Here is a 144,179-nt window from a genome sequence, read left to right as displayed (position 1 = left end):
CCTGCGCGGCAGCAGAGCCGGCCGCGGGGAGGAGGGAGCAGGCAGTCCCGCCGGCGCTTGTTTGAGCGGCGGGAGCAGGAAGAGCAGAGATTGAAGAAGCACGACGGCCGTTGGATGGCCATCCAACAGTCACTGCATGTGCATCAACCTTTTTTTAGGAAAGCCTCAAATCTATGGAAAACAGCATACAGCCCATCTGCCATTATTTTTAATAATTTACAGCCCATTTGCTAATTATTAAGGTTTTTTTGGAGCCCATATTCTTTTTGTTAGCATTACAGCCCATATTGTGGCCACGGTCAAAAAATTATACGAAATTTTGCATATTTCGGTGCGGTCCGAACTGTTTTTAATCCCGAAATTTCGACTCACATTCAAAACGATTTTAAAAATAAATGTATATGAATATAAAATCCAACAAATTCACCACGCATAAAAATTAATGTAATTTAAAATCTCGAAATGAAAAAAAAAAGATATTTGAAACTAATTGCCGGTTTGTTGTGTTTTAAAAATGTACAGCCCATTTCTCATTACTGATGGGCCATTTTCTGGGCCAGCCGAATGAAAGCTCTCCTCGTCTTGAAAGATTTGCAGGCCAAGAGGCCTGACAAAGCGAATTAATTGGCAAATCACAAAAAAACTGGGTTGTGGCCATGGACCCAGCTGTCAGCCTCTCCACGTACAGTACTCTTCCGATGGAAGTCGTTCCTTGACCACGTTGACCACGCCGCGCAGAGAGCACCACGGCGGTGGACGACGGCGAGGCCTAGGAAGGGGACAACGCGGAGCCGGGGAAGACGCGGCAATGGAAGCCCGCGTGGAGAGGAGTACGAGGGTTCACTGGTTCGGCTACAGTGTGAGGCTGCCGTCGCCGCAGGGCCTGGCCACCGGTGGGAATAGTAGGGGGCGGTGAGGCCTCCGCGGCAGCACAGCCGGCCACGGGAGGCGGGAGCATGCGGCACGACCGGCGCTGCTTTGGGCGGATGGAGCAAGAAGACCAGAGGTTGAAGAAGCACTACGGCCGTTGGATGGACATCGTACGGTCACTGGAGCTAGAATCTTTCATATTGACTAAAGTTGACAAAGGCCCCCGTCCCAGTTAGCTTAGTAGGCCCACAAGTTAGCCTCCCACCATGGTGGGTTCCAGCTAGCAGGGGGAGTATTCATTTTTTTTGTGCGTAATAAGGAGGCACTTCCTTGCGTGCGAAGATATAGCTGGTGGGTCCGAGCTGTCAGCGGCGGTAACGTTTTTTTCGCGAAATACAGAGGCCCTTTCGGTGGGTCCCTGATGTCAGGTGGAGGAATCATTATATTGCGCGTAATAAGGAGGCATTTCCTTGCGTGCGGCCGTGGACCCAGCTGTCGGCCTCTCCATTTAGAGTCCACTTCAGATGCATGTCGGCCGTTGACCACGTTGACCAGGCCGCGCCGAGAGCACCAGGGCGGTAGACGACGGTGAGGCCTAGGAAGGGAACGACACGGAGGCAGGGAAGACTAGGTAGTTGTTTCCCACGCGGAGGGGAGTACGACTGTACGAGGGTTTACTGGTTCGTCTGCCGTCGCTGGAGAATAACAGTAGGTGTGGGTGGGTAGAGGGATGGCTAGGCCAGCGTTGGGAGTACGGTGGGGCGGTGAGGCCTGCGCGGCAGCAGAGCCGGCCACGGGGAGGAGGGAACAAGTAGTCCCGCCGGCGCTTGTTTGAGCGGCTGGAGCAGGAAGAGCAGACATTGAAGAAGCACGACGGCCGTTGGATGGCCATCCAACAGTCATTGCTTGTGCGTCAACCTTTTTTTTAGGAAAGCCTGAAATCTATGGAAAATAGCATACAACCCATCTGCCATTATTTCTAATAATTTACAGCCCATTTGCTAATTATTAAGGTTTTTTTGGAGCCCATATTCTTTTTGTTAGCATTACAACCCGTATTGTGGCCACGGTTAAAAAATTATACGAAATTTTGCATATTTCGGTGCGGTCCGAACTGTTTTTAATCCTGAAATTTCGACTCACATTCAAGCTGATTTTAAAAATAAACGCATGTCAATATAAAATCCAACAAATTCTCCACGCATAAAAATTAATGTAATTTAATATCTCTAAATGAAAAAACAATATATGAAACTAATTGCCGGTTTCTTGTGTTTTAAAAATGTATAGCCCATTTCTCATTACTGATGGGCCATTTTCTCGGCCAACCGAATGAAAGCTCTCTTCGTCTTGAAAGATTTGCAGCCCAAGAGACCTGACAAAGCGAATTACTTGGCAAATCACAAAAAAACTGGGTTGTGGCCATGGACCCAGCTGTCAGCCTCTCCACGTACAGTACTCTTCCGATGGAAGTCATTCCTTGACCACGTTGACCACGCCGCGCAGAGAGCACCACGGCGGTGGACGACGGCGAGGCCTAGGAACGGGACGACGCGGCAGTGGAAGCCCGCGCGGAGAGGAGTACGAGGGTTCACTGGTTCGGCTACAGTGTGAGGCTGCCTTCGCCGCAGGGCCTGGCCAGCGGTGGGAATAGTAGGGGGCGGTGAGGCCTCCGCGGCAGCACAGCCGGCCACAGGAGGCGGGAGCATGCCGCACGACCGGCGCTGCTTTGGGCGGCTGGAGCAAGAAGACCAGAGGTTGAAGAAGCACTACGGCCGTTGGATGGACATCGTATGGTCACTGGAGCTAGAATCGTTCATACTGACTAAAGTTGACAAAGGTCCCCGTCCCAGTTAGCTTAGTAGGCCCACAAGTCAGCCTCCCACCATGGTGGGTCCCAGCTAGCAGGGGGAGTATTCATTTTTTTGTGCATAATAAGGAGGCACTTCCTTGCGTGCGAAGATATAGCTGGCGGGTCCGAGCTGTCAGCGCCGGTAATATTTTTTTCGCAAAATACAGAGGCCCTTTCGGTGGGTCCCTGATGTTAGGTGGAGGAATCATTATTTTGCGCGTAATAAGGAGGCATTTCCTTGCGTGCGGCCGTGGACCCAGCTGTCGGCCTCTGCACGTACAGTCCACTTCAGATGCATGTCGGTCGTTGACCACGTTGACCAGGCCGCGCTGAGAGCACCAGGGCGGTGGACGACGGTGAGGCCTAGGAAGGGAACGACACGGAGGCAGAGAAGACTAGGCAGTTGTTTACCACGCGGAGGGGAGTACGACTGTACGAGGGTTTACTGGTTCGTCCGCCGTCGCTGGAGAATAACAGCAGGTGTGGGTGGGTAGAGGGATGGCTAGGCCAGCGATGGGAGTACGGTGGGGCGGTGAGGCCTGCGCGGCAGCAGAGCCGGCCGCGGGGAGGAGGGAGCAAGTAGTCCCGCCGGCGCTTGTTTGAGCGGCTGGAGCAGGAAGAGCAGAGATTGAAGAAGCATGACAGCCGTTGGATGGCCATCCAACAGTCACTGCTTGTGCGTCAACCTTTTTTTTAGGAAAGCCTCAAATCTATGGAAAACAGCATACAGCCCATCTGCCATTATTTCTAATAATTTGCAGCCCATTTGGTAATTATTAAGGTTTTTTTTGGAGCCCATATTCTTTTTGTTAGCATTACAGCCCATATTGTGGCCACTGTTAAAAAATTATATGAAATTTTGCATATTTCGGTGCGGTCCGAACTGTTTTTAATCCCGAAATTTCGACTCACATTCAAACTGATTTTAAAAATAAATGTATATGAATATAAAATCCAACAAATTCTCCACGCATAAAAATTAATGTAATTTAAAATCTCGAAATGAAAAAAAAGATATTTGAAACTAATTGCCGGTTTGTTGTGTTTTAAAAATGTACCACCCATTTCTCATTACTGATGGGCCATTTTCTCGGCCAGCCGAATGAAAGCTCTCTTCATCTTGGAAGATTTGCAGCCCAAGAGGCCTGACAAAGCGAATTACTTGGCAAATCACAAAAAAAGTGGGTTGTGGCCGTCGACCCAGCTGTCAGCCTCTCCACATACAGTACTCTTCCGATGGAAGTCGTTCCTTGACCACGTTGACCACGTCGCGCAGAGAGCACCACGGCGGTGGACGACGGCGAGGCCTAGGAAGGGGATGATGCGGCAGTGGAAGCCCGTGCGGAGAGGAGTACGAGGGTTCACTGGTTCGGCTACAGTGTGAGGCTGCCTTCGCCGCAGGGCCTAGCCAGCGGTGGGAATAGTAGGGGGCGGTGAGGCCTCCGCGGCAGCACAGCTGGCCACGGGAGGCGGGAGCATGCGGCACGACCGGCGCTGCTTTGGGCGGCTGGAGCAAGAAGACCAGAGGTTGAAGAAGCACTACGGCCGTTGGATGGACATCGTACGGTCACTGGAGCTAGAATCGTTCATATTGACTAGAGTTGACAAAGGCCCCAGTCCCAGTGAGCTTAGTAGGCCCACAAGTCAGCCTCCCACCATGGTGGGTCCCAGCTAGCAGGGGGAGTATTCATTATTTTTGTGCGTAATAAGGAGGCACTTCCTTGCGTGCGAAGATATAGCTGGTGGGTCCGAGCTGTCAGTGCCGGTAATGTTTTTTTCGCGAAATACAGAGGCCCTTTTGGTGGGTCCCTGATGTCCGGTGGAGGAATCATTATTTTGCGCGTAATAAGGAGGCATTTCCTTGCGTTCGGCCGTGGACCCAGCTGTCGGCCTCTCCACGTACAGTCCACTTCAGATGCATGTCGGTCGTTGACCACGTTGACCAGGCCGCGCCGAGAGCACCAGGGCGGTGGACGACGGTGAGGCCTAGGAAGGGAACGACACGGAAGCAGGGAAGACTCGGCAGTTGTTTCCCACGTGGAGGGGAGTACGACTGTACGAGGGTTTACTGGTTCGTCTGCCGTCGCTGGAGAATAACAACAGGTGTGTGTGGGTAGAGGGATCGCTAGCCCAGCGATGGGAGTACGGTGGGGCGGTGAGGCCTGCGCGGCAGCAGAGCCGGCAGCGGGGAGGAGGGAGCAAGCAGTCCCACCGGCGCTTGTTTGAGCGGCTGGAGCAGGAAGAGCAGAGATTGAAGAAGCACGACGGCCGTTGGATGGCCATCCAACAGTCACTGCTTGTGCGTCAACCTTTTTTTTAGGAAAGCCTCAAATCTATGGAAAATAGCATACAGCCTATCTGCCATTATTTCTAATAATTTACAGCCCATTGGCTAATTATTAAGGTTTTTTTTTGGAGCCCATATTCTTTTTGTTAGCATTACAGCCCATATTGTGGCCACGGTTAAAAAATTATACGAAATTTTGCATATTTCGGTGCGGTCCGAACTGTTTTTAATCCCGAAATTTCGACTCACATTCAAACAGATTTTAAAAATAAATGTATATCAATATAAAATCCAACAAATTCTCCACGCATAAAAATTAATGTAATTTAAAATCTCGAAATGAAAAAAAAGATATTTGAAACTAATTGCCGGTTTGTTGTGTTTTAAAAATGTACAGCCCATTTCACATTACTGATGGGCCATTTTCTCGGCCAGCCGAATGAAAGCTCTCTTCGTCTTGAAAGATTTGCAGCCCAAGAGGTATGACAAAGCGAATTACTTGGCAAATCACAAAAAACTGGGTTGTGGCCATGGACCAGCTATCAGCCTCTCCACGTACAGTACTCTTCCGATGGAAGTCGTTCCTTGACCACGTTGACCACGCCGCTCAGAGAGCACCACAGCGGTGGACGACGGCGAGGCCTACGAAGGGGACGACGCGGAGCCGGGGAAGACGCGGTAGTGGAAGCCCGCGCGGAGAGGAGTACGAGGGTTCACTGGTTCGGCTACAGTGTGAGGCTACCGTCGCCGCAGGGCCAGGCCAGCGGTGGGAATAGTAGGGGGCGGTGAGGCCTCCGCGGCAGCACAGCCGGCCATGGAAGGCGGGAGCATTCTGCACGACCGGCGCTGCTTTGGGCGGCTGGAGCAAGAAGACCAGAGGTTGAAGAAGCACTACGGCCGTTGGATGGACATCGTACGGTCACTGGAGCTAGAATCGTTCATACTGACTAAAGTTGACAAAGGCCCCCGTCCCAGTTAGCTTAGTAGGCCCACAAGTCAGCCTCCCACCATGGTGGGTCCCAGCTAGCAGGGGGAGTATTCATTTTTTTGTGCGTAATAAGGAGGCACTTCCTTGCGTGCGAAGATATAGCTGGTGGGTCCGAGCTGTCAGCGGCGGTAATGTTTTTTCGCGAAATACAGAGGCTCTTTCGGTGGGTCCCTGATGTCAGGTGGAGGAATCATTATTTTGCGCGTAATAAGGAGGCATTTCCTTGCGTGCGGCCCTGGACCCAGCTGTCGGCCTCTCCACGTACAGTCCACTTCAGATGCATGTCAGTCGTTGACCACGTTGTCCAGGCTGCGCCGAGAGCACCAGGGCGGTGGACGACGGTGAGGCCTAGGAAGGGAACGACACGGAGGCAAGGAAGACTCGGCAGTTGTTTCCCACGCGGAGGGGAGTACGACTGTACGAGGATTTACTGGTTCGTCTGCCGTCGCTGGAGAATAACAGCAGGTGTGGGTGGGTAGAGGGATGGCTAGGCCAGCGATGGGAGTACGGTGGGGCGGTGAGGCCTGTGCGGCAGCAGAGCCGGCCGCGAGGAGGAGGGAGCAAGCAGTCCCGCCGGCGCTTGTTTGAGCGGCTGGAGCAGGAAGAGCAGAGATTGAAGAAGCACGACGGCCGTTGGATGGCCATCCAACAGTCACTGCTTGTGCGTCAACCTTTTTTTTAGGAAAGCCTCAAATCTATGGAAAACAGCATACAGCCCATCTGCCATTATTTCTAATAATTTACATCCCATTTGCTAATTATTAAGGTTTTTTTTGGAGTCCATATTCTTTTTGTTAGCATTACAGCCCATATTGTGGCCACGGTTAAAAAATTATACGAAATTTTCCATATTTCGGTGCGGTCCGAACTGTTTTTAATCCCGAAATTTCGACTCACATTCAAACTGATTTTAAAAATAAATGTATATCAATATAAAATCCAACAAATTCTCCACGCATAAAAATTAATGTAATTTAAAATCTCGAAATGAAAAAAAAAGATATTTGAAACTAATTGCCGGTATGTTGTGTTTTAAAAATGTACAGCCCATTTCTCATTACTGATGGGCCATTTTCTCGGCCAGCCGAATGAAAGCTCTCTTCGTCTTGAAAGATTTGCAGCCCAAGAGGCCTGACAAAGCGAATTACTTGGCAAATCACAAAAAAACTGGGTTGTGGCCGTGGACCCAGCTGTCAGCCTCTCCACGTACAGTACTCTTCCGATGGAAGTCGTTCCTTGACCACATTGACCACGCCGCGCAGAGAGCACCACGGCGGTGGACGGCGGCGAGGCCTAGGAAGGGGACGACGCGGAGCCGGGGAAGACGCGGCAGTGGAAGCCCGCGCGGAGAGGAGTACGAGGGTTCACTGGTTCGGCTACAGTGTGAGGCTGCCGTCGCCGCAGGGCCTGGCCAGCGGTGGGAATAGTAGGGGGCGGTGAGGCCTCCACGGCAGCACAGCCGGCCACGGGAGGCGGGAGCATGCGGCACGACTGGTGCTGCTTTGGGCGGCTGGAGCAAGAAGACCAGAGGTTGAAGAAGCACTACGGCCGTTGGATGGACATCGTACGGTCACTGGAGCTAGAATCGTTCATATTGACTAAAGTTGACAAAGGCCCCCGTCCCAGTTAGCCTAGTAGGCCCACAAGTCAGCCTCCCACCATGGTGAGTCCCAGCTAGCAGGGGGAGTATTCATTTTTTTGTGCGTAATAAGGAGGCACTTCCTTGCGTGCGAAGATATAGCTAGTGGGTCCGAGCTGTCAGCGGCGGTAACGTTTTTTTCGCGAAATACAGAGGCCCTTTCGGTGGATCCCTCATGTCAGGTGGAGGAATCATTATTTTGCGCGTAATAAGGAGGCATTTCCTTGTGTGCGGCCGTGGACCCAGCTGTCGACCTCTCCAAGTACAGTCCACTTCAGATGCATGTCGGTCGTTGACCACGTTGACCAGGCCGCGCCGAGAGCACCAGGGCGGTGGACGAAGGCGAGGCCTAGGAAGGGAATGACACGGAGGCAGGGAAGACTCGGCAGTTGTTTCCCACGCGGAGGGGAGTACGACTGTACGAGGGTTTACTGGTTCGTCTGCCGTCGCCGGAGAATAACAGCAGGTGTGGGTGAGTAGAGGGATGGCTAGGCCATTGATGGGAGTACGGTGGGGCGGTGAGGCCTGCGCGGCAGCAGAGCCGGCCGCGGGGAGGAGGGAGCAGGCCTAGACGGGGCAGCCCAAAACCACGTCCAACACTTGCCAAAACTTCGTCCCTCGTTTTCTTTGTGTTTCGCACACTCGACGTTGTGTGGGCATTTTGACTGTGCATCATATGATGATGTGCTATGCATGAATGTTGATCAGCATGATGTTAACTGGCTGGTAGTTCCATTTTCGACCATGAATAAAACTTCCAACATGATGTTAACCCTGTTTGAAAAGGCCGTGTTAATATAAATGCTCTGCCTCTGAAAGTTGCAGTTTCTTATCTGAAACTGAACTTGCAGTTTCTTATCTGAAACTGAAACTTGCAGTTTCTTCTCTGAGAATCACATTGTCTGCATTTTTATACTCCTATGAAACTACATTTTTTAAGTGCTAAAAATAGATCTCTAGAATTCATGAAATACTTCATATGCTCAATACTGCAAATCTGAAATTCAAAAGACATTCATATCTGAAAGTACTCTCAAAATACACAACACAAAACACAATTCACAACCTTCAAATACTAACAACCCTAAGCTCCTCCTGACAATTCACAACCTGCCCGACTATTGGGCTGGGGGGGCAGCCCCCTCCTATTCCTCGGCGGCAGACAGCCGCCCCGTGAGACGATGTGAACGGCGAGGGAGACGATGGCGGGGAAGCGTCATCGGGCCAACTGCTTTTCTCCTCTTGTAGTTGGGTTCGGTCGACGAAGACTCCACCGGCTCGCTCTGGCAGGACACCCTCACAAACGGCACCCTGTAGATGCTCGATCCTTCAATCTCTGGTGGATGCTCCATCTGGGATCGATACTCCCACCACCGCTCCCTCACGATCGGATTCGGTGAATCTGCTTCCTCCATGGCCCAGAGGAGCAGCTCTATGTACTCCGGTGCGACTCCCTTCGGGAGTATCGCCACCATTTCGCTCTGTTGCAGATATTTGGCCATGGATGTCGCCGTCGCCGCTAGTTGGTCCTTGTTGTCAAACCAAGACTGTATCTCCAACATCCTAGCTAGCTTCAAAGGGTCGCCGTCTGCGATCCTCACGTATCGGTTGTACTCCTCCATCGATCTACTTCTCCACAGCACCTTCACTCGCCGGCGGTGGTTTTTGAATGGAAGAGGAGAGGAGCAGCGCTGGTTTTGGATTAGAACGGGAGAGGAGCGACGCTGGTTTTGCACTGGAACAGGAGAGGAGGGGCGGTGGTTTTGAAATGGAAGAGGAGAGGAGCGGCACTGCATTTAGATTGGAACAGGAGAGGAGCGGCGGTGGTTTAAGAGGAGAAGAGCGGAAGAGTGGCGCTGGTCTTGGAAGTATTTTTTTGTTGTTTTGTGTATTTTGGGTCAAAGTTTGACCACGTACTGTATACTATTTAATAGTAGAGGGCGGGGCTTTTCCTGCGCGGTAGGCGGGGCAGTTCCGCCTAGTCGGTTCGACAGAGACGCGAGAAGATGAGGGAGTAGGCTGGTGCAAACGTAGGGCTGTGTGATTTGACAGCGAGTTACTGCTGGACAGGTGGGGCCCATGATTTGACTTGCCATTATCATTTTAACTGTGGCGCTACGACCGGCGTGAGTCTCCCGATTCCTGACCACCTCCATACAGGTGCCTCTCCCAATGCTCCACCATGTAGTAGAGGCTGGCTCTTGCATGAGAGCGCACTTCTCCACTTTTTCCTTGCCTCTCTTTCCTCCACATATGCAAAAATGCCATGTAAAGCGCACTATTGTACTTACTTTTACTTGCTCCTACAGGTGCTTAAGCTTGCCACATAGGCATAAAGTCTGATGTGGCAAGTTAATCAAGAAGAGAGAGACTAGTTTGGTGACCCAAGGAAGAAACGGTGCTAAGCGCGTGTACCCAGGTGAAAAGACAATTTTGAGTCTATAGCTAATTAAATGAAGCAAACTTAGCAACACCATTTCATTGGAAGAGGTCACTCCTTGGCAAATGCAATAAATACTAGTACTCCCTGTGTCCCATAATATAAGAACGTTTTTGGCACTACACTAGTGTCAAAAGCGTTCTTATATTATGGGATGGAGGGAGTACGAAGAAAGAGATAGAGAGGAGTAAAAAAATTACACTTATAGCCAACCTTATAGCCAACCTTGTTGTAGTATGAGTGACTAAGTGATGACTATGTATCACATGCCAACATCAGATAGCCTAACGCACCATGTGAAATCTCCAAGGGCGCGACTGCGAGAGCGACGCGACGGTCGTGGTAGGCGCGACCATGATACGGGCTGCTGGCAGCCCTTGGATCTGAGATCAAACGGTCGCATGCTAAGTTGCTGAAAATTTGCAGAATAACCCTCCAAGATAGGATATTCACCCATAGGTCTAGAATCACGCCATGCAACTGTTCGATCTCAGATCCAAGGGCTCTCGGAAGCCCGTATCATGGGAGAATGGAAAGCCACTACCCTGCCGTTCGCACGCTGGCAGTTCGCTCCTACTCGTCCCCGCACGTCCTTCAATACTACGGCGGTTCGCTCCTAGTCATCCCGTCCATTCACATTACGGTAGTTCCACTAATCCTAACCCTCCTCCCAAATCCATGGCGTCCCAAATCTCCACGATCGGCGGCGAGTACAAGGTTAGAACCATCACCGGTGATGAGTTCGACGTCATCTACACCCGTTCTTCCGCGACGGTGAAAGGATGCCTTTCTCGCTTCAGACGCATGATCGAAGACTCAGATGATGAGTGGGTCGCTGGGCAAGATGTTGAGTACACCACAGTCCTGGGATGAGAGAAGGATCTAAAGGACGAAGAGAGGAAGAAGCCCGTCGTGATCCAGGTTTGCGTGCATGACTTATGCTTGGTCTACCACATATGCCAAGCCGACGTTGAGTGCCAGGATTTTAAGGACTTCCTCGAGAGCAACCTAGTCAAATTCGTTACTGTAGACTATGGCGACAAAGAAGTCCTGCGTCGGATAGGCCTCGTTGTAGGCAACAGCTTCGACCTCCAGAAGAATCAGCTGGTGTCCTCTCGTCAGCCTTCAATGCTGACCCTGGCAGGAGCCATGGTTCATCCTTCGTACGGTAAACTGGAGAAACCTCCATACACGTTTAATCGTCATGCATGGCAGCGGAATGTAGTAGATATAGACCACATCCACTACGCTGCAATGGATGGCTACCTTTGCTTCATTATCTACAAGGGTTGGATGAAGAGCAACAACCAAGTGTGCGGTTCAAGCAAAGAAGTATCGGCCAAGAGGAAGAGGGACATGGACGAAGTCGAGGACGTGGACGAGGACTCCGAGTAAGGTGGCAGTGTCGTTGCTCATGGTAGTTCTAATGCAGTGTCTACCAGAATAGTTGCAAAGTTAAATTTCAGGTGTGCTTAATTTAATTTGAGGGGTGTGTTGTGCTGAGCCCCCAGCAGAACTATGTTATGTTTCTTCTCGTTACTTTAACTGTTCAGTACGTACATACTAGTATTTCTTACATTTCATCTTTTAGTTGGTATAGTACTACCACTCGTTTCTTCACATTATATACGTACAATATATATGGCCAACATCATATAGCCAGTAGTTTAGTTGTCAAAGAATTTCAGGGTGCTTAGTTTTGTCAAACAATTCCAGGATGCTTAGAGGGTGCTTGGATCCAAGGGACTTATTTTAGTCTGACTAAACATAGTCTATTTTAGAGGCTAAAGTTCCAAGCACCCCTGACTAAAGAGGGGCTAAAACTAGTCTTGAGACTAAAAAAAATTAGTCAGGGGTACCCCTACTAAAATGTGGATTAGTCCTCTCTCTACTCATTTAACTCCTCTCCTTTAACACAAGCGAGTTCTGGATTGGAGGGTTTGGAGGATAATAAATGCTCATTAACTTGATTTTAGCCTTTTTAGTATTTGGATCCACGCATGGGTGAGGCTAGCATGTTTTAGTCCCACTACTTTTAGTCATGGGACTAAAACGTATCCAAGCACCCTCTTAGTTTTATTTGAGGGGTGGGTTGTGCTGGACACCATTATTGTGACTAGCCTTTTTAATAGTACTATATGCATAATTTGGCGCCGAGCGCTCTCTATATGTACCACCTTTTTTTTTAATTTCAAGTTTTGCTCGATGGCGCAATCCATCGATACTACTGTTGTACAAAAGTATACATTTTTTAAAAGGCTAGAGGGCGGGGCAGTCTAGCTTGGTCGGTTTCACGAGAGGCGAGGGCCTTTGTGATTTGACGGCTCATTACTGCTGGAAGGCGGGGCCTTGTGATTTGACTGCTCGTATAAATGCGCTGACGACCTGATCGAGGAGGAGCAAAGAATCATGAGGTATACTCAAGTTTTCCACTGGAGTAGTACTGCAACGGAGGAGCACGAAACACGGCAGCCCAGTGCCATATGGCGATAAAAATGATCTAATTTTCTAGTCATCTCATTGTTAGCATTGTTCTATTCATTCCCCCAAAAAAACATTGTTCTATTCATGCCTCGCAGAGAACGTGACACGTGCGGCGAAACACCCAATGCTAAAGATGAAACACAGGAGCAAAAGAAGAAGGAAGATTATCACCCCAAATGATCTAATTCGCCGTGGAGTCATAACTGCTTCTTCATCGCCTCCACGACCTCCATCTCGTTGCGCGTCTCCTCCGCCATCTTCTTCATTATGTCCATGACGCGGGATTTCTCGACGCGAGCCTTCATCATCTGTTCCACGGCCGCATTACGTACCTTGACAGCAGCCGGGTGCTCGATGCGGAGCTTCGCCAACTCCTCCTTCTGTTCCATGACGAGGGCCTGCAGCATCTTCATCGAGGAACTACTATTCTCATGCAGCTTCTTCCAGCCGGCGTTCTTCTCCTTCAATAGGTCGATCTCGTGGCAGAGCTTCGCCTTGTCCTCCTGAAGTCGCAGGATTTCGCCGGTCGCCTTCTTCTCCGGGGCAATGCTCTTCTTCAGCAGCATCACCAAGCCAGCGGTCAACTCCCCCTGCTGATTGACCTCAGCGGGCATGTCGTCGAGGCTCTCCTTCAGCAACTCCATCAAGCCTTGGATGAACTCCTTCTGCTTATTGAGCTGATCGGGCATGCCGTCGAGGGATAACGACTCCAGCTCCGCCGGCTCGGCATGTTCGCCTCCGCTGCTAGGGCGCTCCTCGGAGCCATCGCCTGCCCGTGAGAGATCTTTCGAGGTCTCCGCGTGGCGGCGAGCCCTCTCTTTTTTTTCCGCAGCCTAGGTTGCCGGTCCCTTGTTACGAGTAGTTCTCGACCTAGAGCTCTGCTCACCGGCCATGGCAACGACGGACGAAGAATAAGCACTTATGAGGAGGAAAGGTAGAGTAATTTTCAGTTTGGTAGTTCCCCTTTTTATAACCTAAGTACTAGCACTAGTACTAATACCTACATAGTGGGAACACGTTCAGGTTTGGTACGTACTAGTAGGTGTGAGCAGGCTTTCGAATGTGATGGGAACAAGGTAAAGATTAATTGATGGTTTTGGTTTCGAGGCCCGAAACGGCTCCCGATGAGTTTAGCGGAACATAAATTTCAAGTACTACACTGCTCAAATGCGTAAATATTATGTTACTGTCAAAAATTGGCACAAAATACGAAGGAGACCAATGGAAGTACTACTAGCAACCCACGATTTAACTACTCGCATGCGCGCAGTGGAGTAATAATGTCTTTCTTCCGCCCTCACGTCCACTCAATTTGCATGCGCTGTATTAATTGACCATCAATGAAGTAAACGACTTTACACGCGTCAAATTATCACATGGGGTGGATCTTGGTACAAAATTGCGTCCGCCCGTGTACCCGCGTGTGCGTGCGAGGGAATGAGTGTGTGCGTGGCGTGCGTGCACATCTTTGCTTCGTGCATGTACCGCCAGTATGGCTCAGGGAGGACGAGTACATTCTTCTGGAACCAGTAGCACGTCACTGTGATCAATCGACGCAAGGAGGTCGCGACAACGCCTCCACATGTGCCACGTGGCTTCATGAACTGTAAGAGAGACATTGTGTAGCGTGCCATTGGTATTCTAATTTACGTGTTTTGCACATACTCGAAGTACTAGTAAGGTACACGTGCATTGCACGCATCAGATTTTGCAACCAAATTATGAATAAATACCACACTAGAGCATGTAAGCTCTGAGTCCTATATGCCTGATGTAGCCCTTCGTTTAATTCTTATAGTTCATCTCATTCAAAATCAATTAGTTTTTATAAAAAAGCTAAGAACGCGGGAATAGGAAAAACATGGGATTATAGTGGAATGTCGTCTTGAATCCTATAGGATTGTACCAGTGTTTGATTGTGCATAGAAAAAATGCAGAATTCTTTCAAAGAGGTTTGAGTGGATGGGATGTTTCCTATGAAATCTAGTGCAAATGAATCATATGGAAAAATTCCTATGGTTTACAATCCTACGAATCAATCAACCAAGATAGGAAAAATTCCTAATGATTAGAATCCTCCAAAATTCCTTTGAGAATCCTTTGAATCAAAGAAGCCCTTAATCTATTTTATGATTCATGGAATTGTGCGTTGTAAAGCATAAACTAAAAACAAATAATGGCAATTCAACTAGAAAAAAAGTTTGGGCGGTTATTATACGGAAGATTCTAGAACAAAAGAGAACCACTATTGTTTTGAGGTTTGTGCATTATGCTTAAGTTCAACCATGGAGTCTGCTAGATTGTACATGTGGCAAAATCCGGTGGGGGCTAGAAGATGGTGCGAGGGGCCGAGTGGAGGGATACTATGAAGGAATGCACAAGTGCAAGATCGATATTTAGAGAGAGGGGGCGAACACGTGCGCTGTTGCGAGCAGTGGCGGAGCCATGAAAAATAAATGAGCTAGGGGGCCAAGCATTGCTAATCCTTTACGAGGAGGGTCAATTCATGAACTTAAACCATTTTTAGCAGCAATTGTCTAATGATCACATTCATATTAGCCTCGATATATAGTGATGTTAGGGGGGAGGGGGGCAGGGCCCTTACTGCCCCCTGTCTTCACCATTGTGCACACGTCTGAGAGATGAGGCGGAAGGCATGGATGATGAGTGGGGGACGTTGGATATATAATTAATGTGGGTGTATTAGCTATATATGTTAATCCTATATAGAGAGGTATAGATTGATCGATGTGGACGTGGGAAAGAGGGTGAGACCTCACTGGATATATCGATTGATCGGTTTGTGTGGAAAACTATGAAAGACCTAGCTATATACACACATACATAGAGGAGCATCGATCGTTGCGCATGCACGCGTGAGAGATAAAGAATGCCTGATATGATGGAGGCAGGGATGTGTGTGGGTGTGTGCCTTCATGGGAGACCGACCTGAAGAAAAATATTGTATGCGTGCGATGGATAATGCCGACTGGTAGTGTGTGTGCATGCATGCACGTGAGAAAGTTAGTGGTACAATTATAAAGAGAAGACTACTGTTTGGGTGTAAAAGAATATGTGAGGTCATAATCAATGTAAAGTTGAATTCAAATATTTGAATAAGAGATCCTGATGTTTGAAACCCATGCATGCATGAATATAACGGAGATCTGCGCGGTGTGTTTTGGAAACGAGCATGTTGTAATGTATACACATTGAACAAGGTCAGAGTGATTTGAATTTGAGATACCGATGGCAGACATCATTTGGCCACGTCGCATCCGTGCATGGACACACTATTCTAATTGGAGATGATGGGCGGCTTTCGCATCACATATCTATATCTATACCCCTATATATATTATATTATATATTTTTTTATATTGTGTGCGGGTAACTTTAACTTTGAAAGATGGTCGTTGGATGAGGCGAATCCAATGGTCCAAAGATGGCAAATATGAGCACTACTGGCCGTTGGATATCATCTAGATTCCACCAGATTTCGCCACATGTATAATCTAGAAGACTCCATGGTTGAACTTAAGCATAATGCACAAACATCAAAACACAAGCACTTCTTATTTGTTCTAGAATCTTCCGTATTAGAATTGCCCAAATGTTTTTCTACATGATTTGCCATTATTTGTTTTTACTTTATGTCTTACGACGCACAATTCCATGAATCTTAAAATATATTAGCTTTCTTATAAAAACTAGATGATTTTGAATGAAATGAACTATAAGAATTAGACGAACATATACATCATGCATATATGACTCAAAGCTTGCATGCTATAATGTGGTATTTATTCATAATTTGGTTGCCAAATCTCATGCGTGAAATGCACGTGTACCTTACTCTAGTCTAAATGGTGTTTGTGTGTGTGTTGTGCGTGTTGAGGTGCAAATTGTCTTTTTTTGGGTACACGTTAAGCTTGTTCTTCCGAAATTTCAAGCCGCGCCTTGTTATGCCGAAAATTCAAGCTAGCGTCTCTGTCTATCGTGCTGCGAAACTCCCGCCTCTTCAACCCACGCCTTGTTAGCCCGAAATATTTAAGATATATCTTTGTCTCGTTGTGCTTCGACAACTCCCTCCATCTCAACCTGCGCCTTGCTATTCCGAAATTACAACGCGCGCGAAAACTCCCACCTCCTGTGAAATCCCGACACGCGAAATGCCCGTGGTACCCCTGAACCGAAAGAACCGCCTCAAATCGGTGGGGGTACTTTCGTAACTTACCCCACATTTCAGACAAGCGCATCTCCAAGCCATGGTTCCCCACTGCCATCCCATCCGCCCACCCATTCGTACACTGAGGCCGCGAAAACCCGCGACGAAACCCCACACCCTGCTCCGTCCGCCACCCAGCCGGAGCCTCTTCCCCGACGATGTCGTCCACAACAACACCTCGACGTCCCTCATCCACCGTACCGGATGAGGATCCGTCGTCGATCTCATCGTCCCGCTGGTTTAGCCACCCCGTCCTCCACCTCCAAGGAGCTGCCCCGACGTTCCCCTTGTCTTTCGCGCCACCTCCATTCCCACACCGCCGTCTTCACCTGCACCACCGGAAGAGCATCATCATCACCGTTTCCTCGGATGAAGCTCCGGCCAAAGCGGCGCCACCAAAGAGGTTGTAGACTAATCGCCGCATTTTCTTCTTGATGCGATCTCATGGTGCTGTCGGCGCTCGGTCCCGAGCCGACACGGCGTGGCTCCATCCACGACGGCGTCGCCGGCCACTTCCTCCACGGCGTCGCTCCCTCGGCGGCGACGTCCACATCAGTAGGAGCTGCTGCTGCTTTAGATCTCGCTCGCGCTGGTGCTCTGCTCTTGCTCTCGGTCCCCTGCCTGGTCTGCTCTTGCTATTGCTCTTGCTCGCGCTGCTGCTCTCGCTCTTGCTCTTGCTTGCGATGCTGCTCCGATTTAGCTACACTTCAGTCGACTGAATCGACTTTTGGGTCAGTCGATTTTCAGGGGGTGGGGGGGGGGGGGGGCTCGCCGGGGTGAAGGAAGAACCAGCCGCAACGGGGAGGGGGGCTCGCCGGAGAGGTACCCCACTATCTATCTTAGGGTTCAGGATGGGGCGGTGGTCGCCGGCGGTGGCGGGGCGTTGGCGGGGCGGTGACGTGGGGATCGCCGGAGAAAAAGCTCGGCACGGGGGGGCCTAGAGGGATGGCCGGGGCAGCGGTGGACCGGCGGTGGGGAGTGTTTTCGGGGCGGGAGGGGCGGCGCACCGCCGGCCGCGGGCGGCGGGGGGCTGCTGTTTGGCCGGTGGTGGCTGGCGGCTCAGGAGGGTGGAGGTTGAAGATGAACCGCAAGCCCTTGATTTCGTATCCAACGGCTGCAAAATCGACTGACCAGAGATGAAAAAGTCAGTCGACCGACGTGTAGCCTCACCTTGCTAGTGCGTTCAGTTTCGACAGCAAAATTCAGTTTTGACAGCAAAATTCAGTTTCGACAGTTAAGTTCAGTTTCGACAGTTAAGTTCAGTTTTGACAGTTAAATTCAGTTTCGACAGTTAAGTTCAGAGATGAGAAGCTGATGTATTTTACATCTAGCACTTTGTGGTTATGTATTTTGCGTCATGTATTGGAGATGCTATTAGAATTCCAGTTAGGTTAACGTTGTTCGTTGTCTCTCTTGTCCTGCTTCAGCCTCAGCGTCGTACAACTCACCGGAGCTGCTCCAACGACGAAACCCTCCATCACAGCGGAGCAGTACCTCATGCTCCATCTCCAGACGCCTAAGATCTTCTTCCCCTCCTCCGACAGCCAAGTCAGCCGGAGCATCCTCACCGGCCAACCCAATCACGCTGAGATCGACATGGCTTCGCCAAAGAGGTTGTACACTTGTTGCATCTCTTTTTTACTCTACATGTTATATATATTGTCCACTGAGCACTCGTAGTAACGGGAAATACGGTTATTTTATCCTACTATATGACAAGCAGTGAGGTACCAAGCAACTTAGCTATCCGTGATGGACTCTCTTGAACGCCATCATTATTTATCTCTGCGCATTTGAGCTGTGCATTTGTCGATGGGCCTGGGAGTTGAGCTAGTATGGCAGTGCCCTGGGTCCAAAATAATAGAAGTAGCACAAAAACATTTTTTTTGTGTAGGATTTTCCTTGCTCAAGCCTGCCTACTAGAATCGCCAGTGCTTGAAAGGAAAAGTGAATGAAAAACATCGGAATTGGAAAGTTTCCTATGGTACTACTTTTCATGAATTTGGTGCAAAGGAATGGAGCAAAGGAAAACTGTAGGATTTGTTCCTTTAGTGTCTCCTTGAAAGAAAAACCGTAGAAATTCTAATTTCCACTTCTCCTCCTTTTCATATTCCTATTCATCAAGCACAAGACTAAGAGATAGTAGCATAATAGCATTATAACCGTACATTTTCTTGTGGTTTGACTTAATCTCACCATGCTTTTTTTGCATCCTGTGATCTTCCAATTGTTGTGAATCAAACACCCAGATTGGCAGAAATCCTGTGTTTTTAAATTCTCTGTTTTGCACGTGCATTCCTATCCTATTCCTGTCTATTTCCTATCCCTGCATTGTTAGAATCCTCAAATTCAAACAAGCCCTTACTCAATTACTTCTGTTACAGATATGTGTCAAAGAAAACCTTGTGTGGTTTGTCCTGCTCCTGCGGCGCTGTGTTCCACCCCAGCTCAGCTGCTCCAATGATGGAAGGGTTCACCACAGCAGGGATCCGCTCTCCAGGCTATCTTTCGCCGCCTCAGATCTTCTTGCCCGCCGCCGGCAGCCACGGCAACTGCATTACCATCATCAACTGAGCAGATGACCTTGAGGACTACACGGGTCCGCAAGAGAGGTCGCACTCTTCCGTGTCTGCTTACGTTATGCGTCGCTTAATATGATGACATGCTACATTATCGTCGTGTTCACCTATTAGACTCCGAGTCAGGTCCAAACTAATGCTGAAACTTGAGTTTTTCAATGGTTGTGGGGTACATATTGGGGCAGCAATCAGTACTATATGTCTACTATCTAGTTAATCTCCGGTGTCTACTATGAGTTTCATGTTGGGTGCAAACAAACATTAAAGGAGCCATTATCTGTATTTTTTAACTAAAGATATTATCTGCCTGCTATCATTGGTTTTGGGTCTATCCACAGTTTGCTACCATCACTCTGGATTTGTGCATGCACTTCTTACATAATCTCACTATGTTTTATTCCTATGCATGCCAGTTATTGTACACAATGGAACTGATCATGTAGAGCAAAAGAGACGAGCTTTGCGTGGCAATAAAATTTCATGCAGACGTCGTTCCATGGTGGGCGCAAAGGCAGCCCCCCTCCACCCATTTCGGATCATAATCAAGAGGAAGATAACAGTTCTGAGGGGGATTCAGAAGGAGAAGACCACTCCTATTTACCCCATGAGGTCTTCGCTCTAACTTGGCATGCTGATGTTGGTAATATCATGCATATGGTGCCTTGCATTGCTTACTGTATACATTAAAGATGTCATCTGCTTAGTTTAGACATGCTTTGTGACAATGCCATCTGTTTAGTTTCTTTATCGTATATGTGAATCATGCAATGCCATCTTGTCTAGCCAGGCATCATATGTGTGAATTTTGCAATGCCACCCTGGTTAGCCAGTCATCTTATATGTGAATTATATCATGCCATCATTTTTTTATTACGTGTTAAATTTGTCAACAATTTTAGTACATTCAATTACTCTTCCTGTGCATCAGCCATTTGGCACGGTCATGGAAAAATCTGGAGTGGAAACAAGGTCTTCAGAGCAGACAATGCTATCTGACGAAGCACAAGTCTTGCTGGTTACCGATAGCTCCTCGGAGGAGGATTCAGAGACAGATGACCAGTCATATTCCCCCCCCCCCCCGAGGTGCATGCCCTAACTTGGCAGGGTTATGTTGCTCATATCGTGCGTATGGTATCTTGCATTGCTATGTCATTTGCTTAGTTTAGACATGCTTTGTGTGAATGCCACCTGTTTAGTGTCTAATTACCATATATGTGAATTATGCAATGCCATCTTGTTGCAAGACATTATATATGTGAATTATGCAATGTTATCTTGTTGCAAGGCATTATGTATGTGAATTATGCAATGTCATGCTGTTTAGGCAAGCGTCATATATGTGAATTATATCATGCCGTCCTTTTTTGTATTTCTCATTGCTTTTGTCGACAATGTTTATATATTCAACTGCTCTTCCTGTGCATCACCATTTGAATTGGTGATGGAGAAATCTGGAGTGAAAACAAGGTCTTCAGAGCAGACAATGCTACCTGTTGAAGCAGATATCTTGCTGGTTACAGATTGCTCTTCAGAGGAGGATTCAGAGGCAGATGACCAGTCCTATTATCCCCCTGAGGTGTATGCTCAAACTTGGCAGGGTTATATTACTCATATAATGCATATGTTGTATTGCAATGCTTAGTTTTTACATCATATACACAATATTGAATGCCATCTCCTTAGTTGACACATCATATATGCGATTGCCCTCTGCTCACTTCCTTAGTATATAAATCATATATTTGAATTATGCCATGCCATGATGTTTACATAGACAGCATGTATCTGAATTATGGCATGCCAACCCATTTTCTAAAGACATAATATAGTTATATCATCTCATCCTGTTTACATAGTCATCATATTTTAAATTATGTCATTCTATCCGTGAATTATATCATGCCATCATGTTTCCATCGACGGCATGTTTGTGATTTATGGCATGCCAACAACTTTAATAGACACATCGTATAGTTATATCATGTCATCCTGTTTACATAGTCATCATATTTTGAAGTATGTCGTTCTATCCTGTTTAGTTAGCCATCATACATGTGAAATTGTGTCATGCTATCCTGTTTAATTAGCCATCATATATGTGAAATTATGTCCTGCTATTCTGTTTGCTTAGACAACATAAATGTGAATTATTTCATGCCCTGTTTTCTTCCGTACTATCCATTGCACCTGTCTATCTTACAATGTCTGTACATTCAATTACTTTTCTTGTTTACCAGCCATTTCAATTGGAGAGAGTGATGGCAGTATCTGTGGGAGTAAAAACACGGTCTTCAGAAAAGATCGTGCTACCTGTCGATGCAGATCGAACCATGGTTGTACTTGCCCAAGAACAGCACCACCACACATAGCCCACACTCATGCAGATTGTACCCCTACCCAGTTGGACAGAGAACCAGCTACACCCCTTCTAACCCCAACCCCAGCAGATAGACACCCAGTTCTCGTTGACACAGCACCGTCTTCACCACAGAGCACCCAAACACGAGCAGTTAGTAAGGCAACTGCAGTGCCCAAATCACGAGGACCACCACTTCGAACCTGAAGTCAACGCTTAAAGCAGAAGAAGAATTGTTCTCAGGTCAGGTTCCGTAGCTATGGTTCATACTACTTTGCTCTTGCATCACTGTATTTACTGATACCAACTAATTTCAAATTTGAAGGATGCAATTGAAACTCCAATGGCGCAACAGGTATGTTTTAAACCTGTTTCTTCAAAGTGTTTGGCTGTTTGCTGTTGTAACTTGCTCTATGTTGATTTCAGTTTCAATTGAATAAACAGTTATGTTCTCATGCCATGCACATTATAAGTGTTGTTATTGTTGTGTAGTTTCCCACACTTATATTCTGTCTATGCTACTTTGTCTTAAATAGATATGATTCGAACTATATCTATCTTGATTTGGCAATATAAACTAGAATGATATAGACCATACAGTGACCATAGTACATAGATATATTTTTGTTTCATGCTGTTATCCTGCCCACCTTACTACTGAACTGGTTTACCAAAATGAGTTTCATATACTACATTGTAAACCTGAGATGTGTTTGTTTGTTTCTCTTTTAGAACGCGGATAAAATATTGGAGAAGAGTACCCTATTATGCAATGGTAAAGGAAGTAATGCAGATAAGGTTCAAGATAGTGAGACATCCCTATTGGTCTCCAAGAAAGCTGATAAAAATTATATTGAAGACACTGAGACAACCCCAAAGTCCTGTCTTGATGTAGTGTTCGAGTTACTGGCTACCACTGCTGGCACCAGCTCTTCAAACTCATTGCCTGAATCAGTTCGGCTTCTTGAGTCTCAACTTCAAGTTGAAAGACATCGATCAGATGTTGTGCGACAGGAAGCCGAAGGACTGAGGAAGTCCCTACAGAATTCAGATGCATACTTTCTGGTGCAACAGCAAGCGCTGGAGGACTTAAGCGCCAAACAAGAGAAAGTAAATAAGCTTGCTAAGCATCTTGCCAGCATTATGGGTACCCAGGATATTGTTTCTTGAGCTCTTCTGAAGTGGTTTCAGTTCTGGACTTGTTTTGCTGCGGCGTTTATATGCTACTGTGTTCCCTATATTTGCATTGGTGGCGAACTTTGATGCCCAGTGGATGTAATATGTGTAATAGTCGTGATAGCCTAGTGTAAGTTGCTTGCTTATTTATTTCCTTGTTGTCTTGTTTATTTGTTTGCTTGTAGTCAGTGCAGTTCTTTTTCTGCGGTTTGCTAGTGGCTGCAATAACCTATTTTTTAAAACTAGGCCACAATAACCATGGGCTATATTTACTGTAGTGACACTGGGCCTCCTACGGGCCGTAGAAACAGTGGGCCTTCTATGGGCCGTAGAAACAGTGGGCCTTCTACGGGCCGTAGAAACAGTGGGCCTTCTACGGGTCGTATCATCAATGGGCCTTATACGGGCCGTATGATCGATTGGCTAAACATGGGCCAAACAGACCGCATTCTTGCCGTAAACGGGCTAGAGTTGGAATCGTCCGTTCATGGGCCGATCATAATGGGCCATCGTTAATAGGCCGTATTTGATGACGCTATGAAAATGGCCCAACGTATTAACCGACCACAAACGGGCCGACTGTAACCACGGGCTGAATTTGGCCCACAAGCAGAAAATGACAGTAGCGGGCTGTAAGTAAACGAATGCTGGAAAATAGCCCAAGAATAAATGGGCTCTGAGAAGGCCGAAAGATAACATGGGCTAGAAATGGACCAACGGAATAACGGGTCGTTAATGGGTATAAAGTGATACACTGTTCTCTACGGGCCAGTTTCACCACGGGCCGTTAATGGGTGTAAAGGGATACACTGTTCATTACAGGCCAGTTTCACCACGGGTCGTTAATAGGCCAAGAGTTACATAGGGCCTCATATGGGCCGAAAGTCGTCATGGGCCATACATGGGCCAGAAGTGAAAACGGGCTGGAATCATATTGGATGGCCCAGATGACGCTACTAGGCCTAACTCGAATAGGGCGTAACGGGCCTTGGGTTAGCGGGCTGTAAATGGGCTATATGCGAACAGGCCGTTAACAGGCTTTCCATGGGCCGGGCCGGCACCTTTTGACCAAGTCAAACGGGCCGGCCTTTTCACATGAAAAGGCCTCTGTTGGGCCATGCCACGTGTCGACGTATCATAGGCGCCTTCTGTCCAATGAGTGGATGACATATGTCCCAGCGATGAGCCGACACGTGTTTCCTCCAGCCAATGATGATTTTACACGTGGAAAATCCCCATTGGTCGGGGCTGTTAACGGGTTATCGGATCCAAAACCCAACCCGATAGCTTAACGGCGTTCCGTTACGGTGGATGCCACGTGTCGGTCACCCTTGACGAAAGCACTTCTGTGACGCGCGATTTATCGTCATGGAAGTGGACACTTCCGTGATGATAATTTTGGTAATGTCATGGAACACTTCTACGACAGCACAGGTATGACTATCTTGATTCTGTCATAAATTTGTCATGGATGTACATGCATGACAAAAAACGCGACCTACTGTGACAAACATGTATCATCACGGAAGTGTATTTTTTTGTAGTGTACCACGACGATGTCCAAGCCCGACGAGCTCCAAGGCGACGCTCCCAAGTTTGATTCCACTGCCATCCCTCTTTGTGGCATTGATGGTGCCGAGTCTACGGCGACTCTTTTTCAAGACGGTGAAGTGACGACTACGACTATGGAGCCAATCAAGGAACATGCTTTGGAGGTGAGCGACACGGTGGCAAGCAAGGATGATGCTTCCATATTTGGAGGCGAGAGTGATGATGTGCCATCTTCGGCCTTCATCCACGGTGGCGGTGATGAGATGATCGAGCATGGGACTTTCCCTTCGGTCATGGAGGAGAGTGATGATGTGCCATCTTCGGCCTTCATCCACGGCGACGGCGACGAGATGGTTGAGCATGGGATTTTCCCTTCGAGCACGGCAACGTATGATGATTTGAGTGATTTTTGCCACCATATTGAGAGTGAGAGTGACTTCACCACTAGCCCCATATATGACGAGTTGCCCCAATTCCCATGTGACGAGAGCCACAACCCCCACCACTTGAGTGAGATCAGTGACTCCACCATATGTGACTTTGAGTGCACCTATTTTGAGGGAGTGAGTGAGCCACCACATAGAGAGAGAGAGTGATAGTTGATAGGTCATGTGAGGACATTTTGAACTCTAACGACTTAACCTCTTCCTCTATTGTGTATTCTCATTTGGTGCTAGGTCCCATTTATGATGATGTGCCGATTCTCGACGAGTTTGCCCTCCCTTTGGACAAGACGATGGCCATGGTGGAATATGATGCACCCCCCACATGGTTCCATCAAGATGAAGATGACCACCATTTGGTCTTTCCCACCTAACCTACACCACTTGAGTGCAATGACAAAGGTAACACAGGTGAAGGTGATGCTCTAGTCCCACTAGTGGACATTCTTGACATTGATTGCTTTCATGATGTTGATCCACCTATTACAATGCTTCATGCTAGTGCGACTTCCTTATGTGACGATTTATTGCCCATTTATGATTAGTATGATGATTCTCATGTGGAGTCTATTAGTTGCGATGCCATGTTACATAGGATTTCTTGTGCCAATTCTTTGGGTCACATCATGTTTGAAAACCCGCTTGATTTGTCGTATGCTATGCATGAGATCAACCATATGTCATTATTGCAATCTCACCGTAGTGACTATGCATATGCCATTAAAATGAACCCAATTTGCACATATGGCATAGATGACAAGCCCATGGTTATTGGCATTTTTTTCTTGTGATGATATGGATATGCTCCCTTTGCATCATTCATCTCATATGCCATGCCATGACCACCTAGCTTCGGATATGCATTGCTTTGGATGTTGTCCATTTTCTCCATATAATGTTTCTGATATTGCTCATGAGGAGACCCCCATAGTTTCCTCATACATTTTAGGAGATTTTGACTCATCCCATCCATTGCATGATTCCACTACTTGTGTGCATAATATGCTCCCCATAAATGAAAATGCTATTGATGTGCCATATACTTCTATGCTAAATTTGCGCCCCCATCGTGTTATACATAACAACTATTCTTTCATGATGGATGACATGTTCTTATACCATGCATCAAATTTCTTTGAGCAATGCTTATCTTGTGCTAACTCACACGTGCACATACACATCATGATGGATGATGTTTACATTTACCACACACACAATTTCTTTCGTTTGTGTATTTATTTTGTAGGTACCCATGCTTACTTGTCAACCTCACAATCCCATGAGTTGACGAAACGAGCTCTAGAGAGCAACGATGACTTGGGATCCCGTGGATTGGCTTTCACACCGTTCTAATCGCGCAAAGACTTCGCACATTTCTTCTACATGGCCCTCACATGGTTATGGGTTTTTGTCCATCACATATTCTACACCCATCTTGCCATGTTCACTTTGCATGATATGCTTATTCCTATGCCTTTGCCATGCATTTGTGACCCATGCTTTGCATTACACATGATGATTGATTCTAGTACTTGTATGTGTATTTGCAAGCTTGGTGGAGATATTGCTTGTTATTGCCATGCTCCTTTTGTAACGAATCCCTATTATGATAATTTGACCATGAATTGTGTTCGTGCTTGCGATATGTCATGTGCATTTCCTATATCCACCATTTTCTCACATGACATGATTGCCATGATTTACTCTAGTGTGTTGCATCTTTGCTCCACTAGTTTGCACAACTTGATTACTATGCTTGCTTATGTTGCATCACCAATGATTCATACTTGGTTTATTCATGTGGTTGATGACAATCATTGCCATGCTTTGCACATGATTTCTATTCTTGTCACATATCTCCATATGTTGCCTTTCTCATGCTAGATGATTTTCCATGTATTGAGTGCAACATTACAGTCTGCTGCTAATGAGATTGCCCCCATAGCTCGCATATATTTGGAGATTTTGACATATTTCTTGTGAAGCATGCTTGTCTTACCTCTTTGCACCATCTACCTAGTGCCATGAATATATCCATTGTTGCATCATAGTATTCATGCACTTGTGCTTCTAATGCTTATGTGCAAAAGATGAGAACCATCATGATGGATGATGTGTTCATCTACCATGCGCATACATTCTTTGTTTTGTTGTGTGCGTGTGTAGGATACTTGGACTTTGTGTCGACTTCCACTTCACGTGAGCTGACCATTCGAGCTCTTGAGAGCAAGCCTCATACATTCTACCACGACTCGCTTCTACACCGCATGTGCTTGCGCTTCGGCATTGTGAAGGACGCACAAGAACATGCTTTCAAGGTGATACCCTTCTCTTTTGAGAACCACCAAACCATGAGCATGAATATTGTCGATCATACATACTTCATGTGTTGCTTGTACCATCACACTTGGCACACATGTTAGAGATCTTGCTTTGACTTATCATTTCCACATTTCCATGCCTCATGACATATATACCTTGTGTGTTGCATCCAATTCATGGATTACTTGCTCCTATCATATGTTTGGTTGCAACAATGTCATTTCTTCACATATGCCATGTCCCATTGCTTGTCACATGATTGACTTGATTGCCTCACACATGATGACCAATTGCTCTTTTTATTGTGTTGAGTGCCACACTATATTCACTACACCCTATGCATGTTATGCTTGGATTGTCTTGCACTTGACGCATGTGTTTAGACACTTCATTTTATTTGGTGTGGTGAATACCTCATTTGCCTACCATAGACCATTTGTTGAGCGCTTTATGCATGATTGCTAGGACGTTGAGGAAGATGATTGTTCTCTTGTCTCACATATTTGCATTACTACCTCACATTTAGATGCTTGTCCCCATGGTATGTTTGCTTGTGCTCAATTTATGCGCTTACATGCCATGTCACAATCCTTTGTCAAACCATGTGCTATGCTTGATGATAACACTTGTTGGGTGAATCACCTCTTGAATGCTTGGTTTTGCACTAACGCTAACCACATTTGTTTATCCAAGTGTTTATTGTCCTTGCTCCTTTTGAAGGAATCAGGAGACAGTGCGACATTGGAGAGTGCCCATTCCGAGCTTGAAGATGATGAGTACTAGGTGAACGTCCACTTCTACACGGTGAAGCCATATTTTTCCCATGGTGATTTGGTTTTCGATCCGAGGACGGATCTTTCCCCGGGGGGGGGGGGGGGGAGATGATGCGGAGCATCCTACGGACATCACCATGTCAAAAGTCCATTTGGCAAGTGACACGTGCGCCATCTACTTCAAACACATAAAGGTGAATCATCTCCTTTACACGTGCTCACTTGACCCCTTCGAGGATGGTATACTACTTGAAACTCCACTCGTGTGCATGCATAGGTATTGTCGGAGCTTCACGGATGACAAGAAGGAGTGCGAGCGCAAGTGTACAGCTACACCATCCGCGAGGGAAGCGTGGAAGCAAAGACTGAAGAAGATGGAGCTGTGGAGTCTATAGTGGCCGGACAACCGACGCACCACCGGACGTCCAACACTCTACAGCGCCTGGACGACCGGCGTCCACTTGACATCCTGACACACCCTCCACCCAGCCAGGACATCAGTCGACGAGACCTACAGCGGCCGGATGACCGACAACCACTGGACGTCCGACAAGTACCGGTGACCGGACGACCCACGACGACCGCACGACCGGTGCCACATGTCCAGAGAATAAACGTCGGACTTCCAACGCGTGCCGGACAACCGGTCCCCCACGAGCCGTTGGACGTCCGACAGCAACCGGACGTCCGACATGTACCAGTGACCGGACGACCGACGATGACTGGACGACTAGTGCCAGCTGTCCAGAGAAGAAACGTCGGACTTCCAACGCGCCCTCGACGACCGGTCCCCCACGAGCCGTCGGACGTCCGACACCAAGCGGACGTCTGATACCTGCATGTGCGCAGCCGCGGGCCTTTGGCCTTGTATTCCTCTCCCACTTACCCCTTCATTGCTTAGACTATAAATAGACCACCTCCACCTGCTTTCTAGGGTTAGCAAATAGGATAGCTCATTTGTATGTGAGCTTTGCTCCTACCTACCTCTACTCTTGAGAGAGAGAGAGAGAGAGATAGAGAGACTACCACTCCCATGGAGTTCAAGTCCTCCATGTGAGAAGATCCTGCGGGATATCATCAAGGCCCCTCACGGGAAGATCCATCTAGGATACCATCAAGACCTCCTCTTGGAGATGAACTTTACCTTGTATCTTTCCCTTTGTTGTTCAAGTACCTTGTGGATCTTGTGTGTTTGATTGTCTAGTGGATGTGTGATTGGACTTGTTCTTGAGTGTTCCTCTCGTGTTTCCCCTCGTGTTCTTCGTGTTCTTCGTAGGGTCCCCTCCATTTCGTGAAATATTGGCCCTAGGGTTTCCACCCTACATAACTCCGGCTCCGGGGTTTCTACTAGGGCGCCGACGAGAAGCTCTCATCCATGACTACGCGGCAGTCTCGCCAACATCGCCTTCACCAGTAAGTCCTACTCAACTCCATTGCTATAAGTACAAGCTTTTTTCTTCTTTTTCTAATGATGATGATGGAATTCCATTATTTCGAACTGAATTTCCATGCGATTTTTTTAGTATGTAGCTGCATTATCTTACTGCAATTTGGTCAACGGCCTGTAATACTAGCGGTTAGTACGGAGTACTCCATCAACTGCGTGATCCATTTATACTAAAAATTTGAGGCCTCAACGTCGTCAGTCCTTGGCAATGGTGGCGCCTCTAGCCACAAGTACTACCATAATACACCTTCAATGCACAAAGTAGTACTACTGTAAATCAATATGAGTTAATTAGCTTTGGATTATGGTCATAATTCATCTTAATTTGGCACTAATGACTCTAAATCATTTTCCGCTTTTAGTAGTAACTCTTGTTTGATTGTGATTACACTTATATCTTTGGAAACTTGACTATACCTTGGATACACTTGTTTTGGTACTATAGTAGTACTTCTCTCCGGTCTTCACTTGGAAATGCAGCAGCTATTGATCCATGTTCATGTGTTTGACTAAAGCAAAATTAAGATGGAGATTTCAGGAAGCAAAAAAAATAGTTTGTGATTCCTCTATGGACAAAAAGTAAAGCAGCTAATTGATTTTCATGTGTTTGATTGCAGGGCGGTTCGACGCGTCGTCGCCGATGCACCTAAATTAGCCGTGTTAATGAATGCTACATTGGCATTTAGATTTCATAAACAATGAACAAAATATCTAACTAAAAATGAAACGAGGGCACGAACAAAATGGTAAATATCTATTGTCAGACTTGCTGTGCCAAGCTTGACAGAAACAATCTGCATGGTGAAAGGTTCAAATGGCAGAGATTTTTTTATTACATGGAAAAAACTCAGCACTACAGTATGCAGTGGCATATGAGATTGTAGGTACTGAAACTGTAGTGAGGTGAATGAGATTGAGCATCTGTATGCAGGGATAACTGAGAATGACAGATAGACTACTAGTTATGCAGTGGGATCCACGACAGTCAACTAAAGATGCCAGTAGTCTATTTAAAGCGAATTAGCCACATTGGCGTCTGTTTAAAGCGAATTAGCCACATTGGTGTCTGTTTAAAGCGGGAGGAAGTCTGAGTTCCACTGCGCCTACGCCTCCTCCCGTGTCTCTCACCACCGCATGTTCAACCGTAAGGAGGGTGGTGGCAGTTTCATGCACGGCAGCACTGCCGCCATCGGTGGACTGGCGGTAGAAGGGTACGGTGACCGCCGTCAATGACCAGGGGCGGTGCTGCAGTTGTTGGGCTTTGTTGACGACCGCGGCCATGGAGGGCATCAATACAGTCTGCACTAAGAACCTCAAGTCTCTATCCGAGTAGCAGCTCATGGACTGCGACACGAAATCCAAGGCCGACTGCAACGGGGACCTCATGGACTACGCCTTGCAGTACATCGCCAAGCACGGCCGGGTCGCCGCCGAGAACGCGTACCCCGACAAGGTGCGGCAGGCCTCCTCCTGCAACAAAAAGGCGTCCGCCGTGGTCACCAACTCACAGACGACGTGGGAGGTGTGCTCGCGTGCTTGCGTCATCGTGGCGCGCTGCTCGAGCCTCGCACGGGAGGGCAGCGAGGGCCGCGGACGCAGCGGCGCATAACGCGGCAACCTTGTCCCTGAGGTCGGTGAGCGGGGCATGCATGCGGGCGGCGGCGGCGTTGAAGCTCTTGAGGCGGGCGCTGAGTGTTGGGGATATGACTATTGGGTATGACCCGCCCAGGAGGGGCCGGGTTATCCCAATGGAGGTTCATCAAGATGAAGCCCATGAAGATGTTAAGATGGCGGTTCATAGGTGGACTTCTTAAGGGGCCCAAAGCTCAAAGGCGGCTTAAAGCCCATAAGTGTAAACCGTCATATATGTATAGCTTGTATTGTAAGGCAAGTATCATTAGTCACCAGGTCGGACATGTTGTTTATGAGCCGGCCGGGACTCTGTAAGCCGCGGGGCGTCAACCTGTGTATATAAAGGGACGACCCGGCGGCGGCTTAGGGCAAGAGAGAACAGAGCGAAAGCTAGGTCAAGTGTATTTGCTCCCTGGTAATCAAGACATAAGCAATACCACCTCAAACTGGATTAGGCCTTTACCTTCACCGCAAGGGGCCGAACCAGTATAAACTCCTTGTGTCCTTTGTCCTGTTTAACCCCTTTAATCTAACCCTGTTGCAATGGCTCCATGACTAATTAAGTCCTTCTGCTAGGACATCTGTCGTGACAATTCCATGACAGTTGGCACCCACCGTGGGGCCAGTGCACGGTAGTTTCCAGTTCTTACAGGGCAACTTCGAAGGGATCAAAGGATACGATGTGGGCCGGATGACCAAGAGTTGACGCGGCAAGCTCTACATCGACGACGCGGGATGGGGCCCCGAGGCCGGCTCAATCGAGTATGGGTATCGGCTCCCCTTCGGCGGAATTCACGTCTTCATCGGCAAGATCGGCGAACCAGGCCCTGAGCCGGACATCTGCACCGACATCATCGAGATGGCTCAGCGTGCACGACCCGCCCGGGTTCAACCCGCCATGAGGCTTAGCGTGCAGAATTTGAGGAAGGATTCGTGTCTGGCGGTGAGACGGCCATCTATTCTGACGGTGAGTCGTCCACGGGCGAGACTACTTCATTGTATCAATTGCAAGACGGCAGGCTTGGGGGCTGTTCCGATGGCGATAGTATTCCGGATCCCTATGAGCCGCCGAACCGGATCGCGATTTTCATGGCCGGTACACAGCCAGGGCAGAATTCTACGACTGCAGCGGCAATGATTTCCGGGTCAGCAATGGTGACGGCGGCCGGGGCAGGAGGCCCTGCGCGCCCGCCGGCTCAGGTCTTGTCCGACTTATTGGACACTTCGACAACATTGTTGACAGCAGAGGTTAACCCGGCAAATCAAACTCAGCATAACACGGAAGTTGCAAAGCTGCAGGATGAGATAGCTCAGGCCAAGGGAGATCTGGCGACTGAGGATGTGAGGATGACTGCAGAGCGAGCTGCTCTGGATGCTCATGCACAATGGATCCAGGCTGATTCCTTCCGGCTCTCGTTGGATCAGAATGCTTCAAACGAAGTCATGAGGAGAAGACACCGGAATCGCCTGCCTCCGGTTTACGAGGCGAGGAACCTCTTGAACACACCTGGTGCAGGGACTAGTGGCCCGCCAGGGGTAAACCGGGCGGTAACCGCATCTGGGACTGCAGCGCCGACTCAACCACGCACGACGGATCCGCCTCGTCTGAATAGTATTCCACCACAACATGTGCCGACGCTGCCGGGTCATTACTCTAACCCTTTGGATAACATGATCGCTGCGGCGTCACGATTGGCGGCTCTCCCAGTTGAAGGCGATTCTCCAGCCACGGTTGAAATGCGGAGGGCTAGAGAACTTCTTCAGACAGCATTGGTGCAGCAGGAGGCATATTCTTACAGTCGTGAAAGGATTCACTCAACCCCTCGCCCAAGCCAGAGTTATAGCAGACACATTGACTCACTAGCCGTTTCAAGCAGTGACAGACACCGTAACCAGCCTCGTGGGCATGACCCAGCGTGTGATGGTGCTCATGATTTGGTGGACCAGGGCAGAGCCCGTCGAGAGGCTGAGCTGGCGGCTCAGCAAGCGGCTCAACAGCATCCTCCGGTTTATCCGACAACTTCGGTGGAGATAGGTGTGACCTCCAGAACCTTGGGAGTGCCGTGTTTAGTGTCGGCTCTATGTAACGTACGTTTACCCAAGGATTTCAAGGGTCCTCGTAAGGTGCCCAACTATACAGTTGACTTACCCCCTAAAGCGTGGGTTGAGAGTTATGAGATGGCGATGGAGTTGTTGGATGTGGACGATGCTGCATGTCCTAAGTACTTCACCATGATGTTGGAAGGAACATCCCGTACTTGGTTGAAGGGGCTGCCAGCCAACTCCATTGGATCATGGGCCGAGTTAAAAGCCCAGTTTATCCAGAATTTTAAAGATACGTGCAAGCAGCCTATGTCAATCATGGATTTGGACGCCTGTGTCCAAGAAGAGGGCGAGTCAACAACACATTGGGTGCGTCGGGTCTTGGCTATCCTGCACTCATCGGATCAAATCAACGCCTGCTCAGCGGTCTTAATGTTAGAGAAGAATTGTCGTTTTATGCCCCTTAAGCAGAAACTTGGGCGGCTTAAGCGCCACTGCAACGATATGGGGGAGCTCATGGGGGCTCTTGTCAAATATGCCGACTCTGATAGTACCAAGGACCCCGAGTCTGATGAGGAAAGGCCGGGTAAGGGAAAAAAAGTAGCAGTGTGAAAGGGCAGCAAGGTGGCAATGGTAAACGCAAAGCTGAGGGGAGTTTGGACTTCGTGGCTAACACTGGCGCGCAGAATTATAACCAGCGGCGCAAAGGAGGGCCGGCTCAGGCTAAAGGGTCAAACATCAACCTTGAAGCTTTGATGAATCAGTTGTGTCCGAAGCACGGATCTCGTGAGAAGCCGTCCAAGCATCTATGGAAGGATTGCAATATCATGAAAGAATTCAGAAAATCCCATCTTTTCCAGAACAATAATGGACCGAATGGCGGCTCAGGTTCCGGCTCTCCTGGTCCGGGTTATGGCGGCGGCGGTTCTAACTCCGGTTTTCAGGGTCACCCAAGCAGTCAAGGCAATCAGGGTGGTTATCATCAATAGTCTAGTCAAGGGAATCAGCAACAACAGTCTGGGTATCAAAGTAATCAAAAGCAGTTGAATAGTGGGCAGTACCACGTCTTCACCATGAGTTTATGCAAGCGGGACCAGAAGCTCCGTAAAAGAGATGTGAACGTCGTTGAGCCGGCAGTTCCCCGCTACTTGCGATGGTCTGAGCAGCTCATTGTGTGGAGTCGGGAGGATCACACACCCCGGGTTGATAATCCGGGTCAATTGGCTTTGGTGGTGGCGCCTCAGGTCGGAGGGTACAAGTTCACTAAGGTACTCATGGACGGAGGTAGCAGTATTAATATCCTTTACTATGATACTTTCCGTCGTATGGGATTAACTGACAAGAATCTTAAGCCGTCCAATACTGTTTTCCATGGAGTGGTGCCTAGTAAGTCGGCATATCCGGTAGGCAAGATCGCCTTGGAAGTGGCCTTTGGAGATGATTCTGATTCCAGATCTGAGATGTTGACCTTTGAAGTGGTTAAAATCAAGAGCCCTTGTCATGCTTTGTTTGGATGGCCGGCTTATGTTAAGTTTATGGCAAGGCCTTGTTATGTTTATTGGCAGCTGAAGATGCCGGGTCACAAGGGCACTATAACAGTACATGGGAGTCACAAGGTAGCCTTGGACTGTAATGTAACACCCCGCATGTAACTTGCCATATTTGTAACTCCGACTCTTGCCATTTTCGGCTATGTGATATGTTTTTCCCTCCGTTGTCGGGTTTTGTCTTTCGTTTTGAATTTTGTCATGTCATGCATTTCCTTATCATGTCATCATGTGCATTGCATTCGCATACGTGTTCGTCTCATGCATCCGAGCATTTTCCCCGTTGTCCGTTTTCCAATCCGGCGCTCCTATCTCCTCCGGTGCACCCCTCTTGTTTTCTTTCGTGTGCGTGTGTCAAACTTTCTCGGAATGGATCGAGGCTTGTCAAGTGGCCTTAATATGCCACCCGGAGACTACCGGTCAAGTTTCGTTCCATTCGGAGGTCGTTTGGTACTCCAACGGTTAACCGGGCATCCGCAAAGTCCATCTGAGTGTCCAGCAAAACCCCCTCTAAAACCAGCCCAAAACCCACCAAACTCTCTTCCATGCTCTAGTTCGTTCGATCACGATCGTGTGGGCGAAAACCGCACCTCATTTGGAGTCCCCTAGCTCCCTCTACCTATAAATAGGTGGGCATCCCGTAATACAACTGCAGACGAAACCCTAGGTTTTTCCTCCGCGCCGCCAGACGTGTCCAGCCGCCGCCGGACAAAACGCGCCGCCACTCCCGCCCAGTGGCATCGCGCCACGTGTCCCGCCGGCCTCTCCACCGCGCCGGCCCGCGAAGCCCGCCGCGGGCCCGCCGGCTCGAGCTCCGCCGCCGCCCGAAGCCCGCCGACTGCGCCGCCCTCGCCGCCTTCGGCCGCCGCCGAGGTGCCCTCCGCCGACCGCCGCCGCGCCGCGGTCCCCACCGGCACCGCCCTCCGCCGCCCCCACCGGCGACCCCCACGTCCGACGCCTCCTCTCCTTCCCACGGCCGCCGCCACCGCCTCCTTCCCTTCTCCCGCCGGCGAGCGAGCCCGACCTCGAGGATTCGGCCCGATCCGATCTGGTACGGCGTTGACTTTCCGGAAAACCCCCTCGAAATTCTCCTAAGTCCTCAATTATTCTACAACATATGCACTTGTTCGTGATGCGGTAACTTCTTGCATGTAGCTCCGATTCGCGCGTGTAATATGTCAAATTGTTGGCCACGTAATGCTCTTCATTTTGTTCAATTGCACCATGTTCATTAGAGGTCATCTTGATGCCCAAATCTCTGTTGGAAGAGGGCTAGTTGCTGTTAATCTTTGGTTCTTATCAGAACTTGGAGATTTGTCATTTTTGTATCATTTAATCTGTGCATCTTTTGAGCATGAGCTCTACATGTGTTTTGAAGTATGCCATGCCATCTTTCCAGTGGTATCGTCCATGTATTTTTGTGATCTTTGTGGTGACTAGCACAAAGCATGCAATGTCTTTGTCTGCTGTAATTTTGTTGCCATGTAAGCTTGATGCTACAGAGAGATCCATGCATATTTTGGAGATGTTCAGTAAGGATGTTTTGTAGCTATAGTTGTAGTTGATCCATTCCTGAATTTTTTTGCAATTATGGAGTGCCATAGCATGACTCAATCTTGCTCTACTTTTGCTATAAAATATTTCTTGCAGATTCTTAACATGACATGCATTTTTGCCAAGCTTATTGTAGTTGATCCATACATGCTATGCAATTGTTCTTGCCATGGATAGCTTCATAAACATGCCATCTTGCTGTAGGTATGCTTGGTTTGTCATGCATTGCTCTGTAGTGAGTGCATCAAGCTCACAAAGAGGCCTACATATTAATATTTCTGCCATGCTCTGTTTTCTGCTAAGTCTGAAACCTGATAACGAAACTTGCTATGTTTACATGCTTGTCATCATATCTTCTGTTCCTTTTTAGCTTATGGTCAGTAAGGGACTTCTGTCGTGTGCATTTAGTAGAATACTACCATGCGTTGTCTTGCTATGTTAAGGTCCTGCAGCATGTTGATTTCGTGCTCTAAACATTGCTACCTGATGCTGATTTCTGCCATGTCCAGTTTTTCACCAAGTCTGTGAACCTGTAATCTTTTGCACTTTTGCCATGCTTGTTTGAGCTTGATATGTTGTGAACTAGCAGTAGCTCAGTGTTCATCTTTTGTCAAGCATCGCCTTTGTATTACTGCGATGTGCTTTGTTGCTATGTTGGCGTGCTGTAGCATTGTTACTTGTTACATTTTAAGTGCTATCTTGCTGTTTATCGCTGATTCGTGTCATTCTTGTTTTGCTTGCCATTTGCAAACCGTGCATCCGATTCCGGTGATCTTTATATCGATTTCGACCGAAATCATCTCATCTTTCCAGTGGCATGCTTGGTTTGCCAAGTTACTGCCATGTTCATCATTTTCCTTCCGGAGCACGCATGTGCATTGCATATCATATCTTGCATATCATACATGTTTTGCATCATGTTGCTTGCGCATTTCTCGTTGTTGATTGTGGTTCCGTTTGTTTGTGTTCTTGTCTTGGGTAGAGCCGGGAGACGAGTTCGTGAACGAGGAACTTGCCGAGTACGCTTACGAGGATCAAGCTTTCGAGAACTCTGAGAATCTTGCAGGCAAGATGACCACCCCTCGAAATCACTTCTATCTTTGCTATGCTAGTTGTTCGCTCTATTGCCATGCTCGCTACCTATCACTTGCTATATCATGTCTCCCATTTTAGCCATGTCAGCCCTAACCATCCTTTCCTAGCAAACCGTTGTTTGGCTAAGTTACCGCTTTTGCTCAGCCCCTCTTATAGCGTTGCTAGTTGCAGGTGAAGTTGAAGTTGTTCCATGTCGGAACATGGATACGTTGGGATATCACAATATCTCTTATTTAATTAATGCATCTATATATATTTGGTAAAGGGTGGAAGGCTCGGCCTTATGCCTGGTGTTTTGTTCCACTCTTGCCGCCCTAGTTACTGTTATACCGGGATTATGTTCCTTGAGTTTGCGTTCCTTACGGGGTCGGGTGATTAATGGGACCCCCTTGACAGTTCGCCTTGAATAAAACTCCTCCAGCAAGGCCCAACCTTGGTTTTACCATTTGCTACCTAAGCCTTTTCCCCCGGGTTTTCGCGATCCCGAGGGTCATCTTTATTGAAACCCCCGGGCCAGTGTTCCTCTGAGTGCTGGTCCAAACTACAGCCACTTGCAGCGCCACCTTGGGGAAACTCGAGGATTGGTTTTAGCTGTACGTAGTGTTCATCCGGTGTGCCCTGAGAACGAGATATGTGCAGCTCCTATCAGGATTTGTCGGCACATTCGGGCGGCTTTGCTGGTCTTGTTTTACCATTGTCGAGATGTCTTGTAAACCGGGATTCCGAGACTGATCGGGTCTTTCTGGGAGAAGGTTTATCCTTCGTTGACCGTGAGAGCTTATGATGGGCTAAGTTGGGACACCCCTATAGGGTATTATCTTTCGAAAGCCGTGCCCGCGGTTATGAGGCAGATGGGAATTTGTTAATGTCCGGTTGTAGATAACTTGTCACTTGACCCAATTAAAATACATCAACTGCGTGTGTAGCCGTGATGGTCTCTTCTCGGCGGAGTCTGGGAAGTGAACATGGTCTGAGTTATGTATGACGTAAGTAGGTTTTCAGGATCACTTCTTGGTCATTGCTAGATGACGTCTGTTCCACTGCTTCTCTTCTCGCTCTCATTTGCGCAAGTAGCCACTACATATGCCTTTGCCGCTGCAGCTCCACCTCTTTGCACCTCCTCGTCCTATAAGCTTAAATAGTCTTGATCTCGCGGGTGTGAAATTGCTGAGTCCCCGTGACTCACAGATACTTCCAAAACAGTTGCAGATGCCGACGATGCCAGTGCAAACGATGGCGTCGATCTCAAGTGGGAGTTCGACGAGGAACGTGGTCGTTACTATGTGTCTTTTCCTGATGATCAGTAGTGGAGCCCAGTTGGGACGATCGGGGATCTAGCATTTGGGGTTGTCTTATTTTCATCTGGATTTGACCGTAGTCGGTCTATATGATTGTATTTTGGATGATGTATGAATGATATTTATGTATTGTGTGAAGTGGCGATTGTAAGCCAACTCTTTATCCCATTCTTGCTCATTACATGGGATTGTGTGAAGATGACCCATCTTGCGACAAAACCACTATGCGGTTATGCCTCTAAGTCGTGCCTCGACACGTGGGAGATATAGCCGCATCGTGGGCGTTACAAGTTGGTAATCAGAGCCATCCCCGACTTAGGAGCCCCCTGCTTGATCGAATCACTAGCGTTGTTGAGTCTAGAATAACAATGTTTTGAGTCTTAGGAATATATATATCGGAGAGTAGGATTCTTTTTACTCCTCAGTCCCTTCGTCGCTCTGGTGAGGTCTCCTGACGTAGAGTTTTGACTACTCTCTCCTCAAATTTCACTAAAATATTATTTTTAGGATCACGCGGGTAACTTGGAATCGTTCCGATGGATTTGTGACGAGAACATTGTTCTTGGTGCCTCCTGACATTTAGGGGTTGTGGCAATGTCCCGGGGAGTTGAGCTCCGAGGTGTTGTCGTCACAATTTTATCGTTGCAGTTCTGGAATACCTGAGTTTCGCCGACATCGAAATCTCTTTTATGCAGTTGTTGGTGAGATCACCTCGACGCCACCCAGTACTGGGGCGGGAGTTCGGGAGTATTGCCATAACTTGTATAACGGATGTTTTTCGAAGGTTGAGGTAAACGATTTCTGAAGGTTTCTTGGTTATTTATTGACGGATGGATACAGCTGGATCTAGGGATTGTTAGTTTGGGTGATATATTTTGTGTCCCCTGTATCCCCTACACCAGATTGCATAACCAGAAAGTTTCGGGAGTTTATAAGTGGGAATTCAAGTAGCCTTAGGATATCTTTCCGACAGACGCATGATATGAGATTGGGGTTCGACGTCTAGTGGTCCGCCTGTATACGATTGATTTTACAGTGGTCTCGTTGTGTCTTAAAGAGTCCATGGCTTTGCCGACTCGGGGACGCTTCGTATGTCATGTGCACAGCCTTGTACATGATGGTGCTATACGATTGAGCCCGTGTGGGCCCCACCACGAAAACTTCGGATGAAATATCTATCATATGTTTGTTCCGACTTATTCTGCAAGCCAATACTTTGTTTTATTTTGTATTGTGGTATTCGAGTTGCTTCGAATTCATATGTTCATTCCATATCTTTTTCAAGTGGCTTCTCAACTTATGGAAGTGTGATGATTTACTACGGAATTCATTCGTTCATCTTCGTGCGAATGTTTATTGTGAAGACTATATGTTGCAATTTCTATCCGTTGATTCTACTTATCTATTTGTCTATCAAGATGCTAACGGATGTCACCCTCTTCAGGATGGCTCCGCCAACGCGTCAGAATCCGGATCGCAATGAAGGGAGTCAAGCGAACCCTCCGCCACCACCTCCACCTCCGGAGGCATGGCAAGCAATCATGGCAGCCACCAACGCCAATGCTCAGATGATTCTGCAACTCTTGCAAGAACGTACTCAAGGGCAAGGCAATCAAGGCAATCAAGGTCAAGGCAACAATCAGTTTCACTTTGCCACTCTCAACCAGTTTCTCGCAAATCAGCCCAAGTCTTTCAGCTACTGTGCCGAGGCCACGGATGCCGATGATTGGCTCGTGGACATCAACAAGCATTTTGAATGTAGCAATGTCAGGCCTGAGGACTTTGTCAAGTTCGCTTCTTTCCAGCTCAAGGACCAAGCTGCTGATTGGTATCAACAATACAAAGATTCCAGAGGAGGTCGTGTGATCACTTGGACTGACTTCTGTCGGGATTTCAAAGCGCACCACATTCCACAAAGTGTTGTTGAGAGCAAGCGTGACGAGCTCCACAATCTCAAGCAAGGCAACATATCTGTGTATCAATACAACATTCAGTTTCAGAAACTTGCTCGCTTTGCTAAACAAGACGTTCCTGATGAGAAGAGCATGAACTATCACTTCAGAGGTGGCCTTAAAGAGGATCTGCAGTTCGCTCTCGTTCTTGTTGAGCCTACTCACTTTGATCAATTCTACAATATGGCACTGAAGCAAGAGGCTGCTCAGCTCAAGTGTGAGGCTTCTAAGAAGAGAGTCAGGGACGCAGTTCAGTCTTCTTCTTCCTCACTTGTGACAGCTAAGCAACAGAAGTTCTGGTTGCCTCCTCCTCCTCCGTTTCGTCAGCCTTATCAGCAGAAGAACAAAGGTGGCCATGGTTCTTCAAACTCTTCCAATTCTGGCTATCAGAACAAGTCTCAGAATCAAGCTCCAAAGTCCAATGCTCCTTATCACCGTCCACTCTCAGAGGTGACTTGCAACAAGTGTCAGCAGAAAGGTCACTATGCTAACAAGTGCTTCAACCAGAGGCGTCTTCCTCCTCCTCCTCTTGTCAGATCTTCCAGCAATGCAGTGGTCAAGCATAATCCAAAGTCTGCAAAGGTGAACATGATGAATGCAGCCCAAGCGGAGGAATCTACTGATGTGATAATGGGTAATCTCTCAGTTAATGATATTCCTGCAAAAGTTCTTTTTGATACTGGTGCATCGCATTCTTTCTTGTCATACCCATTTGCATCGAAGCACAATGTTGACACAGAGATTTTATCCCAAGTTATGCAAGTTGTTTCTCCGGGTAAGCTTTTGTCGTCTAGTTTGGTTGCTCCCGATGTCTCCATCAAGATGGGCGACTACAAATTCCAGTCTTCTCCAATTGTTCTTGGTGACTCGGATATTGATCTTATTCTCGGGATGGACTGGCTTTCTAAGCACAAGGCTCAGCTTGATTGTGCTGCCAGGGAAATTCAATTGACACACTCGTCTGAGGATGTGATTATTTTTGCTGCTCGCGATGAAACCATTTGGTTTTTCTCTCTCAATGAGAAGGGCGAATTGAATGCCATCTCTCAAATTCCAGTCGTTTGCGAGTATCAAGATGTCTTTCCAGAAGAGCTTCCGGGTATGCCTCCTCATCGGCCAGTTGAGTTCGTTATCGAACTAGAGCCTGGCACTGAACCCGTGTGCAAGTGTCCATACAAGCTTGGACCTAACGAGCTGAAGGAATTGAAGAAACAACTCGATGAACAAGAACGTCTGGGTTTGATCAGACCGAGTTCTTCTCCATGGGGTTGTGGTGTTCTTTTTGTCAAGAAGAAGGATGGCACGGACCGACTTTGTGTCGACTATCGTCCATTGAACAAGAAGACAATCAAGAACAAGTATCCACTTCCCAACATCAATGAGCTTTTTGAGCAACTCAAAGGCGCTAAAGTATTCTCGAAGCTTGACCTTCGTATGGGTTATCATCAGATTCGCATTCGTGAAGAAGATATTCCCAAGACAGCATTCAGAACGAGCTTTGGTTCTTATGAATATACTGTCGTGTCTTTCGGCCTTGTCAATGCTCCTACAGTGTTCTCTCGGATGATGAATTTCATCTTCAACCCCTATACCAATGAATTCGTTCTGGTGTGTCTCGATGATATCTTGGTCTTCTCCAAGAACAAGCAGGATCATGCCAAACATTTGCGATTGGTGCTCGACAAGCTCAGAGAGTATCAATTCTATGCGAAGTTCTCCAAATGTGAGTTTTGGCTCGATGAAGTTCTTTTCCTTGGTCACATCATCTCTGCCAAGGGCATCGCTGTTAACCCCGAGAAGGTGTCCGTAGTTCTGGATTGGGAACCTCCTCAAAATGTCAAGCAGCTTCGAAGTTTTCTGGGTCTTGCCAGCTATTGCCGAAGATTCGTTGAGAATTTTTCCAAGATTGCAAAGCCTCTTTCCAACCTCCTACAGAAGCATGTGAAATATGTCTGGTCTCCTGAGTGTGACGTTGATTTCAACACTCTCAAAGAGAAACTAGTCACAGCTCCTGTTTTGACTCCTCCTGATGAATCCAAGCCGTATGAAGTTTTCTGTGATGCTTCTCTCCAAGGTCTCGGTGCTGTGTTAATGCAAGAGAAGAAAGTTGTGGCTTATACCTCTCGGCAGTTGAAGCCCAACGAGAAGAACTACCCCACTCACGATCTTGAGTTGGCGGCAGTTGTCCATGCATTGATTACGTGGAGACATCTCTTGTTGGGAAGACAAGTGGACATTTTCACCGATCACAAGAGTCTCAAGTATATCTTCACTCAGCCCAACCTCAACCTCAGGCAGACTCGATGGGTCAAAATGATTCAAGAGTACAATCCGAGTATCGAATATACTCCAGGCAAAGCAAATGTCATTGCAGATGCTTTAAGAAGGAAGGCTTATTGCAACAGCTTAATTCTCAAGCCTTTCCAACCGGATCTTTGTGAAGCTTTCCGCAAGCTGAATCTCCAAGTTGTTCCTCAAGGCTTTCTTGCCAACCTCATAGTATCTCCTACTTTGGAAGATCAAATTCGTGAGGCACAACTCCTTGATGCCATGGTGAAGAAGGTGAAACGTGTTATCGACAAGGGTCTTTCCAAATACAAGTGCTATCGCATTGATGACAGAGACACTTTGTTCTTCGCGAACCGGATTGTGGTTCCGAAAGGTGATCTAAGGAAAGTCATAATGAACGAGGCACACAATTCTCTCCTTTCCATTCATCCTGGAAGTACGAAGATGTATCATGACCTCAAGCAGTCGTATTGGTGGACTCGAATGAAGCGAGAAATTGCTCAATTCGTGAATGAATGTGATGTCTGTCGAAGAGTGAAAGCAGAACACCAACGACCAGCTGGTCTCCTCCAACCTCTTGCTATCCCAGAATGGAAGTTTGATCATATCGAAATGGACTTCGTGACTGGATTTCCCAAGTCCAAGCGCGGAAATGATGCTATTTTCGTTGTCATTGACAAGCTCTCTAAAGTGGCTCATTTCCTTCCAATCAAAGAATCCATCACAGTAGCTCAGCTGGCAGAGCTCTACACCTCCAGAATTGTCTCCTTGCACGGCATTCCACAATTGATTTCTTCAGATCGTGGAAGAATCTTCACCTCTAAGTTCTGGGACTCCTTCCAGAAGGCCATGGGCACAAATATTCGCTTCAGCACAGCTTTTCATCCTCAAACTAGTGGCCAAGTCGAGCGAGTCAATCAGATTCTTTAAGATATGCTCAGGGCTTGTGTCATTTCTTTTGGCATGAAATGGGAAGATTGTCTTCCATATGCTGAATTCTCCTACAACAACAGCTTCCAAGCGAGTTCGGGCAAGGCCCCATTCGAGATTCTCTATGGCAGAAAGTGCCGTACTCCTCTCAATTGGTCAGAGACTGGTGAACGCCAACTTCTTGGCAATGACTTAATCACTGAAGATGAAGAAATGTGTAAAGTCATCCGTCATAATCTCAATGCCGCGCAATCGCGTCAGAAGAGCTACTATGATAGTAAGCATCGTGATTTGGCTTTCGAGATCGGAGACCATGTCTACCTCCGCGTCTCTCCAATGAAAGGTACTCGTCGCTTCGGTATCAAAGGGAAGCTTGCCCCTAGATACGTGGGTCCTTTCAAGATCATTGGCAAAAGAGGCGACCTCGCCTATCAACTTGAGCTTCCTTCCAACTTCGCGAACGTGCACGATGTGTTCCACGTGTCACAGCTCCGCAAGTGCTTCAAGGCGCCTGAGCGCACTATCGACTTCGAAGAGATTGACCTCCAAGAAGATTTGTCTTATCATGAGCACCCCGTTGCTATTCTTGAAGAAATTGAGCGCAAGACTCGCAACAAGTCAATCAAATTCCTGAAAGTGAAGTGGTCGCACCATTCCGACCGGGAAGCCACCTGGGAACGCGAGGACCATCTCCGTTCCGAATATCCGGAGTTCTTTCAGTCCTAGATCTCGGGACGAGATCCTCTCGTAGTGGTGGAGTGTTGTAACACCCCGCATGTAACTTGCCATATTTGTAACTCCGACTCTTGCCATTTTCGGCTATGTGATATGTTTTGCCATCCGTTGTCGGGTTTTGTCTTTCGTTTTGTATTTTTTCATGTCATGCATTTCCTTATCATGTCATCATGTGCATTGCATTCGCATACGTGTTCGTCTCATGCATCCGAGCATTTTCCCCGTTGTCCGTTTTCCAATCCGGCGCTCCTATCTCCTCCGGTGCACCCCTCTTGTTTTCTTTCGTGTGCGTGTGTCAAACTTTCTCGGACCGAGGCTTGTCAAGTGGCCTTAATATGCCACCCGGAGACTACCGGTCAAGTTTCGTTCCATTCGGAGGTCGTTTGGTACTCCAACGGTTAACCGGGCATCCGCAAAGTCCATCTGAGTGTCCAACAAAAACCCCCTCTAAAACCAGCCCAAAACCCACCAAACTCTCTTCCATGCTCTAGGTCGTTCGATCACGATCGTGTGGGCGAAAACCGCACCTCATTTGGAGTCTCCTAGCTCCCTCTACCTATAAATAGGTGGGCATCCCGTAATACAACTGCAGACGAAACCCTAGGTTTTTCCTCCGCGCCGCCGGACGTGTCCAGCCACCGCCGGACAAAACGCGCCGCCGCTCCCGGCCAGTGGCATCGCGCCACGTGTCCCGCCGGCCTCTCCACCGCGCTGGCCCGCGAAGCCCGCCGCGGGCCCGCCGGCCCGAGCTCCGCCGCCGCCCGAAGCCCGCCGACTCCGCCGCCCTCGTCGCCTCCGGCCGCCGCCGCGGTGCCCTCCGCCACCGCCTCCGCGCCGGCCGGCCCCGCCGCCGACCACCACCGCGCCGCGGTCCCCGCCGGCGCCGTCCTCCGCCGCCCCCGCCGGCGACCCCCACGTCCGGCGCCTCCTCTCCTTCCCACGGCCGCCGCCACCGCCTCCTTCCCTCCTCCCGCCGGCGAGCGAGCCCGAGCTCGAGGAGCCGGCCCGATCCGATCTGGTACGGCGTTGACTTTCCGGAAAACCCCCTCGAAATTCTCCCGTGTCCTCAATTATTCTACAGCATATAAACTTGTTCGTGATGCGATAACTTATTGCATGTAGCTGCGATTCGCGCGTGTAATATGTCAAATTGTTCGCCTCGTAATGCTCTTCATTTTGTTCAATTGCACCATGTTCATTAGAGGTCATCTTGATGCCCAAATCTCTGTTGGAAGAGGGCCAGTTGCTGTTAATCTCTGGTTGTTATCAGAACTTGGAGATTTGTCATTTTTGTATCATTTAATCAGTGCATCTTTTGAGCATGAGCTCTACATGTGTTTTGAATTATGCCATGCCATCTTTCCAGTTGTATAGTCCATGTATTTTTGTGACCTCTGTGGTGACTAGCACAAGCATGCAAAGTAGGCCCCGTAATATTTCTGATTTCAGGGACAGTGATTTCTCCAAGTCCTTGTCTGCTGTAATTTTGTTGCCATGTAAACTTGATGCTACAGAGAGATCCATGCATATTTTGGAGATGTTCAGTAATGATGTTTTGTATCTATAGTTGTAATTGATCCATTCCTGCAATTTTTTGAAATTATGATGTGCCATAGCATGACTCAATCTTGCTCTACTTTTGCTATAAAATATTTCTGGCAGATTCTTAACATGACATGCATTTTTGCCAAGCTTATTGTAGTTGATCCATACATGCTATGCAATTGTTCTTGCCATGGATAGCTTCATAAACATGCCATCTTGCTGTAGGTATGCTTGGTTTGTCATGCATTTCTCTGTAGTGAGTGCATCAAGCTCACAAAGAGGCCTACATATTAATATTTCTGCCATGCTCTGTTTTCTGCTAAGTCTGAAACCTGATAATGAAACTTGCTATGTTTACATGCTTGTCATCATATCTTCTGTTCCTTTTTGGCTTATGGTCAGTAAGTGACTTTTGTCGTGTGCATTTAGTAGAATACTACCATGCCTTGTTTTGCTATGTTAAGTTCCTGTAGCATGTTTATTTCGTGCTCTAAACATTGCTACCTGATGCTGATTTCTGTCATGTCCAGTTTTTCACTAAGTCTCTGAACCTGTAATCTTTTGCACTTTTGCCATGCTTGTTTGAGCTTGATATGTTGTGAACTAGCAGTAGCTCAGTGTTCATCTTTTGTCAAGCATCGCCTTTATATTACTGCGATGTGCTTTGTTGCTATGTTGGGGTGCTGTAGCATTGTTACTTGTTGCATTTTAAGTGCTATTTTGCTGTTTATCGCTGATTCGTGTCATTCTTGTTTTGCTTGCCATTTGCAAACCGTACATCCGATTCCGGTGATCTTTATATCGATTTCGACCGAAATCATCTCATCTTTCCAGTGGCATGCTTGGTTTGCCAAGTTACTGCCATGTTCATCATTTTCCTTCCGGAGCACGCATATGCATTGCATATCATATCTTGCATATCATACATGTTTTGCATCATGTTGCTTGCGCATTTCTCGTTGTTGATTGTGGTTCCGTTTGTTTGTGTTCTTGTCTTGGGTAGAGCCGGGAGATAAGTTCGTGAACGAGGAACCTGTCGAGTACGCTTACGAGGATCAAGCTTTCCACAACTCTGAGAATCTTGCAGGCAAGATGACCACCCCTCGAAATCACTTCTATCTTTGCTATGCTAGTTGTTCGCTCTATTGCCATGCTCGCTACCTATCACTTGCTATATCATGTCTCCCATTTTAGCCATGTCAGCCCTAACCATCCTTTCCTACCAAACCGTTGTTTGGCTAAGTTACCGCTTTTGCTCAGCCCCTCTTATAGCGTTGCTAGTTGCAGGTGAAGTTGAAGTTGTTCCATGTCGGAACATGGATATGTTGGGATATCACAATATCTCTTATTTAATTAATGCATCTATATATATTTGGTAAAGGGTGGAAGGCTCGGCCTTATGCCTGGTGTTTTGTTCCACTCTTGCCGCCCTAGTTACTGTTATACCGGGATTATGTTCCTTGAGTTTGCGTTCCTTACGGGGTCGGGTGATTAATGGGACCCCCTTGACAGTTCGCCTTGAATAAAACTCCTCCAGCAAGGCCCAACCTTGGTTTTACCATTTGCTACCTAAGCCTTTTCCCCCGGGTTTTCGCGAGCCCGAGGGTCATCTTTATTTAAACCCCCGGACCAGTGTTCCTCTGAGTGCTGGTCCAAACTAGAGCCACTTGCAGCGCCACCTTGGGGAAACTCGAGGATTGGTTTTAGCGGTACGTAGTGTTCATCCGGTGTGCCTTGAGAACGAGATATGTGCAGCTCCTATCGGGATTTGTCGGCACATTCGGGCAGCTTTGCTGGTCTTGTTTTACCATTGTCGAGATGTCTTGTAAACCAGGATTCCGAGACTGATCGGGTCTTTCCGGGAGAAGGTTTATCCTTCGTTGACCGTGAGAGCTTATGATGGGCTAAGTTGGGACACCCCTGCAGGGTATTATCTTTCGAAAGCCGTGCCCGCGGTTATGAGGCAGATGGGAATTTGTTAATGTCCGGTTGTAGATAACTTGTCACTTGACCCAATTAAAATACATCAACTGCGTGTGTAGCCGTGATGGTCTCTTCTCGGCGGAGTCCGGGAAGTGGACACGGTCTGAGTTATGTATGACGTAAGTAGGTGTTCAGGATCACTTCTTGGTCATTGCTAGATGACGTCCGTTCCATTGCTTCTCTTCTCGCTCTCATTTGCGCAAGTAGCCACCACATATGCTTTTGCCGCTGCAGCTCCACCTCTTTGCACCTCCTTGTCCTATAAGCTTAAATAGTCTTGATCTTGCGGGTGTGAGATTGCTGAGTCCCCGTGACTCACAGATACTTCCAAAACAGTTGCAGATGCCGACGATGCCAGTGCAGACGATGGCGTCGATCTCAAGTGGGAGTTCGACGAGGAACGTGGTCGTTACTATGTGTCTTTTCCTGATGATCAGTAGTGGAGCCCAGTTGGGACGATCGGGGATCTAGCATTTGGGGTTGCCTTACTTTCATCTGGATTTGACCGTAGTCGGTCTATATGATTGTATTTTGGATGATGTATGAATGATATTTATGTATTGTGTGAAGTGGCGATTGTAAGCCAACTCTTTATCCCATTCGTGTTCATTACATGGGATTGTGTGAAGATGACCCTTCTTGCGACAAAACCACTATGCGGTTATGCCTCTAAGTCGTGCCTCGACACGTGGGAGATATAGCCGCATCGTGGGCGTTACATGTAAGAAAGGCGATGTTGCTTATGCTGAGTCTGTTTGTGCGACAGAGGAGTTGAAGTTTTACAAGGATAATGTTGACCCGGCGGATATGACATCTTTAAAGAAGCCAACCACAGAGCATGACCCTTTGTTGAAGTTTAAGTCGGCAGACAACACCAAGCTAGTTGATTTTGTTCCTGGCGACTCGTCCAAGCAGTTCAGTATCAGTGCTACCTTGGATTCGAAATAGGAAAGCGCACTCATCGAGTTCATCCGTGAGAACCGGGACATCTTTGCATGGAAACCTTCTGACATGCTAGGTGTACCAAGGGAACTCGCTGAGCACACTCTCAATATTGGTCTGAAGTTTAAGCTGGTCAAGCAATTCCTTCGTCGTTTCAATGAATAAAGGCGTAAAGCCATTAGTGAAGAAGTGGCCCGGCCCTTGGCAGCTGGGTTCATTGTTGAAGTTTTTCATCCTGAGTGGTTGGCTAACCCGATGCTGGTACTTAAGAAGAATGGCACCTGGCGTATGTGTGTGGACTACACGGACTTAAACAAGGCTTGTCTGGCTGATCCTTTCGCTCTCCCTCGTATTGATCAAATTATTGATGCTACGGCGGGTTGTGAGCGTTTGAGCTTTTTGGATGCTTATTCTGGTTATCATCAGATCAAGATTGCAGTTAAGGACCAGGAGAAGACAACTTTCACTACTCCATTTGGAGCCTTCTGCTATGTGTCTATGCCTTTTGGGCTCAGGAGCGCCCAGGCGACTTACCAGCGGTGTGTGCAAAATTGCCTTCATAATAAGATCGGGCATAATGTTCATGCTTATGTGGATGACATTGTGGTGAAGTCCAGAAAAAAGGAGACCCTGATTGATGATTTGAAGGAGACGTTTGACAATCTCTGGGTTTATAAGATGATGCTTAACCCGGCCAAGTGTGTTTTTGGTGTGCCAGCAGGCAAGCTTTTGGGTTTTCTGGTTTCGGAACGAGGTATAGAAGCTAACCCGGAGAAGATAAAGGCTATCACCTCTCTAGCTAAACCGGCGTGTATCAATGATGTCCAGCGTCTGGTGGGTCATATTGTGGCCTTAAGCCGGTTCATAAGCCGATTAGGTGAGAAGGCTATTCCTCTTTACCAGATGATGAAGAAGACAGATCACTTTGTTTGGAGTGATGTTGCTAATCAAGCGTTAGAGGACTTGAAGAAACAGTTGGCTGAGCTGCTCGTTCTTGCTGCTCCTATTGATAAAGAGCCTTTATTGTTATATGTGGCTGCCAATAGCCGAGCTGTCAGTGTAGCCATTGTGGTGGAAAGTAAGGAGTCAGGGAAAGAGCATTCGGCTCAACGGCCGGTTTACCACATCAGTGAGGTACTTATTGAGTCCAAGCAGAGGTATCCACATTGGCAGAAGCTGGTATATGGGGTTTTCATGGCTAGCCGGAAGCTTAAGCAGTATTTTCTGGGTCATCCTCTCACTATGGTTAGTTCTGCCCCTTTAGGGGATATCATTCAAAACTGAGAAGCCATAGCTCGGGTAGCCAAATGGGCCATTGAGCTTGGACCTCACGGTTTAAAGTATGTGCCCCATACAGCCATCAAGTCTCAAGCACTTGTGGATTTTATCAATGATTGGACAGAGTTGCGGATCCCTGAGGAGAAGCCGGATAACACATATTGGACTATTCACTTTGATGGGTCTAGGCAGTTGGAAGGCTGGGGGCGGAGTTGTATTGACTTCCCCGCGAGGTGATAAATTTTCTTATGTTCTCCAGTTGATGTTCCCTTGTACTAACAATTCAGCTGAGTATGAGGCCCTGCTCCATGGTCTTCGGGTGGCTAAGGAGATGAACTTAAGCCGAGTAAGGTGCTTCGGCGACTCATATCTGGTAGCTCAACAAGTTTCTGGCACTTGGGATTCTAAGGATCTGCTCATGGTGGCTTATCGACGAGAGGTTGATGCTATTGCGGGTCACTTCAAGGGTTATCAAGTTGAACACATTGATCACAGGAAAAATGACGCGGCTGATGCTTTAAGCCGGTTAGGGTCTCAGCGTAAGCCGGTGCCACCTAACACTTCCCTAGATATTTTGCATAACCCTTCTATCAAATTGCCTACAGAGGAGGATCTTGTTGTTCCTGACCTGGAAGCACAACTGGTGGCGGCTCTTCATGCTATTCCTGACTGGACGGTTCCATATTTGGCTTATATGACCCGGGCCAAGTTACCTGAGGATGAAACTTTGGCCAGGCAGATAACCCGGCGGTCTAAATCAATGACTATTGTCGATGGAGAGTTGCATCATCGCAGCATTACAGGGGCGTTTCAACGTTGTGTTTCTCCTGATGAAGGCTGTGAAAATTTGCGAGAAATTCATGAAGGATATAGTGGTCATCATGCCGGCTCTAAATCTCTTGTAGCCAAGGCTTTCCGTCATGGGTTTTATTGGCTGATGGCTCACGCTGACGCTGAGGATCTAGTCAGTAAATGTGATGGTTGTCAGAAGTTCTCAAGACGAGCTCATGTGCCGGCTCAAGAGTTGAGGATGATTCCAATTGCTTGGCCGTTTGCGACCTGGGGGCTTGATATGGTTGGGCCCTTCAAAAGGTCCACGGATAAGAAGACCCACCTTTTGGTGGCGGTTGACCAGTTTACAAAGTGGGTTGAAGCAGAGCCGGTTAGTAAGTGTGATGCAGCGACGGCGGTTCAGTTCATCAAAAAGGTGATTTTCCGTTTTGGTTTTCCCCATAGCATCATCACTAATAACGGCACTAACTTATCATAGGGTGCTATGAAAGAATTTTGTCAACGTGAGCATATCCGGCTTGACGTATCATCAGTGGCTCACCACCAATCTAGTGGTCAAGCTGAGAGAGCCAATCAAGAGATCTTGAGAGGCATCAAACCCTGGCTTATGGTTCCTTTGGAGAGGACACTGGGTTGTTGGGTGGAGGAGTTACCCTCAGTGTTATGGAGTATCAATACTACCCCCAGCAGATCTACGAGTTACACGCCTCTCTTCATGGTTTACGGAGCGGAGGCGGTTCTCCCTAGTGACATCCGTCATGACTCGCCCCACGTGGCGGCTTATGTTGAAGCTGACAATGAAAAAGCACGTCAGGATGCACTTGACCTGTTGGATGAGGAGCGTGACCTTGCAGCGGCTCGTTCGGCGATTTACCAACAAGATCTGCGGCGTTATCATAGTCGCCAGGTTAAAACCAGAACCTTTCAAGAAGGTGACCTGGTGCTCCGGCTTATCCAGGATCAATCTGATATGCACAAGCTATCCCCACCTTGGGAAGGGCCCTTTGTGGTCAGCAAGAACCTACATAATGGGTCCTATTATCTTATTGACATTCGAGACCACAAGGACTCACGCAAATCTGGGGAGGAGACCCGGCAGACGTGGAATATTGCTCATCTTCGGCCTTACTACACTTGAATCACCGACTCTCGTGATGTACATATTTATATCAGTGTATCTACTATGAGAAATATAATAAAATGAGCCCCCTGATAATTCAGGGCCTCTATTATCTTCAAATCTCAGAATCTGAGTCGTTATTGTCATGACATATGATTAACTTGCGCGGCTTAACGCCCGTTTTACCGGGACCAAAGAGAGTTTTTTTGCACAACACAACTCAAACATAGGTACCCGGCGAGCACATCTCACAAATATGTCACTTGGGGGCTTCCTGTTCAAAGATAGGTGTATTCACCAAAGAGAACATAGCGTTACTACCCTTTTGACTGGGTCATCTTGTTCAAACATAGGTGTATTCACCAAAGAGGACATAACCCTTCCGGGTCATCCTGCCTGTATGCCAGTTGCTTCTCCATCAGTTAATCCTGATTGACCCACCGAACTCTTAACAGTCAATCTTTTAAACAAGACCCTGAACTCGTTAAGGTTAAAACGCTGGATTGTCATGTGAGGGCATGGCTTACAGATAGCAAGGATGAACCCAGGCTGCTAAGCCGCCTTCATTGAAACTTGGTTAAACCTGCCTGTTTGCTTGATGCGACTCCGACCTCGTGTACTCTCGATAAGTCAAATATGAACTTATCCAGGTTAAAACATCGATTGGGTCATGTGAGAGCCAGCTTAAAGAAAGCGAGGATACTCCAGTGGCTATCATGCTAGTTTCATTGAAGTTTTTTTGAAATTTATGACAGCCTCGTTTTTATGGGTTTTATTTATCTTGGATTTATGTCACTCTTTTTTCTCACCTTATGGTTTTGACAAATCGTGCCAAGCAGCCCTGTCTGTCTCATATTTGATCATCTTTGGGTTTTTTATAACCCGCCATGATGGCAGACTATAAGTCGCCAGTATATGATACTTGGAAAGCATTGTATTCTAATTCTTGGGATATTACCCCTTGTTGTATAAGGCATTGCAAGCCGACAGTATATGAAAATTAAACAAGGCATTATGTGTTCAATCTTTGGGTTGTCACCCTTACTGCACTGGAATGATAAGCCAGTAGTGTGACCAAGTACCACAGGTATGATATTTTATTAACAATTGTTTAAATATTGCGGTTCTACCGACCCTAGTTATGGACTTTTGGTCCCCAGTGGTTTAATACGGGGTATTGTGACCCGCCCCGTCGTAAAACGCCAGGGCACTTGTGATCTGTTTGTGTGCAGGGTATTGCTAAATCTGATCTGCATAAGTCAACACTATCATAAGCATAAAGTGGTCATCTTTCAATTGGCGGATCAGCAGTTTGTGCAAAATGAAACGTGCACGATGGCATGGCGGATCAAAGTTTCAATAGCCTATTACATGACTCAGTGAGCCAAAAAGATCAAGTGTTTTTCAGAAGATCAAATACATAAACCGCCCAGCGGATCAATCTTCTTGGCCTTGACGACTTGAAGCTTCTGGGTCATCCTTCTCCGGTTCTTCGTCCTCCTCCGCCGTCTGGAAGTTTGGTGATGACCAATCAATGCCACACAAGGCTTGGAATTCAGCTTCGTCATCTATAAGATCGGACGGGTCAATTTCATGGGCGAAAGTATGCTTACGGATTGGGGGAATTAGATCCATCACTTTATAAGCCAGCGTGGGCATTTTCTGATTCTCTGTATCATAAGCCGGCTGATATTTTGATAGATTTGTTTCATCAGCAATCAGAGTCGCCAGAGGGTGTATTTCCTTCACACAGGCAGCAAAGTCCTTTTGGTCAAATGAAGTGCCATCTTCTTTCAAGCTCGGATATTCAGTAGCTACCTCGGATGGGTCTAGCTCTGGTAACCATGCCTTAGCCTGGCTCAAGGCCGTCACGGCACCGGCTCTTGTAGAGGACCGCTTTATTTCTTCAATCCTTGCAGGCATAACAGAAAGTTTCTTCAAGACGTCACTCAATAGAGTGGGGGCCTGATTTGTTGGAGAAATCGTGGCCAGTGTGCGCTGAGTTCCGGTATATAGCTGTTCAACATGCGTATATACGACTATAAGCTTCACCAGCATATGTTGACCAAGGTTGCTGCTTCTCGGACCTGTCTAATAAGTGAGGACTGATTAGCGGCAGTTTATGACATGAAAGATCAAACTCACTGTTGAGACTGGCAAAGTTACTCACCAAAGATAGCAGAAACCATCTGGGATATACGGTGTTTTAAACTGATAAGCTCAGTGGTCACCTCTTGAAGAGCAGCTTCTGCTTTTTCAGCCTGCTGCGTCAGAGCATTTTTCTCTTCAGACCAGGAGGTTCTTTCAGCATCAAAGCTGGTCTTCAATTTCTCCGTTTCAGCCACGCTAAATTGGAATTTTGAGTCGGCCTTCCGAGTCTCAGATTCTTGGTTCTCCAGCCGGGTCCTTGCATCAGCCAATTGCGATTGAAGTTGAGCAGTGGCGTCCTGTACAAGCACAGATTTGTAATCACATTCATATTTGGGTTGCAGGAATATAAGTCCCAAGCCTTTTGCAAGCAACAACACTTGGCACTTGGGGGCTAATGCCTACCAAAAAATTCTTCATACAACGACTTATATAACTAAGTCCCAAGAACTTTGCAAGCAAGAGTACATGGCACTTGGGGGCTAATGCATATTTGCTCGTGTTTCCTTACTACTTTATGATGACCCGGTTGTGTCGCAAACAACCACAACCAGTTCATGGGGGCTACACAAGTAAGTTTTGATCGTTAAATAATGATAAGTACCCTACTCCAGTGTGGTGGTCGTGGATTGCCTCTTGGGCTGATGAAGAACAGTACAAGGGGAAGAACAGCCTCCTGAGGTTGAGGTGTTCTTGTGTTTGTCGAACTTGTGTGGGTGAGAACTCGATCAGATGAGATCAAGCTGAGGTCCAGCTGCCCCCTACCATGGTGGCTAGTTCTACTTATATAGGCCCTGGTCCTCTCCCCAAATATTGAGCGGGAAGGGAGCCAACAACGGCGGCCAATTTGAAAGGGGACAACTAGTACAAGCTATCTTGACAAAAGCGGTCTTCACCTGCGAAAGGCTCTGGTGATGACACCGTCTTGGGATCCATGATGACCTCCGTCCTGCTGGCCTGCTGGTCTTGGTCTCATTGCACCGATATGGAAACATTTGCCTGATGCCTTGGTACTCCACGCCTGCACTAGCCTCCTTAGCACCAAAGAGGAAACAAGGATGCTGCCCTCGCTGGCGCCCGCCTGGCGCCCGTCTGATCCTGATCGTCATGGCTCACGTCACGAGAGCCTCGTGAGGTTTGCCCCGCCTTGATATCTCCGCTCCTCGCGAGGCTGCCTGGTGAGGCCGCTCCCGAGGAGGTCTTGTGTCGTCCGCCTCGCGAGGGTCTTGTACGAAGATGGGCCGTACAGGCCTTCTCGCATAGCCACGCCGTGGGCCGCAGGCAGGCAAGTCTGGGGACCCCCGTTCCCAGAACGCCGACAGTAGCCCCCGGGCCCAAGGTGCGCTCGGGCTTGGCTTCGCGGCGAAGCCAAGGGCCAAGCACGTAGCGCCGCGGGCCCCAAAAGCCTGCGGCCTTGGTCGACGCGTGGCGGTGGATTGGACGTGGGCGTCTCCACTTCCCCACGCTGCGTCAGCAACTGCCCGACTTGACAAGTCCCTGCGACATGCAAGGAAAACCATCATTACCTGTGATCGTGGGAAGTGCCGGTTGGCCTTCTTTCGCTATAAATGGGAGGGGCGGAGCCCCCGCCGCCCATCTCTTCTCGGTTCACTCGCTTCTTCCTCCTTGCTCCACCACTTGCAACAATGGCGCCCATCCGAAGGTTTTCCGCGGGCGAGAAAGGAAAGGCCCCCCGCGAGGACCCGGGGCCGCTCCCGCCGAAGAAGAGGTCGGTCCATTGTCGCGATGAAGCAGCGATGCAGGTGGTGACGAGGCCTTGGTGCGAGCGGCCTCCTCCAGGGTACCCGCTACCCTTGTACGCCCGAGAAGAGGGCTCAGGAGGGCGGAGCGACAAGCGGCGCCGCCCGCACCGCGCCCGTGGTCGCCGCGCGACGGCAATGCGTGCCGTTGCTCTTGGAATCCACGCCGCGGATTCCTCGCGCGAGCTGGTGCTATGGGCACCGATGCCCCCATGCTCTTGGATCCGCTTCCCGCGGTTCTTCTCTGATGCGATGCCGCCGAGGGGGCCTCTCGAGCTCTGGTTGCAGCATGCCGACTGCAACGCTCCGGCGACCGGAGCAGAGATCGAAGCTGTCCCCACCGGCAAGATCTTCATGACCCACGGCTGGGGCGAGGTTGCGCGGGTTTGCCGTGCGGAAGGCGCCCTCGCTATCCACTTTGAGTACGACGACGCCTCCACGCTCTTCTTCAAAGTCTTCGACGCGGAGGGACGCCACCTGTAGTGTTGCCCTGGAGGGGAGCGCTAGGCTGACGTGCGCTCCGCTCATGGCTACTCCAGTAGCAGCAACCCCTGGGAGTCTAGCGATTCTCCTGAGCTTTGTGAGACTCCGGAGACGAGCGACGATAGCTACGTGCCCCCGAGCTCACGCCGGGCTCGGAGCCGGGCCGCGGCGTCCAGCCGCCGCCACCGCTGACATGGATGGGGTCGGCGCCGGCCTCCCGTGGCCCACTGTTGATGATGGCGTCCTCCACGGGAGGGTGTAGATAGGATTCCTCTTAGTTCTCGTTTTTGTTTCCTGCAAAGAATCATGAAGTACCCCGTGGGGGTGTGTAAAGGGTCTGTAATGCCTTTTGTGTATATATTCCCTGTTATGAAAATTTGCGAACGCATGTCCTGTTCAGGCTTGGTGTCCCCTTTCCAACCTCGCAACAGCTTGATGCTCTACGCTGACAGGTCCGGTCCCCAGGAAGGCTGCAGCCGTCGCTGGTATGCCAGGTCGCGTGCCGTGGTCAAGGCCAGGAGGTGAGCGGCCCGAGGTCCAGTAAGAGCCCCTGAGGCGCGATGCTAAGGAGGTCCCTTTAGCGCTCAATCAGCCATGGTAAGGCAAGAAAGGGAGGCGACGTGGCCGCAACAGGGATGCGGCGAGCGCAAACACCTAGGCTCCAACAACTAGCCAATCTGAACGTGAGACTTATCTTGCCGATTCCGAGTCGATTCCTTGTGGTGGGCTAGGCCTGTGCGCAGCCATCCGCAGCGTAGCTAGGCAGGCCCGTACGGGTCCTCCCCCTTCCAATGCTTTCCTTCGTGCTCTACGTCCTCATGTCCCGGCCCTCGAGCGAGCTCAGCCGCCGCTGGTATGCCAGGTCGCGATGCCGTGGTCAAGGCCAGGGATGAGGGCTGGAGAGCCAGTAAGAGCTCCTGAGTCGCGATGCTCAGGAGCCCCCGTTTTAACGCGCAAGCGGATTACATGGAAGAGGTGGGAGCTCGCAGTGCCACCTGGTGCTATCCTCGTGATATTCCTGCGAGCCAGCACAAGGAGAAACACGGTTTTGCCGTTATGGTCGCCCACCTGCCGCTGGCTGCTCTGTAACGAGATGAAGGCACTGAGGGCCTGATGAGGTGACGTGCGCGGGGAGTGCCGCGAGCCAGAGCTCGACCGCTCAGGTTTGTCGACGTGGCAGGGACGGACCCATGCACCAGCGCTGTGCCAGTTGGAGGAGGCCCCGAGGGAGGCGACAATCGACCAGGTGATAATCGGGCAGGTGACAATCATGGGCAGATTAAGCATGGAAGGCAAATCAGCTTGGGTAAATGTAGAAAGATACATGCAACTGGGTCAGGCCCAAGCGGCTTGGTGATGATGCAGCCCGAGGGACGCCCCCAGCAAGGTAAGCTAAAGACATAAGAAAAGGATACACGCCACAGGGACGGACCCACGCGGCCTAGGAATAATGCAGCCCGAGGGGCGCTCCCAGCTAAACGAACCTGGAAAATATCACCTGGTTCTGTTGGCGAAGGACAGTTGGCGCAGCTGAAAATACGTGGGGAAGGAATGGCTCCTCACGAGCCACCGGGGCCCCGAGCCTTGGGAGGCTCTGGGGGCTCATGTGGTTCCCTGAGGACCATCTCCATCTCTGCTAGGACGGCGTGGTGCTTGGCCTCCTGAGCCGCCAGGACACGCCGCATGTTGTGCTGATAGGCTGACGACACGCTCGGCAAGCCGAAAGGCATGCGAACGTAGCTGTGTGGTGGACCCTCGCAACGGCCACGCGCGAAGGCCAAAAAAGCTCCTGAGATGCGGCCCTGTTGAGCCCTGGAACATCGATGCTGACGCGCAGCCCGGCATCCTTGCCTGGATGGGGAGCTGCGCCTGGTGAGCGGCGATCGCCGCGCATGGCCCTTGCGTCTAGCAGTTCCTGAGTGGTCTTGGTGATGAACTCCCGAGCGGTGGGCGCCCCTTGCCCTGTGTTCTCTTGTGGGAAACGTGCCGCAAAGTACGCCTCCAAGTGGTGCCCAAGCACCTCCCTCGTGATGTTGGCAAGGTCTGAGGCCCTCCAGAAGAGAGCCCCCGAGCCCTGCCCGAGGAGGGCGCCAGGCGCGCCTTCCTATGCGATGGAGGGAGGCGCCCCTGGAGCGGGCGCTGATCCTGACGAGGTTCCAGCTGCGACGCCATCCTCCTGAGATCCTGCACGGCGCGACTACTTCTTCTTTGGGAGGGCCTTAGGAGGGCCCTCGCCTTTGCTGTCGGGGTCGTTGATTGCTGCAGCTCGGAAGGCACGCTCGAGGGAGCAACCGCATCTTTTTCTTCGCATGGGACCGTGATGATTCCACCGCTTCCCGGCATCTTGAGGACGTTGTAGCCGTGGTGTGTGACCGCCATGAACTTGGCCAGGGCCGGATACCCAAGGATGGCATTGTATTGTAGGCGGATGTGCGCGACGTCGAAGTCGATGAGCTCGGTGCGGTAGTTCTTGCGTTCCCCGAAGGTGACAGGGAGGCGGACCTGCCCTATCGGTGTGGTGGAACCGTCGGTCACTCCTGAGAAAGGCTTGGTAGGCTGAAGCTGGTCGTAGGGCACTTGAAGGTTGTCGAACGTGTCGACGGACAGGACGTTGAGCCCCGCGCCACCGTCGATGAGGGTCTTGGTAACTTGCACGTTGCTGATGACTGGTGAACAAAGCATTGGGAGAGCGCCAGCGGTGCCTGCGCACTTGAGCTGGTCTGCCGAGTTGAAGGTGATGGCGCACTGGGACCACCTGAGCAGGCGCGTGGCCTCGAGCTCGGGGAGGACTGCATTCACTTCATGAGCAAACTGTTTGAACATGCGCTGCGAGGCTGGGGCCTGGGCTCCCCCCAAGATGCAGGCGATAGCGCGCGGCTCCTGAAAGCCCCCAGCCCCCTCGTCCTGATGGTGGTCGTCGATCCTTCTTGGCGGCGGCGACAGCGGGGGAAGACCGGCGTTGCCCTGAGGACGGTCCTCGCAAGACTAGTCTCTCCAGGCGCCCTCGCGAGGATGATCCTGCCAGCGGTCTTCACGAGGACGGTCGCGCCACTCCTGGCGCAGGCCGCAGTCGTCCCAACGTCCGCCACCACGTCCTCCTCCTCGGTCGTAGCCCCGATCTCTGCGCTCGGGGCATCGACCGAAGTGTCCTTCGCGAATGGCTCTGAGTTCTTGACAGTCGCTGGTGTTGTGGGTGTTCAGGTTGTGGAAGGCGCAGAACGGTCGACTGTTCTTGGACGACTCGGGCTGGTCCCTGCCTCGCTTGGTGTCCGGCTCCGCTGCGAGCACAGCTACTTCCTTGCGCTTCACGTCCTTGGCCTTGGCCTTCTTCTCCTCTGCACCCGCAGCTGGCACCTCGAGGAGGAAAAGGCGCCCCTCCTCAGCCCTTGCGCACTTGGTTGCCAGGTTGAATAGCTCCTTAGATGTGCATTGCTCCTCGTGGATAGGGAGCTCTTCCTTCATCTTAACGTCGCGGACGCCATCGGAGAACGCGGAGATGATGCCCTCATCCGTCACCTTGGGGATCTTCAGACGGGTGTGGTTGAAGCGCTGGATGTACTTCTGGAGGGTCTCTCCTGGTTGTAGTTTGATGCGGCGCAGGTCACCCGCGGCCGGCGGGCAGTCGCGAGTGCCCTGGAAGTTAGCGACGAAGCGGTCGCGCGTCTCGTCCCAGGAGGAGATCGAGCCTTGCGGCAGGTTCAGGAGCCAGGAGCGGGCACCATCCTTGAGAGCCATAGGAAACTAGTTTGCCATGACTTTCTCGTCGCCGTTGGCCGCTTCGATGCTCAGCTCGTAGAGCTGCAGGAACTCCGCAGGGTCGAGGGTGCCGTCGTAGCGAGGAGGCAGATCCGGCTTGAACTTGCCCGGCCAGGCGACGCTACACAGCTCGGGGGTGAAGGCGCGGCAGCCAGCCGTGGTTGCCGGGGCCCGTCTCGGAGGTGGAGCTTGGTCTTGATGAGGCCTGCGTGCCACCCCCGCGGGTACCGTGCGGTCTTGGTGAGGTGGCGCGGGGAGCGCGGGTGCAGCTTCTCGCGGCCGAGGAATTTCTTGGCAGCTTCTCTCTTCGCGCGCGGGCACCGAGCGTGGTGGATTGCGCCGTGGGGCCGCGCGCCTTGGCGCCAAGGCACCGTCTTGGGGCAGAGGTGGTGGAGGCGCTCCATGAGCCACGTCGCCCGTGGCTGGAGGAGGGCGAGGCAGAGAGAGGGACGGCGCCGGGGAGCCCCCTGCGGCGCGAACGAGCTCGGCGACGCGGTCGAGCCAGTCCTCGTAGAGGTCTTCGACCGGGCGGTAGCGCAGGAGCTCGTTCGCCATGAGGAGCGTGGCTTGCGCGTCCATGGGAGCGCGACGTGCGTGGGACGAGGAACCGGCCGGGGTCAGCGATGGAGTGGCGGTGCGGTCGTCCTACCGCACCGATGGGTGTAGCGATGACACTTGCTGCACGTTCCCCGCCGTGCCGGTGGCGGCGTTGGCGGCAGGCGATGGGGAACGACGAGGTGGCCCGCCGACGGGAGCCGTCTGAGCAACGCGGGCGATGAGGGCGGCCCGGCGCTCAGCTCGAGCACGGCGAGCGTCCGCCATGGAGATGACGGAGCGACGGAGCGGCGGAGCGCCGATCGACGGAAGGGAAGCTACGGCGCACCCCTACCTGGAGCGCCAAATGTCGGATGTGGGGTTCCGGCAAAACCCTTAAGGTTCAAACTCTGGGGCCCGGCAAAACCCTTAAGTCGGAATTCATACCTCATATTTCTGGTGCATCTGTTTCACCATGTCAATCTCAAGATCGCGGCTGGTATGAACTTGGTTGAGATAACCAGAGAATACTTCACTGACGCTTAGTTGAGAGTAATTAGCAATGTCAAATCTCACTTTCCGCCTTTCAATGAACTCCTCTTTGGCGGAGTGCTTGGTTAAGACGGTAGGTTGTCCCGGTTCTTTGAAGCCGGTGCCAGTGATCATAACATCTTCACTATGCTCTTCTGACGATTTAAGTGGGCTTGATGATTCAGTATTCAAAGGATTAATGTTTGTGTGGTCATGGGAGAGATCAGGAATTTCCGGTGGGGCATCATGCTCAGGTTCTTCTGGCGGTTTTTCAGAAGCTTCTGATGCTGGGACTTGCTGCTCCGGCTCATGGACTTTAGGATCTTCAGCCGGCTTGATCACCTTTGCCTTCTTGCTAGGCTTTGCTTGTCCACTGCAAGGGTTAGGAGAGGTCAGTACAAGTATAAGAGCATAAGGAGGTAGAGAATAAAAGTAATTGTTGTTACCCAGGGGCAGTTTTGAAAGCCGGTAGTTGGGTCTGTGATGAGTCGTCGGAAGAAGAGCGAGAAGCCACCTGATAGTTTGAATCGGAAGAATTATGTGGCTGGTGAATGAGACCCGCTAGTGGATAAAAAGATTTAAAATTTGGAAAGAACTCATTTTGACATTTCCGCGGAGCTGGAGTATTTGGTAAGCCGGAGGATAAGTCTTCACCTCCGCTGGTCCGAGTTTGTCGCCAGTTCTCATGCTGCTGTTGCTTCAAAAGAAAGTGAGGATCCAAATGAGCTAAGGGGTGTGAAAAGCTTACTTTCCGGGTTACTCGTCGAATTTTCTGTCTTGGCAAAGGCTTTGAGTCGGAGGAAATAATCATTACCTCTTCTTCGACCGCTTGACTGGCCCCCATGTCATCCTGATGATAATCAGTGTCAATAAGATAGCTGAAAAAGGAGCCAAGGGAATCAAGGGCTACCTCCGACTCAGAACTGTCGTCCAGTTCAAGAATCTCGGAAGCAGTTAATTTCTTCTTATTCTTCTTGGCGGCTTTCTTGACAGTTTTTGTTTTGTCTCTAGCTTTCTTGGCACCTTCATGGTCATACTCTTTCTTCCAAAACTCGGATTCAGCCTGTGAAATAGTCAACATTGAGTTAATGGAACATTTGAGTAATAAGGTGAAGTAAGTGATTTGGAGACTCACATCTGGTGGCGGGGTAAGTTTGCAGAAAGGGTTCAGCCCCACTTTGCTGCAGCTTTCCAGGCTCTCGTTTAGAAGAGTCTTTGTCATCTCATTGGTTGCATCGTCAATAAGACACACGGAGCTGTGGCGCAGTGGATCTTTTGCACCACCCGTGTAAGTACACATTAAGCCGGGCCGGCGGCTCAAGGGTATGATTCGCCAAGAAACCCAACACCGAACCAAGTCAATACCAGTTAACCATTTCCTAGCAGAGCCCTGACCTTGGCAATAGTAGGAGTAAGATTTGCACGCTCAGCAGAGGTAAGCTTTTTGGGAAGATGATGCTTTGGGTCGAGCCGCTGGGCACGGTAAACCGTTAGTGGATTCTTGTAAGCCGGAGAAGTATCTTTACAATAGAACCATGTTTGGTTCCAATCTTTGGGTGACTCGGCAGGCGAGCATAGGGGAAGACAGCATCTCTTCTTTGTTGAATTGAGACCCCGCCAAGTTCTAAGTTGGGTCCGTTGGTAAACTCGTTTTGCCGGTTCAAATAAAAATATTCTCTGAAGAGTTCAACACTGGGTTGTTCTTGCAGATACACTTCACAGAAGACTTGAAAATTGCAGATGTTTGAAACGGAATTGGGTCCGATGTCTTGAGGATGGGGTTGAAAGAAGTGCAGAACGTCTCGGAAATTTTTTGATCCGGGCGGAGAGAAGCCCCGATTCATGTGATCAGTAAGAACGATGACTTCACCATCCTTTGGGTGATGTCTTTCTTTGTTTGGTTTGGGAGCACGCCAATGCAGGGTGTCTTTGGCTGGTAAAAAGCCGACTTCAACAAAGTCCTTGAGCGTGTTTTCAGTGACAATAGAAGGAACCCAATTACATGAAGTGACTGTCTTAGACATTGTGGAGGCAGAAGCCTAAAAGAAAGGAAATTTGCCGATTTAAGTTGATTTGTTAAGTCGGAGGTAAAATGCTCCAACATATGTTCACATTGGCGGCTTAAATGGGGCCTAATGACATATGGATAGTTATAAACCGGTGATGTAAGCCGCCATGACAGCAATGGTATTCAAGATCTGGCAAGAGCGAATTCCACTAAGTGTTGAAGCAAACAGGTTTCACGGATTGGTGCTAAGATTTCGGATCTGCGACACTTCAGAAAACGGAAAATATTTTCGACCTAAGATACGGTGTTCGAGCAGTTCATATGTTCAGATTGGTTTTTCTTACGCAAAGGAGATAGTTTAATAACAAAGATAAGTATCACGACTGCCACCGTGCAGGAGGAGTGATAAGTTTGAATCAAAATTAAAAGCTACAGCGAAGAACAAGGAGGAACTCCAACGAACTTGCAGGAAACCCTAATGGGATCTAAAGGAAAGGGAAGGAGGAAAACTTACCTGAGTTGTTAAGCGGCGGAGGCGGGGGACCAAGCTCTGGACAGATCAGGTTGATGCAGCGGCCGTTGTCGATGCAGTAGCGGAGGTCGAGGGCAGCCGCGGAGCTCGGGCACTGGAGCGATGTGAGGAAGAAGAAGAGATGAAGAGGCAAGGGGGGGCAATGGGATAAGTGGCATGCGCGGGAATCGAGGAGACCAAAAATGGATACGCGACGACGGAAATGCCTTAATTTTCAGGATGGTTATTAAAGATAAGGATCTGTGAAGATATGCTGAGTATTGTGCAAAATTAATGACAGATGATGTCATGGCGGGTTCCGTAATTCCAGGAGATGATGTCATGGCGGGTTACAAAAACTCGTGAGCACAAACAAGGAAGGATTTTTTCTAAGTGTTTGAAGATTGACATGAACAAGTTCAAATCAACCTGGGGCCTAATGTTGGGGATATGACTATTGGGTATGACCCGCCCAGGAGGGGCCGGGTTATCCTAATGGCGGTTCATCAAGATGAAGCCCATGAAGATGTTAAGATGGCGGTTCGTAGGCGGACTTGTTAAGGGGCCCAAAGCCCAAAGGCGGCTTAAAGCCCATACGTGTAAACCGTCATATATGTATAGCTTGTATTGTAAGACAAGTATCATTAGTCACCAGGCCGGACACGTTGTTTAGAGCCGACCGGGACTCTGTAAGCCGCGGGGCGTCAACCTGTGTATATAAAGGGACGACCCGGCGGCGGCTTAGGGCAAGAGAGAACAGATTGAAAGCTAGGTCAAGCATATTCGCTCACTGGTAATCGAGACATAAGCAATACCACCTCAAACTGGATTAGGCCTTTACCTTCACCGCAAGGGGCCGAACCAGTATAAACTCCTTGTGTCCTTTGTCCCGTTTAACCCCTTTAAGCTAACCCTGTTGTGATGGCTCCACGAATAAGCCCTTCTGTTGGGACATCTGCCGTGACAATTCCACGACACTAACGCTGATGAAGTCGGCATAGCCGCGGTTGATGAGGGCGACGAGCTCGGCGCAAAGGGCGTCAAGGTGGGAGCACAGCTCGGCAGCGAGGCTATCGAGGGGCACGTAGGAGCGCAACACGAAAAAAGAAGGATCCGAACATGGCTGTGTGGGCTTCTGGTCCGACCATGGTGCTGGGCTGGGATTTCAATTCTGCCAATTTTGCAAAAAGAACCCTTGGTTTCCTGCGTATTCCAGTAGTTAAGACGACGTGGCCAGTCAAACCGCCAAGTGGATCGAGTTGACACGTGCAAAATCAGCGCATATGTAGAGCAAACCGTAGAATGGATCGTATGTGAACCCCTAGAGCAAGTTTAGGGAATGTATTTCGGGTATTTTGAACCACAGGGACTAAAGTGATCACCGATGCAAGTTATAGGACATACAGTGATTTTTTCTCTTATGAGCTTGTGAAACATCAAGGGCATCTCGCCCTTTGAACAGGGAAAAGCCCAGTCCTGGAATACGTGTGGTAAGGAACTAAAATCAAAACAAAATACAGTAGAAAAAGGGGATGCCCGGGATCTGAACACAAGATCCCTTGCTTGCATTCGAGTAGCCTTAGCAACCGCGCTGCTGATGTACTTGTGAATAGAATTGCGCCCTGGTTTACTTGACCCATTAGCACAAGGCCGAGCCTTTGGCCATGGATACCCAGCGAGGCTCTCTAGCGATGGGAGCAAGCTGCGGTGACTGCTACTTCTGTAGAGCACCGGCAGGGGTGTGGGAAAAGGAGGGGAGTGCAGCTACGGGTCGCACGCAGGCATGTACGCATGTGCGGGTATGCGCGGGTAGAAGCTTACGGCCATGGCTGCGAAGTGCGGTGAGGCAGGAGTGTAACGACCCGAGACCGACGCTCCAGATGCCTTCCATGTATTCCGAGTTTCGCCATGCGATTTATTTGCTTGTTGCAATCTTCATAGCATCTTTTGCATTACATCATGTCATCATGCCATCATGTCATTTAATTTTTTGCAACTCATCTAAATATATTGTATGGATCTTTGGTCCATTTAAATCGCGGGATATTCACAATGGTGATTTCTCTTTGTAACATATACGAAGTCTCCTAATATTATTAAGGAGCTATAATAAAATATTTCATTAATTTGGAATTAACCATAACACACTTGCATTTTAAATCCATGCCTTCCCTATTTCAATTTTGGCCTCCAAATTTGCCCTAAATTCTTTAATCATTTTCCCGAGCTCCACCAAAATTCTCGACATTTTGGACCTACCGAATACCCACTTCTTTCTCACACTCATTTGAATTAAATTCAAATGAGGTTGAATTCAACTTCACGCCCATGCCCACTTTCTATTTTTCTTGGATCAAGCTCATTTTTGTGAGCCCGGGAAAATTAACCCCATGCGCAAATTCTTTCCTTAGCTCTCTCTTTCTTTTTCTTCTCTCTAATTCTTTTCTGCTAAAGGAAATAAGAGAGAGAGAGAGAGAGAGAGAGAGAGAGAGAGAGAGAAGAGGGAGTGTCGGTGTCAAAACCGGCGGATCTCGGGTAGGGGGTCCCGAACTGTGCGTCTAAGGCGGATGGTAACAGGAAGCGGGGGACACGATGTTTACCCAGGTTCGGGCCCTCTCGATGGAGGTAATACCCTACTTCCTGCTTGATTGATCTTGATGATATGAGTATTACAAGAGTTGATCTACCACGAGATCGTAGAGGCTAAACCCTAGTACCTAGCCTATGGTATGATTGTTGTTGTCCTACAGACTAAACCCTCCGGTTTATATAGACACAGGAGGGGGCTAGGGTTACACAGAGTCGGTTACAAGGGAGGAAATCTACATATCCGTATTTGCCAAGCTTGCCTTCCACGCCAAGGTGAGTCCCATTCGGACACGGGACGAAGTCTTCAATCTTGTATCTTCATAGTCCAACAGTCCGGCTAAAGTATATAGTCCGGCTGTCCGAGGACCCCCTAATCCAGGACTCCCTCAGTAGCCCCTGAACCAGGCTTCAATGACGATGAGTCCGGCGCGCAGATTGTCTTCGGCATTGCAAGGCGGGTTCCTCCTCCGAATACTCCGTGAAAGATTTTGAACACAAGGATAGTGTCTGGCTCTACAAAACAAACTCCACATGCCACCGTAGAGAGACTAATAGTTCCACAAATCTAATCTGCTGACAACTTTTCATAACGTGACATCACATCACGGCCTGGTCATTATTCAAACCGTTTCTCCCAGCCTGCCACTGCACATTTCGCGAGGCGGTTTTTATTGGCACGTCTTGTCGAAGCAGAGATTGTGTTCCCCTTATCATGGGATTCTCATCAATATGGGTATGGGTAACCCAATCGTGCCTGTTGGTATGACTCCTCGATTTTAGGCAAGTTCCAAACGGCCACGCGGAGGATGCTTGATATTCACCCTCTTTATAAAGAGGCCAAGGCATGTGCTTTTCTTATCGCGCTCAATCGAATCCTTCCCCCGCCCCGAGTTCCAACACCCAAGGCTCAGGCTAGGCGTTTCGGACCTTCAATCATGTCCAGATCCAACCTTCAAGGTCGGTGGATGCCCTCTTCTGTCACAAAGGAGGACATCAAGAAGCTAAGAGAAGCCAGGTATCTGACCGCCGAAATCTCGCATAGGCTGCCTGCTCAAGGGCAGGTCATCCCCACTCCCGAACCCGGCGGGAGTGTCGTATTCGTCTCCCACTTCCTCCAAGGGCTAGGCCTTAGTCTAGATCCCTTTGTTACAGGGATCATGTTCTATTACGGGCTTCATTTCCAGGATCTGGCCCCGGATTCCATTCTTCACATCTCGTCGTTCATCGTCGTGTGTGAGGCCTTCCTCCACGTCACCCCACACTTCGGCTTATGGCTCAAGACCTTTAATGTGAAGCCGAAGATGATTAGTGGGTGACACGCAGAATGCGGAGGTGTCGTAATAAGCAAAGGCGCCGATGTTCCATGGCCAAAGGGTTCCTTCCCGGAGGTGTCCAGCCTATGGCAACGGGAGTGGTTTTCCATCACAGCTCCCCGAGGTACTAAGTGGGTAGCCGCCCCTGCCTTCCGCTCGGGCCCCCCGCCACAACTGGCGTCATGGATCAACAAGGGGCTGGAATGGGGGCCAATAAATCATGTGCCAATATTGCAGAGTCGCATCCGAGATCTCCTCAAGAGAGACGTCAGCCTGGTCACGGTAATGTAAGTCATACTAGTTCGTCGAATCCTGCCTTGCAAACGTCGACCTCTCCGTATGTGGGAGTTCAACCCAGAAGGACCGCGAGCTATTCAGCACTTCTTCGGCGTGATGCTTGAAGAGATGTACAGATTGTTCTTCGGATCACAAATAAAGTGTCCGGACACCACCGAGGATGCGGGTCTGAGCTGCAATCGTCTAGATACCCAAGTAAGTAGTTCCTCGGCCGAACATGCTGTCTATGTATCACAACATCGTTCTGAAAAGTCGCTCTTTGACCAGGACTGGGTAAAAAAGGCGAAGATGATCAGGTGTTCGGCCCCCCTTCCCGAAGGCTCGACAGATCTAGTGCTGGCCAGAATGCTTGAGCTCGCGCCTTATCAAGCACCCTCAGGGGAAGATAAAGGGGGGAATAAAGAAGCCGAAAGCGGGCCTCACTCATTACTCATCCAGACCGGTGGAATTAGTGCCTCCGCGAAGGAGGATAACCGGGGAGGTGATAACGCGGCGAACGAGGCAATCAGGCTATATTGCTTTAACACTTTCACTTAACCATAGGAGTTTGACAATGGGGCTACTATATAGCCCCTGGTACTTCCGCGCTCATCCGAATACGGGGCGCGTACGTACATGACCAGGAAAACCGGCCCTTCGTTAATGCGGAGGAATCCCGAAGATTCCTCTAAGTCATCGAGTGGTTGACCAGTCTCGCGCTTTATCATGACAGTCAGTTTTCGGCTTTCTCTACTGAGGTGCTCATCCGGATGAACCAGGGCACAATCGCAGTAGTTCTCTCGGTGCCACCTTAGCCGATAGAGCGGAACGTAAGGTAGCAAAACGCGGGAGCCGGGCAAACCCAACATTTGACCAAAGACATGATTCGGAGCTAATGCATATAAGGCCAAACTCGCGACGCCGAACACTCCCTAAGGTATTCGGTCTTTACAACATATACCGGGTTGGGTAATGCCCTTGATAATGAACCCCTAGTGTCCAGGTACGTGCATTATTCTGACGTGGCGAAATGGCAATAACGTCAGCATCCCTCTCGGTTGTACTGAGTATCCGAAGGATGTGAAGCAACAAGAGATAGTAAAAAAGGTTTACACAGAGTCTTAATCTAAAAAGAAACCTTTGAGCGGGGCCCTGCTGCACGTCTGCGCCTGTGTCTCCGTTGTGCCGTATCCTAGAAGGGTGTAGCACGATTATCATCTGTAAAAGAGAAGACATTAGTAGAAAGTTGTCGTGCAGAAAATTGGTTATTCTCAATAAACCATTAGAATTCAAGATGAGTGAGGTCGAGCCGAACTGTAGTCCTTTTTACATGCGGGAAGCCCCTGGTACCGCCTATAGGGGTATATCCGTCAAACCAATCTCAAGTTTATCTAAGATGTTACAGCTAGTGATGCGCCAGACTCGTCTAGCCGTGTCCGCGGTCTTGGCGACCGATCATTTATTCCGGTTGGAGAGGCCGTTTTAGTGTTCGGCTGCTAAAGCCGCCACACCTTCTTCCACGCGTAAGGAACGCTCAACATTTCCGCTAACTGTGATGATGCCACGTGGACCGGGCATCTTAAGCTTAAGAGAGGCGTTATGCGGGACTGCATTAAAACGAGCGAAAGCTGCTCTTCCGAGTAGTGCTTGATAGCCGCTTCAGAATGGAGCGATTTCGAAGGTTAACTTTTCACTTTGGAACTTATCGGTAGAACCGAATACAACCTCTAGTACTAGAGAGCCCGTGCAGCGGGCCTCTGGGCCTGGCATTACTCCTTTAAAGGTAGTATTGCTTTGGCTGATTCTTCTCGGGTCTATCCCCATTTTGCAGACTGTGTCCTGATATATCAGATTAAGACTCCTGCCGCCGTCCATGAGGACTTGGGTGAGATGGTATCCGTCGATAATTGGGTCTAGCACCAAGGCAGCCAATCCTCCGTGCCGGATACTTGTCAGGTCATCCCTGCGATCAAAAGTGATCGGCAGGCCGACCAAGGGTTGAACTTAGGGGTGACGGGCTCTACGGCGCATGCGTCTCGGAGTGCATGTTTGCTCCTTCTTTTTGTTACGTGAATCATGTTCACTGTTTTGACCTTTGGTGGGAATTTTTTCTGCCCCCCAGTGCTTTGCTGACAAGGCTCATCCTCGTCTTCACTTGGTGTTTCCCTCCCCTTATGTTCGGCGTTTAACTTACCGGCCTGCTTGAAGACCCAGCATTCTCTGTGGGTGTGATTTGCAGGTTTATCAGAGGTGCCATGAATCTGACATAATTTGTCTAGAATCTTGTTTAGGCTGGACAGTCCATCTCTGCGGCCTTTGAAAGGCTTTTTCCGTTGACCGGGTTGAGAGCCCCTAAATCCAGCGTTAACCGCCATGTTGTCTGGGCTGTCTTCGTTATTTCGACGCTTGCTTTTACTGCGTAGTGGTTTTCCATTGCCATCCCTGACTTCAGATGTGCCTGGGTCGCTGGTGCTACTACGGGCAAGCCAGCTATCTTCGCCCGCGCAAAAGCGGGTCATGAGGCTTGTTAGGGCTGCCATTGTCCTTGGCTTTTCTTGGCCGAGGTGTCTGGCGAGCCATTCATCTCGGACGCTGTGTTTGAAAGCTGCTAAGGCTTCGGCGTCCGGGCAATCAACGATTTGATTCTTCTTAGTGAGAAATCTATTCCAAAGCTTTCGGGCTGACTCCCCGGGCTGTTGAATTATATGACTTCAATCGTCTGCGTCTGGAGGTCGGACATAGGTCCCTTGGATGTTAGCCCTAAAAGCATCCTCAAGCTCCTCCCAACTTCCAATGGAATTTTCGGGGAGGCTCTTCAGCCAGTGCCGAGCTGGTCCTTTCAACTTGAGGGGCAAGTATTTGATGGCGTGGAGATCGTCTCCGTGAGCCATATGGATTTGAAGGATGAAGTCCTCAATCCAGACCCCAGGGTCTGTCGTTCCGTCGTATGCCTCTATGTTCATGGGTTTGAATCCCTCTAGGAATTCATGATCCAGTACCTCATCGGTGAAGCATAGGGGGTGTGCGGCACCCTTGTATTTGGATGTATCATGGCGTTCTGACGGTTGTAGTGTTCGGTTTTGATTCTGCGCTGGACCGCGCTTCCTAGATCCGTAGATGGATCTGGTAATGCCGTCTTTTTGATGCAAGTTCTCACGTAAATCATGTGCTGACTTATGTGCGGCCTCGTTAGCCGCCCTATCGCGGCCATGAGGTGGTCGATCCGACCGATCAGCCGTTTTATTTTTCGGCTGTGTAGGCTCTAAGGCCTCGTCATCGAATTCAGGCAGCAGCTTGCGCTTTGGTTAACTCTTTGTGTGGCGACTGCCACCGTACTTTTCCGCAGTGTCCAGCACTTTGTTCCATCTACTGATGAGTGTACATTGTGCGGCCTTAAGCCTTTGTTTCTACTTCTTGAGACTCCTCGTGGTGGCAATAAGCCTTCTGTGGAGCTTCTCTTGTTCCTAGTTCCTTTCCGAGACGATATGTACATCGTCATCCGGACTATTCTCCTCTCCGGAGTCGACTGGGGTCTATTGCATTGGAGTCGACTGGGGTCTATTGCATTGGAGTCGACCGGGGTCTCATTCTTTCTTGCGCTGTTATCGTTGTTTTTGCCGAGGCGGGATTTGGAGCAGCGTCTGCATTGTCGCTTTGGTTGTTTCTCGAGGGGGTTATCCTTCGTTGCATCCTCCCGTTCCTCATATTGTCTTCTTTGGGTGTATCCACCATCTATATATCATGTGATGAAGTGGCTGTCCAGCGCCCTGTGGGCGATGGTTCCTGTTCGTCTCCTGCATCGTCGTCCATACCGTCGATGTCTTCGGAGCCGAAATCGAGCATGTCTGTTAAATCGTCGACAGTGGCTACTAAGTGGGTGGTGGGTGGGGAGCGAATTTCTTCGTCGTCCGCATCCCATTCTAGCCAGACATAGTTTGGCCAAGGGTCTCCTAACAGAGAGAGAGACCTCAAAGAGTTTAGCACGTCACCAAAAGGTGAGTGCTGGAAGATATCCGCGGAGGTAAACTCCATGATCGGTGCCCAATCGGGTTCGATAGGCCGGACGCAGGCGGCTCGGAGCCCATGGCCGGGGACAAATCCAACGGTTCGGCAACACGGCTCTCGTAGGAGGTGAAGTCAGTATTCGTCTCTATCGCCACTGAGAGTGCGGCCTCCGTGGCGGGGTCCATTCACCCGTCCTCACATGGCGCGATTTGTTCCAGATTGAGGGCCGGAGTAGTTGCAGGTGCAATCTCCCGAACACTGTCCGACCGCAGAGCTAAGTCATGCTCGTCGTGATTGTGCGGCGCACTTGACATGGGCTCGAATCCGTCGAAGATCAAGTCTCCGTGGATGTCGGCGGTATAGTTCAAGTTTCCAAACCTGACCTGATGGCCAGGGGCATAGCTCTCGATCTGCTCCAGATGGCCAAGCGAGTTGGCCCGCAGTACGAAGCCGCCGAATATGAAGATCTGTCCGGGGAGGAAAACCTCACCCTGGATCGCATCGTTGCCGATGATCGAAGGAGCCATCAAGCCTTGTGGTGACGGCACAGCGGAACTCTCAATGAAAGCACCAATGTCGGTGTCAAAACCGGTGGATCTCGGGTAGGGGGTCCCGAACTGTGCGTCTAAGGCGGATGGTAATAGGAGGCGGGGGACACGATGTTTACCCAGGTTCGGGCCCTCTCGATGGAAGTAATACCCTACTTCCTGCTTGATTGATCTTGATGATATGAGTATTACAAGAGTTGATCTACCACGAGATTGTAGAGGCTAAACCCTAGAAGCTAGCCTATGGTATGATTGTTGTTGTCCTACGGACTAAACCCTCTGGTTTATATAGACACCGGAGGGGGCTAGGGTTACACAGAGTCGGTTACAAGGGAGGAAATCTACATATCCGTATTTGCCAAGCTTGCCTTCCACGCCAAGGTGAGTCCCATCCGGACACGGGACGAAGTCTTCAATCTTGTATCTTCATAGTCCCACAGTCCGGCTAAAGTATATAGTCCGGCTGTCCGAGGACCCCCTAATCCAGGACTCCCTCAGGGAGCCCAGCAGCCGGGCCTGTGGCCACTTCCCACTCTACTAGGCCGGCCTCTAAGGCCCATCCCGAGGCCCAGCCGCGCCCCTATCTTAACCCTAGCCCGATCCCCTGCTCTCTCTCTCCCGATCAAACCGTCTCCCCCTCGTCCTTCCTCCAGCGCCACCAGCGCCCCAAGCCCTCACTCTTCCCTTGACCCCACTCTGTCACACGCACGCATCGAGCCGAGGAAGAGGAGCTCCTCATGCCCGATCCATGGCCTCTTTCTTCCCCCCGTCATGTTTCTCTTGCTGCCGCCTCGTCTCACAGGTCCGCCGTTGTCGTCTTCGGCAGGAGCAAGAGCACCCATGGCCGCCAGCCACCGCAGTACCAGGCTGGCCCGCCACCGCCATCGAGACCCCGTGTCCTCGCCGGCTCCCGTCGCCCCTGCCTCGACGCCTGCTTCGCCTTCCCGTGCTCTAGTCGCGCTGACGTCCGGAGTTCCATGTCCACTGCCTCCGCTGTTTGTCCAAAGATCCGGCGAGGTCACTGCCAGATCCGACTCCGGTGGCCCATCCCCGTCGGAGTTGACCTCCACTATAGGCCACCCGCCAAGCCGCAAGAGCAGTGTCACCGATGCCTTGCTTCTGCATCGTTCGCCAAGTCCTGCTGGAGGCCACGCGCCATCCCGCATTGACCATGTTGGTGTGGGTCCCATTCGCCAGCAGCCGCACGCCACACATCGCTCAAGTCCCAGCGGCCTCGTTCGCCTCCGGGCTAGCCCAGCTCAAGCCGGCAAGACCGCGGCCACATGTCCCGTGTATGACTACATAAATACACAAGTCTCCCTGAGCCCACTTGGACGCCAAGTACCACGACGCCCGGAGCCCTCGGATCCATCAAGTTTGACTACAACGTGTGTACGACTACCATCGCCGAAGACACATGTAACGCAAGGGTCAGGTTCGACTACCTTCGTGTGTACCACTACCATCGACCCTCGAAGACCCCGTGGACGTCAAGTTCCTCACTACGACCCCGAACATCTATGGAATGTGTACAACTGCTAAACGTGTAACACGACTTCCACTACCATCACCGAGTACCACTACTTCCCACGACGACCGTGAACGACTACACCGCTTGACCCAAACCACCCCGAATGCATGCTTCGAAGGTATAACCCCAAGACAACCGCCCGTGGGCGAATGCACGTGTGTTGTATGAGATGCTCATGTTTGCATCGTGTCCGAGTTGTCATTGCACGGTCCTCCTCGTTTGCCATGCGTCGACCCGTGGGAACCCGGTAACCGGGATCACCCCACCATCTCTAGCATGTTCCGCACATCCGCACACTTGCTCTTTTGCACCGAAATCTCAACGAGTTGTCAGATCATCAGAATGTTGTCGTGGCACCATTTTCGTTGTTGTTGTTGTGGCACCCCTTTCATTCCGCCACGATGACAAATGCTTCACAATGTTCTCATGTCAACTTTTTCATAAAAATTGCATATAACTTGCATATGTCATCCGCATCATGATAACAACATTTAAAATGTTTAAAATTGTTGTTTGCATCAAATTGCTAAATGTCATGTGGGAATTTACCGGAATTGTTGTTTGTATTTCCGACTTCATTTAAACTTGCCTAGATAGGTAGTTTTGTTATGCTTCAGCTCTTGCCATGTTAACCGACATTTAATCTTGTCTTGTACATGAACGAGAGTGAACTAAATAAATGAATGTAGTGATTCGTCAATATGCAACTCGTTGCATATTGAGCTCCACTTAATTTGTAGTATTGTTTGTTGCACTTTGCCATGCCGGTAATGTTGTGCTTCTTCTCGATAGTTGCCGGTAATGTTGCGATTGTGAGGATATGTTCGACTACGCGTGATCGTCTACTTCATGGACTCGATCTTCTTCCGAGCGGGATTTCATGCAAGATGACCATTACCTTGGATACCACTACTATGTTTGCTTTGCTAGTTGTCTCGATGCTATCGCTATGTCGCGCTACCTACCAGTTGTTTATCAAGCCTCCCAATTTGCCATGATAGCCTCTAACCCTTTTCCACCATCCTAGCAAACTGTTGTTTGGCTATTTTACCGCTTTGCTCAGCCCCTCTTATAGTGTTGCTAGTTGCAGGTGCAATTGCAGTTTGTTCCATGTTGGGACATGGATATCATGGGATATCACAATATCTCCTATTTAATTAATGCATCTATATACTTGGTAAATGGTGGAAGGCTCGGCCTTTTGCCTGGTATTTTGTTCCACTCTTGCCGCCTTAGTTCCCATCATACCGGTGTTATGTTCCTTGATTTTGCGTCCCTAACACGGTGAGGGTTTATGGGCCCCTCTTGATAGCTCGCTTTGAATAAAACTCTTCTAGCAAGGCCCAGCATTGGCTTTACCATTTGGTCAATAACAACTAAAACTTGCATAGGGACCTGCCGGCCCCCGAGGTTTCTTAATCAACCGTCCGGGCCAGTGCCCCGCATGAGTGTTGGTCCACCTACCTAGCAGTCGGCGGTGCCACCTTGGGGCAACTCGATGGTATTTTTTGGCCATCATCCACTTTGCATAGACGGTGTTGTCCTGAGAACGAGATATGCGCGGCTCCTATCGGGATGGTCTTGCTGGTTTTGTTTTACCATTGTCAAAATGTCTTGTGCACTGGGATCCCGAGTTTGATCGGATGTCCCCCGATGGAGGATTGTCTCTACGGATCATGAGCTTGTCATGGGCTAAGTTGGGACACCCTTGCAGGGCTTAAACTTTCGAGAGTCATGCCCGCGGTTATCTTGCAGATGGGAATCTTTAATATCCGGTTGTAGAGAACTTGACACCAGATTCGAATTAAAATACATCAACCGCGTGTGTAACCGTGACCGCCTCTTTTTGAGTGAGTTCGGGAAGAGAACACGGTGGGGTTATGTTTGACTCCTAAGTAGGATCACTTATTGATCATTGCTAGTTTGCGACCGTTTGCGTAGTTTCTAAATTAGCCACCATACAATGCTTAGTCGCTTGCTGCAACCTCACCACTTATCCAATTCCAAACCCTTTAAGCTTTGGTAGTCTTGAAACCCATGGTAATGGGATTGTTGAGTCCTCGTGGCTCACAGATTACTACAACAACAGTTGCAGGTATAGGTAATGCGATGATCATGACGTGAGAGCGATGTTTACATGTTTTGGAGTTCTTCTTTTGCTTCTTCTTCAATTGAGGGATAAGTTCCTGGTCGGCATCCTGGGCTACCAGGGTGGATGTTGTTTGAGTTTTTGTTTGTGTTCCATCCGTAGTCGGATGTTGCTCTTATGTATGATGTTTGATATATTCTTTTGTCATTTGCATGCCCTGTGTATGTATCCCCAACTATTATGTAATTGTACGATGTAATGATATCCACCTTGGAAAAGTGTTTCAATATGCGGCTCTATCCTTGGTTGGACCTTCGAGTTCCTCTCAGATAGGATCGCATATTGGGCGCTACAAGTTGGTATCAGAGCCTTACCAACCTTAGGACCCCCTTGATTGATCGAACCACAACCGTTGTCGAGTCTAGAAAAAAACTATTTTGAGTCTAGTTATATCGGAGAGTAGGAATTCTTTTTACTCCTCATCCTCTTCGTCGCTCTGGTGAGGCTCGTGACGTAGGTGTTTTTCCACTCTTCTATCCTTTTTCACTCAAATTTTTATTTAGGATCACGCACGTATTGTGGAATTGGTCTGTTATCATTGTGACGGGAATTCTGTCTTGGTGCCTCTTGACATTTAGGGGTTGTGGTAGTGTCCCGAGGAGTTGAGCTCCAACATGGTTTTGTCATAGTGCTTATCGTTTCAGTTCCGGAATACCAGAGGTCGCCGACATCGAAAATGCTTCTATACTCTTTGTGGTGAGAGTAGTTTGACGACACCCAGTACCGGGAAGAGCGATCAGATGTATTGCCACAGCTAGTATATCGGATGTTTTCGAAGGTCTGAGGTATACGATTTCTGAGGTTTTCTTAGTTATGTGTTGACGGATGGATACAGTTGGAGTGTAGGATTTGTTAGTTGTGTGAGATATTTGTGCCTCCCTGTATCCCCAACACCAGATTGCCTAACAAAAAAAATTCGGGAGTTCATAGGTGGGAATTCAAGTAGTTACCCAGGATTTTTCGATAGATGTATGTGTTGAGATTGGGGTCCAACGTCTAGTGGTTCGTTTTTCACGGTCGATTTACAGTGGTCGCGAGGCTTCTTAAAAAGTACTTGGCTATGTTGATTCAGGGACATCTCGTTTGTCATTCATGATGTCCGTTGTACATCGTGCCCGTGGGGCCTCATCGCGAACAATTTGGGCGAAATCTCTATCATATGTTTGTTTCCGGCTTATTGTGCAAGCCAAATCCTTTGTTTTGTTTTGAGTTGTTGTATTCGAGTTGCTTCGATGTCAAGTGTTGATTCCATACCTGCCCTAAGTGGTGTTCTCATATTTCTATGGGAGTGCTAATCCTTCTTGATCATCAAGATTGTCATGTCAATTCTTTTCCAATCGGTGCACTTCTCTTCAAAATATTCCATACGAGCGCCGTTGAGAAGTCTAAGGATTAGTCCATTTCATCCGTCTCAAGTTGCCTTTGTTTTTTCCCACCGTCCCACCCTTCCTCTTCAAGAAGTCAAAATTCTCAATCAAGTATTCATTTTATTCATGTGAAGTATCTCCATTCTTTTCCTTTGTTTACCCCGTCATTCTCATGAAGATGCACAAGAGCTTCAAGTTCATCATCCTTTGTTCTCGTTTCTTCTCCGGTGGATTCGATTCAGGCTTTCGGTGTTGATCATATTTCTTTCCTCCTTTTCAAATGCTTTCACATGCCGATGCACCTCATAATCATTCCCTGCTTTCTATTCATTGTTCCGGAGTGTTGACGGTATCTCTGAAGATTTGTGTTTCCACTCTGCATCAATTCAATATATTTCGAGGTTGTTACCTCATTCAAGCCATTTAATTCAACTGGTGCAGTCTCTCTTTAAAAATTGTTCAACGATGTTTTCTTTTGAGTGGGCGATAACCCATAGATCTTTTTGGATGATCTTACCTGACTCTTCTAATTTCCAGAGTTATTCTCAAATCTTTTCAAAGTTTGACATAAGAATGAATTTTCATCAGTCAGATGCCTCCGTTAAGATCGCTTCCATACTATTTTCATCTTTCGCTAAACCTCTATATTCTTCATTGCTCCGGAGTGTCTCAGAAAATCATGGTGGTTCTCGTCGTCATTCTCAGCGTGAAGACCGGATAAGAGCTTCTCTTAAATCTTTCTCCGTTCTGTTGAAGATTCATTCTTCGATCTTCGTGCCATCCCCACAATCTATTGTGAGAAATCTTTTCATAGCCATCCAGAGCTTTTCATGTGTTCTCTCCATTTTCGATTCTCCGGAGGCCATCATTTCTGAAGAATTCTTCATTTTCAACATTCATCTCTCATCCTCCAAATTCTTACCGGTGCATTTTTCAAGTATTCTTTAGTCAGCTCGTGATCTCTTTGTTCTATTTTATCTAAATTCCCTCAAGTATCTTCGTTCATTTTCTAATTCCTCTCGGTGATTCATTCTTTTCTTTGTTCGTTTTCAATTCTTACGGTGGTTCGTTCAAGATTCATCTTCCTTTGTATTATAATAATTCCTTTGTTATCGTATTAATTCATTCGTTCTTTCCTAAATCATACCGGTGGTTCGTTGAAGATTTTCCCAAGTTTTCTCTATATCTCTCCTCTATCCTTGCAAGAAGAATAAGTAGCATGCATATCCATTGTTTGTCATCAATTTAAGTTGATGAAGGATACACATAACATAATGCTTATTCTTGTTTCCTCGAGGTGATTAATTCCTTCTTCCGGAGTTCGTTCATGGTTTCAATTCTCGGTTTCTAGTTGTTCATCTTTCTCTTTCGGAGTTCCAAGTTTTCTGATTGTATCGTCATGAAGCTCCATCTAAATCATTACAAGGCTTCATCTTTTTCTTTTCAACTTTCTTTTGTTTGATCATTCTTTATTACCGGAGTTCTCACGAAGGCTCAAAATGGTGGTTCGTCTAGGATTTCTTTCATTCTTCATTTCTTCTTCAAGATTCCTCTCCGAGTTAAAATCCGCCAGGCTATACTCTAAAATAAACATGGTGTTCAACACATGTTTTGTTTTGAGGATTTCAAGCATTCTTCAACTTGCATTCCGAAGTGCAATTGTTTCTCTCTTATCCTTTGAGGTGGTCTTATGTTATTCTTGATAATTTCCCTTCGTGTTTCATGATTCACATGTTGTCAAGAATGAGGTATTTAAACCCATCATTTTCTTCCTTGGACTTATCTTGGGTTAGATTTCACCTAAAGCCTATCCTAAGGATTGTTGCTATTTGTAGTGCTCATCAATGATCCAAGTTTATCCTTCTCTTCTCAGTGAAAGAGTTTTCATCTCTGTGTTGCTCTTAAGCAATCAATTTTTTTCCGTAGTGGCATGTATTCACCTCTATGTTTTGAGTTGTTTCCAGAAGGCCACAACAAGCTTATTCTTATCGTTGTTGATTTTCAAACAACTCCGTTCAATCCCTCTTATCAGGATGCTTTTCAGATTCAATTGTGGTAGAAGTTGTCTTTTTCTTCTCCTTTCTTTTCTTTCCAACGATTAACTTCTATTCTTTCGTTTCGGAGGTATTATGATTTAGCTCCCTTCTAACCATCATCTTGTTTTATCAAAGATCATGTTCTTTCCTTGCTTATCAACTTAATCGAGGTGTTGTGTCCTCTTTTCAAGTTCTTTCCATATTATCAAGCTTTCCTTCTCTTTTCTACCGGAGTGCTGCCTGCATTCTTTCGTTCGCATTCTTTGCCTATTTTGTTTCAACCGGAGTGGTTACATGTCCTTACTTGTCCCTTGAGCTCTTCATTCATACCTTCGCAACCTTCAAGTTTCTCGTGGTGTTCTTTCTTATCTTTTCCATGAAGTGCTTTCTACTTTGTTCATCTGTGTGGTATTCTTCCTTCGAAATTGCGCAACACCTCGGAGGTTTGTGGGTTTCACTCGTTTGTCCAAGAAGCAACTTTGTTTACCTCTTCTCTCCGTTTTCATCCCTAGATCTCGGGGAGAGATCTCTTGTAAGTGGAGGAGAGTTGTAACGACCCGAGACCGACGCTCCAGATGCCTTCCATGTATTCCGAGTTTCGCCGTGCGATTTATTTGTTTGTTGCAATCTTCATAGCATCTTTTCCATTGCATCATGTCATCATGCCATCATGTCATTTAATTTTTTTGCAACTCATCTAAATATATTATATGGATCTTTGGTCCATATAAATTGAGGGATATTCACAATGGTGATTTTTCTTTATAACATATACAAAGTCTCCTAATATTATTAAGGAGCTATAATAAAATATTTCATTAATTTGGAATTAACCATAACACACTTGCATTTTAACTCCATGTCTTCCCTATTTCATTTTTGGCGTCCAACTTTGCCCTAAATTCATTCATCATTTTCCCGAGCTCCACCAAAATTCTCAACATTTTTGGACCTACCGGATACCCACTTCTTTCTCACACTCATTTGAATTAAATTCAAATGAGGTTGAATTCAACTTCAAGCCCATGCTAACTTTCTATTTTTTTTGGATCAAGCTCATTTTTGTTGTTGCCGCGGCCTCTGTCTTGCTCTCTCTCGCTGCACCTCCCGCTCTTTCTCTCTCTGACATAACGAAGAGGAAGGTGAAGCAAGAAGAAGGTCATAGGACACAGGTGTTTCCCGGAGCACGTACTCCACCTGCCGCACGAACGGTGTGTATTTCTTTTCCCTTAGCACGAACTCAGTTCACCCCAGGCGAGCTACACAGGAGTTTGGAGCAGGCTTTATACCTGCGCGCACGTACGCGCCATGCCTCGCTCCTACGCACTCGACGCACGCACTCCCCCACGTCCCGCACTCCCTGGATCACGCGCCCGACACGCACGAACGCAGTCGCCGTGATCCCGAGTCCAGCGCCTGACGCGGTCACCCCTCCTAGCATCTCGCCTACACGCAATGGCCCATGCGCTCGAACGCGTGGACACACACGCACACACACCTGGCCTATACACTAGTCAGACTCATGTCGGACTATGCCCAGATCATCCAACATATGGATGCTACTCGGATGCTACCCAGACTATGGTCAGACAAAGTGCCTCGCCATGGCTTATTCCTACATTCACCCCACTAAGCCATGGCTCAGAGGAGTCCACCGTCTTCAACTCCGATGACGTCCGCCAGTAGCACGTGCTCCGCCGCCGGCTCCCTTCGCAGCTTGGGGCAGCCCCTCTTGAAGTGGCCGCGCTAGCCGCACTTGTAGCAGCGCCCGCGCCGGTTCCCGCCGCTGCTCGACGCCACGCACTTGCCGTCGTCGTCCCGAGCACCGCCGTGTCGACGCTCTCGCGCTGCCCACTGCGCCGCCGTCATGAGCTGCTGCTCACCCCCGCGCTTGCCACCATCTTGTCCACGGCGCGGACCCCGCTCGTCGAACGCGCGTAGCCACCCGAGCGCTTCGTCGAACGCCATCGTCGTCACGTCGTGGAACTGCTCGATGCTGGCGACGACGGGGAAGAGGCGATTCGGCACCGTATCCAGCAACTTCTTGACAAGTGCTGCATCGCCCAGCGTCTCCCCGAGGTTGGCATACCTCGCCGCCATCGCCGTGAGCCTCCCGCCGTACACGTCGAGCTCCTCGTCGCCCACCATCTTCATGCGGTCGAATTCGCCACGCAGCGTCCCCAGCCTCGCCGCGCGGACCCGATCGGCGCCGACGAACCTCACCTTCAGGGAGTCCCATACCTCCCTGGCGGTGAGCTTCGTCGACACCTGCAGCAACACGTCCTCCGGCAGCGCTCTGAGCAGCAACGCGCGCGCTATCTTGTCCTTCCGTGTGTTCACCGCCGCATCGCCCGGCGCCACCGCCTCCCACACGGTGTGCACGTCGAGGATGGCCTGCGCCTTGATCGCCCAGACGGTGTAGTTGTCCACCGTGAGCATCGGCATCGCCATCGATGCCGATCCGCCTGCGCCACCGCGTGCGGCACGAGCGCCATGGTCGCCGGTGATCGCCCGAACCGAAGCTCTGTATACCAATTGTTGTTGCCGCGGCCTCTGTCTTCCTCTCTCTCGCCGCACCTCCCGCACTTTCTCTCTGACACAACGAAGAGGAAGGTGAAGGGAGAAGAAGGACGCAGGACATAGGTGTCTCCCGGAGCACGTACTCTGCCAGCCGCACTAACGGCGTGTATTTCTTTTCCCTGAGCACGAACTCAGTTCACCCCACGCGAGCTACACAGGAGTCTGGAGCAGGCTTTATACCTGCGCGCACGTACGCGCCACGCCTTGCTCCTACGCACTCCCCCACGTGCCGCGCTTCCTGGATCACGCGCCCAACGCGCACGAACGCAGTCGCCGTGATCCCGAGTCCAGCGTCTGACGCGGTCACCCCTCCTAGGATCTCGCCTACACGCAACGGCCCATGCGCTCGAACGCGTGGACACACACGCACACACACCTGGCCTATACACTAGTCAGACTCAAGTCAGACTATGCCCAGACCATCCAACATGCGGATGCTACTCGAATGCTACCCAGACTATGGTCAGACAAAGTGCCTCACCATGGCTTATTCCTACAATTTTTGTGAGCCCGGGAAAATTAACCCATGCGCAAATTCTTTCCTTAACCCTCTCTTTCTTTTTCTTCTCTCCAATTCTATTCTGCTAAAGAAAATAAGAGAGAGAGAAAAGAGGGAGCCCAGCAGCCAGGCCTCTAGCCACTTCCCTCTCTACTGGGCCAGCCTCTAAGGCACATCCCGAGGCCCAGCCGCGCCCCTGTCTTAACCCTAGCCCGATCCCCTGCTCTCTCTCTCTCGATCTGTAACATCCCAAATTTTCAATTTGGAATGTTATACATTAGATCATCATCGCATAGCATATTTTATTGCATTTTTGGCAAATCCTCGAAAAATCCTAAGCTACTCAAGGACCCTCGGAGAGAGTTGGGGATTTTCTTGACTTTCCTATTTGATTTTTATCAAATAAGGAAACAAGGATTTTGGTTTTAATTATTTTCTCTCCGAAAGATATTTCATATTAAAATAAATGAGAGGAGAAAATATGACTTCTCCAAAATAATTGAAATATTGGAGGAAAAATATTAAAATCAAATATTTGATTTTATTCGGATTTTATTTGCAATTTTGTTTGCATTAAAAAAAATTGCACGTTTTCAAAACTGCATTTTTGGGCCAAGAAAAATGTTCATCTCGTTCTAATTATTTTAATTAGACGGGGAAAATTTGCTTTAGCATTTTTGGATTTTTATTTATTTTCCTGCGATTTTTTTTATATTCGGTGAATTATTTATTAAAAAAAGCCGAGCGCCGACTGGGCCGAAGCCCAGCCGCGCGGCCCAGCCAGCCCGCGCCTCGTCTCCCTCCTGGAGACCGAGACGGAGACGCCGCCGTCGCCCGTGTCCCTCCCGGACTCGTCGCCGCCGCCACCTTGCCCCCTCCTCCACGGCACCCCCCCTCCTTTTATACCCCGAGGCCCCCCGTCCTTCTCCTCACCCCGCCGCCCCGACCCGCACCCGTCCCCGCCGCTAGGAGCTGCCCGCCCCGCCGCCCGAAGGAGGAGCCGCCGCCGGTTTTCTTTAAAAAAACCGTTCGTTTTTTTCTTTCTAAACCCTAGTTCGGTTTATTTTTTTCGGTTTAATGATCTAGTGAACGTTCACCGACCCGTTCGTTTTAACGAACGTGTTCGTCGGATTGACGCTGTTAACGAACGTCCGTTCATTTAACTATTCGTCAGTTTTCTTTTTCGACGAATTTTCCGCGATTATTCCAGATCGTGATTTCTGATCAGATTTTTGTTTTAGTTTAACTTTTCGCTCGTATATCGGAATCAGGCGATTCAAGCGCCTAGAGTTTCGTCTCGAAATTCTCTTTCTGTTTAACCTACTCAAACAAGTTTTTGCTACTATAAAATTTGATTTAGATCCAGATTAGTAAACGAAGCTTGTTTCTTTCGCCGTTTGATTTTCGTTGCTTCATTTGATTGATTCTTTTTCCAAACCAGAGTTCTTAAGTTGAATTTCTGGTTAGTTCTCTTATTTGAGTTTTACCTGTGCATTAGATAAGCACTTATTGTTTGCTTGTTTATTTACGATAGAGTACCCGGAGTGCGCCGCTTGGTACTTCGAATCGCTAGGTTTCGCAGATCATCAGCAAGGCAAGTAACACTTTGATCATACCCCTTACTACCCAGTTTTGTTGCATTAGATCAACCCTCAAACATTGCATGGTTAGGATCTAATTAAATTGTGGGTATTGGGAAGTAGTTGAGGGCCTTGGGAGTTACTTCTATGTTGCTTATATTGCTATGCTATGCTTGTAGACGTGGATTGGGTTTGAGAGATATCCATGACAGTTGTGAGATTGTTAATATATGGTTAAACTTAAGGTGGCAACTAAAACTCACATCTGGGTGGATTGAGGTACCTGGGTATTCCAGGATTGCTTGTTTTCTTTTGGACCGCCACCCAGGTTCAAAGGGATCATGAGATTATTCATGCTAGAAACTTCCGTGTGCATCCACAAGCTATTATGGGCTCTAGCATAGTTGATTAAGTTGTGTGAACTCTTACAGTGGTAGACTAGCAGATGTAGGGGATGTAGGTGTATCGGTCTACCCATCGTAAGGTGCTAACGCTTCTGAAAGACTGTGTCTCGGTCATCCATTTCTCAAACATCATGTAGTGCGAGAATCAAGCGGAGGCGATCGAGTCTTGTGGGGAAAAGTGCGCAAACCTCTGCAGAGTGTACAATCTAATCATGGTTAGCCGTGTCCCCGGTTATGGACATCTTGAGTATCTAGTACTTGGATTATCATGTGAATCTCATCATGTTACTTTAATTAATTTTGTTGGGTTAATGATGATACTTAATTGGGATTGAGATGCTGTCAACCATCTCAATGTTTAACAACCACCATGATAGTTAAATAAAATTTATTCCTTTGCAGTAGGGAAAACTGGCTTTTCGCAAAACTATAACCATAGAGCTTTCTACCAGCCATATATGCATGTAGTCTAGCATTATTATGTTCATTACTCTCTATGTGTTACATTGCCAGCATATTCCATGTGCTGACCCGTTTCCGGGCTGCAACGTTTCATGTTGCAGACTTTTTAGACGACGAGTAAGGTGCCTTAGGTCGTGGTCTTATACTCAGTGATGCCGTTGGAGTTGATGGACTCACTATTCTTCCAAGTCTTCCGCTGTTATCGTATTAGATGGCCTTAAGCCATATTTATCATACTTATTCTCTTTTGAGATATTCGTTGTAATAAGTGTGTGATTGCTACTCTGTTATAAATCCTCCATTTGTACTGTGTGTGCCAGCATTACTGATCCAGGGATGACACTGGTGCACAGCAGCACAGACTGTTTGAGGTCTGGTCGCTACACGATCGAACCCTCTCCCCCTCGTCCTTCCTCCAGCGCCGCCAGTGCACGAAGTCCTCACCCTCCTCTCGACCCCCACTCTGTCACACGCACGCATCAAGCCGAGGGAGAGGAGCTCCTCATGCCCGATCCATGGCCTCTCCCTTCCTCCCGTCGCGTTTCTCTTGCCGTCGCCTCGTCTCGCAAGTCCGCCGTCGTCGTATTCGGCAGGAGCAGGAGCTCCCATGGCCGCCAGCCACCACAGTACCAGGCCGGCCCGCCGCCGCCATCGTGACCCCGCGTCCTCGCTGGCTCCCGTCGCCCTGCCTTGATGCCTGCTTCGCCTCCCCGTGCTCCAGTCGCGCCGACGTCCAGAGTTCCAAGTCCACCGCCTCCGCTGTTCGTCCCATGATCCGTCGAGGTCATGGCCGGATCCGACTCCAGTGCCCCGTCCCCGTCGGAGTTGACCTCCACCGCAGGCCACCCGCCAAGCCGCAGAAGCAGCGTCGCCGCTGCCTTGCTTCTGCATCGTTCGCCAAGTCCCGCTGGAGACCACGCGCGAGCCCGCGTTGACCACGTCGGTGTGGGTCCCATTGTCCAGCAGCCGCACGCCACACATCGCTCAAGTCCCAGCGGCCTCGTTCGCCTCCGGGTTAGCCCTTCTCAAGCCGCCAAGACCGCAGCCACATGTGTCGTGTACGACTACGCAAATACACAAGGACCGGAGCCTTCGGATCCGTCAAATTCGACTACGACGACTACCGTCGCCAAAGACACGTGTAACGCAAGGGTCAAGTTCTACTACCTTCGTGTGTACTGTCGATCCTCGGAGACCCCGTGGACGTCAAGTTCCTCACTATGACCCCGAACATCTACGGAATTTGTACGACTACGAAACTGTGTACCACTACTTCCACTACCATCGCCGAGTACCACTACTTCCCAGGACGACCATAAAGGACATCCCGCTTGACCCAAACCACCTCGAATACACGTTTCAAAGGTATAACCCCGAGACAACGTCCCGTGGACGAATGCACGTGTGTTGTATGAGATGCTTGTGTTTGCATCATGTCCGAGCTGTCATTGCATGGTCCTCCTCTTTTGCCATGCGTCGACCCGTGGGAACCCGATAACCGGGATAACCCCACCATCTCTAGCATGTTCCGCACATTCGCACACTTGCTCTTTTGCACCGAAATCTCAATGAGTTGTTGGATCATCGGAATGTTGCCGTGGCACCATTTTCGTTGTCGTTGTCGTGGCAGCCCTTTCATTTCGCCACGATGACAAATGCTTCATAACGTGCTGATGTCAACTTTTTCATAAAAAATGCATATAACTTGCATTTGTCATCCGCATCATGATAACAACATTTAAAATGTTTAAAATTGTTGTTTGCATCAAATTGGTAAATGTCATGTGGGGATTTACTGAAATTGTTGTTTGTTGTTCCGGCCTCATTTAAACTTGCCTAGATAGGTAGTTTTGTTATGTTTCACCTCTTTCCATGTTAACCAATATTTAATCTTGTCTTGTACATGAACGAGAGTGAATTAAATAAATGAATGTGCATATTGAGCTCCACTTAATTTGTAGTATTGTTTGTTGCACTTTGCCTTGTCATGCCTCACTAAACCGGACATCCATCATATTTGCTTGCGCATCATGCCATGTTATGCTTGTTGGTTTACCATTTTTGCTTCTTTCCTGTTGTGCTCCTTCTCGATAGTTCCGGCTTCATTGCGATTGTGAGGATTCGATCGACTATGCCCGTTCGTCTTCTTCATGGATTCGGTCTTCTTCCTAGCGGGATTTCAGGCAAGATGCATGACCGTTACCTTGGATCTCACTACTATCTTTGCTTTGCTAGTTGTCTCGCTATGTCGCGCTACCTACCACTTGTTTATAGGGCCTCCCAATTTGCCATGATAGCCTCTAACCTTTTTCCACCATCCTAGCAAACCGTTGTTTGGCTATGTTACCGCTTTGCTCAGCCCCTCTTATAGCGTTGTTTGTTGCAGGTGCAGTTGCAGTTTGTTCCATGTTGGGACATGGATATCATGGGATATCACAATACCTCTTATTTAATTAATGCATTTATATACTTGGTAAAGGTTGGAAGGCTCAGCCTTTTTCCTGGTGTTTTGTTTCACTCGCTGCCTTAGTTTTCTTCATACCGGTGTTACGTTCCGTGATTTTGCATCCCTAACACGATGAGGGTTTATGGGCCCCTCATGACAGTTTGCTTTGAATAAAACTCTTCCAGCAAGGCCCAACATTGGTATCGACGCACGAGGTGGTCTTGCTGGTTTTGTTTTACCATTGTCAAAATGTCTTGTGCACCGGGATCCCGAGTTTGATCGGATGTCCCGCGATGGAGGATTGTCTCCGCGGATCGTGACCTTGTATTGGGCTAAGTTGGGACACCCCTGCAGGGTTTGAACTTTCAATAGCCGTGCCCGTGGTTATGTGGCAGATGGGAATTTTTAATATCCGGTTGTAGAGAACTTGACACCAGATTCGAATTAAAATACATCAACCGCGTGTGTAACCGTGACCGTCTCTTTTCGAGTGAGTTCGGGAAGAGAACACAGTGCGGTTATGTTTGACTTGTAAGTAGTTCAGGATCACTTATTGATCATTCCTAGTTTGAAACCGTTTGCGTAGTTTCTCATCTTACTCTTGTACTCGTAAGTTAGCCACCATACAATGCTTAGTCGCTTGCTGCAACCTCATGACTTATCCAATTCCAAACCCTTTAAGCTTTGCTAGTCTTGAAACCCATGGTAATGGGATTGTTGAGTCCTCGTGGCTCACACATTACTACAACAACAGTTGCAGGTACAGGTAATGCGATGATCATGACGTGAGAGCGATGTTTACTTGTTTTGGAGTTCTTCTTTTGCTTCTTCTTTGATTGAGGGATAAGTTCCTGGTCGGTAGCCTGGGCTAGCAGGGTGGATGTTGTTTGAGTTTTTGTTTGTGTTCCATCCGTAGTCAGATGTTACTCTTATGTATGATGTTTGATGTATTCTTGTTACATTTGTATGCCCTTTGTATGTATCCCCAACTATTATGTAATGGTACGATGTAATGATATCCACCTTACAAAAGCGTTTCAATATGCGGCTCTATCCTTGGTGGGACCTTCGAGTTCCTCTCGGATAGGATCGCATATTGGGCGCTACAAGTTGGTATCAGAGCCTTACCAAACTTCGGAGCCCCCTTGATTGATCGAATCTCTGCCGTTGTCGAGTCTAAAAAAACTATTTTGAGTCTAGTTATATCAGAGAGTAGGAATTCTTTTTACTCCTCATCCTCTTCGTCGCTTTGGTGAGGACTCGTGACGTAGGTGTTATTCCACTCGTCTATCCTTTTTCACTCAAATTTTTATTTAGGATCATGCAGGTATTGTGGAATTGGTCCGATATCATTGTGACGGGAATTCCATCTTGGTGCCTCTTGACATTTACGGGTTGTGGCAGCGTCCCGGGGAGTTGAGCTCCAAGGTGTTTTTGTCATAGTGCTTATCGTTTCAGTTCCGGAATACCAGAGGTCGCCGACATCGAAAATGCTTCTATACTCTTTGTGGTGAGAGTAGTTTGACGACACCTAGTATGGGGGAGAGCAATCAGATGTATTGCCACAACTAGTATAGCAGATGTTTTTGAAGGTCTGAGGTACACGATTTTCGAGGTTTTCTTGGTTATGTGTTGACGGATGGATACAGTTGGAGTGTAGGATTTGTTATTTGTGTGAGATATTTGTGCCTCCCTGTATCCCCAACACCAGATTGCATAACCAAAAAAAATTTGGGAGTTCATAGGTGGGAATTCAAGTAGTTACCCAGGATTTTTTGACAGATGTATGAGTTGAGATTGGGGTCCAACGTCTAGTGGTTCGTTTTTCACGATCCATTTACAGTGGTCGCGAGGCATCTTAAAGAATCCTTGGTTATGCTGATTCGGGGACGTTTCGTTTGTCATTCATGATGTCCGCTGTATGTCGTGCCCGTGGGGCCTCATCACGAACACATTGGGCGAAATCTCTATCATATGTTTGTTTCCGGCTTATTGTGCAAGCCAAATCCTTTGTTTTGTTTTGAGTTGTGGTAATCGAGTTGCTTCGATGTCCAGTGTTGATTCCATACTTGCCCTAAGCGGTGTTCTCATATTTCTATGGGAGTGCCAATCCTTCTTGATCATCGAGATTGTCATGTCAATTCTTTTCCAATCGATGCACTTCTCTTCAAGTTATTCCATACGGGCGCCTGTCAGGACCCCGATTCCAAGTCACACCGATCTAGCCTGTAACACCTCATATAACATTGCGGCCTCACGCACGGTACTCCCTCGGGTGTCGCCTTACCATGGCCCGGGACCGTTTGCGCCTTTCGGCTCACGTATATGATAATGTCGCTAGCATCCATATGACAGAGAACCCGGGCCGACATGGCTAGTCGTGAACCCAAAGCGGCACTAACGTATGGGGACAGGCATACATGAATCAACATCGAACGTGTCGGTCAGCAGCGTGTGAATCCGGGCTGTAGCACTGGGCTAACAGGACTCCGGGAACCCGGGCTGTAGCAGGCTAGGCAGGACTCCGGATGTCACCGCGTGACATTTCCCCGAAGGGACAGACACAGGAACGATATGACTCACATGCCGGCCAGTCAAGTGTCCAGAGCAGTAGTGCTGGGCTAGCAAGACTCCGGTGAACCGGGCTGTAGCGGACTACTATGGCTCAAGGAGGCACTAGACTACATTTCCCCATAAGAGAGGCTGCTAAAGGTAAACAACTAGATTGTCGGATCCCACACATACCAAACATTTCAAACATACACACAATATGCTCGATATGTGCACGCATCCCAACAAAACTCTACAACTCAAGTACTTTATTTAAAGGGCTCCGGAGAGCCTTACATAACTTGTTCATACAGATAGGGGTCACATGACCCGACACTCAAGTCATACAATCATACAAGCACATGCGGAAGCAAACTGTCTGGGTACAGACACTAGAAAGAAAGAAGGCTTGACGAAGCCTGTCTATCTACATAGGCCCTACACAAGTCTAGATCACCACCTGGTGGCGCGTCACTCGTCGTCGTCGAGTTCTACGTAGAACCCGTCAGAAGGGGCGGGGTTGTCGTCTGAAACAGTAATTAAGCAACATGAGTACAAAGGTACTCAGCAAGTCTTACAACAGATCCTATTATACATGCTCATTCTCAAGAAGGTAGTGGGGTTATTGCAGCAAGCCAGCTTTGACTCTTGGCTAAGCTATCCTACGATACACCACTTGTGAAATAGTTTTCGCACACGAGTCCACTAATCACCATCTCAATACTCCACCGTGGATCCTCCCTCGTCATCCAACGAGAGGGCCATCCGCGGTACTCACACTTATCTTGAGGCTTTTAGTAGTATCCATTTACTTGTCTATGAACTGCATAAGCGACCAAGTAGTCCTTTACCGCGGACGCGGCTATTCGAATAGTTTCATACCCTGCAGGGGCATACTTCGTCACACACGCTCTCACCACTTATCGTCGCTACACGACGTGTACTCGGCAACCTTCAAGCGGAAGCCCAACGTGGGTGTCGGCCACAGCCTACCTAAACACTCGAGTCTCTAGTCCAGGTTTATCGCCTATTTAGGTTCCATCCGCAGGGAGTCCGGCCCAGGTTTCCACATACGGCCCCAAACGATGTGTGCAGGGTTCCCGGACACCAAACGGGCGACTCGGTACACCGTGCCACGAGCCTACCGCATCACAGCCCACCCCTTGGTCAGCGCTGTCCACGGCCTCCAGCTTACTACAAACACCAGAAACTACGTGCAACTCCTGGACAGAGGACAAGGGTGAATAAGAAGCCGAGGGGGTCCATTGGTTTCAGGCCCAATGTGTGGTAGTAGCTGAATCTTAAATCACGCATACAGATCTCAGTTCTTAGGGACGGTCTCAATGAAACAACCCACCATGTACTCCTACATGGCCTCCCATCGATACCTTTACCAAATCGTATTCAACACTTTACTCTCTTTACCGACACACACACTTTCACTCTAGTTCATCACCCTGATGAGCCAGACCTGACACAACTCTAAGCATAGCAAGCATAGCATTGTAGAAACACAACAAGGCTCAATCAACTCCTACACATGCTAGTGGGTTTCATCTAGTTACTGTGGCAATGACAGGTCATGCAAAGGAAAGTGGGTTCAACTACCGCAACACACAGCAGTTTGAATCGCGTTGTCTTAATGCAGTAAACGAGAGCAGAAGCGAGAAGATGGGTTTGTATCGAAATGATCAATGGGTTGCTTGCCTGACGGAGTGGTGGTGGGATACTGCCCTTCAGTTGGATACTCGTGAATATCCTCGGAGGCAGGACCTACCACGATGAGCATACCAAAGCACAATCAACACCAAGCAAGTGCAACAATATGATGCATGCATGAGACATGGCAAGATGGATGTGTTGGGCTAATGCAACTAAGACCAGATGGGTTTGGACTAATTTGAATCAAAGATTCAAATTCCAAGTTCATAAATGGCCCATATTAATGCTTTATCTTGTTCTGTACAAAACAGTAGGTTAACTTGCTTAATCATGCATGAAACCAGTACAGATGGATAGAATGGATTTTTCTGATCATTTTTCATATATAAATCTTTTCATTCTGAGCTATAGATTATTTTCTATGATTTTTTGAAGTTTGTGATAATTTCTGGAATTTCCAATATAAGAATAATTCCAGTAAAAGCTTTACTGCGTCAGCCTGACGTCAGTGTGACGTCAGCAGGTCAACGGGGTTGTCCAGGTCAAACCTGACGTGTGGGTCCCCTGTGTCAGTGACACTGTTAGGTAACTAGTTAATTAGGATTAGTTTTAACTCTAACTCAGATTAGTTAGCAGGCGGGCCCCACTCGTCAGTGACCCTGGGGGGGTTGACCTGTGGTCAAACCACGTTGACTCGCCGGCGTTTAGCCGCCGGCGACGTCCAGACGCGGCGGTGGAGTGCGGGATCCCCCTCCGGCGACCAAAAGGACGGCGGAGAGTACCTACGTGTAGCTGGGGGCGAACCGCGTCGACTGGTGGTGGTAGGGGAGCTCGGGGTCGCCGGAATCGACGCCGGCGACGAGCCGGGCGGCTGCCGGGTACGGGCATAGTCAAAACCGTAGCTAGAGAGCACGGCGAGGGGCAAGCGATGGCGCTACGGGTTCCTGGCGTTGCGGTGAGGCTAATGGCTACGGTGGTGTGGCCGTTGGATGGCCGGAGCCTCGTCGGCGACAAGCTCGTGCGGCGGCGCGTTCGGGTGAGCTTCGTGCGGTGGCTACAGCGCTCGAGAGAGAGAGAGAGGAGAGGATGGGAAGGTGGCCATGCTCACGGCGGTTGCGACGGAGCAGACGGCGAGGTCGGAGACGAGCTGTAGCAGTGGCGACGGCGGAGGGGATCTCCGACGGTGAGCGGCGAAGGCGAGGTCGGTGACGGAGCTTCGGGGCAAACGAGCGCTCAGGGCTCGGCTTGCTCGAAGGAGTGGGCGACGGTGGTGCTGTAGGACACGTTAGTACGGTGCGAGGTCGACAGTGGCCGCGGTTACTCCGGTGAGGTGGCTGCGGCGGCGTCGGCCATGGTGGGGAGAAGGCGAGGGAGAGGCGATGGGGGGGGAATGGCAATGTCCAGGGGCTCGGGGCGCGTCGAGAGAGGTCGGCCAGCTCATCCGCGGCGAGGGCGGCAAGCTGCTGGCGCCGTGGCGAGCTCACGCTCTCCGGCGTCAGCTCTCTGCCTGCTCTTGCGAGAGCAGGCAGCTGACTGGCGCGGGCCAGCACAGTGCTGGGCCGCCAGGTGGGCTGCCAGGTAAGTTTTCTGCCTTCTGTTCTTTTCTCTTTTTTATTTATTTCTGTACTGTGTTTTGAAATAGTAAAAATACTATTTCATTTGGAAAAATCCTGGAAATATTCTGAGGCACCTTTGAGATTATTCCCAACAGCCTAAAAATACCTTCAAGATTATTTAGGCATTTGAAAATATTTATAGCATTTAAAATGCCCAAATGCAAATACTTATGGCTTGTGCAAAAATCCAAGATGGCCTCCAAAAATATGAAACCATTTTTGGCAGAGGTTTTAACCAAGACCAAAGGTGGTGAACATTTATGGAGGGCATTTCAGGTTCATTGGAAAATTTTTAGTAAACCCTAGTTGTTCTAGGGGGGTGCTGGGGGTTTCTGGCATCCCCATTTCAGGTTTCTGTGAAATGTAGCCATGATGCAACACTCTAATGCATGAACTAACTAGGATGTGACAACTCACCCCCACTCAAAAGAATCTCGTCCCGAGATTTAGGATCCGTTGGGAAGAAGGTGGGGTACTCAATTCGAAGACGATCCTCCCTTTCCCAAGTAGCTTCTTTCTCGGAATGGTGTGACCATTGAACTTTGAGAAACTTGATGTTTCGGCGTCGAGTGGTACGCTCGGCTTGATCAAGGATTCGAACGGGATACTCCCGATATGTGAGATTATCTTGGAGATCTAGCATTTCGTGGTCCACTCCACGGATAGGATCCGAGAAGCAACGCCTGAGTTGGGAAACGTGGAAGACGTCATGAACCTTGGAAAGATGCGGAGGTAGTTCCAATTGGTAGGCAACTTCTCCTCGCTTGGCAAGAATGCGAAAGGGTCCAATGTAGCGAGGGGCCAATTTGCCTTTGATACCGAATCGGTGGGTTCCCTTTAAAGGGGTCACCCGGAGGTAAGCCTTCTCGTCAACCTCAAAAGTTATAGCCTTATGTTTGCGATCATAATGGCTCTTTTGGCGAGATTGGGCTGTTTTCAATTTCTCACGAATAATGCGAACCTGCTCTTCTGCTTCCTGAATCATATCCGGGCCGAAGAGTTGTCTTTCCCCGGTTTCTGACCAGTTAAGAGGCGTTCGACATTTTCGTCCATAGAGAACCTCGAAAGGGGCTTTGCCCAAACTAGCTTGGTAACTATTGTTATAAGCGAACTCGGCGAATGGAAGGCATTTCTCCCAATCCATGCCGAAGGAGATGACAGAAGCTCGGAGCATATCCTCCAGAATTTGATTAACTCGCTCTACCTGACCACTTGATTGAGGGTGAAAGGCGGTGCTAAAAGAGAGACGAGTTCCCATAGCATTTTGGAAACTTTCCCAAAATCGAGAGGTAAAGAGACTTCCACGGTCTGAGTTAATTTCCAATGGAACACCATGCAGAGACACTATTCGGGAGATGTACAAGTCTGCTAGCTGGCTAGCGGTTATACTCTCACGAACAGGTAGGAAGTGGGCTACTTTGGAAAGACGATCGACAACAACGAAGATAGCATTATTCCCTCTCTTGGTCCTGGGAAACCCGGTAATGAAATCCATACCGATTTTATCCCATTTCCATTCAGGAATAGCTAGAGGCTGAAGGGTGCCAGCAGGTCGCTGATGCTCTGCTTTAACACGTCGGCAGACGTCGCAATTAGCAATGTATTGAGCAATTTCTCTCTTCATCCTAGTCCACCAAAACCTCTGGCGTAGGTCTTGATACATTTTAGTACTACCGGGATGAATGGTGAGAGGAGATTCATGAGCTTCCTTAAGGATCAATCGCCTCAGGTTGCGTACCTTAGGAACCACTAGGCGGTCTCCAAAGAGCACAACACCTTGGTCATCAACGGAGAAACAATCCGCAACTCCTTTCTTGATGTTTCTCTTAATACGGGAGATTCCCGGATCTACCTTCTGAGCTTTAATGATCTGATCCGTAAGGGTAGGTTTCGCCACCAGGGTGGATAGAAATCCTTGAGGAACAATGTGAAGGTTAAGCTTACAGAATTCCTCGTGGAGAAGTGGTTGACTTTGTTGTAACATCAAGTTGTTACAATAGGATTTACGGCTTAGCGCATCAGCCATGACATTGGCTTTGCCCGGGGTGTAAGTAATTCCTAAGTCGTAGTCTGAGATCAACTCAACCCAACGTTTTTGCCTGAGATTCAAATCCGGTTGGGTGAAAAAGTATTTCAGACTCTGGTGGTCGGTGAAAATCTCGCAACGGTTACCGAGAAGGTAATGTCGCCATGTTTTGAGTGCATGGACTACGGCTGCAAGCTCTAGATCATGTGTGGGATAATTATCCTCATGTGGACGCAACTGCCGGGAAGCGTAAGCAATCACATGACGGTCTTGCATGAGTATGCAACCTAGTCCTTGTTGCGAGGCGTCGCAATAGATAACAAAGTCCTTAGAAAAATCTGGTGGTACGAGTACGGGAGCAGATGTCAGGCCTCTTTTCAGTTCCTGAAAGCTGAACTCGCACTGTGGGGTCCACTCGAACCTTTTATCTTTCTTGAGGAGTTCGGTTAGAGGTTTAGCAACCTTGGAGAAATTCTCGACGAAGCGGCGGCAGTAGCTCGCTAAGCCAAGGAAACTCTGGACTTGCTTAACCATTTCAGGGGGAGTCCAGTCAAGGATGGCTTGAACTCGTTCGGGATTGACAGCAATACCCTTACCATAGATCACGTGGCCTAGATAGGTCACTTCTGGCAACCAGAATTCACACTTGGAGAATTTGGCATAAAGGCGATGCTCTCGAAGTTTCGTTAGCACTAGCCTTAGATGCTCGGCATGTTCTGCCTCGTTCTTGGAGTAGATGAGTATATCATCGAGGTATACTACGACGAATTTATCCAAATACTCCATGAAGATTGAGTTCATTAACCGAGAGAAGGTGGCTGGAGCATGGTTAACCCGAAGGACATGACTGTATACTCGTATTGGCCATAACGAGTAACAAAGGCCGTTTTAGGAATGTCCCCGTTCTTGATTTTGATTTGATGGTAGCCCAACCTCAAATCCATTTTAGAGAAGACTGAGGATCCAGCGAGCTGATCATACAGGTCGTTGATCCTGGGAAGCGGATACTTGTTCTTGATTGTGACTAGGTTGACGGGTCGGTAATCTACAACCATCCGATCCGTACCATCCTTCTTCTTGACGAAGAGGACGGGGCAAGCCCACGGAGAAGAACTAGGACGGATGAAACCCTTTTTCAAGGACTCATCGAGTTGTTTCTTAAGCTCGGCTAGCTCTAGGGGTGCCATCTTATAGGGTCTTCTGGAGATTGGGACGGTTCCTGGAACAAGGTCTATCACAAACTCAACATCCCTGTCAGGTGGAATACCTGGCAGTTCTTCAGGGAAGACATCCGGAAAGTCACGGACTACCGGCACATCTTTGAGGTCTGGGAGAGGGTTGGCATTTAGTGAGTAGAGCTGACGCTTAGACACTCGGGTCAAAACATTAACTGTCTTGCCCGACGGATGGGTGAGTTGAACAGTCCTAGTAGAGCAATCAATCTTGGCATAATGGGCTGACATCCAGTCCATACCCAAGATGATGTTTATGTCCGAGGACTTGAGAGCTATTAGTGATGCAAGGAAGACCAGTCTGTCAACAAGAATTTCATTTCCATGGCTTATCTTAGAGGTTTGCCACTTAGAACCAGGGGTTTGGATTACCATGGAGGTAGGCATGTCACAGAATGTGGTGTTGTGTAATCGAGCATAGCTCTCAGAGATAAATGAATGAGATGCTCCAGTATCGAAAAGAACAGTTGCCAGATGGCAATTAATAAGGAGCGTACCAAGGACGACGTTGGGATCCTCATGAGTTTCTTCAGCTGAAACATAGTTGACATGGCCACGTGCAGTGGTGGCTGGCTTGGCGTAGTAAGTCTTTCCTGCTGGCTTACCACGGCCAACGGACTGTCCAGGTTGATTTAGGTTGTTTCGGGGGCACTCGCGCAAATAGTGACCCGTTTCTCCACACTTGAAGCATGTCACAATATTGGGGCGTGGAGCAGCATTAGCAGCGGGGCCACCATAAACCTTGGGCGGTGCATGCTGCTGGTTGGGACGAGGCGCCTCGAAGGATGGCCTCGGAGTGAACCTGGGTGGCAGAGCAGTATTTGGAATCCAGACCCGGCGCTTCTGGGATCCGGAGCCAGATGAGGAACCAAAGTCACGAGAGTGCTTGCGTGCAGCGTCATAGTCAGTTTGTCCTGTCTCCGCACTGATGGCCTTATTGACCAACTTCTGGAAAGAGGTGCACTCATGCAGACGGAGATCACGGCGAAGCTCGGGGCTAAGTCCCTTGCGGAACCTTGCCTGCTTCTTGGCGTCGGTGGATACCTCTTCAGGAGCATAGCGTGCTAGATTTCCAAACTCACGGCTGTAAGCATCCACGGTCAGTCTGCCTTGGGTGAAGTTGCAGAATTCTTCCCGCTTACGATCTATGAGACCCTCCGGAATGTGATGCTCACGGAAAGCCTCACTGAATTCAGCCCAAGTAGTGATTTGGCCAGCTGGGCGCATAGCCTCAAAGTTCTCCCACCAAGGCTAGCAGGGCCTTCGAGGTGATAGGCAGCATAGGTAACCTTATCAGCTTCGGCTACGTTGGCAGAACGTAGCTTATGGGTGATGCTGCGAAGCCAATCATCCGCATCAAGGGGCTCGACGGAGTGGTTGAACTTCGGTGGGTACAGCTTGATAAAGTCATTGATGGACACCAGGTCGTTCCTCTGGTGACGTGCAGTATTCTGCTCAATTCGCTCTAGCAAGCGGTTAGTCTCACGCTTGTTTCTTTCTTCCTCCAGCATAACTTCGGCCAGTGAAGGCGGTTGAGGCAAATCCTCCGCCCTGGCTGCATTGGCTTCACCCTGCGCCTGGACAGCAGGGTTGTTGCGCGTGTTAACCATCCTAGGAGAAACAAAGCAACGGTTTAGACGAGGATGGCTAAATCTTGATAGGGAAAAACGGAATGTAATGGATAACACGGAATGCAGAGATGACCATCATTATGACATGGTAACATAGCAACATACATATACCAACGGTCATACACGCCATACATAGCTTAGTACAAGCCCAGGCCAAGGTACAACTACGATGAAAGACGATACATCTCATCAGAGGCATTCCAAGCTCCTATACATTATTTTTCTACACCTCCGGAACGTGATACACACCAAGTCGTATCCCACAAGACACGCAGGACTGTGGAGATTACAACTGTTACATTACTAGTGGAACTACTACCAACTCAGACGTCCCCGTAGTAATCCTCATAGAAGTCACCACCATGTCCTGGAAGCTGAACATGATCATCTGGAAACAGTCGGTCCTGTGGAGCTTGCGGTCCATAGGGACTCGGGTGTGGCCTTGGTCCAACAAACGGTGGCAGACGAGGTCCACGAGGAGGGGTGATGCCTCCTACATCACGCCATTCCATACATTCTGGCAGGCCAGATCGCAGGGGGTATATGTCCCTCATGTCCATGAACCCAGCTTGCACGGCAGGTGCAAACCGTGTCAGTGTGGCCCAGTGATCAGCACGAGCATTAAAGAGCTCCATCCGCAAGGCACGATTCTCACGGTCCTTGTCCTCAAGCATCTCGGTGGTGGTACGGAGTAGTGATCCCTCATGGGTAGAATCACAGTAAGTGGCCTGATAGTACCCCTGTGCCCCAGGGAGTGCTGCTGGCATATAGCAGAAGTCGGTGTTCTGAAGCAAGGCAGTTCTGGCTCGCATGATAGTCATCATTGAGTAAGCTGCGTCCTGCACAGACATCTCGATAGTAACCCCAAGTCCATAAGAGCAATGGAGGGGTTCAGTGGCTCCAGGATAAGATGGGTAGATCCTGACTGTGCAAAGATACTGACTTTGATTAAAGTCTCGGAAATGCTCCTCGACGGTATACTCGGGATACCAACGATAGCCTGTCTCAACCATCACTCGGACCAACATGGCCGTGTGACCAGGTACGCCGATGCACCGGGTCAGACGAACCACTTGGTTCTGGGAACGGGTGGCCATCTGAAAGCACGAAATAATGCAAGGCATTAGTATTTCTAGGAGAATTTGGACAACATAACGGCTGTAAATGCTCGAAAAGGATTTGAGACATTCGCAACAGTTTGCAATACCACTCAACAACATCATGTCAAGGTTCTGGTTCAACCGACAACATACTAGGGTAGTAGAAACTGATCCGAAGCATGGAACCAACAATCCTATAAGTTACTACGGATTAGTAACACGTGAACCTGATAGAGAGGAGAGAGCCTAGTCCTTAACCCACATAGAATGATAGGAGTATGGCTCAGATCAGAGGGCATGAGGTAAAGGAGTAAAAGCACCTTACGTTCCCTCCCACAATCAATTCCCCTACATATAACTAAAGCATTTCTAGACTCGACATCGACCAGTTTGGCTTATCGCACCTACAGGCAGTCCGGCTCTGATGCCAACGCTGTCAGGACCCCGATTCCAAGTCACACCGATCTAGCCTGTAACACCTCATATAACATTACGGCCTCACGCACGGTACTCCCTCGGGTGTCGCCTTACCATGGCCCGGGACCGTTTGCGCCTTTTGGCTCACGTATATGATAATGTCGCTAGCATACATATGACAGAGAACCCGGGCCGACATGGCTAGTCGTGAACCCAAAGCGGCACTAACGTATGGGGACAGGCATACATGAATCAACATCGAACGTGTCGGTCAGCAGCGTGTGAATCCGGGCTGTAGCACTGGGCTAACAGGACTCCGGGAACCCGGGCTGTAGCAGGCTAGGTAGGACTCCGGATGTCACCGCGTGACATTTCCCCGAAGGGACAGACACAGGAACGATATGACTCACATGCCGGCCAGTCAAGTGTCCAGAGCAGTAGTGCTGGGCTAGCAGGACTCCGGTGAACCGGGCTGTAGCGGACTACTATGGCTCAAGGAGGCACTAGACTACATTTCCCCATAAGAGAGGCTGCTAAAGGTAAACAACTAGATTGTCGGATCCCACACATACCAAGCATTTCAAACATACACACAATATGCTCGATATGTGCAAATACAACATGGCATCCCAACAAAACTCTACAACTCAAGTACTTTATTTAAAGGGCTCCGGAGAGCCTTACATAACTTGTTCATACAGATAGGGGTCACATGACCCGACACTCAAGTCATACAATCATACAAGCACATGCGGAAGCAAACTGTCTGGGTACAGACACTAGAAAGAAAGAAGGCTTGACGAAGCCTGTCTATCTACATAGGCCCTTCACAAGCCTAGATCACCACCTGGTGGCGCGTCACTCGTCGTCGTCGAGTTCTACATAGAACCCGTCAGAAGGGGCGGGGTTGTCGTCTGAAACAGTAATTAAGCAACATGAGTACAAAGGTACTCAGCAAGTCTTACAACAGATCCTATTATACATGCTCATTCTCAAGAAGGTAGTGGGGTTATTGCAGCAAGCCAGCTTTGACTCTTGGCTAAGCTATCCTACGATACACCACTTGTGAAATAGTTTTCGCACACGAGTCCACTAATCACCATCTCAATACTCCACCGTGGATCCTCCCTCGTCATCCAACGAGAGGGCCATCCGCGGTACTCACACTTATCTTGAGGCTTTTAGTAGTATCCATTTACTTGTCTATGAACTGCATAAGCGACCAAGTAGTCCTTTACCGCGGACGCGGCTATTCGAATAGTTTCATACCCTGCAGGGGCGTACTTCGTCACACACGCTCTCACCACTTATCGTCGCTACACGACGTGTACTCGGCAACCTTCAAGCGGAAGCCCAACGTGGGTGTCGGCCACAGCCTACCTAAACACTCGAGTCTCTACTCCAGGTTTATCGCCTATTTAGGTTCCATCCGCAGGGAGTCCGGCCGAGGTTTCCATATACGGCCCCAAACGATGTGTGCAGGGTTCCCGGACACCAAACGGGCGACTCGGTACACCGTGCCACGAGCCTACCGCATCACAGCCCACCCCTTGGTCAGCGCTGTCCACGGCCTCCAGCTTACTACAAACACCAGAAACTACGTGCAACTCCTGGACAGAGGACAAGGGTGAATAAGAAGCCGAGGGGGTCCATTGGTTTCGGGCCCAATGTGTGGTAGTAGCTGAATCTTAAATCACGCATACAGATCTCAATTCTTAGGGACGGTCTCAATGAAACAACCCACCATGTACTCCTACATGGCCTCCCATCGATACCTTTACCAAATCGTATTCAACACTTTACTCTCTTTACCGACACACACACTTTCACTCTAGTTCATCACCCTGATGAGCCAGACCTGACACAACTCTAAGCATAGCAAGCATAGCATTGTAGAAACACAACAAGGCTCAATCAACTCCTACACATGCTAGTGGGTTTCATCTAGTTACTGTGGCAATGACAGGTCATGCAAAGGAAAGTGGGTTCAACTACCGCAACACACAGCAGTTTGAATCGCGTTGTCTTAATGCAGTAAACGAGAGCAGAAGCGAGAAGATGGGTTTGTATCAAAATGATCAATGGGTTGCTTGCCTGACGGAGTGGTGGTGGGATACTGCCCTTCAGTTGGATACTCGTGAATATCCTCGGAGGCAGGACCTACCACGATGAGCATACCGAAGCACAATCAACACCAAGCAAGTGCAACAATATGATGCATGCATGAGACATGGCAAGATGGATGTGTTGGGCTAATGCAACTAACACCAGATGGGTTTGGACTAATTTGAATCAAAGATTCAAATTCCAAGTTCATAAATGGCCCATAATAATGCTTTATCTTGTTCTGTATAAAACAGTAGGTTAACTTGCTTAATCATGCATGAAACCAGTACAGATGGATAGAATGGATTTTTCTGATCATTTTTCATATATAAATCTTTTCATTCTGAGCTATAGATTATTTTCTATGATTTTTTGATCTTTGTGATAATTTCTGGAATTTCCAATATAAGAATAATTCCAGTAAAAGCTTTACTGTGTCAGCCTGACGTCAGTGTGACGTCAGCAGGTCAACGGGGTCGTCCAGGTCAAACCTGACGTGTGGGTCCCCTGTGTCAGTGACACTGTTAGGTAACTAGTTAATTAGGATTAGTTTTAACTCTAACTCAGATTAGTTAGCAGGCGGGCCCCACTCGTCAGTGACCCTGGGGGGGTTGACCTGTGGTCAAACCACGTTGACTCGCCGGCGTTTAGCCGCCGGCGACGTCCAGACGCGGCGGTGGAGTGCGGGATCCCCCTCCGGCGACCAAAAGGACGGCGGAGAGTACCTACGTGTAGCTGGGGGCGAACCGCGTCGACTGGTGGTGGTAGGGGAGCTCGGGGTCGCCGGAATCGACGCCGGCAACGAGTCGGGCGGCTGCCGGGTACGGGCGTAGTCGAAACCGTAGCTAGAGAGCACGGCGAGGGGCAAGCGATGGCGCTACGGGTTCCTGGCGTTGCGGTGAGGCTAATGGCTACGGTGGTGTGGCCGTTGGATGGCCGGAGCCTCGTCGGCGACGAGCTCGTGCGGCGGCGCGTTCGGGTGAACTTCGTGCGGTGGCTGCAGAGCTCGAGAGAGAGAGAGGAGAGGATGGAAAGGTGGCCATGCTCACGGCGGTTGCGACGGAGCAGACGGCGAGGTCGGAGATGAGCTGTAGCAGTGGCGACGGCGGAGGGGATCTCCGACGGTGAGCGGCGAAGGCGAGGTCGGTGACGGAGCTTCGGGGCAAACGAGCGCTCGGGGCTCGGCTTGCTCGAAGGAGTGGGCGACGGCGGTGCTGTAGGACACGGTAGTACGGCGCAGGTCGACGGTGGCCGCGGTTACTCCGGTGAGGTGGCTGCGGCGGCGTCGGCCATGGTGGGGAGAAGGCGAGGGAGAGGCGATGGGGGGGGGGAATGGCAATGTCCAGGGGCTCGGGGCGCGTCGAGAGAGGTCGGCCAGCTCATCCGCGGCGAGGGCGGCAAGCTGCTGGCGCCGTGGCGAGCTCACGCTCGCCGGCGTCAGCTCTCTGCCTGCTCTGGCGAGAGCAGGCAGCTGACTGGCGCGGGCCAGCACAGTGCTGGGCCGCCAGGTGGGCTGCCAGGTAAGTTTTCTGCCTTCTGTTCTTTTCTCTTTTTTATTTATTTCTGTACTGTGTTTTGAAATAGTAAAAATACTATTTCATTTGGAAAAATCCTGGAAATATTCTGAGGCACCTTTGAGATTATTCCCAACAGCCTAAAAATACCTTCAAGATTATTTGGGCATTTGAAAATATTTATAGCATTTAAAATGCCCAAATGCAAATACTTATGGCTTGTGCAAAAATCCAAGATGGCCTCCAAAAATATGAAACCATTTTTGGCAGAGGTTTTAACCAAGACCAAAGGTGGTGAACATTTATGGAGGGCATTTCAGGTTCATTGGAAATTTTTTAGTAAACCCTAGTTGTTCCAGGGGGGGTGCTGGGGGTTTCTGGCATCCCCATTTCAGGTTTCTGTGAAATGTAGCCATGATGCAACACTCTAATGCATGAACTAACTAGGATGTGACAGCGCCGTTGAGAAGTCTGAGGATTAGTCCATTTCATCTGTCTCAAGTTGACTTTGGTTTTTCCACCGTCCCACCCTTCTTCTACAAGAAGTCAAAATTCTCAATCAAGTATCCATTTTATTCATGTGAGGTCTCTCCATTCTTTTCCTTTATTATTCTTACCCCGTGATTCTCATGAAGATGCACAAGAGCTTCAAGTTCATCATCCTTTGTTCTTGTTTCTTCTCCGGTGGATTCAATTCAAGCTTTCGGTGTTGATCATATTCTTTTTCTCCTTTTCAAATGCTTTCCCATGCCGATGCACCTCATAATCATTCCCTGCTTGCTATTCATTGTTCCGGAGTGCTGAAGGTATCTCTGAAGATTCGTGTTTCCACTCTGCATCAATTCAAGCTATTTCGAGGTTGTTACCTCATTCAAGCCATTTAATTCAACCGGTGCAATCTCTCATTAAAAATTGTTCAACGATGTTTTCTTTTGAGTGGGTGCTAACCCACATGTCTTTACCAGGATCTTACGTGACTCTTCTAATTTTTGAGTTATTCTCAAATTCTTTTCAAAGTTTGACATAAGAATGAATTTTCATCAGTCAAATGCCTCCTTCAAGATCGCTTCCAAACTATGTTCATCTTTGGCTAAACCTCTATATTCTTCATTGCTCCGGAGTGTCTCAAATAATTTTGGTGGTTCTCGTCGTCATTCTCGGCGTGAAGAGCGAATAAGAGCTTCTCTTAAATCTTTCTCCGTTCTGTTGAAGATTCATGCTTCGAGCTTCCTGCTATCCCCACAATTGTTTTCGATTGTGATAACTCTTTTCATAGCCATCCAGAGCTTTTCATGTGTTCTTTCCGTTTTCGATTCCCCGAAGGCCATCATTTCAGAAGAATTCTTCGTTTTCAACATTCATCTCTCATTCTCCAAATTCTTACTGGTGCATCGTTCAAGTATTCTTTAGTCAGCTCGTGATCTCTTCATTCAATTTTATCTAAATTCCCTCAAGTATCTTCGTTCGTTTTCTAATTCTTCTCGGTGATTCATTCTTTTCTTCGTTCGTTTTCAATTCTTACGGTGGTTCGTTCAAGATTCCTCTTCCTTTGTATTATAATAATTCCTTTGTTATCGTATTAATTCATTCGTTCTTTCCTAAATCATACCGGTGGTTCGTCGAAGATTTTCCCAAGTTTGCTCTATATCTCTCCTCAATCCATTCAAGAAGAATAAGTAGCATCCCTATCCATTGTTTGTCATCAATTTAAGTTGATGAAGGATACGCATAACATAATTCCTATTCTTGTTTCCTCGGGGTGATTAATTCCTTCTCCCGGAGTTCGTTCATGATATCAATTCTCGGTTTCTAGTTGTTCATCTTTCTCTTCCGGAGTTCAAAGTTTTCTCATTATATCGTCATGAAGCTCCATCTAAATCATTACAAGGCTTCATCTTGTTCTTTTCAACTTTCTTTCGTTTGATCATTCTTTTATTACTAGAGTTATCGCGAAGGATCAACATGGTGGTTCGTCAAGGATTCCTTTCATTCTTCAATTATTCTTCAAGATTTCTCTCGGAGTTAAGATCCGCCAAGCTATACTCTAAAATAAACATGGTGTTCAACACATGATTTGTTTTGAGGAGTTCAAGCATTCTTCATCTTGCATTCCGAAGTGCAATTATTTCTCTCTTATCTTTTCAGGTGGTGTTATGTCATTCTTGATAATTTCCCTTCGTGTTTCATGATTCACATGTTGTCAAGAATGAGGTATTTAAACCCATCATTTTCTTCCTTGGACTTATCTTGGGTTATATTTCACCTAAAGCCTATCCTAAGGATTGTTGCTATTTGTGGTGCTCATCAATGATCCAAGTTTCTCCTTCTCTTCTGAGTGAAAGAGTTTTCATCTCCGTGTTGCTCTTAAGCAATCAATTGTTTTCTGTAGTGGCATGTATTCACCTATATGTTTTGAGTTGTTTCCATAAGCCCACAACAAACTTATTCTTACCGTTGTTGATTTTCAAACAACTCCGTTCAATCTCTCTTGTCAGGATGCTTTTCAGATTCAATTGTGGTAGAAGTTGTCTTTTTCTTCTCCTTTCTTTTCTTTCCAACGATTAACTTCTATTCTTTCGTTACGGAGGTATTATGATTTAGCTCCCTTCTAACCATCATCTCGTTTTATCAAAGATCATGTTCTTTCCTTGCTTATCAACTTAATCGAGGTGTTGTGTCCTCTTTTCAAGTTCTTCCCATCTTATCAAGGTTTGCTTCTCTTTTCTATTGGAGTGCTGCCTGCATTCTTTCGTTCTCATTCCTTGCCTCTTTAGTTTCAACTGGAGTGGCTACATGTCCTTCCTTGTCCCTTGAGCTCTTCATTCATACCTTTGCCACCTTCAAGTTTCTGGTGGTGTTCTTTCTTATCTTTTCTACGAAGTGCTTTCTACTTCGTTCATCTCTGGGGTATTCTTCCTTCGAAATTGCTCAACACCTCCGAGGTTTGTTGGTTTCACTTATTTGTCCAAGAAGCAACTTTGTTTACCTCTTCTCTCCGTTTTCATCCCTAGATCTCAGGGAGAGATCTCTTGTAAGTGGAGGAGAGTTGTAACGACCCGAGACCGACGCTCCAGATGCCTTCCATGTATTCTGTGTTTCGCCGTGTGATTTATTTGTTTGTTGCAATCTTCATAGCATCTTTTGCATTGCATCATGTCATCATGCCATCATGTCATTTAATTTTTTGCAACTCATCTAAATATATTGTATGGATCTTTCGTCCATTTAAATCGACGGATATTCACAATGGTGATTTCTCTTTATAACATATACAAAGTCTCCTAATATTATTAAGGAGCTATAATAAAATATTTCATTAATTTGGAATTAACCATAACACACTTGCATTTTAACTCCATACCTTCCCTATTTCAACTTTGGCCTCCAACTTTTCCCTAAATTCTTTCATCATTTTCCCGAGCTCCACCAAAATTCTCAACATTTTTGGACCTACCGAATACCCACTTCTTTCTTACACTCATTTGAATTAAATTTAAATGAGGTTGAATTCAACTTCACGCTCATGCTCACTTTCTATTTTTCTTGGATCAAGCTCATTTTTGTGAGCCTAGAAAAATTAATCCCATGCGCAAATTCTTTCCGTAGCCCTCTCTTTCTTTTTCTTCTCTCTAATACTTTTCTACTAAAGGAAATGAGAGAGAGAGAGAGAAGAGGGAGCCTTGGAGAGAGAGAGAGAGAGAGAGAGAGAGAGAGGGAGAGAGAGAGAGAGAAGAGGGAGCCCAGCAGCCAAGGCCTCTGGCCACTTCCCTCTCTAGTCTCTACTGGTCCGGCCTCTAAGGCCCATCCTGAGGCCCAGCCGCGCCCCTGTCTTAACCCTACTCTCTCTCCCGATCGAACCCTCTCCCCTGGTCCTTCCTCCAGTGCCCGCCAGCGCCCGAAGCGCTCACCCTCCTCTCGACCCCCACTCTGTCAGACGCACGCATCGAGCCGAGGGAGAGGAGCTCCTCATGCCCGATCCATGGCCTCTCCCTTCCTCCCGTCGCGTTTCTCTTGCTGCCGCCTCGTCTCGCAGGTCCGCCGTCGTCGTCTTCGGCAGGAGCAGGAGCTCCCATGGCCGCCAGCCACTGCAGTACTAGGCCGGCCCGCCGCCGCCATCGCGACCCCGCGTCCTCGCCGGCTCCCGTCGCCCCTGCCTTGACACCTGCTTCGCCTCCCCGTGCTCCAGTCGCGCCGACGTCCGGAGTTCGAAGTCCACCGCCTCCGCTGTTCGTCCCAAGATCCGGCAAGGTCACGGCAGGATCCGACTTCGGTGCCCCGTCCCCGTCGGAGTTGACCTCCACCGCAGGCCACCCGCCAAGCCGCAGGAGCAGCGTTGCCGCTGCCTTGCTTCTGCATCGTTCGCCAAGTCCCGCTGGAGGCCACGCTCGAGCCCGCATTGACCAACTCGGTGTGGGTCCCATTCGCCAGCAGCCACACGCCACACATCGCTCAAGTCCCAGCGGCCTCGTTCGCCTCCGAGCTAGCCCTGCTCAAGCCGCCAAGACCGCAGCCACATGTCTCGTGTACGACTACGCAAGAGTAAAATGCACGGATGGTCATTAAACTTGTCGGGTACGCTCACTTTAGTCACTGTACTTAAAAATACGGTCAATATGGTCAGTATATATGCGTTGAGGTGATTATACAGTCACCGGCGGATCGTATTGCTCCGTATGCATCCATTTTGACCAGTCAACCAACCCACCCCTCACTAGCTCACTTTCTCTCTCTGTCATGCCGGCCCCACCTGTCAATGGCGGAAGAAAGAAGCGGAGGGAAAAATAAAATCTTTGCGTTGGTGGGGATTCGAACGGAGGACATCCCATTTAATGACGAGCGGGCAAACCAGCTGCACCAACTTCAGTTTTTGATTAGGTAGAAGAATATATACTTGTATACGTCGCTGAATTCACGTGACAACCCTATAACTTTTTTGCCAGGGAGCCATAATTGTTACAGGATTTAAATCATTATTATCAGATTGTCAACATTCAGCCATTGGGATTTTTTTTCTGGCCAACACCACTTTAAATCCCAAAAGGACCAACCACTGAAACTACATGAAACGATTATGAATTCTCAAAAAAAAAACATGAAACGATTATGATTTAGGGGCAAATCCCAATGGCTCGCACGCAAAAAAAAACACCTTGCCACGGAGTGCAGCGGAAACTTATAAAACGTACTGTTTCCTCTTAATCTACAAGGAGCTTCACTGTTGCAGCTGGTTTGTTCTCGCTTCTATAAGCGCGAGGATTTCGGTTCGAATCCCCACTTGCCCTTAATTTTTTTTGGCTCTATTTCTTTCCTCCACCCTGACAGGTAGGACCCGCATACACAGAGAGAAAGTGAGCTAATGAGGCGCCAAATGGGTTGGTTGACCGGTCAAAATGGATGCATACGGAGCTATACGGATCTGCCAGTGACCGTATAATCACCTCAACACGTATATAGTGACCGTATTGACCGTTCTTAAGTACAGTGACCAAAGTGAGCGTACGCGACAAGTTTAATGACCAATAGTGCATTTTACTCACTACGCAAATACACAAGTCTCCCTGAGCCCACTTGGACGCCAAGTACCACGACGCTCGGAGCCCTCGGATCCGTCAAGTTCTGACTACAACGTGTGTACGACTATCGTTGCCGAAGACACGTGTAACACAAGGGTCAAGTTCGACTACCTTCGTCTGTACCACTACCGTCGACCCTCGAAGACCCCGTGGACGTCAAGTTCCTCACTACGATCCCGAACATCTATGGAATGTGTACGACTAAGAAACGTGTACCACTACTTCCACTACCATCGCCGAGTACCACTACTTCCCACGACGACTGTGAACGACTACAACGCTTGACCAAAACCACCCCGAATGCACGCTTCAGAGGTATAACCCCGAGACGAGCGCCCGTGGGCGAATGCACGTGTGTTGTATGAGATGCTCGTGTTTGCACCGTGTTCGAGTTGTCATTGCACGGTCCTCCTTGTTTGCCATGCGTCGACCCGTGGAAACCCGGTAACCGGGATCACCCCACCATCTCTAGCATGTTTCGCACATCCGCACACTTGCTCTTTTACACCGAAATCTTAGTGAGTTGTTGGATCATCGAAATGTTGCCGTGGCACCATTTCCGTTGTCGTTGCCGTGGCACCCCTTTCATTCTGCCACGATGACAAATGCTTCATAACGTGCTCATGTCAACTTTTTCATAAAAATTGCATATAACTTGCATATGTCATCCGCATCATGATAACAACATTTAAAATGTTTAAAATTGTTGTTTGCATCAAATTGGTAAATGTCATGTGGGGATTTACTGGAATTGTTGTTTGTTGTTCCGGCCTCATTTAAACTTGCCTAGATAGGTAGTTTTGTTATGCTTCACCTCTTGCCATGTTAACCAACATTTAATCTTGTCTTGTACATGAACGAGAGCAAATTAAATAAATGAATGTGGTGATTCGTCAATATGCAACTCGTTGCATATTGAGCTCCACTTAATTTGTAGTATTGTTTGTTGCACTTTGCCTTGTCATGCCTCATTAAACCGGACATGCATCATATTTGATTGCGCATCATGCCATGTTTATGCTTGTTGGTATACCATGTCGTTTGCATCTTTCCGGTTGTGCTCCTTCTCGATAGTTTCGGTTTCGTTGCGATTGTGAGGATTCGTTCGACTACGCCCGTTTGTCTTCTTCATGGATTCGGTCTTCTTCCTAGCGGGATTTCAGGCAAGATGCATGACCGTTACCTTGGATCTCACCACTATCTTTGCTTTGCTAGTTGTCCCGCTATGTCGCGCTACCTACCACTTGCTTATAGGGCGTCCCAATTTGCCATGATAGCCTCTAACCCTTTTCCACCATCCTAGCAAACCGTTGTTTGGCTATGGTACCGCTTTGCTCAGCCCCTCTTATAGCGTTGTTAGTTGCAGGTGCAGTTGCAGTTTGTTCCATGTTGGGACATGGATATCATGGGATATCACAATACCTCTTATTTAATTAATGCATTTATATACTTGGTAAAGGTTGGAAGGCTCAGCCTTTTTCCTGGTGTTTTGTTTCACTCGCCGCCTTAGTTTTCTTCATACCGGTGTTACGTTCCATGATTTTGCATCCCTAACACGGTGAGGGTTTATGGGCCCCTCATGACAGTTCGCTTTGAATAAAACTCTTCCAGCAAGGCCCAACATTGGCTTTACCATTCGCTTAATAACAACTGAAACTTGCATAGGGACCTGCTGGCCCCTGACGTCTCTTAATCAACCGCCCGGGGCAGTGCCCTGCATGAGTGTTGGTCCACCTACCTAGCAGTCGGCGGTGCCACCTTCGGGCAACTCAATGGTATTTTTGGCTATCGTCCACTTCGCATAGACGGTGTTGTCCTGAGAACGAGATATGCGCGGCTCCTATCGGGTTATGGACGCACCGGGTGGTCTTCCTGGTTTTGTTTTACCATTGTTGAAATATCTTGTGCACCGGGATCCTGAGTTTGATCGGATGTCCCGCGATGGAGGATTGTCTCCGCGGATCATGAGCTTGTCATGGGCTAAGTTGGGACACCCCTGCAGGGTTTAAACTTTCAATAGCCATGCCCGCGGTTATGTGGCAGATGAGAATTTTTAATATCCGGTTGTAGAGAACTTGACACCAGATTCGAATTAAAATACATCAACCGCGTGTGTAACCGTGACCGTCTCTTTTTGAGTGAGTTCGGGAAGTTATGTTTGTTGGGGAACGTAGTAATTTCAAAAAATTTCCTACGCACACGCAAGATCATGGTGATGCATAGCAACGAGAGGGGAGAGTGTTGTCCACGTACCCTCGTACACCGACAGCGAAAGCGTTATCACAACGCGGTTGATGTAATCGTACGTCTTCACGATCCGACCGATCAAGTACCGAACGTACGACACCTCCGAGTTCTACACACATTCAGCTCGATGACGTCCCTCGAACTCCGATCCAGCCGAGTGTTGAGGGAGAGTTTCGTCAGCACGACGGCGTGGTGACGATGATGATGTTCCACCGACGCAGGGCTTCGCCTAAGCTCCGCAACGGCATTATCGAGGTGTAATATGGTGGAGGGGGGCACCGCACACGGCTAAGAGATCTCAAGGATCAATTGTTGTGTCTCTGGGGTGCCCCCTGCCCCCGTATATAAAGGAGCAAGGGGGAGGCAGCCGGCCAAGGGGAGAGGCGCGCCATAGGGGGGAGTCCTACTCCCACCGGGAGTAGGACTCCTCCTTTCCTTGTGGGAGTAGGAGAAGGGAAGGGGGAAGGAGAAAGAAGGAAGGGTGCGCCCCCCTTCCCTAGTCCAATTCGGACCAGGCCATGGGGAGGGGTGCGGCCACCTTTTGAGGCCTTTCTCTCCTTTCCCGTATGGCCCATTAAGGCCCAATACGAATTCCCGTAACTCTCCGGTACTCCGAAAAATACCCGAATCACTCGGAACCTTTCCGAAGTCCGAATATAGTCGTCCAATATATCGATTTTTACGTTTCGACCATTTCGAGACTCCTCGTCATATCCCCGATCTCATCCGGGACTCCGAACTCCTTCGGTACATCAAAACTCAATAAAACTGTCATCGTAACGTTAAGCGTGCGGACCCTTCGGGTTCGAGAACTATGTAGACATGACCGGGACACCTCTCCGGTCAATAACCAATAGTGGGACCTGGATGCCCATATTGGCTCCCACATATTCTACGAAGATCTTTACCGGTCAGACCGCATAACAACATACGTTGTTCCCTTTGTCATCGGTATGTTACTTGCCCGAGATTCGATCGTCGGTATCTCGATACCTAGTTCAATCTCATTACTGGCAAGTCTCTTTACTCGTTCCGTAATACATCATCCCGCAACTAACTCATTAGTCACAATGCTTGCAAGGCTTATAGTGATGTGCATTACCGAGTGGGCCCACAAATCCTAATCTCGAAATACGCCAACCCAACAAGTACGTTTGGAGACACCTGTAGAGCACCTTTATAATCACCCATTTACGTTGTGACGTTTGGTAGCACACAAAGTGTTCCTCCGGTAAACGGGAGTTGCATAATCTCATAGTCATAGGAACATGTATAAGTCATGAAGAAAGCAATAGCAACATACTAAACGATCGAGTGCTAAGCTAACGGAATGGGTCAAGTGAATCACGTCATTCTCCTAATGATGTGATCTCGTTAATCAAATGACAACTTATGTGTATGGCTAGGAAACATAACCATCTTTGATTAACGAGCTAGTCAAGTAGAGGCATACTAGTGACACTCTGTTTGTCTATATATTCACACATGTATTATGTTTCCGGTTAATACAATTCTAGCATGAATAATAAACATTTATCATGATACAAGGAAATAAATAATACTTTATTATTGCCTCTAGGGAATATTTCCTTCAGTCTCCCACTCTCACTAGAGTCAATAATCTAGATTACACAGTAATGATTCTTACACCCATGGAGCCTTGGTGCTGATCATGTTTTGCTCGTGGAAGAGGCTTAGTCATCGGGTCTGCAACATTCAGATCCGTATGTATCTTGCAAATTTCTATGTCTCCCACCTGGACTAAATCCCGGATGGAATTGAAGCGTCTTTTGATGTGCTTGGTTCTCTTGTGAAATCTGGATTCCTTTGCCAAGGCAATTGCACCAGTATTGTCACAAAAGATTTTCATAGGACCCGATGCACTAGGTATGACACCTAGATCGGATATGAACTCCTTCATCCAGACTCCTTCATTTGCTGCTTCCGAAGCAGCTATGTACTCCGCTTCACATGTAGATCCCGTCACGATGCTTTGTTTAGAACTGCACCAACTGACAGCTCCACCGTTCAATGTAAATACGTATCCGGTTTGCGATTTAGAATCGTCCGGATCAGTGTCAAAGCTTGCATCAACGTAACGATTTACGATGAGCTCTTTGTCACCTCCATATACGAGAAACATATCCTTAGTCCTTTTCAGGTATTTCAGGATGTTCTTGACTGCTGTCCAGTGATCCACTCCTGGATTACTTTGGTACCTTCCTGCTAGACTTATAGCAAGGCATACAACAGGTCTGGTACACAACATTGCATACATGATAGAGCCTATGGCTGAAGCATAGGGGACATCTTTCATCTTCTCTCTATCTTCTGCAGTGGTCGGGCATTGAGTCTTACTCAACTTCACACCTTGCAACACAGGGAAGAATCCTTTCTTTGCTTGATCCATTTTGAACTTCTTCAAAACTTTGTCAAGGTATGTGCTTTGTGAAAGTCCAATTAAGCGTCTTGATCTATCTCTATGGATCTTGATGCCCAATATATACGCAGCTTCACCGAGGTCTTTCATTGAAAAACTCTTATTCAAGTATCCCTTTATGCTATCCAGAAATTCTATATCATTTCCAATCAGTAATATGTCATCCACATATAATATCAGAAATGCTACAGAGCTCCCACTCACTTTCTTGTAAATACAGGCTTCTCCAAAAGTCTGTATAAAACCAAATGCTTTGATCACACTATCAAAGCGTTTATTCCAACTCCGAGAGGCTTGCACCAGTCCATAAGTGGATCGCTGGAGCTTGCACACTTTGTTAGCTCCCTTTGGATCGACAAAACCTTCTGGTTGCATCATATACAACTCTTCTTCCAGAAATCCATTCAGGAATGCAGTTTTGACATCCATTTGCATGAATAATAAACATTTATCATGATATAAGGAAATATATAATACTTTATTATTGCCTCTAGGGTATATTTCCTTCAGTCTCCCACTTGCACTAGAGTCAATAATCTAGATTACATAGTAATGATTCTTACACCCATGGAGTCTTGGTGCTGATCATGTTTTGCTCGTGGAAGAGGCTTAGTCAACGGATCTGCTACATTCAGATCCGTATGTATCTTGCAAATTTCTATGTCTCCCACCTGGACTAAATCCCGGATGGAATTGAAGCGTCTTCTGATGTGCTTGGTTCTCTTGTGAAATCTGGATTCCTTTGCTAAGGCAATTGCACCAGTATTATCACAAAAGATTTTCATTGGTCCCGATGTACTAGGTATGACACCTAGATCGGATATGAACTCCTTCATCCAGACTCCTTCATTCGCTGCTTCCGAAGCAGCTATGTATTCCGCTTCACACGTAGATCCCGCCACGACACTTTGCTTGGAACTGCACCAACTGACAGCTCCACCGTTCAATGTAAATACGTATCCGGTTTGCGATTTCGAATCGTCCGGATCAGTGTCAAAGCTTGCATCAACGTAACCCCTTACGATGAGCTCTTTGTCACCTCCATATACGAGAAACCTATCCTTAGTCCTTTTCAGGTATTTCAGGATGTTCTTGACCGCTGTCCAGTGATCCACTCCTGGATTACTTTGGTACCTCCCTGCTAAACTTATAGCTAGGGACACATCAGGTCTGGTACACAGCATTGCATACATGATAGAGCCTATGGCTGAAGCATAGGGAACATCTTTCATTTTCTCTCTATCTTCTGCAGTGGTCGGGCATTGAGTCTTACTCAATCTCACACCTTGTAGTACAGGCAAGAACCCTTTCTTTGCTTGATCCATTTTGAACTTCTTCAAAACTTTGTCAAGGTATGTGCTTTGTGAAAGTCCAATTAAGCGTCTTGATCTATCTCTATAGATCTTAATGCCTAATATATATGCAGCTTCACCGAGGTCTTTCATTGAAAAACTCTTATTCAAGTATCCCTTTATGCTATCCAGAAATTCTATATCATTTCCAATCAGTAATATGTCATCCACATATAATATCAGAAATGCTACAGAGCTCCCACTCACTTTCTTGTAAATACAGGCTTCTCCAAAAGTCTGTATAAAACCAAATGCTTTGATCACACTATCAAAGCGTTTATTCCAACTCCGAGAGGCTTGCACCAGTCCATAAGTGGATCGCTGGAGCTTGCACACTTTGTTAGCTCCCTTTGGATCGACAAAACCTTCTGGTTGCATCATATACAACTCTTCTTCCAGAAATCCATTCAGGAATGCAGTTTTGACATCCATTTGCCAAATTTCATAATCATAAAATGCGGCAATTGCTAACATGATTCGGACATACTTAAGCATCGCTACGGGTGAGAAGGTCTCATCGTAGTCAATCCCTTGAACTTGTCGAAAACCTTTCGCAACAAGTCGAGCTTTATAGACAGTAACATTACCATCAGCGTCAGTCTTCTTCTTGAATATCCATTTATTTTCAATGGCTTGCCGATCATCGGGCAAGTCAACCAAAGTCCACACTTTGTTCTCATACATGGATCTCATCTCAGATTTCATAGCCTCAAGCCATTTTGCGGAATCTGGGCTCACCATCGCTTCTTCATAGTTCGTAGGTTCGTTATGGTCTAGTAACATAACCTCCAGAACAGGATTACCGTACCAATCTGGTGCGGATCTTACTCTGGTTGACCCACGAGGTTCAGTAATAACTTGATCTGAAGTTCCATGATCATCATCATTAACTTCCTCACTAATTGGTGTAGGAGTCACAGGAACAGATTTCTGTGATGAACTACTTTCCAATAAAGGAGCAGGTACAGTTACCTTATCAAGTTCTACTTTCCTCCCACTCACTTCTTTCGAGAGAAACTCCTTCTCTAGAAAGGATCCATACTAAGCAACGAATGTCTTGCCTTCGGATCTATGATAGATGGTGTACCCAACTGTCTCCTTTGGGTATCCTATGAAGACACATTTCTCCGATTTTGGGTTTGAGCTTATCAGGATGAATTTTTTTTCACATAAGCATCGCAACCCCAAACTTTTAAGAAACGACAACTTTGGTTTCTTGCTAAACCACAGTTCATAAGGCGTCGTCTTAACGGATTTTGATGGTGCCCTATTTAACGTGAATGCAGCTGTCTCTAATGCATAACCCCAAAACGATAGTGGTAGATCGGTAAGAGACATCATATATTGCACCATATCTAATAAAGTACGATTACGACGTTCGGATACACCATTACTATGGTGTTCCGGGTAGCGTGAGTTGCGAAACTATTCCGCATTGTTTCAAATGTAGGCCAAACTCGTAACTCAAATATTCTCCTCCACGATCAGCTCGTAGGAATTTTATTTTCTTGTTACGATGATTTTCAACTTCACTCTGAAATTCTTTGAACTTTTCAAATGTTTCAGACTTATGTTTCATTAAGTAGATATACCCATATCTGCTCAAATCATCTGTGAAGGTGAGAAAATAACGATATCCGCCACGAGCCTCAATATTCATCGGACCACATACATCTGTATGTATGATTTCCAATAAATCTGTTGCTCTCTCCATAGTTCCGGAGAACGGCGTTTTTAGTCATCTTGCCCATGAGGCACGGTTTGCAAGCATCAAGTGATTCATAATCAAGTGATTCCAAAATCCCATCAGTATGGAGTTTCTTCATGCGCTTTACACCAATATGACCTAAACGGCAGTGCCACAAATAAGTTGCACTATCATTATTAACTTTGCATCTTTTGGCTTCATTATTATGAATATGTGTATCACTACGATCGAGATCCAACAAACCATTTTCGTTGGTGTGTATGACCATAGAAGGTTTTTATTCATGTAAACAGAACAACAATTGTTCTCTAACTTAAATGAATAACCATATTGCAATAAACATGATCAAATCATATTCATGCTCAACGCAAACACCAAATAACACATATTTAGTTTCAACACTAATCCCGAAAGTATAGGGAGTGTGCGATGATGATCATATCAATCTTGGAACTACTTCCAACACACATCGTCACCTCGCCTTTTACTAGTCTCTGTTTATTCTGCAACTCCCGTTTTCGAGTTACTACTCTTTAGCAACTAAACGAGTATCAAATACTGAGGGGTTGCTATAAACACTAGTAAGTACACATCAATAACATGTATATCCAATATACCTTTGTTCACTTTGCCATCCTTCTTATCCACCAAATACTTGGGGCAGTTCCGCCTCCAGTGACCAGTCCCTTTGCAGTAGAAGCACTTAGTCTCAGGCTTAGGTACAGACTTGGGCTTCTTCACTTGAGTAGCAACTTGCTTGCCGTTCTTTTTGAAGTTCCCCTTCTTCCCTTTGCCCTTTTCTTGAAACTAGTGGTCTCGTCAACCATCAACACTTGATGTTTTTCTTGATTTCTACCTTCGTCGATTTCAGCATCACGAAGAGCTCGGGAATTACTTTCGTCATCCCTTGCATACTACAGTTCATCACGAAGTTCTACTAACTTGGTGATGGTGACTAGAGAATTCTGTCAATCACTATTTTATCTAGAAGATAAACTCCCACTTGATTCAAGCGATTGTAGTATCCAGATAGTCTGAGCACATGCTCACTAGTTGAGCGATTCTCCTCCATCTTTTAGCTATAGAACTTGTTGGAGACTTCATATCTCTCAACTCGGGTATTTGCTTGAAATATTAACTTCAACTCCTGGAACATCTCATATGGTCCATGACGTTCAAAACGTCTTTGAAGTCCCGATTCAAAGCCGTTAAGCATGGTGCACTAAACTATCAAGTAGTCATCTGTAACACCCCGCATGTAACTTGCCATATTTGTAACTCCGACTCTTGCCATTTCCGGCTATGTGATATGTTTTTCCCTCCGTTGTCGGGTTTTGTTTTTCGTTTTGTATTTTGTCATGTCATGCATTTTCATATCATGTCATCATGTGCATTGCATTCGCATACGTGTTCGTCTCATGCATCCGAGCATTCTCCCCGTTGTCCGTTTTGCAATCCGGCGCTCCTATCTCCTCCGGTGCACCCCTCTTGTTTTCTTTCGTGTGCGTGTGTCACACTTTCTCGGAATGGACCGAGGCTTGTCAAGTGGTCTTAATATACCACCCGGAGACTACCGGTCAAGTTTCGTTTCATTCGGAGGTCGTTTGGTACTCCAACGGTTAACCGGGCATCCGCAAAGTCCATTTGGGTGTCTAGCAAAAACCCCCTCCAAAACCAGCCCAAAACCCACCAAACTCTCTTCCATGCTCTAGGTCGTTCGATCACGATCGTGTGGGCGAAAACCGCACCTCATTTGGAGCCTCCTAGCTCCCTCTACCTATTTATAAGTGGGCATCCCGAAAACGAAATCGCAGTCTCCCGTAACCCTAATTTCCCCTCTCCACGGGCGGACGCGTCCAGCGCCCGCCGGACAAACGCGCCGCCGCTCCCGGCCAATGGCGTCGCGCCACGTCACCCCGCCGCCAATCCCGTTGCGCCAGGCCCGGATCGGGCCCGCCGGCCCATCCCGCCGCCGTGCGCCCGCGCCCGCGCGTGCCGCCGCCGCCGGTCGCCCGGCCCCGCCGACCCGCCGGTCTCCTCGCCGCCGCCGCCGCCCACGGGTGCGCCGCCGCCGGCCGTGCTCTCCTCCGCCGTCCGCCGCTCTGGGCGCCGCCGCCCGCCGGCGCCACCGCCGGCCGTGCTCGCCTCCGCCGTCCGCCGCTCTGGGCGCCGCCGCCCGCCGGCGCCACCGCCTCCGGCGCCGCCACCCTCCCCGTCGGCCCCTTCTCCCCTCGCCGCGCCGGGCTTCGCCGGCCCTGCCTCGCCGCCGTCGGCCTTGAGCTCGAGCTCTCTGGCTCGATCCAGATCCAGCCGCCCGAGTCAACGGAAGGTTGACTTTTCCCGCGCCGATTTTCTTCCAAGTCATATTCTGTTTTATAATGTGCCCCTGTTCGTATAGCCGTAACTTCGTGCATGTAGCTCCGATTCACGCGTATAATATGTCAAATTGTTCGTCTCGTGATGCTCTTCATGTTGTTGAATTGCACCATGTTCATTAGATGTCATCTTGATGCCCAAATCTTCGTTGGAAGAGGGCTAGTTGCTGTTATTCTCTGGTTCTTGACAGAACTTGGAGATTTGTCATTTTTGTATCATTAAATCTGTGCATCTTTTGAGCATGAGCTTCACATGTGTTTTGAAGTATGCCATTCCATCTTTCCAGTGGTATAGTCCATGTATTTTTGTGATCTCTATGGTGACTAGCACAAGCATGCAAAGTAGGCCCCGTAATAATTCTGATTTCAGGGACAGTGATTTCTCCAAGTCTGTCTGCTGTAATTTTGTTGCCATGTAAGCTTGATGCTACAGAGAGATCCATTCATATTTTGGAGATGTTCAATAAGGATGTTTTGTATATACAGATGTAATTGATCCATTCCTTTAATTTTTTGCAATTTTAGAGTGCCATAGCATGACTCAATCTTGCTCTACTTTTGCTATAAAATATTTCTGGCAGATTCTTAACATGAGATGCATTTTTGCCAAGCTTATTGTAGTTGATCCATACATGATATGCAATTGTTCTTGCCATGGATAGCTTCATACACATTCCATCTTGCTTTAGGTATGCTTGGTTTGTCATGCATTGCTATGTAGTGAGTGCATCAAGCTCACAAAGAGGCCTACATATTAATATTTCTGCCATGCTCTGTTTTCTGCTAAGTCTGAAACCTGATAACGAAACTTGCTATGTGTACATGCTTGCCATCATATCTTATGGTCCTTTTTGGCTTATGGTCAGTAAGGGACTTTTGTCATGTGCATTTAGTAGAACACTACCATGCCTTGTTTTGCTATGTTAATTTCTTGTAGCATGTTGATTTCGTGCTCTGAACATTGCTACCTGATGCTGTTTTCTGTCATGTCCAGTTTTTCACTAAGTCTGTGAACCTGTAATCTTTTGCACTTTTGCCATGCTTGTTTGAGCTTGATATGTTGTAAACTAGCCGTAGCTCAGTGTTCATCTTTTGTCAAACATCTCCTGTAGATTACTGCCATTTGCTTTGTTGCTATGTTGGGGTGCTGTAGCATTGTTACTTCTTGTATTTTATGTGCTATCTTGCTGTTTATCGCAGATTAGTGTCATTCTTGTTTTGCTTGCCATTTGCAAACCGTGCATCCGATTCCGGTGATCTTTATATCGATTTCGACCGGAATCATCTCATCTTTCCAGTGGCATGCTTGGTTTGCCAAGTTACTGCCATGTTCATCATTTTCCTTCCGGAGCACGCATATGCATCGCATATCATATCTGGCATATCATTCATGTTTTGCATCATGTTGCTTGCGCATTTCTCGTTGTTGATTGTGGTTCCGTTTTTTGTGTTCTTGTCTTGGGTAGAGCTGGGAGACGAGTTCGTGAATGAGGAACCTGTCGAGTACGCTTACGAGGATCAAGCTTTCGACAACTCTGAGAACCCTGCAGGCAAGATGACCACCCCTCGAAATCACTTCTATCTTTGCTATGCTAGTTGTTCGCTCTATTGCCATGCTCGCTACCTATCACTTGCTATATCATGTCTCCCATTTTAGCCATGTCAGCCTCTAACCATCCTCTCATAGCAAACCGTTGTTTGGCTATGTTACCGCTTTTGCTCAGCCCCTCTTATAGCGTTGCTAGTTGCAGGTGAAGTTGAAGTTTGTTCCATGTCGGAACATGGATATGTTGGGATATCACAATATCTCTTATTTAATTAATGCATCTATATATTTTGGTAAAGGGTGGAAGGCTCGGCCTTATGCCTGGTGTTTTGTTCCACTCTTGCCGCCCTAGTTTACTGTAATACCGGGATTATGTTCCTTGAGTTTGCGTTCCTTACGCGGTCGGGTGATTTATGGGACCCCCTTGACAGTTCGCCTTGAATAAAACTCCTCCAGCAAGGCCCAACCTTGGTTTTACTACTTGCTACCTAAGCCTTTTCCCACGGGTTTTCGCGAGCCCGAGGGTCATCTTATTTTAACCCCCCCCCCCCGGGCTAGTGCTCCTTCGAGTGTTGGTCCGAACTGAGCAGACTACGGGGCCCCCTCCTGGAAACTCGAGGTCTGGTTTTACTCGTAGGATGTCTAATCCGGTGTGCCCTGAGAACGAGATATGTGCAGCTCCTATCGGGATTTGTCGGCACATTCGGGTGGCTTTGCTGGTCTTGTTTTACCATTGTCGAGATGTCTTGTAAACCGGGGGATTCCGAGACTGATCGGGTCTTTCCGGGAGAAGGTTTATCCTTCGTTGACCATGAGAGCTTATGATGGGCTAAGTTGGGACACCCCTGCAGGGTATTATCTTTCGAAAGCCGTGCCCGCGGTTATGAGGCAGATGGGAATTTGTTAATGTCCGGTTGTAGATAACTTGTCACTTGACCCAATTAAAATACACCAAGTGCGTGTGTAACCGTGATGGTCTCTTCTCGGCGGAGTCCGGGAAGTGAACACGGTCTGTGTTATGTATGACGTAAGTAGGTGTTCAGGATCACTTCTTGGTCATTGCTAGATGACGTCCGCTCCTTTGCTTCTCTGCTCGCTCTCATTTACGCAAGTTAGCCACCATACATGCTTTTGCCGCTGCAGCTCCACCTCGTTGCACCATCTTGTCCTACTAGCTTAAATAGTCTTGATCTCGCGGGTGTGAGATTGCTGAGTCCCCGTGACTCACAAATACTTCCAAACAGTTGCAGGTGCCGATGATGCCAGTGCGGATGATGGCGTCGATCTCAAGTGGGAGTTCGACGAGGAACGTGGTCGTTACTATGTGTCTTTTCCTGATGATCAGTAGTGGAGCCCAGTTGGGACGATCGGGGATCTAGCATTTGGGGTTGTCTTATTTTCATCTGGATTTTGACCGTAGTCGGTCTATATGTTTGTATTTTGGATGATGTATGAATGATATTTATGTATTGTGTGAAGTGGCGATTGTAAGCCAACTCTTTATCCCATTCTTGTTCATTACATGGGATTGTGTGAAGATGACCCTTCTTGCGACAAAACCACTATGCGGTTATGCCTCTAAGTCGTGCCTCGACACGTGAGAGATATAGCCGCATCGTGGGCGTTACATCATCATATTGAGCTAGCCAAACGTTCATAACGTCGGCATCTGCTCCTGCAATAGGTCTGTCACCTAGCGGTGCATCAAGGACATAATTTTTCTGTGCAGCAATGAGGACAATCCTCAGATCACGGATCCAATCCGCATCTTTGCTACTAACATCTTTCAACTTTGCTTTCTCAAGAAACGCATTAAAATTCAACGGAACAACAGCATGGGCCATCTATCTACAATTAACATAGACAAGCAAAATACTATCAGGTACTAAGTTCATGATAAATTCAAGTTCAATTAATCATATTACTTAAGAACTCCCACTTAGATAGACATCCCTCTAATCCTCTAAGTGATCATGTGATCCATATCAACTAAACCATGTCCGATCATCACGTGAGATGGAGTAGTTTCAATGGTGAACATCACTATGTTGATCATATCTACCATATGATTCATGCTCGACCTTTCGGTCTCCGTGTTCCGAGGCCATATCTGTTATATGCTAGGCTCGTCAAGTTTAACCTAAGTATTCCGCATGTGCAACTGTTTTGCACCCGTTGTATTTGAACGTAGAGCCTATCACACCCGATCATCACATGGTGTCTCAGCACGAAGAACTTTCGCAACGGTGCATACTCAGGGAGAACACTTATACTTTGATAATTTAGTGAAGGATCATCTTATAATGCTACCGTCAAACAAAGCAAGATAAGATGCATAAAGGATTAACATCACATGCAATCAATATAAGTGATATGATATGGCCATCATCATCTTGTGCTTGTGATCTCCATCTCCGAAGCACCGTGCTTGTGATCTCCATCTCCGAAGCACCGTCATGATCACCATCGTCACCGGCGCGACACCTTGATCTCCATCGTAGCATCGTTGTCGTCTCGCCACCTTATTGCTTTTACGACTATCGCTACCGCTTAGGGATAAAGTGAAACTATTACATGGCGATTGCATCTCGTACAATAAAGCGACAACCATATGGCTCCTGCCAGTTGCCGATAACTCGGTTACAAAACATGATCATCTCATACAACACATTATATCACATCATGTCTTGACCATATCACATCACAACATGCCCTGCAAAAACAAGTTAGACGTCCTCTACTTTGTTGTTGCATGTTTTACGTGGCTGCTACGGGCTTAGCAAGAACCGTTCTTACCTACGCATCGAAACCACAACGATAGTTTGTCAAGTTAGTGTTGTTTTAACCTTCGCAAGGACCGGGCGTAGCCACACTCGGTTCAACTAAAGTGAGAGAGACAGACACCCGCCAGTCACCTTTAAGCAACGAGTGCTCGCAACGGTGAAACCAGTCTCGCGTAAGCGTACGCGTAATGTCGGTCCGCGCCGCTTCATCTCACAATACCGCTGAATCAAAGTATGACATGCTGGTAAGCAGTATGACTTATATCGCCCACAACTCACTTGTGTTCTACTCGTGCATAACATCAACGCATAAAACCTGGCTCGGATGCCACTGTTGGGGAACGTAGTAATTTCAAAAAAATTCTACGCACACGCAAGATCATGGTGATGCATAGCAACAAGAGGGGAGAGTGTTGTCCACGTACCCTCGTAGACCGAAAGCGGAAGCGTTATCACAACGCGGTTGATGTAGTCGTACGTCTTCACGATCTGACCGATCATGTATCGAACGCTCGGCACCTCTGAGTTCATCACACGTTCAGCTCGATGACGTCCCTCGAACTCCGATCCAGCCGAGTGTTGAGGGAGAGTTTCGTCAGCACGACGGCGTTGTGACGATGATGATGTTCCACCGACGCAGGGCTTCGCCTAAGCTCCGCAACGGCATTATCGAGGTGTAATATGGTGGAGGGGGGCACCGCACACGGCTAAGAGATCTCAAGGATCAATTGTTGTGTCTCTGGGGTGCCCCCCTGCCCCCGTATATAAAGGAGCAAGGGGGAGGCAGCCGGCCAAGGGGAGAGGCGTGCCATAGGGGGGAGTCCTACTCCCACCGGGAGTAGGACTCCTCCTTTCCTTGTGGGAGTAGGAGAAGGGAAGGGGGAAGGAGAAAGAAGGAAGGGTGCGCCCCCCTTCCCTAGTCCAATTCGGACCAGACCATGGGGAGGGGTGCGGCCACCTTTTGAGGCCTTTCTCTCCTTTCCCGTATGGCCCATTAAGGCCCAATACGAATTCCCGCAACTCTCCGGTACTCCAAAAAATACCTGAATCACTCGGAACCTTTCCGAAGTCCGAATATAGTGGTCCAATATATCGATTTTTACGTCTCGACCATTTCGAGAATCCTCGTCATATCCCCGATCTCATCCGGGATTCCGAACTCCTTCGGTACATCAAAACTCAATAAAACTGTCATCATAACGTTAAGCGTGCGGACCCTTCGGGTTCGAGAACTATGTAGACATGACCGAGACACCTCTCCGTTCAATAACCAATAGCGGGACCTGGATGCCCATATTGGCTCCCACATATTCTACGAAGATCTTTATCGGTCAGACCGCATAACAACATACGTTGTTCCCTTTGTCATCGGTATGTTACTTGCCCGAGATTCGATCGTCGGTATCTCGATACCTAGTTCAATCTCGTTACCGGCAAGTCTCTTTACTCGTTCTGTAATACATCATCCCGCAACTAACTCATTAGTCACAATGCTTGCAAGGCTTATAGTGATGTGCATTACCGAGTGGGCCCAGAGATACCTCTCCGACAATCGGAGTGACAAATCCTAATCTCGAAATACGCCAACCCAACAAGTACCTTTGGAGACACCTGTAGAGCACCTTTATAATCACCCATTTACGTTGTGACGTTTGGTTGCACACAAAGTGTTCCTCCGGTAAACGGGAGTTGCATAATCTCATAGTCATAGGAACATGTATAAGTCATGAAGAAAGCAATAGCAACATACTAAACGATCGAGTGCTAAGCTAACGGAATGGGTCAAGTCAATCACGTCATTCTCCTAATGAGGTGATCTCGTTAATCAAATGACAACTTATGACTATGGCTAGGAAACATAACCATCTTTGATTAACGAGCTAGTCAAGTAGAGGCATACTAGTGACACTCTGTTTGTCTATATATTCACACATGTATTATGTTTCCGGTTAATACAATTCTAGCATGAATAATAAACATTTATCATGATACAAGGAAATAAATAATACTTTATTATTGCCTCTAGGACATATTTCCTTCAATGTTTGACTCGTAAGTAGTTCAGGATCACCTATTGATCATTGCTAGTTTGCGACCGTTTGCGTAGTTTCTCATCTTACTCTTGTACTCGTAAGTTAGCCACCATACAATGCTGGGTTGCTTGCTGCAACCTCACCACTTATCCAATTCCATACCCTTTAAGCTTTGCTAGTCTTGAAACCCATGGTAATGGGATTGTTGAGTCCTCATGTCTCACAGATTACTACAACAACAGTTGCAGGTACAGGTAATACGATGATCATGACGTGAGAGCGATGTTTACTTGTTTTGGAGCGCTTCTTTTGCTTCTTCTTCGATTGAGGGATAAGTTCCTGGTCGGCAGCCTGGGCTAGCAGGGTGGATGTTGTTTGAGTTTTTGTTTGTGTTCCATCCATAGTCGGATGTTGCTCTTATGTATGATGTTTGATGTATTCTTGTGACATTTGTATGCCCTTTGTATGTATCCCCAACTACTATGTAATGGTACGATGTAATGATATCCACCTTGCAAAAGTGTTTCAATATGCGGCTCTATCCTTGGTGGGACCTTCGAGTTCCTCTCGAATAGGATCGCATATTGGGCGCTACAAGGAGGCAACAGTTGAAGGACGCAAGTCGAGGGGTGCGTGCCCGACGCGGGTTGGGTGTGTAAATAGGAGGGGACGCGGAGCCGGGTGTGTGTAAGTGCAACAGAGGCAAGAGCACAAGACACGAGCTTGAGGTCACTTCCATTGTGGACATGGCAGTCATGGCCTCAGGAGAGAAGGGATAGATACGATGACCGAAGCTACGAGAAAGAATGTGGGGAGGTGCGGATCCGTGGGGCTGTAGGTGTTGGTGAAATAATCGGGGAAGCGACGCGCTGATCGTGGTGGCGCTACCGGTTCCATGTAGAAGATGAAGTCGAGGACGTTGAGGAGGGAGCTCCCGGGCCGTGCGGACGATGGCGTGGAGGAAGAGGAAGGTGGAGAGGATCATGGTGCTTCACGCAGAAGAAGACGGGCGGCTGTGGGCTGCTTCACGCCGGAGAGGAGCTCAAGCTCCCTCTCGGCCATGGCGACGGCTTGGCATGGAGAGGCCTCACCTGTAGGCGGCAAGGAAGGGAAAGGACAGAATGGAGAGGGGAGACCTAGGGCTAGGCTTGGGGTGCTATAAAAGGCGAAGGGGGGGTGTCCCGGACATCAAATCAAGGGCATGATCGACGTGGCTACTTGTCGCGAGAAACCACGGCCACCAATGGGGCCATGAGCCCCTTTTGGTTCGGCGGGGGGATGGGCACGTTGCACAAACAATGGAGAAGTGTAACATAGCACGACAGAGATCACACGGGCAATTTTACCTAGGTTCGGGCCGCCGTGAGGCGTAGAACCCTACTCCTACTTTGGTGGATTGATGGTGGATTATGGTGAAGAACGTGGCGCTCTTGCCCGGCAGGGTCGCCTCGGGGCTAGAGCAGCTACGCGTGTATGAATATGCGAGAGTCTGAATCCTCTCTATAGTTGCCATGCGCCTCCTTTTATAGGTCAAGGGGTAACCACAGTAGCAAATCAGTCATTATGTACTGACTAGATAGCAAACAGTCTATCTTGCCTAACTCTGCAGCGGTCAGAGCGCATTAAATGCGCCACTTAGTGTCACATCACAGCGTGGGCAAGCCTTGCTGGGCTGTTTTGACAGCTTCGCGCCTGCTTGCTTAACATGTCTCAGGAGGGTGTCATTTGGAGGTATTTTCCATAGGAAGTGGCTGTCATGTGGCAAGAAGCAGCCACTTAGTCACTTAGGGGATTGACACTGCACTGACGATGACTTCCATCGCTGTGAGGTGGAGCGGTGAAGCTTTGGCAGGGCAGTCCGCCCTTGCTGTGCCCGGCAAGCCCGCCGAGGCTATCTGGTGGCTTGTCTTCGGGGCAATCCTTATCCTCGCCAGGCTCGCCTACCCGACAGGGGAGGTTTTTCCCATAGTGATATCTTGTCTCTCTGGCTTGACTTGGTCTTCTTGATCTGCACTTTGATTCTTCAAATAACTGATCTCTAGTGCTTGGTCCAATATTGGGTGCTACAATCTTGTCCTTAGGCCTGTGCATAGTTTAGGCAACAGACCCAGGGTTTGTTGCACCGACAGGAGCCCCCGGGCCTGGCCCGAACGTGTTACCGGGCGTCGTCGAGGTAGGCCATAACCAGTGCACAGGCAGGAGCGTAACGGTGGCTCGCCCTTTGAGATCTTCTTTGGTTCTCCATTAACCTGAGCCCAGGTCAGTTTCCGGTTCTCCCGTGCGTTGTGTAACGCCAATTGTAGTGGGGCAGATAATGAGCCACGCCTTGCGGAGTACCCACGTCCCACGTTCACGGGGCAGTAACTGCCATCCCACCATTCCTCCCGCTTCAAGTGCTTCTGCCACATGTATTGCATGCAAAGCCCAGGGTCGGTGGCGGATGCGGAGGGTACGGGAATTGGTGCCATGGCAGAAAGCTAGGCGCCATGGATTGGAGCAGAGGGTCGGCCTTGATTCTTCGATCCGTTAATGGAGAGGAGGAGCCGGATTGGACGAACGGGGCGGCAACCTCCACGGAAAAATCTGGCCCCTTCCCTCGCTCGCCTAGAAAAGGGGACGCGGGGTGAGACGCTTTCCTACACCTCCTCCTCCCTCCATTCTTGCCATAGTCTTTTCTTATCATGGTGAGAGGTCGGGGGTCTGGTGTTGCCCCAGTGGCGGCGAGAGCTTCTGCTCGACAGCTTCTCCCTCCTCCTCGTGAAGACGCGGGGGCTAAGTCCACTGCGAGAGGAGGCGGAAGGGGACGTGGCCGAGGTCATCGTGGTGTACGGAGCCGAGGAGGACGGGGCAGCGTCTCGATTGCGCCCGCACCAGACGCTCCTCCCCCGATGGAAGGCCACGTCTGGGCTAGTCCTTGGACTTCGTCATCAGGCTGTATAAGCCCCCGCATGGTTGTCTCCGCCTCCCCACCCCATTCGCAAGGGTGATGGAGCTTGAGTAGCCGCGAGCGTTGAAACTGCACATGAGGGGCTGCAGGAATGGCAGTATACAAGTGGATGTAGATTTCCCCGCTCCTCATGTCATGTACTTCCGTCGAGGCTGGATGACTTCTGCCCGCGCCCATAGCTTGTCAGAAGGGCGAGTCCTTCATTTTAACTTAATGGAGGCCGGTTTCCTTTCCGTCAAGGTTTTTGGGAGCTCAGGTGCTCGTTTAGGGTGCTGCGCGGAGAGCTCGACCGATGACAAAAGATCCTCCTCGAGCGATATCGATGAGGAGGACAGTGACGGCGATGACGACGGCGCCGACCGGGAGGGCGACGACTCCGACTCCAGCTGAACACCAGTCGCACCGTCACCGTCAGGCAGCGACAGCACCATCTGCATCTGCATCTCCTCTGGCAAGGTGACTTGCCAGAGAGTTGGGTGTGGTGGTGGAGATGGTGCTCCCGGCTCCTCCAGCAGCCTCCCAGCTGGGCCCCGGCAGGCTTCCTCGCAGGCTGCAGCTTCGTTCACCCTGCCACGTCCTGCTGGCCCTGGTGGTGGCGGTTGGCGAGTCGGCTCCGCCGATTACTTCACCCTCACCTTCGTCCGCGCCCTTCCTCTCTTGCCGAGCTACCTTTACTGAAGCCCGACAGGGTCAGGTTGGGGTTCTTCCCAGGTGCCCCTTTTGCCGTCTTCACCTCCTACCACAGTACATAGGAGGAGAGGGACAAGAAAGGGCATCACGGGGCACTTGTCTTTTTTAATCTTAAATCTGTAGGCACTTGCCAAATTTCAGTTCAAATTATGTAATCTGTTTAATCCATGTTTTTGTTCTATAAGGTCTGTACTTGTTTGATCAGCATATTAATGAAAAAGATAAACCTTGCCGGGGACTCGTGCATGTAATATGTCCATGCAGAGGTGGGAATCCTCTATACTTTTAAGTAAACAAGTTTCCCCCGGCAGGCTACCCTGTCGGTACCCTCAGTTTGTTGCCGCGGAGTTAGGCCTACCGGGCACAAATCGTAAAGAGGGACCAGCCCCCCGCCAGTCCTTTTTTGCCAAAGGCCACTACGACCATCCTGACCGAAGCAACGTTCGAGTCAGGGGATGGGAGCACCTAAGTTTCATAGGCAACGAGGTTTTCTTATGCACAAGTCCATACTTACAGAACACGTATGGATAATAGAAGGAACTTATCTGTTTGGCTTGCCGGGGATCGCAACGTAGGCTCGTCTTCTCATCCCCTCTTTGGGACCAAGTCTACGGTAGGAGCCTGCAGTTTATGCAGATGAAAATTATGCCAGATACGATCTTATCTACATGAACATGCGATGCTCATGATATGCTTATGCATGCATGCAACTTGTCGCCCCCCAGCGCTTCATTTATTTCTCTGTTGCTCAGGGTCTATGCCTGGCTTTGTACAAGGGGTTACATGCAACTGAGGCAAAGCCTGTACAAAAGGGTGGCTGCCGGGCAGGACCCGACAACAGCGCCTTACGGGTAGAACTTGCGGAGATGCTCAATATTCCATGAGTTTTGCAACTAAATGCCATCTCCGGTCTCCAGACGGACTACGCCAGGTCTGGTGACTCGTACTACCCTGTAAGGGCCTTCCCACTTCGGCGTCAACTTGTTTGCACCCTTGGCGGACTGAATGCGCCTAAGGACAAGGTTGCCTTCCTCAAAACACCGGGCGTGAACCCCGCGGCTGTGATAGTGACGCAGGGCTTGCTGGTAGCATGCAGCACGCGGAGCTGCCCGGAGATGGTTCTCCTCGAGAAGCACATCATCGTCACGCCGGTGTTGTTCCTGTGCTACTTCATTGTAGGCAAGCACTCGAGGTGACCCGTAAATGAGTTCTGTGCGGATAACTACTTCTGCCCCATAGACTAGGGAGAAGGGAGTCTGCGTGGTAGCTTGATTTGGTGTCATTCTGAGGGACCAAAGAACAACCGGCAGCTCGTTGATCCATCTCCTTGCACACTTCTGCAGCTTATCAAATGTTCTTGTCTTGAATCCTCGCAACACTTCAGCGTTCGCCCTCTCAGCTTGCCCATTGCTCCTGGGTGTGCAACAGAGGCAAATGAGATCTTGCTTCCGAGGGCATGAACATATTGCATGAAGGCATGGCTCGTGAATTGGGTGCCGTTGTCAGTGATGGTCCGGGCAGGGACTCCGAAGCGGCACACCAAACCTTTCAAGAACTTGATAGCTGATTGAGCAGTCACCTTTCTCACGGCTTCTACTTCCAGCCACTTTATAAACTTGTCGATTGCAACAAACAAGAATTCAAAGCCCACGGTATCACGGGGGAAAGGTGAAGGAAATATGCCCTAGAGGCAATAATAAAGTATTACTTATTTCCTTATATCATGATAAATGTTTATTATTCATGCTAGAATTGTATTAACCGGAAACATAATACATGTGTGAATACATAGACAAACAGAGTGTCACTAGTATGCCTCTACTAGACTAGCTCGTTGATCAAAGATGGTTATGTTTCCTAGCCATAGACATGAGTTGTCATTTGATTAACGGGATCACGTCATTAGGAGAATGATGTGATTGACTTGACCCATTCCGTTAGCTTAGCACTCGATCGTTTAGTATGTTGCTATTGCTTTCTTCATGACTTATACATGTTCCTATGACTATGAGATTATGCAACTCCCGTTTACCGGAGGAACACTTTGTGTGCTACCAAACGTCACAACGTAACTGGGTGATTATAAAGGTGCTCTACAGGTGTCTCCAAAGGTACTTGTTGGGTTGGCGTCTTTCGAGATTAGGATTTATCACTCCAATTGTGGGAGAGGTATCTCTGGGCCCACTCAGTAATACACATCACTATAAGCCTTGCAAGCATTGTGACTAATGAGTTAGTTGCGGGATGATGTATTACGGAACGAGTAAAGAGACTTGCCGGTAACGAGATTGAACTAGGTATAGAGATACTGACGATCGAATCTCGGGCAAGTAACATACCGATGACAAAGGGAACAACGTATGTTGTCATGCGGTCTGACCAATAAAGATCTTCGTAGAATATGTAGGAACCAATATGAGCATCTAGGTACCGCTATTGGTTATTGACCGGAGAGGTGTCTCGGTCATGTCTACATAGTTCTCGAACCCGTAGGGTCCGCATGCTTAATGTTACGATGACAGTTATATTATGAGTTTATATGTTTTGATGTACCAAAGGTTGTTCGGAGTCCCGGATGTGACCACAGACATGACGAGGAGTCTCGAAATGGTCGAGACATAAAGATTGATATATTGGAAGCCTATGTTTGGACATCGGAAGTGTTCCGGGTGAAATCGGGATTTTTCCGGAGTACCGGGAGGTTACCGGAACCCCCCGGTAACTTAATGGGCCTTAGTGGGCCTAGGTGGAAGAGAGGAGAGGAGGCCAGGGCAGGGCCGCGCGCCCCTCCCCCCAGTCCGAATAAGACAAGGAGAGGAGGGCGGCGCCCCCCCTTCCTTCCTCCCCTCCACCTCTTCCCCCATCCTCTCCTAGTCCAACTTGGAAAGGGGGGGAGTCCTACTCCCGGTAGGAGTAGGACTCCTCCTGGCGCGCCTCTCCTCCCTTGGCCGCCGGCCTCCCCCTTGCTCCTTTATATACGGGGGCAGGGGGGCACCTCTCGACACACAATTGATCAACGATCTTTTAGCCGTGTGCGGTGCCCCCCTCCACCATATTACACCTCGATAATATCGTAGCAGAGCTTAGGCGAAGCCCTGCGTCGGTAGAACATCATCATCATCGTCTCCACGCCGTCTTGCTGACAAAACTCTCCCTCAACACTCGGCTGGATTGGAGTTCGAGGGACGTCATCGAGCTGAACGTGTGATGAACTCGGAGGTGCCGAGCGTTCGATACATGATCGGTCAGATCGTGAAGACGTACGACTACATCAACCGCGTTGTGATAACGCTTCCGCTTTCGGTCTACGAGGGTACGTGGACAACACTCTCCCCTCTTGTTGCTATGCATCACCATGATCTTGCGTGTGCGTAGAATTTTTTTGAAATTACTACGTTCCCCAACAGTGGCATCCGAGCCAGGTTTTATGCGTTGATGTTATGCACGAGTAGAACACAAGTGAGTTGTGGGCGATATAAGTCATACTGCTTACCAGCATGTCATACTTTGATTCAGCGGTATTGTGAGATGAAGCGGCGCGGACCGACATTACGCGTACGCTTACGCGAGACTGGTTTCGCCGTTGCGAGCACTCGTTGCTTAAAGGTGACTGGCGGGTGTCTGTCTCTCTCACTTTAGTTGAACCGAGTGTGGCTACGCCCGGTCCTTGCGAAGGTTAAAACAACACTAACTTGACAAACTATCGTTGTGGTTTCGATGCGTAGGTAAGAACAGTTCTTGCTAAGCCCGTAGCAGCCACGTTAAACTTGCAACAACAAAGTAGAGGACGTCTAACTTGTTTTTGCAGGGCATGTTGTGATGTGATATGGTCAAGACATGATGCTATATTTTATTGTATGAGATGATCATGTTTTGTAACCGAGTTATCGGCAACTGGCAGGAGCCATATGGTTGTCGCTTTATTATATGCAATGCAATCGCCATGTAATTGTTTTACTTTATCACTAAGCGGTAGCGATAGTCGTAAAAGCAATAGTTGGCGAGACGACAACGATGCTACGATGGAGATCAAGGTGTCGAGCCGGTGACGATGGTGATCATGACGGTGCTTCGGAGATGGAGATCACAAGCACAAGATGATGATGGCCATATCATATCACTGATATTGATTGTATGTGATGTTTCTCTTTTATGCATCTTATCTTGCTTTGATTGACGGTAGCATTATAATATGATCTCTCACTAAAATTTCAAGATAAAAGTGTTCTCCCTGAGTATGCACCGTTGCGAAAGTTCTTCATGCTGAGACACCACGTGATGATCGGGTGTGATAGGCTCTACGTTCAAATACAACGGGTGCAAAACAGTTGCACACGCGGAATACTCAGGTTAAACTTGACGAGCCTAGCATATGCAGATATGGCCTCGGAACACGGAGACCGAAAGGTCGAGCGTGAATCATATAGTAGATATGATCAACATAGTGATGTTCACCATTGAAACTACTCCATCTCACGTGATGATCGGACATGGTTTAGTTGATTTGGATCACGTAATCACTTAGATGATTAGAGGGATGTCTATCTAAGTGGGAGTTCTTAAGTAATATGATTAATAGAACTTGAATTTATCATGAACTTAGTACCTGATAGTATCTTGCTTGTCTATGTTAATTGTAGATAAATGGCCCGTGCTATTGTTCCATTGAATTTTAATGCGTTCCTTGAGAAAGCAAAGTTGAATTGGTAGCAATTACACGGACTAGGTCCGTAACTTGAGGATTATCCTCATTGCTGCACAGAAGAATTATGTCCTGGAAGCACCGCTAGGTGCCAGGCCTCCTGCAAGAGCAACACCAGAAGTTAGGAACGTCTGGCAGAGCAAAGCTGATGACTACTCGATAGTTCAGTGTGCCATGCTTTACGGCTTAGAACCGGGTCTTCAACGACGTTTTGAACGTCATGGAGCATATGAGATGTTCCAGGAGTTGAAGTTAATATTTCAAGCAAATGCCCAGATTGAGAGATATGAAGTCTCCAATAAGTTCTATAGCTGCAAGATGGAAGAGAATAGTTCTATCAGTGAGCATATACTCAAAATGTCTGGGTATAATAATCACTTGATTCAACTGGGAGTTAATCTTCCGGATGATAGCGTCATTGACAGAATTCTTCAATCACTACCACCAAGCTACAAGAGCTTCGTGATGAACTATAACATGCAAGGGATGAATAAGACAATTGAGCTCTTCGCAATGCTAAAGGCAGCGGAGGTAGAAATCAAAAAGGAGCATCAAGTGTTGAATGTCAGTAAGACCACTAGTTTCAAGAAAAAGGGCAAAGGGAAGAAGAAGGGGAACTTCAAGAAGAACAACAAGCAAGTTGCTATTCAGGAGAAGAAACCCAAGTCTGGACCTAAGCCTGAAACTGAGTGCTTCTACTGCAACCAGACTGGTCACTGGAAGCAGAACTGCCCCAAGTATTTGGCGGATAAGAAGGATGGCAAGGTTAACAAAGGTATATGTGATATACATGTTATTGATGTGTACCTTACTAATGCTTGCAGTAGCACCTGAGTATTTGATACTGGTTCTGTTGCTAATATTTGCAACTCGAAACAGGGGCTACGGATTAAGCGAAGATTGGCTAAGGACGAGGTGACAATGCGCGTGGGAAATGGTTCCAAAGTCGATGTGATCGCGGTCGGCGCGCTACCTCTACATCTACCTTCGGGATTAGTTTTAGACCTAAATAATTGTTATTTGGTGCCAGCGTTGAACACGAACATTATATCTGGATCTTGTTTAATGCGAGATGGTTATTCATTTAAATCAGAGAATAATGGTTGTTCTATTTATATGAATAATATCTTTTATGGTCATGCACCCTTGAAGAGTGGTCTATTTTTAATGAATCTCGATAGTAGTGACACACATATTCATAATGTCGAAGCCAAAAGATGCAGAGTTGATAATGACAGTGCAACTTATTTGTGGCACTGCCGTTTAGGTCATATCGGTGTAAAGCACATGAAGAAACTCCATACTGATGGACTTTTGGAATCACTTGATTATGAATCACATGGTACTTGCGAACCGTGCCTCATGGGCAAGATGACTAAAACACCGTTCTCCAGAACTATGGAGAGAGCAACAGATTTATTGGAAATCATACATACCGATGTATGTGGTCCGATGAATATTGAGGCTCGTGGCGGATATCGTTATTTTCTCACCTTCACAGATGATTTGAGCAGATATGGGTATATCTATGAATGAAACATAAGTCTGAAACATTTGAAAAGTTCAAAGAATTTCAGAGTGAAGTTGAAAATCATCGTAACAAGAAAATAAAATTTCTACGATCTGATCGTGGAGGAGAATATTTGAGTTATGAGTTTGGTCTTCATTTGAAACAATGCGGAATAGTTTCGCAACTCACGCCACCTGGAACACCACAGCGTAATGGTGTGTCCGAATGTCGTAATCGTACTTTACTAGATATAGTGCGATCTATGATGTCTCTTACTGATTTACCGCTGTCGTTTTGGGGTTATGCTTTAGAGACGGCTGCATTCACTCTAAATAGGGCACCATCAAAATCCGTTGAAATGACACCTTATGAACTATGGTTTGGCAAGAAACCAAAGTTGTCGTATCTTAAAGTTTGGGGTTGCGATGCTTATGTGAAGAAACTTCAACCTGATAAGCTCGAACCTAAATCGGAGAAATGTGTCTTCATAGGATACCCAAAGGAGAATGTTGGGTACACCTTCTATCACAGATCCGAAGGCAAGACATTCGTTGCTAAGAATGGATCCTTTCTAGAGAAGGAGTTTCTCTCGAAAGAAGTGAGTGGGAGGAAAGTAGAACTTGATGAGGTAACTGTACCTGCTCCCTTATTGGAAAGTAGATCATCACAGAAACCAGTTTCTGCGACATCTACGCCAATTAGTGGGGAAGTTAATGATAATGATCATGAAACTTCAGATCAAGTTATTACTGAACCTCGGAGGTCAACCAGATTAAGATCCGCACCAGAGTGGTACGGTAATCCTGTTCTGGAGGTTATGTTACTAGACCATGACGAACCTACGAACTATGAAGAAGCGATGGTGAGCCCAGATTCCGCAAAATGGCTTGAGGCCATGAAATCCGAGATGGGATCCATGTATGAGAACAAAGTATGGACTTTGGTTGACATGCCCGATGATCGGCAAGCCATTGAAAATAAATGGATCTTCAAGAAGAAGACTGACGCTGACGGTAATGTTACTGTCTATAAAGCTCGACTTGTTGCGAAAGGTTTTCGACAAGTTCAAGGGATTGACCACGATGAGACCTTCTCACCCGTAGCGATGCTTAAGTCTGTCCGAATCATGTTAGCAATTGCCGCATGTTATGATTATGAAATTTGGCAAATGGATGTCAAAACTGCCTTCCTGAATGGATTTCTGGAAGAAGAGTTGTATATGATGCAACCGGAAGGTTTTGTCGATCCAAAGGGAGCTGACAAAGTGTGCAAGCTCCAGCGATCCATTTATGGACTAGTGCAAGCCTCTCAGAGTTGGAATAAACGCTTTGATAGTGTGATCAAAGCATTTGGTTTTATACAGACTTTTGGAGAAGCCTGTATTTACAAGAAAGTGAGTGGGAGCTCTGTAGCATTTCTGATATTATATGTGGATGACATATTGCTGATTGGAAATGATATAGAATTTCTAGATAGCATAAAGGGATACTTGAATAAGAGTTTTTCAATAAAAGACCTCGGTGAAGCTGCATATATATTAGGCATCAAGATCTATAGAGATAGATCAAGACGCTTAATTGGACTTTCATAAAGCACATACCTTGACAAAGTTTTGAAGAAGTTCAAAATGGATCAAGCAAAGAAAGGGTTCTTGCCTGTACTACAAGGTGTGAGAATGAGTAAGACTCAATGCCCGACCACTGCAGAAGATAGAGAGAAGATGAAAGATGTTCCCTATGCTTCAGCCATAGGCTCTATCATGTATGCAATGCTGTGTACCAGACCTGATGTGTGCCTTGCTATAAGTTTAGCAGGGAGGTACCAAAGTAATCCAGGAGTGGATCACTGGAAAGCGGTCAAGAACATCCTGAAATACCTGAAAAGGACTAAGGATATGTTTCTCGTTTATGGAGGTGACAAACAGCTCATCGTAAATGGTTACGTTGATGCAAGCTTTGACACTGATCCGGACGATTCTAAATCGCAAACCGGATACGTGTTTACATTGAACGGTGGAGCTGTCAGTTGGCGCAGTTCTAAGCAAAGTGTCGTGGCGGGATCTACGTGTGAAGCGGAGTACATAGCTGCTTCGGAAGCAGCAAATGAAGGAGTCTGGATGAAGGAGTTCATATCCGATCTAGGTGTCATACCTAGTGCATCGGGACCAATGAAAATCTTTTGTGACAATACTGGTGCAATTGCCTTAGCAAAGGAATCCAGATTTCACAAGAGAACAAAGCACATCAAAAGACGCTTCAATTCCATCCGGGATTTAGTCCAGGTGGGAGACATAGAAATTTGCAAGATACATACGGATCTGAATGTTGCAGATTCGTTGACTAAGCCTCTTCCACGAGCAAAACATGATCAGCACCAAGACTCCATGGGTGTAAGAATCATTACTGTGTAATCTAGATTATTGACTCTAGTGCAAGTGGGAGACTGAAGGAAATATGCCCTAAATGCAATAATAAAGTATTATTTATTTCCTTATATCATGATAAATGTTTATTATTCATGCTATAATTGTATTAACCAGAAACATAATACATGTGTGAATACATAGACAAACAGAGTGTCACTAGTATGCCTCTACTAGACTAGCTCGTTGATCAAAGATGGTTATGTTTCCTAGCCATAGACATGAGTTGTCATTTGATTAACGGGATCACATCATTAGGAGAATGATGTGATTGACTTGACCCATTCCGTTAGCGTAGCACTCGATCGTTTAGTATGTTGCTATTGCTTTTTTCATGACTTATACATGTTCCTATGACTATGAGATTATGCAACTCCCGTTTACCGGAGGAACACTTTGTGTGCTACCAAACGTCACAACGTAACTGGGTGATTATAAAGGTGCTCTACAGGTCTCTCCAAAGGTACTTGTTGGGTTGGCGTATTTCGAGATTAGGATTTGTCACTCCAATTGTCGGAGAGGTATCTCTGAGCCCACTCAGTAATACACATCACTATAAGCCTTGCAAGCATTGTGACTAATGAGTTAGTTGTGGGATGATGTATTACGGAACGAGTAAAGAGACTTGCCGGTAACGAGATTGAACTAGGTATAGAGATACTGACGATCGAATCTCGGGCAAGTAACAAACCGATGACAAAGGGAACAACGTCTGTTGTTATGCGGTCTGACCGATAAAGATCTTCATGGAATTTGTAGGAACCAATATGAGCATCCAGGTTCCGCTATTGGTTATTGACCGCAGAGGTGTCTCGGTCATGTCTACATAGTTCTCTAACCCGTAGGGTCCGCACGCTTAACGTTACGATGACAGTTATATTATGAGTTTATATGTTTTGATGTACCGAAGGTTGTTCGGAGTCCCGGATGTGATCACGGACATGACGAGGAGTCTCGAAATGGTCGAGACATAAAGATTGATATATTGGAAGCCTATGTTTGGACATCGGAAGTGTTCCGGGTGAAACCGGGATTTTTCCGGAGTACAGGGAGGTTACCGGAACCCCCCGGTAACTTAATGGGCCTTAGTGGGCCTAGGTGGAAGAGAGGAGAGGAGGCAAGGGCAGGGCCGCGGGCCGCTCCCCCCAGTCCGAATAGGACAAGGAGAGGGGGGCGGCGCCCCCCTTCCTTCCTCCCCTCCACCTCTTCCCCCTTCCTCTACTAGTCCAACATGGAAAGGGGGGGAGTCCTACTCCCGGTAGGAGTAGGACTCCTCCTGGCGCGCCTCTCCTCCCTTGGCCGCCGGCCTCCCCGTTGCTCCTTTATATACGGGGGCAGGGGGGCACCTCTCGACACACAATTGATCAACGATCTTTTAGCCGTGTGCGGTGCCCCCCTCCACCATATTACACCTCGATAATATCGTAGCGGAGCTTAGGCGAAGCCCTGCGTCGGTAGAACATCATCATCGTCACCACGCCGTCGTGCTGACGAAACTCTCCCTCAACAATCGGCTGGATCGGAATTCGAGGGACGTCATCGAGCTGAACGTGTGCTGAACTCGGAGGTGCCGTGCGTTCGGTACTTGATCGGTCGGATCATCAAGACGTACGACTACATCAACCGTGTTGTGATAACGCTTCCGCTTTCGGTCTACGAGGGTACGTGGACAACACTCTCCCCTCTCGTTGCTATGCATCACCATGATCTTGCGTGTGCGTAGAATTTTTTTGAAATTACTACGTTCCCCAACAAAAGGGCCGAGGATATCAGGCCCCCATACCGAAAACGGCCATGACAAATGGATTGTCCTAAGAGCTTGGGCAGGCAGATGGATATTCTTGGAATGGAACTGGCAGGCTTCACATTTGGTGACTAGCTCGCCCGCATCTTGGAGGGCTGTGGGCCAATTGAATCCTTGCTGGAATGCTTTCCCAACCAATGCCCTATATCGAATGTGGGATCCGCACATGCCTTTGTGTATTTCTGCCAGTAGTTCCTTTCCTTCTTCCCGACAAATGCACTTCAATTTCACACCGTTGGGCCTTCTTCTATATAGTGTGTCATTGACGAACTGATACATACTGGCCCTCCGGGATACTCTTTCAGCTTCTTCTTGCTCTTCGGGAAGTTCTCCGGTTTGGAGGAAATGCACTATGTGCCGCGCCCAAGTTGGAGCCTGAGGCTCGGCAACGAGGACTAGCGGCACCTCCTCCTTCGTGGGAGTGCACCCCTCGACCACGGGGACCGGTGGTCTGGTGGGAGGGGGTAGCTCAGCAGCTGAAGGGGAGTCCGTCAATCTCTCTGTCGGGAGCCTCGAGAGGCTCTACCGGGAGAGGCTTGCTGGAGTCCAGTTTCCTCCTCTTCGAGGCCATTGTTGCTGGGGATACGGAGGGCTGAGTAAGATGGAAAACAAAAGTTCCGGGTTCCATAGGGAGCTTTTGCGCAGTGCACTTTGACAGATGATCAGCAATGTTGTTTTCCGCACGGGGTAAGTGCTCTGTTTGCAATCCGTCAAAGCACTCCTCCAGCTTTCTCACTTCCTCAATGTATGCCTCCATCAATGGACTTTGGTGATCCTTGTTGAATTGTCTCACCACAAGTTGTGAATCTCCGCGCATGATCAGCTTCTTGATTCCCAACTCCGTTGCAATCCTGAGCCCGACAAGGAGCCCTTCATACTCGGCAGTGTTATTGGTCGCCTCCTCCCGAGGAAAATGCATCTGGACGACGTATTTCAGGTGCTCTCTGATACGTCCATTTTGCATCATGTTTTCCTATTGTTATTTATGATGTTTTTATGCATAATAATGCTTTTTGGAGTAATTCTAATGCCTTTTCTCTCATAATATGCAAGGTACGCACTAAGATGGAGAATTCCGGCAGTTGGAAATCTATACCTGGAAAAGCTACGTCAGGCCACCTATTATGCACAACTCCAAACAAGCTGAAACTTTACGGAGATTTTTTATGGAATATATGAGGAATATTGGAGCCAATAAGTACTAGAGGGGCCCACCAGTTGGGCACAACCCACCTGGGTGCGCCAGGGAGCCCAGGCGTGCCCTGGTGGGTTGTGCTCCCCTCGGCCCACCTCCGGTGCCCATCTTCTGGTATATAAGTCATTTTGACCTAGAAAACATGAGGAGAGGACTTTCGGGATAGAGCGCCGCCATCTCGAGTCAGAACTTGGGCAGGAGCACTTTTGCCCTCCGGCGGAGCGATTTCGCCGGGGGAACTTCCCTCCCGGAGGGGGAAACCATCGTCATCATCATCACCAACAACTCTCCCATCTTGGGGAGGGCAATCTCCATTAACATCTTCAACAATACCATCTCCTCTCAAACCCTAGTTCATCTCTTGTAGTCAATCTTTGTACCGGAACTATAGATTGGTGCTTGTGAGTGACTAGTAGTGTTGATTACATCTTGTAGTTGATTACTATATGGTTTATTTGGTGGAAGATTATATGTTTAGATCCAATATGCTATTTAATACCCATCTGATCTTGAGCATGGTTATCATTTGTGAGTAGTTACTTTTGTTCTTGAGGTCACGGGAGAAATCAGGTTGCAAGTAATCATGTGAACTTGATATGTGTTTGATATTTTGATAGTATGTATGTTGTGATTCCCTTAGTGGTCTCATGTGAACGTCGACTACATGACACTTCACAATATTTGGGCCTAAGGGAATGCATTGTGGAGTAGTTATTAGATGATGGGTTGCGAGAGTGATAGAAGCTTAAATCCTAGTTTATGCACTATTCCCTAAGGGACCGATTGGATCCAAAAGTTTAATGCTATGGTTAGAATTTATTCTTAATACTTTTCTCGTAGTTGCGAATGCTTGCGAGGGGCTTAATCATAAGTAGGAGGTTTGTTCAAGTAGGAACGACACCTAAGCACCGGTCGACCCACATATCAAATTATCAAAGTAGCGAACACGAATCGAATCAAGATGACGAAAGTGACTAGATGAAATTCCTATGTACCCTCAAGAACGCTTTGCTTATTATAAGAGACCGTTTTGGCATGTCCTTTGCCTCAAAAGGATTGGGCTACCATGCTGCACTTTTGTTACCGTTACTGTTACTTGCTCGTTACAAATTATTTTACTATCAAACTACTCTGGTACTTACAATTTCAGCACTTGCAGACATTACCTTGCAGAAAACAACTTGTCATTTCCTTCTGCTCCTCGTTGGGTTCGACACTCTTACTTATAGAAAAGGCTACAATTGATCCCATATTCTTGTGGATCATGAAGGCTATTTTCTGGCACCGTTGCGGGGGAGTGAAGCGCTCTTGGTAAGTGAAATTTGGTAAGGAAACATTTATATAGTGTGCTGAAATTTACTGTCACTTGTTACTATGGAAAAAAAATCCTTTGAGGGTTTTGTTCGGGGTATCTTCACCTCGACCGAAACCACAATTAGTTACCCCTTAACCTACTGTACCTACTGAAAATATTGAATATGAAATTCCTTCGGGTATGATAGAACAACTGCTAGCTAATCCTTATGCAGGAGATAGAACAGAACATCCTGATATGCACTTGATATATATGTGGAAGAAATTTGTGGATTGGTTAAGCTTGCATGGTTACCCGGAGCTGAAGTTAAGATGAAGGTTTTCTCTTTATCTTTAAAGGGAAAAGCATTGGCATGGTATAGGCTATGCAATGATATTGGATCTTGGAATCGGAATCGATTGAAATTGGAGTTTCACCAAATTATCGTATGCATCTAGTTCATTGTGATCGGAATTACATATATAATTTTTGGCCTCGTGAAGGAGAAAGTATTGCTCTAGCTTGGGGTAGGCTTAAGTCAATGTTATATTCATGCCCCAATCATGAGCTCTCAAGAGAAATTATTATCCAGAATTTTTATGCTCGGCTTTCTCATAATGATCGATCAATGCTTGATACTTTTTGTGCTGGTTCTTTTATGAAGAAGACTATTGAATTCCCGTGGGATCTTTTGGAAATAATTAAATGCAACTCTGAGATTGGGAACTCGACGAAGGTAAAGAGTCAGGTATTATGCTTAAGTATGATTGTGTTAAATCTTTTATGAATACCGATGTTTTTCAAAAGTTTAGCACTAAATTTGGACTTGACTCTGAGATAGTAGCCTCCTTTTGTGAATCATTTGCTACTCATGTTGATCTCCCTAAGGAGAAGTGGTTTAAATATCATCCATGTATTAAAGAAGAAATTAAAGAACCGGTACTAGCTAAAGAGGAAACTATTATTTATAATGCTGATCCTGTTGTTCCTAGTGCTTATATTGAGAAACCACCTTTCCCTGTTAGGATAAAGGAACATGCTATAGTTTCAACTGTGGTTAACAAAAGTTATATTAGAACACCTAAACCAGATGAACAAATCAAAGTAGAACCTAGTGTTTCTATGGTTAAGGATCTCCTGGATAGATGGGCATGTTATTTACTTTTGTAATGAAGCTACTAGAATTGCCAAACCTGATAAAGAGGATAAACATAGATCCGTTGTTGGCATGCCTGTTGTCTTAGTTAAAATAGGAGATCACTGTTATCATGGTTTATGTGACATTGGTGCTAGCGTGAGTGCTATTCCCTTTACCTTATATCAAGAAATTATGGATGGCATAGCACCCGCTGAAATAGAAGAAATAGATGCTACTATTAAACTTGCTAATAGAGACACCATCACACCACTTGGGATTGTTAGAGATGTTGAAGTCTTGTGTGGGAAAATAAAGTATCCTACTGATTTTCTTGTTCTTGGTTCCCCACAAGATGAATTTTGTCCCATTATCTTTGGAAGACCTTTCTTGAACACCGTTAATGCTAAAATAGATTGTAAGAAACAAACTGTCGATGACAGCTTTGGTGGTAAGTCCCATGAGTTTCATTTTTCCAAGTTTAGTAGAAAGCCTCATAAAAATAATTGCCTAGAAAGGATGAAATAATTGGTCTTGCTTCTATTGTTGTGCCTCCTACTGATCCTTTAGAACAATATCTACTAGACCATGTAAATGATTTACACATGCATGAAAGAAATGAAATAGATAGAATCTTATTCGAAGAACAACCTCTGCTTAAACACAATTTGCCTGTTGAAACTCTAGGAGGTCCTCCTCCACATAAAGGTGATCCTGTGTTTGAATTAAAACAATTGCCAGACACTTTGAAATATGCTTATCTTGACGAGAAAAAGATATATCCTGTTATTATTAGTGCTAACCTTTCAGAACATGAAGAAGAGAGATTATTGAAAGTTCTAAGGAAGCACCGAGCTGCTATTGGATATACTCTTGATGCTCT

This window comes from Aegilops tauschii, chromosome 4, assembly GCF_002575655.3.
Source record: "Aegilops tauschii subsp. strangulata cultivar AL8/78 chromosome 4, Aet v6.0, whole genome shotgun sequence".
Lineage (NCBI taxonomy): Eukaryota > Viridiplantae > Streptophyta > Magnoliopsida > Poales > Poaceae > Aegilops > Aegilops tauschii.
The sequence above is the reverse complement of the archived record's forward strand: the minus strand, read 5'-3'. Positions refer to the sequence as shown.